The sequence below is a fragment of the Molothrus aeneus genome, chromosome 3 (assembly GCF_037042795.1).
Source record: "Molothrus aeneus isolate 106 chromosome 3, BPBGC_Maene_1.0, whole genome shotgun sequence".
Taxonomy (NCBI): domain Eukaryota; kingdom Metazoa; phylum Chordata; class Aves; order Passeriformes; family Icteridae; genus Molothrus; species Molothrus aeneus.
In genome coordinates this window covers 103,373,070-103,517,248 of record NC_089648.1, presented here as the reverse complement: position 1 = coordinate 103,517,248, position 144,179 = coordinate 103,373,070, and the positions used below count along the sequence as shown (strand labels likewise).

The following is a 144,179-nucleotide window of genomic DNA, read 5'->3' as shown; positions in this document are numbered from 1 at the left end:
CTGTTCAAGGCCTGCAGTTAGGACCATATAACCATTTCACCTTCTCACCTGCTCCTGATTCGTTACTCTTTACCTCTTCCTTTGCAACTGCCAGCATTTTCTCAGTTCTGTAATTACTTATTTATCCATTTATTTGGAAAGGTGGTTGGCTTTGGCATATTTTAAACTTTAAAAAACATAATGCTTTTTTAAAATGAGACCAAACTTGTCAAAACAAACATAAACGACATTTTCGAGAAAGAGGATGTGTAAAAGAACAAAATGGGCTTCCTGTCAGCTGGTGGAAATTAGCTGTGATTTGAAAAAATGGTAAGGGTTTTTATAAAATGTCCTGGTTTTGTCATGTTCTCTGCATTTAATAATGTGTTGTGATCACAGCCGTGTGGTTCCGTGGGAATGCCTAGTGTAGGAGTATATAAATCACACTTTGCTTTTCTCAATGTCTATTGGAGTTGTATGGAAATCTTTCCAATAAGCTGCCAGAGAGATGCTTGTCACTGCTAGTGTCCAAGTTTTATCCATACAACTCAGGAAATTTATCCATATGACTCAGGAAATTTTACATTAAATGAGACAGAAAGTTTCATCCCAGATTGTAACTCCTGGCACTAACAGATCTCTATGTATGTGGCAGACTAGATCTATTTCAGTAATTTTAAAGAAATAAAAAACCATCCATAGGTGGTCTCTTAGAATATTACTAATGAAGAAAAAATAAAGGTCCAAAAGCAGGGAAAAAGCTTAAAAGCAGCAGATGAACTTTAATTCTGGTTTCTGAATTAGACCTTTAATTATGCCATCAAGCAGTCCTGTGCAAAATCCTGGGTTGCTGTGAACACTGAAACCTCTTGATTACTTCTTGTGTAATATCTGCGTCAGCTATCCCCAGACACCCCGGGACGAAGGAGTGGGAGCCTCATGACTCCACAAGTCCCAGTTCAAATGAGGAATTTGGCTATGAGCCAAAGCTGAACATGCAGCTGCAGTTTTTTCAGAGGTCAGCATTATTTTTTCCATGGCATACCGATGGCTGAGGAAACAGAGGCTGTTTTAGTTGTTGGTCATATTTATGTGGACTTTATGTAATGCTGAAAAGTAGCTAACCTGACTATCTCTTAAAAGGGAAAATGAGCTTTTGAAAGAGGCTGTAACTGAGATTTTGATCAGAGCTGTTTGTTGTAGCTCTCATTTGGAAAAGTAGATACAGGAGAGGAATTCTGACAAAGTTTCCCTGTTTTGCAAGGGAAAAAAAAAGACTTAAACCTTTACTTCCTAAGACTCAATCCCTCATTTTATCCGATCCCATTCCTCATAACTTCTTTAATCCACTGATGATTGATGTAAACAAGTTTTACAGACTGTAGCTCTCAGATATGCAGTTTTATCAGAAACTGTGAAAAGGAGCATCTGCAAAAGAAAGAAGGATCCAAGGCAATGCTGTGCTAGAGATTTCCTCCGGGAGGAGCTCAGTGGCAGGAGCCTGAGCCCAGCAGTTATCTGTGGGGCTTGGCTGCCAGCTGGCCAAGCACGAGGTCATCACTGGCCAGACTAGAGGCACCCTCATCCCTTGGGACAGGCCAGGGCACGTGCTACCATTTGGGACATGTGGGGGATGACAGAGAGGTGACAGTGCTGGGAGAGGACAAGGGCATGGGGGGAAGATGCTGTGGGAGGCCATCGAAGCCATGGGGAATGTGGTGAGGATTTGGGATGGTTGGTGGGGAGGAGTGGAACAGGAATATAGGACACAGTTTCATAGTAAACTAGGCCTCATTAACAATGCAGCTCTCAGAAGTGCTTGTTTTCTAACTTGCAAAGGGTCTGTCAAGTGTTGCCTTTTTTCCTCTCTTAGACTTTTCTCCTCATTACTGTGTTCTTTTCTTTATTGCCATCCCATGCTGTGACTTTGATTCTCTGCTCTGAGTCACAACATATCCACTGCTGCTTTATATTTTGAAATGTCTTCACATCAGCATTAATATAAGAATGCATTTTGGCATAACAATTGTATCCAGTTATTGACCACATAATCAATAGTGCAGAGTTGGTAGAACCTTTGCTGCCATTTAAATCAAATCATTAACCAAAGCAATGACAACCTAAATGTATAGATCTGTAAATGCTCCTAACAGTTGCTTTATATTAAAGGGAAACAAGGGACTCAAGTTTGGGTTTTTTTCCTCCCAGTCCTACATAAAGCTGCCAAATAAAATGATTTCATCCTTTTGTTAATCTCTCGAGCAACACAGGACTAGGCACAAATTACCACAAGTGTCAGGCTGGGCTCCCAGAAAGTGAAGGGCAGCAGTGTAGGAGACTGCAGGCTGTGTCGCGCCTGGATTGCACTGGCAGAGTGATCCAGGAGCCACAGTCACACATTACACCCCATGGATGAGCCTGGCACTTGCTCTCAAAGCAAAAATCAAGTTGTAACAGGCTGTGTCTGTGCTGCTAAATTACACAGGGCTGGGAGCAAGCCTGACTGCAGGCTGTCCAGGCTGCTTAGCCATTAGCTCTGAGCTCACATCTCGCAGTGGTCTTGAGATGGGCCGACTTCCCTCCCTCAGGAACACCAGGATGCAGCTGGCACAGTCCATGAGGGCACACCAGGTTCTGCTGCTGCTGTCCTGCAGGCATCCAGGATGCTCTCTTCAATGCCTCTTCCCATGCAGTTGCAGCAGAGTGCCTGGGGTTCCTGCTAGGAAAACATCACTGTCATGGTCTGCAACCCTCGTGATTCAGCGCCAAATACAGCAATGACAAAGCCAGAATGTCACATTTATATCCCGGGCCTGTGGGAGCATCCTGCAGAGCCCATGGGAGAGCCAAAGCCTAGTGATGTGCAGCTGGAAAGGCTGTGCCTGTCTGAGCCAGAGAGCCAGAGAACAGGTCCTCCATTTAATTCAGCAGTACAGATACAGCTGCTGTGACAAGGAATGCAAACATCTCAGGTGGAGATATTTCTGCAAGGGCTGGTGTAAGGTGATGCACTGAGCAATCCCATTTGCAAAGGTGCTTTTTAGGCTAGAGCAGCCTTTCTGCATGGAATGTTGATATCTTAGGCTTTAGACATTGTTAATTCTCAGCATTAGGGAAACTAAGACTTACACCAAGCATCTAGGAACTGAGGAGCCCCAGCTCATAGGTTACTTTTGAAATTCCTGGTCTGAATCTCTGGTTCACCAAATCACAGAATGGCTTGGGTTTGAAGAGACCCTAAAGTTTCCAACCTCTGCCACCCATTAGACCAGGTTGTGCAAAACCCCATTCAGCCTGGCCTTGAGCCCTTCCAGGGATGGGGCATTTACAACTTGTCTGGACAACCTTTTCAAGTGCCTCACTGGAAGAATTTCTTTATATCATTTAATACAAATCTCTGCTCTTTTGGTTTAACTGGTCCCTGTTGTCCTATCACTATCTGCCCATGTAAAAAGTGGCTCTCTCTTTTTTTATAAGCTCCCTTTAAGTACTGTAATGCCTTGCTGAGGTCTCCTCAGTCTTTATCTCTATCTAATGAGGTATCATATGATACCTCATTATGATATGTAAGAATGTCTCACTGCTGTACTTTTTCCAAGGGCCTGACTCAGTTCTTACTCATTCCAATATAAAGAGAATTACTCCCACTAATGGTAAAGGGGTTTCATCAATGTAAAGTTTCACAGATGTTTCAGGGGTCAAGAAGAAATCACACTGACACTAGTGCTGACCTCCCTCTACTTGCTGCCACACAGACAAGACAGCCCAATATTGTTTTGCACTCTGCAGCATGTATTGGCCATGATGGACATGTGCACATCATTAAAACACCTCTGTGCTTTTGAAACTATTTGTTTGTGTGCAGTGCTTTAGGAAGGCTGTGTTTTTACAAGGCTGACTAAAGATATTTGAGGAAATAGAAGACAATGCACTGCTTTTGTCCCTTCAAGTCTTCTTTTTATATAGCAGAGACAAAATTGTTTCCGTTCTCCAAAGCCATCCTTGCAGTGTGAGCATCACACCCACAATTCAGTCATTATGGTCCCACACCCTCAATAGAGATCTTGTCCTGACTATAGGCTCTTTCTTCTCATTCCATCATTTCTCCACCTCTAGGATCCACTGAGCAGTTGTTACACCACAACCCAGAAGAAAGGAAAGAAGAAACCTCCAGAGATCAGCTGCATTGGGGCAGCTCACATCTGCATCCCAGCCAAATCCCCCTCTCAGGTATCTCTCTTGTCTCTTGGCCTCTCACTCCAGGGTTGCATGAGTTTTCCAAAATTCATCTTTTTTTATAGTCAAAGGGTCACCTGTAACTCAGATGTCAGTTTAATGTACAACATAAATGCAAACTGCATGCATAACAGAGAAGCTCTATGTCTAAGCTTTGATCATGATGGTGATGTGGAACATTTTATACATGTGCTTGTAAAACCATAAGCAGACCATGAGTGGTCCTTCCCTGGTGGTTCACAGATCTTTTTGAAATGTGACTGCAGCATCTGCTGGCAATGTTGTCTACATATATGTAAGCTTTGTTTTTCATGCATATTCATGTGGTAGGTCATTTAAACACAGCATAAACAATAACAGGACAAGGACTATGCCTGATGGACCCCAACAGGACTAGGCTGAAAAGAAGATTTAGTGCTTCTAGTAACAATATTTTGTTGGCAATTTGACAGCTTTGACCTCAGCCAAGTGACAGCGTTAGGTGATACACGGTGTGCTGACAACTTATTACATAAAGTATCATGGTTGGCTGTCAGAAGCTTTCTTGGAATCCAGAAATATAGCCCTGGCCAATTTTTATGGCAGTGAAAATGTGTTCAGTAATTTCTACTAAGGCAGTTGTTGAGTGGCTGAAAGACAGGACTGATGGAGAGTTATTTGATAACAACAACAAGTTGTCCACCTGCAATTGGGCAGCTTTAGCCACATGGTTTAGTAATCTTCTTTGGCAGTGACTCAGATGTTACAATACAGTCCGGGCAATTCCCTTTTCTTTCTGGGGGAAAATGCAATCCCATCTAAAAATGAATTGGGAAGGACTAGCAGTGCATGGGGGTAATAAAACAATGCCAGTTGGATTCTGTGCCTCAGAAATATAGGACACTTCATTTTATGCCTTGGAAGTGTGAGGATTTTGAGGGCCAGAGAACATTGCTCATCCTTGTATGGCCCTGGGAAGCTTCAGGGTATTAGCAGAGCCAAGGATTTGGCAGACCTAGAAGTTTGTTTTTTCAGTAATGATTTGGAAATATAAAATCACATATCGTCTTTTTTTTTTTTTTTTTCTGAAGCTTTACTTGCTTAAAAGCAAATAAAGAGATGATTCTTAGGTTATGTCATACAGCTTTGTGGGAAGGATTGATATGACAGGAATGGTCACTTCTGAGCTTTCCTGAATATCCCTTCCTTTGCCTCTGCTAAGGGAAGGGATCAGCACACGTCCAAGCAGCTGGAGGATATGCAGTGTCTCAAGGGGGGCAGATAGCTGCACTGTAGAGTGTAAGACAGCAGACACATGACTCACACCTGATGCTCAGGTATCCTACCAGGTCTGTTCAGATCTGGGGATTTTTTTATGTGGCTTTTGCTACAGTGGTTGCATTCTGTGAGTTACAGAGGTAGCTGTATACATTTTAAATGTAAATCAAACATAGCATAATAGACACATGCCCTGATTTAGAAACCTTAATCTTGTTTGGACCAACACGGCAGTTTCTCTTGCAGAAAAAGAACATGATCCAAGGGAATTTAGTAAGTTAGTGTGCTGTAGGCTGGGGAAAAAATCCAGGAGGATCCATTGCCCGGGGATGCATCGACAGACAGCTGGTCTCCAGATCTGGTCACTTGAGTTTGATACCTGTGCTGCAGTCTGGCTGGTGGGATGCAGTGGGGAAGAAAAGCAATGAGAAGGTAAGGAAGGTAAGGCACTGTGGTTGTTGGCAGTGACCTTTCCTTTATGGGATGCCAATCCATCTTGGCACAGTCAGATAAAATGAACAGGTACGACGAGTGAAGCAACCACAGAAAACTGTTTTCAACTTCCTGCACATGATCAGACACACAGTCCCTTTCTTCTGGCATGTCTCACACTGTCTTAATTGAGAAAGTCAGGAGCTGGAGTTGAAAATACGGTATCACATTTCCCATAATGTGAGAATTGATGGTTTCCTACAGTCAGTGCTGACAAAAATCTTCCCTTCCTCCAAGTTCAAAGTAACTGTTGAATATACAGATGGGCCATATCTACACCTTTCCCCTCACAGCAAAAAGTGCTTTAGATAATTAAGATTTGAAACTGTATTATGAGCAAGAACCTTGGCCATTTTAAGGAATAAGGGTTTCCTTAGAAACCGTGAAAAGTAGTTTAGGAGCAGACGTTTAAGAGGACGAATATGTACACCATCAATTAACACCTTGTTTCTTTCACAAGTTCAGTTATATTTACAACACTGCTATGAAGCAGTGAAAGCAGACAGTTTTGTATGTGCATCAGGGCTGTGAAAGATAGGCTCGGCGCTACCAGACAAACAGGGATTCACACCATATGGCTGGTTCAGGAGTTTTGACCGATTTAGAACAAATGCATAGTAATTTCCCACTGGGGTCGGGTTAGGATGAATATTAATACAGATCAGACATGACAAACAGAGAAATGGACAAAGATTGCCCCTGGATTACATCCCCCGCTTCTGACTTACAATAAGCTTTAAAGCAGTTTTCTTGGCAAAGGCAGTGGCTTGCACCTGATTTCCATGGTACTTACATCAGGTCCCTGTAAAATCCCACCAAATGTTTCCAATTCCAAGCAGCAGATCATCAGCTGCAGTTTGACATCCAGAAGAGTTCATAGGCTGAACATGTTTAAAAAGCAGCCAAACAAGCCAAGAGCTCAACAGCTAACAATGTTGAGGAGGCTGTAGACACTGAGCTTGGCACTGACAAATGCTGCTGCCATTCCGACTTTTAGTGCTCGGTTTATCCAGAGACTGTTTTATACCAAATGCTGGAATACCCTGCACAGTGCATCGACATATCCTGAGAGGTGCAGTACTAGTAAATTACACAGAACTTAGCAGTTCAGCTGACAAGCCGAAGAGTAAATTATTGTGGACTTGGCTTAAAATTAAACCTAGTTTAATTTTGCTTTCACTGAAGGTTTATTCCCCTTCTCTGCAAGAAGATAAGTTAGAAGATAGTTCATAATTGCCTATGAGAGTCTCCTCAATTTAATTTCTGATTAGCTTGTGCAGTGAAAATAATGAATAACTCAGTTTGAGCCAAAACCTGAGTTCCAGATTTGGTGCTAAAATGGACATTTTGAGCCATGGTCCTCCACGTGTTTCAGAGATATAGCACTGTGTTTAGCTCCTTGGAAAGCAAAGGTGCTGCCATTGCAAGTACTGTTCCTCAGCTTCTGGAAGAAAGCCTTTTTGGAGATGATGCCTGAATGGTGTTGTGCCCCACGTGCTCATAACAGGATAAGCTCCTGCTATGCTTAGGGTACACTGATCCTCTCTATGGGTGTTCTGTTTTCAGCTGACAAGCTCCAACCATGTGAATAGAGATTTTTTCATTCAGTGGCTTATTTCAGGATGGCTGATCTAAAAGAATTCAATTAAAAATGACTCAGCTGATTCTGAGGACAGGTTAGTAGAATGACTGTCTTCAGATGTTAAAAAAAATAATTTATTTGAGGAACTTTCTAATGCAAATGCTCTGGAGTGGTGCCTTCATATTTGGCAGGATGAGTGACTTTTCTGTACAAGATTTGCTTTTTGCAGTTATTCTGAATATTCTCATGCAAAGCCTTTTAAAAGTGTAATTAATACACAACCTCTAATATACAAGGCTGGTTTTATGAAACAGAATTGTTAAGTATGTTGACATGGGGATTTCCTTGAGACTTCTTAATTTTCTGTTTTATTCATTCTCTATTTGGATTTTGGGTACCACTGAGCTAGAGTATTCATGTTATACCTATTTTACTTCCAAAGAGAATACATGAAGGACTATAAAGCTATGAATTCAAAATTAAACAACAGCCCAAGTTTAATTTCTCCTTGCCCACCCAATGTACATAAGGAACTGTGTGAAGCGAACCAAGTAACTCAGCAATTATGTGCATTTTAATATTTTTTCCTGGGTCTGGCATGCTTTATTTTCTATATATTGTTGTATTTTCTAAATGTTATTCACACTGGTATTTTGGTCCAAAACCAAATTTTTTGATTTTTTCCTAGCTTATAAGACTCTCCTCAGGAGTGCATGTTCACATTTCAAACACAAGCTTAATTTTTGCAATACTAATTTTTAAAGTCTGATCTTGCCACCTTTGAAATAGTCTCATTAAGTAAACTGTTTATTGATAAAAAATCAGAAAACAGAACGGACATAGAATTTTAAAAAAGGTAGAATTCATAGAATTCAGCAAAAGCCTCTGCATCAGGTTTAGATGCCAAAAGGAAAGGCAATTCTGAGAGACTCACATTTACTATAACGTAGGGGAGAAAAATCCAAGGCATGGCCGAGACACAGCTCATTTTGAGCTACAGCAAAATCCTTCCTTAAGAATAAACGCGCGTCAAGGGCCTCCTCCTGAATGGGCTCTATGCAACCGCATCTCCTGACCCCTTGCAAAGGCGAGCCCTCACCTTGCAAACCCCCGGCAGGCTTGAAAACGCGCGCAGCCTCTGGCAGGCGGCGAGAGCCGCGCTCCGTGAACCGCAGGACCCGCGCCCCACCAGCGGCGCCCGCGCCCGCCTCCGAGCGCTTCCATCGGCCGCGGGCAGATGCGCTCCCGCCCCGGCCTCCGGCTCCCCCTCCCCGCTGCTCCCAGCATTGCTTGGCAGCGCCACGGCAGAGGCGAGACAAAGATAAATGGAAGTGCAGAAGCTGTATTTACACAGCATTTAAACATACTGTATGCTGGAGATTGAAGAGCTTGCTGATAGGTGACACTGCAGGTTTCAATAGGGAGCACGTCCAGTGGAGCCCTTCTGCCTCGTTCAGGTCATGTGGCCCCCATGACTTTACTTAAGGGTTGTTGTTTTGCCTGAAAAACATTGCTTTTTTTTTTTGTGGAAAAAATCCAAACAATGGTGAAGTCTGATCCCTGCAAAGGGATCAGCAAAGCAGGAACACTGCTCTCCCAGAAACGTTCTTCAACTATTCAAAGATTATCCAAATCCAAATAAGAAATAAATATGAAAATGAACATACACAGAAAGCAGAGAGCCAGTAAAAACAACAATAACAAAAAACCCCCAACAAAACAACAAAAAAACAAACCCCCCCCAAAACCTTTTAAAATACATTGCTTTTGCTCTATAAGCCAAAAACATGAAGCAAAAATAGAAACTTTGCATTAATTTTCCATCATTTGTCATTCAAATAACATCTCCATTTGGCATATCTTTAGACACCAGCCTTACACTCCAGAGTGTTAATATTACAGCTGGAAGAACATGCAGCTGCAAGAAATACTTGTAACAAAACAGATCTTCACCGAGGTAGGTCTATTTTCAAGTTCACATAACAGTGACAAAACTGGAATAAACTTTTGACATTTTGAAGAGTGTCAATCCATTTTTATCATAGGCATGACTTTGGAACTTTATGTTGAAGACTAGCATAAAGAAAATATCAAGAGATATTACAAGATGTGTCTTCAAGGAACAATATTTTACTACATAGAAATGAAGAAATCACCACACTTAACCACATCTCCTTTCAAGTTCTTTGTTCTGTTGTGAGTCACTGACAGAGAATACAAACTATGAATGGCAGTAAACACAGTGGTATAAAATAATAAATAAATGTTCACTGTAAAGGTTTATTTTAACCAGCTCTCCTTGGCTGGTGAATACAATATTTATGGTACCAAGGCAATCAAAATCTTGATGTTACTGCTCTGGGAGTGCAAGGGATGAAGGCCTGTTAATGTTACCAGCATCTCTGTTAGACATTAAATACAGAAAGGCAGTGGGTCATGTATTCTAGCTGTGCAGGTAGAGCCTGAATACCTTGCAGAGCTGTATCAGGCACAGCACCACAGGGGAGCTGAGATTCAGCTGTCTGGCTGCTCCCTGCAGGCAGCTGTGGAGAGCTTTGTGAGAACTGGCCAGAGTTGTGGAGTGCTCTCTTCCCTCAAAAGCTGGTTCTGATTCTCAGAGGATTCATTCCTGGTGAGACTTCATCCCTTTATGCAGGGGGGGAATGACTATGGAGAGGGATGCTGCTCTCCCATCATATGCTGGGGGTTACAGCCCCTTCGGCTCCTGCTGTTCCCTCTTTGCCCATGAAACTGTGCCTGCCTTATTGTCATGCAAAATAATTCAGCAGAAATAAAAGTAAAGTACTTCAACCAGATGAAATTTAAATAGTATAAAATTGTGATTTGTGAAGCAAAACTGCTGAACGAGTAAAAGAAAAAGGAGCATGAAACATTTTGTATCAGTTTTCCCATTTCAAAAGGCTTGCCTGTAGAATGACCCATCTAGCATTCTTCAGGCTTTAATTAATTAAAAGCAGGGAGAAAGTTAGGATTTTGGCACAGGATAAATATTCCAGACTTGAACAGAAGATGTTGCTTTAATGACCTGGACACCATCCAGGAAGTACGCAAAGGCTAGCAGACACTTCTGACAGCTAATATATCTGATAAAAAAGAGCATTCTGGCCAATTAAAGAGCTGGAGTAGAAATAATGATTTGTCACCAAGCCTGTAACTGAGGCCAATTGGTCCAGATTAACCAATGGGTTATCCTTTGTAAGTGAATTTAAAGGTCACGATGAGCTGTCTGGGTAGGTAAAAGATAAAAATGTTAAATTAATATGGTGGCAAAAAATTTTCAAATGTGAGACGTGGAGATAAAAATTAGATTTGCAAATCATGCAAAATCACCTGGAGTGGACTAAGCAAATTGCTCTTATGGCAGAAGGTCATTAAGAAAAAAGTGTGAATAAAAGTATGAATTTCTATCCACTGCAGAAAGCAGAAGCCTTTTTTTTTAAGTATTCATAGGCAAATGTACTCCTGAAGGACTTTATTATAAACTACCAGCTGGGGGTATATGCCTCTCTATTCCTGGGGGAAGTGAGGTGAGGCTGTTTTAGGGCAATCTAGTTTCTACCTTCTACCACAGAACAATCAGTTATATCATTGATAGCTGACCTATGCCATACAACTTGACCATGAAGAGATTATCTCTAATCTAGCTGTAAATGCTGTCATTTCCATCTTGCAGAATGTCCCAGGACAAACCCCACTGAAGAGGCCTCTCTTTAAAACCTTCCATTTCACACAGAGGCAAAGCTTGACACTGACTGGACAAAGATGGCCATGGACTCCAGGACCCCTACAAGACCTATAGGTAAGAAGATGTCCTGCCCTTGTGCCTCTGGGGCATGAGGGGTGAAGAAGCAGCCTCACAGCTCTGGGTCTTGTCTGCCAGCACTGGGGGCTCCCATCAAAGCACCCTGCCAGGTGGCTGCTGCTTGCCAGCCACTCCTCAAGTGCACCTCTGTCCCATCCCTCTCCAGAAAATCCTGTAGTGCCATGAACATTAAAAAGACTCTGTCCAACAAATACTTCTGATTTCATGTGCATCTCAGCCAGCAACTGTATTCAAATGACTCTGTTTGCTACTACTTGAGAGATAAGATTCCCAAAATAAGGCAATAAATATCCACAGTAGCTGTTGCTTATTTTTATGAGCACCTGCAATACGGGGGCCCCACACCATCACTGCAGTGCATAAAAATGTAGTTGCTCATAACAGGCCAAGACTAGGCAGCCCTCCAGGGAGGCATTTTGGTGCTCACTTCCTCATAGCTCCTTGGTGCTTTCTTCCCACCCAGAGGGGTAACTCTTGTCCCCCAGCTAGGAGGATGCAGCTTCCTGCTTTTTCTAAGTACATTTTCCAAGCAGATGAATAGCCTGGGAAGGACCCTGCCTGCCAGCCTGCTGGAGCTCAGCTGGAAGAGATGGGCAGGTGGGCACTTTTCTTGTCTTCCAAGTGTGCAGGTGAGGAGAAGGGGAGCACTGACACCCCTGAGTGCAGAAGCAAAGAGCAGAATCAGGGAGGCTGCATTTGGGTGTCCCTTTCCTCCTGGCACAGTGCAAATATTTAGTTGTTAGCTTTTTTTCTTCCAGCCCCGAATCTGACTGTGTGCAATCTGCTGCTCTGGCCAGATTTGGGTGGCTTTGAAGGCAGAGGCAACAGCAACAGCTCTGACAAAGTTCAAACACTCCATTCCTGCATATAACATTGAGATCATCATCCAGGCTGTGAGATTTCAGGATTTCAGATATACAAGTATATAATCAGTGATCATAAACAGTATTTATTTTTCTTTATGGGAGTACCTAAACCACCCAAACCACACATAAAGCAGCAATTTATTTCTCTGAGGAGCATTTAAAATACCTGTTCTTTCATGGATTACCTGTGTGAGCGGATGAACTTAAACCACTAAAGAGCTGATTCTGAGCCAAATTTTCAATGGATATTAAAAAAGATGAACACATACCTAGGAAAGTGAGCATTGCCACACAAGGCAAATGCATGCAAATGAAGATATCCAAGTACAATGGCCATAAAGCGTTGATGAAAGGTATTTTATTGACACCCAAGTAACCTTGTTGAATTGCAAATTTGGACTTCATTTCCTTTTCTGTAACCACTGCAAAAGCAAAGAAAGGATCTGATTTCCTGGAAGCAGGTTTGTCTTATCTGTTAATATATAGTCCTACCTTTTATGCTGGGCCAATATATTTATATGCCCTTGGTTGGCATAATTTGGGACAAAAAGGAGGAGATATCTTGATTTCTCAGAGAGAAGCAGCTATTTTGAGGACAGAATCTAGGAAAGTATTTTGTCATTTCTTTAAAGAAAATGTTAAAACAAATCATGTCTAGTCACAGCATTAGCAAATTGCCCTTCCAGTAGAGGGAATTAGATACCAAAACATTTAATACATGGTTTCCTATAGGTAGTTTACCTTGTAGGGTTTTGTAGAAAGACAGACAGCCAAGTTGAAGTTAGCTAGTGTGTGGTATTCCTTATGATGGGAACTTCAGAAATACTAAGTAGTGCATGAGCTTGATTACAAATTTGAAAGTGACTGAGCTTAGAAACAAGAGAGCATGTGGCAGCAATGGCTTGGAAAATCCTGGTGGCTGCTTCAGCTCAGGCTGCAGCAGCATCTGCCTGAGTCGGCCTCTGCCTGGTGTGTCTATGTGCCTGTGAGAGCTCCCAAGCTCTCCTGATGCCTGTGGTGAGGCTGGTTCCAAGGCTGTGCTCATGGGCTGCCATTTCATTGCTACACCACACCTAGCTGTACTAAGGTCCCACTGATTCTCCAGTCATGCAGACTCACTTTTGAAGACTCACTTGGGGAGCTTCTGGAACTTTTACCTTGAGTCTCTTTGCTGACACCATGAAAAGGTGAGAGTGGACAAAAACACCTGTGTAAAATAAAAATAAACTTATTCAATATTTGAAATTTCAGTGGAACTGCTGCTCTGCTTAGAGATGGCATTGTGCACTCAAGTGCTAGCATCTCATTTTTAACACACAGAGCTGGCAAAATCTCATTCTGAAATCACAGTATGTCTTTCATGAGATGTAAAATAGAGGGAAATGAAGCTCAGTCAAACCTTCCCTCCACTAAGTAACAATGTAAATTATGAAAAACTCCTCACACAAACAATAAGCAGAATCTTCTTAACCCAGCTGACTTTCCTGGTTTGTGCCTTGCTTTCTTGCCTCTCCTCAGCTGTCACTACACCTCGCCCCCTGTAAGCAGCTCAGTCTCATTAAAAGCAATGTGGTGAAACTAGCCACATCATTATACCCACTTAGATGGGGCTCTTGTAGCCAGCACTTACCCTTCATAATAGCTGCCACTTAGGGTTTGTGAACCCCCCATTGGCACCTTCCTCCTGCTTTGTTGGTTGCTTTTTTTTTTCTTTTTTTCCATGTCTTATTTTGAAATTTACATGTCCTCAGAACAAATAAAATTCACAACAACAAACTAATTAATGGATTCCAGTTTTGACAGCTACAAGAAGACAGATGAGAAAGTAACATGCTTCTGGCAGCGTGTTATCAATTGGAAGGCACCGGTGCATCGCCTCTATGTGGTACAGTGAGCTGGAACCGACACTGACAGATGACACAGCCCTTGACAGTGAAGCCTGTATGAGCTGACAGCTCCACTTGCACTCAGGCAGGTCCACGCTCTGCACTGGAACTGAACCAGCTTGATGTGCAGAATATGCTTGCTTTTATCTTCCCCCAGCTGTACAGTGGGCAGGCTGAGCAGCACTGCCAGGTGGGGCCCAGGACCTACCTTAGAAAGTTAAAACTGTGACAAGTGCTAAGATTTTAACAGTAGAAATATATTAAATCAGTTGATAAGTATGGTTATCTTCCAGCCAGTGCCTTGCTCTTCTCTTTGGAAGCTTCCTGGTGGCTTCCTGGTCAGTAGGACTGCAGGAGCTTGGCTTCCTACAGACTGGTGGGTGTCTCTGCTACTGAGGGACTTGCGCTGAGCAAGCCTCTGTCACAGCTGAGGTTTCCATAATTCTCCATGTTGAAGAAGGGCTGAACACACACTCCTGCCTCTTTCAGGTGGATCTCCCTCCCTTGGGCAGCTGCTTCCTTCACAGAACCACAGGAGCTTGTGTCTTTGGGCCTATTGCCCCTCTGCCAAATTTGGTCAGAACCAGCCAAAGTTCTGATGGTTCTTATGTTCTGATGGTGCCACGGTGTGAAGAGAGGGTGTGGGTGCACATGCAATCACAAAACATGACAACATTGACCTCAGTTCCTTTGAAAACAAGGGTAATGCAGCATGGGTAGAGTTTCTTCACACTATACATTCAAGACATATATCTACAGTCTTCAGATTAGATTGAGTCAGATGCAGAGGCCCTGGCAGCCTTATCTAATTCTTCCCTAAGGGGTCAGTGATGCTAGAGGCACATGGCTAACTGCTCCATGCTGTGGTGAATTACAACCCCATATCAGGTGTCTCTTCAGAGATTACTATGATAGATCTTTGCTCCAGTCCTCCTCTCTTAGTGTATGTAGGTGAGCTTAGGAAGAGACTGTATGCTTTTGAGGGAACAGAATACTGAAATCAGTATAGTCTGATGCATTTCAGAGTTTGTCTTAATGAAGAAACAGTCTGGTCAAATTTGTTTGAATCAGCCTAAACCTTCAAGATGCTTCCTTGTCCTCATCTCAAATGCTGTAATTTTTTCCTGATGACATTACAGAGGAACTCAGAGCCCTATTAACAGAAAAATCCAAGTTTTATGGCTCCAGTGAGGGGATTTATTGCAGCCAACACATCTCTCTCCCTTGCTCCTTACAGCTCCATGTGGCCCTTCTGCCTGCTTCCCTCCTGTTCATTACAGTCTCCTCTGGCCCTCGAGAGCAGCTGCCAGTGCTCCCTTGGCCTCACGCCGGGGTGACACAAGCAATAACGCCGGCAGAAGCCGCAGTGGCACCGGGCACACTCGTCCGCATTCAGCAGCTGTCAGCGGCGGCTGTTTGAGAGATAGATGGGGGTTTCTATGGCTTTGTTTGTGCACATGTGCCTCAGCACACAGCCCTGAACTAGAGGCAACATCATTCCCCTGGCTTCACTGGGACTATTTGTACTCTTAATATTATGCTCATGTTTTAGGGACTTTGCTGAATCGGGACCCGAATTTGTGAAATTTGTGTTATGTGAGCATTTGCCTGGAGTTCTCTGTGTGCAGCTACCCATGCATGCTGTCATTTCAGCTACTCCAGAGCTTGGTACTACTATGTAACAGGAGGTACATTTCACACAGTCTGTTTTCAATTGATTTAAAGTGTAAGAAGAGAAAAAAGTTCATTAAAAATTGGTCTATAAAAAGACAACTGGGCAATTTTTTTTTCAAGTGCTTTTCTCTGTGAAGCTTTATGAGGACACAATTGAGATTTGAGTTAATTTTTCCAGATATTTATACTTTTGCTTAGTGCTACACATCTAGGTGATGTATAAAAATAGATCTGTTGGAAATCTTCAGAAAAAAATTGTTGGCTCAGCCAAGGCAATGTGTTGGGGGGCAGCACTGCAGGTGCTGACAGCTCAAGTCAGGCTGGTCCTGTAGGGCTGAAAGGTTTTCTTTGACAGTAGCAGTAGCAATGCTATGACTATATTTGAGCAGCGAGTTACTGCCAAGTTCTTGCTTTCAAGATCTAACATCTACCTGAAAATTTACCTTTTAGAAAGAAATTCAAGTGTTTCTTCTCAGACAAAGTCAGTTTAGAATGGACAGAATACAGAAAACCAGTGATCTTCACCCTAAAATTCTTTTCATGGGCAAAACTATTGTCTTTCCTGAATCCAGATATGCAAACATGCATGTTGCAACAGAAAATTTTTTAAAAGAAGAACTTTATAGAAAAGATGAGCTAAAGATATGTGGCTCTTTGTTCTGTATTTCATACCAATGAAAACTAATTTTATATAAGCAAATAAAAAATGTCACAGGTGTGCTTAATTTTCAGGTATTACAAAACCACCCCAAACCTCTTTGGGGATAAAAATATCTTATTCATACTGCTCCTGATTTAAGAAAAGTCTTCCCAAGCACAGAACAAACATTCCATAGGTGCTCAACAGTGTTACAACTGAGTGCCCTGGGTGGTCAGCTGCAAAGGTCAATAGAAAAAGCTACTTAGAAACCAAGTCCTCACTTCAGTCCCTCTAATATGAAATTGAGCAGTGAATTCACTACCTTCCATAATGCACCTTGCAGCAAGAATCTAAGGTGTTTGGCTAATCAGAAGAAAAGATATTGTCCTTCAGGAGTTTTTCTTTGAGGATTTTTGAGTCACTATCGCCTGTGAGAATCACATCCTTACACACTTACAAAACAAAGCAGGATCACTCAACAGGCAATTTGTGAACTCTGCCCATCTAGGTTAGGAGCTGAATCCAAATTCAAGCTAGATCCAGATGAAATATTTATGAGTATGCATAGATAGATATTTACAGAGAGAGACATGGATGTAGACAAATTCAGATTATCTGTTTTTCTCCTGCATGATCAGATTGTTACTGGATTGCTCGCTTAGATATATTTTAAATGGCTTGCATTTATATTCATGGTGTTGCAAATATCTGTCTTCTTGCTGTTTTAGATAGATTTTAAAATATCATAATGAAATTTTTTGGAGCCTGAAAAAGCTGGACAGCAAACTTTCCTAAACAGAATAAAATTGTACTATCAAACATCATACAAGGCTATCCAAGATACTCTTTAACTCCTTTAATTAAACATAGAGCAAGCAGTTCTTTTTCTTTGACTTTTTTGAGCAATTTCTCTTCACAAACCTCCATAATTTTTATCTGCAACTCAAGAACACATGCAATATTTCTTATCAGCCTTGTTTAGCAAGAGAATCTCAAGCAGGGGAAACTATGGTGAGCCAAATTTTCCTGCGGTTTATGCAGGGAAACTCACTGACTTCATGAAGACTCTTGTAATTTATACTGCTAGAGCATGATTCCTCTGGTGTATCCACATTATGGAGATTAATAAAACATACTTAAATTTTCAGCTGACTATGTACTGTGATACCATCAGCATGAAAAACAATGCATTCTGCATTAAGACAAAAAAAGCTGAATTTTGTTTCATGATACTTTTATTCCATTGACCCCTGCATTTAGATAAGTAAATGTAGTGGTGTCTCTGGCTTGTTCTTGCTTCTATTTCAGAGCCATTCATGGAAGAGAAATCCACCAATGGCTGTGAAAAACCAAACTCTCTCTCTGGTTCAGAAAGCCTCTGAGATGACAATTTGTCGTTGCTAGGAGAGTATTTTTGGGAAATATCACTATGTGTTTTCTATATTCTCATACTTTTTTGTAGCCATCTGCCCTCCAATCTGCTGAAAAAATCATCTTGGGCTAGATGGCCCTTATACTCATTAGATTCAAAGAAGCTAGAAGCAGACCAGATAAAATTCTAAAAGTTGTTCTGTTAGTAGGAATGTTTCCTACTTACAGTAGGAATGCTGATTCTCAGAATGCTTTAGATTCTGCTAGTGACATTTTACTCTTTTCTAATGACCAGGCTGGCCAAGCATAATTTACCTTTAGTGAATCTGTTCTGTGCACAGATTTTCTGCTGTAACTCTGGAAGACAGGAGTGGGGAGCTGAGTGTGGTGACAGCAGCAAGGGGGAAAGTGTTTTATTCCTTTGAGAGCACTAAATAAGAAACTAGAACTGTTGTTTTTGTGTTTTTGTGGTTTGCTTGGGTTTTTTAATATATATAATGGATGGTGGGTTTTAGATGAAGTGAAGAAGAGATTTTCCAGTGGATGCATTAACAGGGTTGAGATTCAGGACATGCAGCTTCAGTTTCTGCTCTGTCCCAGCAAATTCTCTTATTTCTGTAGGAGTCAAACTGTACTACTGAAGGAATGAAGAGCAAAGAAGGGCCCCAGTTATGCACCCTTCAAATTGCCTTCCCACTGTTGGCTTTGCTTGGGGTCACTGCAGGCAAATCTTCACAGACAAGGCTCTTCCTGGTTGGATTCACCTTCAGGTTTGTTCCTGAAAGGCAGGATGGAAGATTTTGCACTCAGTTTTGTAAAAACTCTGCTCTAGTGAGCTGCAGCACAAGTTTCATATTAATCCACTAGTTCAAACTGAAGAAATACATGGAGGAAGTAATGACCATATCTAAGATCTGCAGAGATGCTACTTGGCCCTGAAGAAACCCAGGTGGATGATCTGGAAAGAGATGAGAGGAGTATTTCCTTCTGCTTTTCTCCCTGAGAAATCTGAGTCAGCAGCTGTCTTTAGCAAGATTTGTTAAGCAGCTAGATTAACACCTGGAAACTCTAAGCACTACTGTGAGCTCAGTAAATAATAAAAATGAGTTTAGCTTTTTGATGAAGTAGTTCTGGTAGGAAGAACAAGACTTTCCATTATACTTCCTGAATGTGATGCCTTTAATGGATGGCTCATCAGAAATGTATACAGCAATCCTGTTTCAAGGCATTCTCAAGAATTCCCTTAATTAGCCATCCATGTTTACTGTACTTATCCATCATAATACGTGCAGTGTTATATTTGCTATCTGTAATCTCTTTGTTGGTTTTGATTCTTCTGAAATGCATTTTCCCTCCTCCAATGAAAAATACCAAAAGAGCTTTCATTCAAGAAAATATGCTTGGCATCTGAAAGTTTGGGATATGTGGGTGTCACATCCTTTTTGTACAGTTTGATTTAGTACAGTGGGAGTTTAACTCCTTGCTGTCTCCAGCAAAATTAAATCAAGCTTAGGGAATGTGCAGCGTAGATGCTCAGTGCAGGGGGAAGGTTTCAAGGGAAAGTCCAGCAGCTGCTGCTCTCCTGGAAAGAGGGCAGATGAGAGGGAAAGGGAAGAAGCTCTATTTGTGCCCACAGTGCTGTGTCCCAGAAAGGCAGAGCATCACTCTTACCACTGCAAAACAGCTGTACAGCAGCTATAATTTTGGTGCTGGATAGGGAGGATTCCTGGGAAACACTTCGGTTTCTGAGGATGGAGGGCTCTGCAGGCTCAACAGGCTGCATTTTCAGTTGTTATAGAGCTAAAGGATATGGTATAATATCTCTATATTAAGCTTTTCGCATATCTCCTTTTTTATTTTCCAGTAGTTCTCCAACTCCAGAGTTAGGTTAATGGCTGTAGAAGCTGATGTGGAAGTATTGGGTATTTGGACTAGAACAAAAAAAAAAAATATTGTGATTTTGTTACCTTCTTAATTTTGGTTAATCGGGGTGCCACAGGGGCTCTTCCACTCCCTGCCATCTGTAGCTGTTCTGCTTTGACAACATTGTGTACTGGCTATGGTCTGTGCCACTATGCACAGTTTGCACATTAAATACATTTTCTCCCACTCATGAGCCACCATCTCCTTCTCTTCACCACATTTGTTCATCTGAGACTATATGGCACAGGCATAAGAGCAGTACAAATGTAGGAAATGTAGATTCTGCAGCACTAGAAAACTGGCTTAGCATCCTAGCAAGGCCTGGACTGCATGGAAGCAAGGAAGCTGTAAAGCTCTTTAGCAGGGCCTCTGAGAACACTTGCCCTGTGGCAAAGGCACAGCCATGGGGCTGATTTACTCTTCCTACACTGGGGAATTGCCAGGGATTGTTACAGGAGGGACATAAAAGAAGGCAGGATCTGGCTCACTGACAAGGAGATTTCAGGCCAAATGACTCACCTCTGGAGGAGTCAGACAGTTTTTCAGAGGACATGACTTAGAAGAAAATTCAGTAGCTGGGATTTATTTATTGTTCAGGGCCTGTTGAGCCTTTTTTTTTTTTAAGTTCTTCAGCAGTAAATCTGCATACAAAAAGAACACAGACTTCAGAGTCATGAGGTTTGAGAACAGACTTCATAAATGGTCACTTGTTGTGACTTACCCACAAAAGAAATCAGGTTTTTAGCATCTTATTGTTGCCCAGATCATAGGACTCTGGTGCTTGTTTATGTGACGATAGCGAGCTGAGCATTTGCCTCTGGTTATGAACACATCATTTGTGAAGGCATCCATCCTGGAAGATGGAAGTTTGCTTCTTATGAGAAATGTCTTTTTTTTTTCCTCCCTCAGGTCTCATTGAAGCTTTGCCAAAGAGTTCAAGTAGAGAACGGTCTCACAAAACTGAGTCACCCAATGTACTTTAGTGTACTCCTAACTCTGACAGTTCCTAAATATACTGCCAAAGAAGGGCCAGGGTGTTCAGGAAAAGACCACAATGATAAAAGTATGAACATCCAGTACAAACAGCCAGACATAGACTAAGGTGTAATACAGTGGGCTAACTGTATTATAGCATAACTCTAAAGTTGCATTACCTTGAAATCCTTCACATTCTGTGCAATACTTTATACCTTAAGTCATTCTAGCATTGACTGCAGTATGAACCATGTATAGCATATTAAACTCCTAACTTACCCCAGATATCACTGAAAACTAATTTTGTTAATTAAGTTTGTTTGCCTGTCTGAAACTGGGAATATTGTAATATGTGATAGTTCTAATGAAAAATTTACTTTTGCTGTGTAACTGGTTCTTCTCAAGAAGAACCTCACCAGTAAATTAAAAGGATAGGAAATAGCTTAAAATAAATTGATATTTATTTCCATTTGAGAAATCATAAAAATTTTGGTAGGCATTTTGTTATGTAACATTTCCATATTCAGAACAATTTTTTACATGGGACAGAAAATTATTTGATATCTACTCATGATAAATTTAGGGTCTGCTTCACTAAAATATGACTTGAAACGGTCTGAATTAAACCCAAAAAAACAGCACTTCCAGATTGACAGCTTTTGGGTAGTTTGCAAGTCCATTTTTAATTTGTCAATTTTGCTCCAGATAATATAGCTGCACATTTACAGAAAGTCTTCTGTGTTTAGAGCTTTAGACTTACCAGTTAAAACCTTGTCACAGCAGCGGATAAAAAAGGGAGGTATTTTTCAGGCTTGCTTAATATTACTATGTTTGTCTGCTGTAAAAGTGAACAACAGTCAGACATAGTGTAGGAAGTCTCCTAATTAGAAAGAAACACATGTGAGAAATTTAAAAAATATTTTACTAATAAACTGCAGCTGCACTTTACAATTAAAAGGAGTTGTAATGCCTTGATGAGTTAAATCACGTTGCTAGTCTAAGCATATTGTCATTCTATTGCAGGCATTCCATACTGTGGTCTCCTCATCACAAAAGTTTCATACCTTCTCAGTGTTTTTCATGGGCAGTTCCTCAGAGCACCAACTCTTTCTTCTTCACAAGGCATCCAACTGACTCCAGCTCCCTTCTCAACCAGCCACCCCACCCTTTTATAGCATCTTCGTCTCATTGGTTACAGCTGTGGCCTCGTAAACTCAGGCCTGTTCCTTATCTTTGATAATTGGCCCAGCTGCAACTCCTTAGGGGTAAGATTACTTTCTACACTATCTTTATTTTCTTATATTCTATCCCCCTACATAAGCACAACAAAGTGAACTGGAAAAATAAAACAGAACCTCTTCCTGTAAGCAGTTTTTGTACTGGAACCATACCTTTTACTCTGCTACCAGGTAGAAATGGGAGCAGCAGTGGAGGTTGACTGGGGAGATGTGAGGAAGGCATTATGTTCCCAAGAAGCTGAGTATTATGTAAAAGATCTTTTGTATGCTATTTTCCTGCCAGCAGCAGTGTGCAGGCCTGTTCTGCTACTCTGTCTAAAAACAACTCTACTCAGGGTGCTCCAGTTTTGTCAAAGCTAGAATTTTCAGTGTTTATGGATTTGTAGACCTGAGGAAGGATTAAGATACTTTATTTAGAGTGGCAGACATGAGTTTTAGTGGTATTTTGCTTGCACTAAGCCTCCAGCTGCTGTTCCAGAGGTGTGGACATTGCTCATAGCCCTGTGCAGATGACTTAGATTCCACAGAATATTTAAAATAACACAAAGTGCCTATATTTAAGTAACTAAACTGAGACTCATGTGTCCACATGGAGATCTCTACCAGTGAACAAGACAACTCATCTCCCTTTGTAACCTGTGGAGTTCTACTCTTTACAGTCAACAGAGACTTTTTTCTCCATGTCCTCTGACAGAATTAACGAGGTCTCAACTGACTCAGATGAGAGCTTACACAGCTGCCTCCTACACACCTATATCTGGAGCTGAATCCCACTCTAAATTCTGGAGTTTTTTTCTCTCATTGAAACAGGACATTTTTTTTTACTGCTGTTTAAATTGTGGTGATGTCTGAGATGTTTGCAGTTTGAGATTGAATAGATCATTAATTAACTCAACTTTGAAGTCTAGATTGGTGGTGACAGAAGCAGAACATTCTCTGTGCCTCACTGGCAGGATGGTAACAGCATGAACAACTTACTACCGAAGAACTACAGCCAGCAAACTGTGAGTTAAATATAAACATGCAGGTTCTCCTCCTGCTGACATGTTCAGTGGACTGCTCTGGAAAGCAGCAGTGCTTTTAACTGTTTACTCTTCTTCATTGCAAGAGAGTAAGCTCCTCTCAGTCTAAAAGAACATGAGACTATCAGAATGTATAGAAAATATTCTTCACACTTGGTCATCTGTAAATGGCTCCAGCCAATTCTGTCTGTTCCTTAGCTCCATCAACACCAAAATGGAACCGAAATTTAGGCAAAAACCCCCTATATATCCGTCAAAAATGAATTATTAAGGGATCTCTTGATTTCCTTCTGATGTTGCACTTGAAAAGTCAAAAAGAAGGATGAGAAATAGTCTATTTAAACTAGGTACTAACTATAGATTAGAGAAGCAGCAGGTGGAAATAAAAAATAACTGAATGAGACTGAACTTGAATGGTCTTGACTGGATGAAGAAGAAATGTCCATGGACAAATTTGGAAAGCTCAAAGATGGTGTTCAATTTATCTAAGTAACTTTGCTCACTTGGGTTCAGCTCACAAAGCTTGATGCTTTATAGAATATATAGTCCCAAATGTGGATGTTGTAATGGGCAATTACCTTTGGGTGAATAAAAATGAGGCAGATTTTGTTCATCCTATTGCAAATATCTAAGTATGAAAAGTTGAGTTCTAAATATTTGCCTTCCTGACTCAGGACAATTATTAGACATTATATCTTAGGGAGTGTGCTTTATGGCTTGCAAATAACAGTCATGTGTTCTAATGTATTTAATTTTACTGGCCTGACTTTCACATATTTTAAGAGCTCTCTACCTCTCCTTGGCAGCAGAAGAAATTTATCTTGCCAGAGGAATATAAAGGGCCTGTAAATGAAAATCAGGGTTCAGTTATTCTATTTCTGAATATCAAGGTCTCAGGTATTAGGCTGTTTGAAATTACTGTTACCTACCTGACCATAATGTGAAAGTGAAATCATGCAATGAAGAATGTGCTAGAATGAGTAAAATATTTCCCCCTTCTGTTGTTCTATTTTGTTTTCTTACAGTTAAGAGAAGCATAAAATGTGCAATTGAATCCCGTTCTCTTGATATTAAGATAATAATTTCATGCACATACCCATACAAACAATGCTGTAATGAAAACTGAATACATTCCTGCAGCCTATGAAAAGCTGTAGTAAATGGCCTTACTCTAAATTAACTAATAAAACTTTCCTAATTATGCATGCTAAAAGGCTAAGGGAGAATGATAGCAGGAAATTCCTTTTGTCTCATGCTATGGGTTTGGAAATACAGTGACATCATTCCCACTGTCAGGCACTAGAGGAGATCATAATGGGATATAATTGTTGCTTGCTCATTTGATTGAACTCCAAAACTATATCAAATAACACTTAATTATGCACTAGAATACCATTACAGAAGAGAACTCAGAACTGAGCACTCAGTGCAAGCAGACCCATTTAATAATTACAAAACTCCTGTAGAAGCAAAGAGATAACTTGCTGCTAATTAGTCTGGAATTTTACACTCACAATATCCTTAGTAAATCTAGTGAAATTAGTTGGGAGCCTGAACATACAGTTTTACTATAGCTCCATCTGGTACGTGCCCTCCAATTACCCAGCACGTTGGCTGGTTGTTTGAGGGACACATTTGATATCTGGCCAAGTTTAAAGGTCTGCTGGAGGTAAAACAATGCCCACCCTTTTACAAGGGGATCATTGCTGCTCAACAATAAAGCTCTCTGGCTTATTTGAATGTCAACAATTCAGAAAAGTTGATGTTTGGAGCCATCAAATAAAATGTTTTTGTGAAACAGTTTATTATTTCAGTGGTAATTATTTGAATCATTCATGGTAAAGGATGTTTGCTAATGAGAGCTTGGCTGCTGTCAATTCCAGGGAGACTGAATGCTCTTTGTGCTGACAAAAAGGCCCAAATCACTGGAGAGCGACTGACTGGACAAATCATTCATCTATGCAAATGCCAGCTGAAATGGTCAGATGCATTTATTACCCTGCTCATTATAGTAAACAAGGCAGAAATCGTGACTGGCAGTTATCAACTTGCCCTGAAGTGTGATTTGTTCTTCTACCACTATTTAAATGAGAGGAAGAAAGGCATGCCACCAGGGACTTTGTCGGTTTATAAAAGAGTAAATGTCACACAGCCCAGTGCTTAAAGACTTTTGATTGACAAATGTTTTATTTGACATATCAAACAATAATGGTTTTCATATCAAATAGTCCATATTTGTTAGCAGAAATTTAACCCCTGGAAGAGGGAGAACTGATTTTTCAGAATGCTCTGAATCCAGATGGAAGGTCAGATGTAAAAAGAAACTCTCTAACTGGGTGGACTGGAAAGAGAGTAGTGTGGAAAGATATTTTTAATGCAGGCTTCAAATGAACTGCTGTCTCAGTTGCTTTAAGAAAGCATCTCACATTGGCAAGGCTAATAGCCTGTAACAGAAGGAAATAAAAGAGTGATTTATTGTTTTTTGTCTTAAAGGAAATACAAGAGCCATTTGGGAGTTCTAAATGGGACCTGCCTCATCCTTAAACTATGTTCCTAGAACACTTATGCTTGTAATAGGACAGGACATAGCCTGATTTGTTCAATGAATGTATGGGTTTGACAACGAGAAATTTTACTGGAAAAAATGAAAACAAAAAAGAAGCAGAAGAACATAGATCAGAATTCTTATTTGTATCACAAATAAGAATTGTGTGTAATTGCTGTGTGTAATTGCTGCTACCTTTTATTTTAACAAGCACAGGTGATCTGCCATTTTTGAATACAAACCAATTTTTATACAGGTGGTATAAAAATATTTGCAAAATCCCAAGTCCCCTGGTATTAAATAAGAAGGAAACGACTCATGATGCTTCATATCATTTGCAGATTATGTCTTTTCATGTTTGTTAGCTGGTGCAAGAACCAGATGGAAAAACCTGTATGCTCTATCCAGATGTGGACAGACACTGTTTGAGAACAACCTCTTTCAGCTTTATAGAATTGGGAGGAAAAATTCCAAGTCAGATCCTTTAAACATTTTCCATCCAGAAGAGTAAACTGGATCTTAATAATGAGATCCTGAAACTGAAGAAAAATCAGAGATCATTAGGTATTGTAAGAGGAGAATAAAGTCCTTTGGTTGTGACTCTTGGGGGAAGGGGGAAAGGGGACACACACATGATCCTACCCACCTGTATTTTCTAACCAATGCATATTGTTAAACTGAGATTCTGCAACCCAGGTAGTCTGAAAGAGAAATGCTCAGTGGAAAAGAAGCAAGAAAAAGAGTATCAGAGAGATGCTTTGGATTATCTAGGAAATAGAATGTGATTTTAATAATGGCATGAATATGAAAAATACTACCTATTAGCCAGAATGATAGAGGGAGGAATTAAAAACAAACACTGTCTATATAATGCTTTACAGCTCTTGTGAATCAAACATTAAGTGGTTCATTCTCTCATTAGCTCTCTGAAGTAACATCATTAATCCTCCTTTGTGATGGGGGAGCATCTGCATACATAGATAAGTGATAGATATGTAAGGTCACTCAGCTGGCTGCAGCCAACCTGGGTGTTATTACCTAGAGCATTTGATTTCCACGTGTGTGCACAGCTATTACTGTAAGCAGGAGGATGTACAGACACATTTCCGACTTGCTGAAAATTAACTTGCACTGCACACCTCTGCTATCAACATTTAAAGGCTCCTACTTTTTAATGTCATAAAAAAGCACTTGTCATTGTGGTTATCACTACGGTCATTAGAAACACAGGATTTTTCATTCCAACCTGAAATACTGATTCTTATTCCCAGTATTCCATGTGTATGGAGTAGGTTGGCCTGATGCCTTGCTTATGGAAAGAAAAATCATCCATAGATATGAAACCACAAGGACAGCTGTTGAGATTTACCTTGCAGACAGAGGACTGCAAAGATTCTTGCTCATCACAATGCAACAGTAGTATTTGATTTTGAGACATTGTGCAAGGATAACTGTCAGAAGATAATTATTGCAACTGCAGGGAAGAAAATATTCCCATTTTTTTTTTCTATCATGGCTTCTATTATTAGGGCTAAGTGCCCTCTCTTACTCTGATCATAATACATTCTGGATACATATATTAAAAAATTAAATGTAATTTGCTACCAGCATCTGCTTTGTAGGCATTTTGACATTATCCTCCCGTCTTGGGATACATCCAGTTCTTATTCATGGGAGTCCCTGCTCCTCCCTTCTCCTATGCCTTCATGTTGCCCTTTGATCATTCTCATCCTCCTGATTTCTGACTCAGTCTCTCAGAAGCTGGTGTGTTTAAATGCTCCCATTGGTCACCCATTCCAGCTGCCATCCATCTCCTTCAGACCTGCCATGACATCCCAGAGTCGTTGCTTCTGCACATCTTGAGGGTGCTGTCACAAGGGGCTGATTTAACACCATGGAAGAGGCAGACAAATGGTTAGCTGCAGACACAGGACAGGCCAAGGGAGCTTTGTAAAAGCTATAAATAGCCCTCTTGAGTTTGAGGATTTTGCAACTGAAGAAGGCAAGGTGCTAATGAGGCAGGGAGGAGCACGTGCTCTTGGATGACACTGCTGGCCTCCACCTTCTCCACTGGAGAAAAAGTTAAAGGAGTTGATTAATATAGTTCAGGAAGGTTTCAGGATTAATTTTCAGGAATGTGAAGTAATCAACATTTTCTCAAGCAGTTAGTAGGTTCAGTCAATAACAATGCCACCTTCAGAACTATGTGCCCAGAATAAGTGATCATCAGGAAGCGAGGGACAGGACAACACTCAGTCTAAAGGGTTATAATAATAGAATAGGGAAAAAAAGTCATAAACAATGATAAATATCTTTCATTAATGAGTACTGGAAGTTAACAGCAGGGAGCAAAAAAACCCCAACCCTGTTTAATTTTGCTGGTTATTCCAAATAACTTGGTGTCCCCTGTGTGGAGGTGAGTGGGCTGCTCTCACATATGCAGTTTTCTGTAAATCCCAAACCCATGTAGGAGCTGCAGATGTCATTGCAGCTTCATGCTTGAACTGGTGACCCCCTAGCTGTGTCCTCCAAACAGTAAGGAAAGCTTTTGATTCAGGAACAGAGAGATCAACAGATTAAAAAACACCCCAAACCAACAGATTCAAAACAAACACCAGCCTTCTTGGGAAACTGCTCTATTTAAAAACTAAGAATAAAATCACTCTGCCCTGAAAAACTTAACTTATTCCAGTGTTCTTAGCAACTGCACACTGTTACCTTGTTTCTAGATAAACTAATTAATTGCATTACCAGTAACTCACTGACAAATCTCATGATATGCTGGAGGAAAAACCTCCAGGAAGAACTGACCTAGCTAAGATCTTCCTTATACTACTTTATAATGGGTTAACTCCAGTCACTTCAAAGTGTAAAGATCAATACAGAAGCAGGCCAATTCTTTTATATATACTTGTAGTAAAAAATTATTGAATGGTCATAATTAGGGAAAGTCATTGGCACACGTACCTAATAGCCTGAAACTGAAGGGACAATGGAACAAATAAAACAAACTGTGAAGATATTTCTACATTTAAAAAATTGTTCCTTACACAGTCTGAGTTGTGTCCAATACAAAGATATTATTATCAGCCTTTTCATTACTCAGAATTCTTTCAACAATTGCCTCCAAATCAACATAACCATCGAGTTCCATGAGAGCACGAATTCATGCTAGTTGTACATTAATTCCCAGGATGAATAATTGAGGTATCAGATGCAACAGCTCAAAAAATGAAACCTTTCTTTACTTCTTAAACAACAAGTTATAAGCCTTACATTGATCAAGAAAACTGTGCCTAGGTCTTCATTAACATACCAGGAATCAACCCACAGCTTATAAAATCAGAGACCATGCAGGTTTAACAGTGTGTGATCCTGTTGTGTTTGACTCAGCCTGAATATACCTGTGGTCTTGAAGTTTCTCAGTGCTGGTAATTTTATAGCTAGGAACCAGCATCTCCCATTATGCTATAAGACCTCTCCAAAGCAATCATGATGTGTGGATGCAGAAAAGGAATTATTTTAAAATAATGCCTGGTTCTTCTTGTTTGGGATCAGCTAGAATTTACTCCCATTTTCCTGTATTTCTTCCTGGCAGTGTTTAATGGAGAACTTACATGTAGATGTTCTGCCCATTACAATTCCTCTGTGTACTAATATGACATCATCTTCCTTGATATTGCCTCCCATTAACCCTCTATTTATAAATATGACCTAGATCATGAAAACCTACTTTATCAATTAGGGAAACCAGCCAAATTCTTGCAAGAAAATATGACAATTTCAAAAGCTAGAAGGTTGCAAAACAGAAGAAGATAGCTAAATAAACTGACCCAATTTACTTGTAACTAACAGCTTGCTTGTTTCTAACCAGCTGTAAGATGGAAATAGAGTATCCAGCCTGCTAAGGAAAATTCCAGTATAATTATTAGCCAAGAATGGAAAAACCCCAGACCCACCCACAGTTTTTATATTCTGGTCATTTGAATGCCAACATGGTACCTGTGCATACTTCAGAAGCAACTTAGTCCAGTTGTTTCTATTGCTTATAGCAAGTTCATTATTAAGCAGAGAACGCTTGGGTCAGACATTTGGCTGTGCACTGTGCTATTTTGTATTTGTACCATATCCACACTTAAGGGACTTGCACAAATTAAAGAGATCAGAAGTGTTTCCTGAGTGTGTGTGTCTGCACATATGGAATTTACAAGCACACATACACAGCATATGTTTTAGCTGTTGGTATAGCAGGGAAAGAAGGTGGATACAAGCTTCTAGTTAAAAGCTGAAGCTCATTAAGTCTTTCCTGAAACTGGCTGCTAAAAGCTTATGTATTTAGGGAAGTGTCACTTTCTTTACTTACACATTATCTGCTCCAGACAAAAAGGACAAAGATCAGAACTAGAGACTTCTTGCCAGCTTTACACACCTGCCCTAGCAATATGAGCCCTCTTTCTCAATGCATTTCCCTAGTTTTCTCTACAGTCTGGAAAAATGCTTGAATGACAAGCTCAGATGGACAACCGGAAGCCATTTATCCTCAGCTCTGAGAGGAGGATAATTTCTGCTGGCAAATTGACCTTATCTCTTTGAGAAGATAGCTTCCTTTCTTGTGCCCTTGCTTGCTGAAGAGGACTCATTAGGTTAACCAAGAGGTCATTAGGTCATTAACTGCCCAAGCTGCAGTAGATTTCCCATGACTTTTTAAAGCCTGCATGTGTTTGGACCTTTCAGACTTTCCTTCACGAAAATTCAGGGATAATTTTGTTTTAAAAGAAGGCAACAAAATAGGATGCTGAATTCTAATATATATTCTGAACCGTTCCATCACAAAATAAGCTTTTCAAAATGTTTTGTATATTTCCTTGTCTCTCTTTTTTTAATAAAACACAGCAAGCACCATAACCTTAACTTTTATATACCCCTTTTCTTTTATTGTCTTTTGATCCATCAATTTTACTTTTCATACATGTGGTATCCCTAGCAATGGAGAAAGATACTAAACAAGCATATGGTTTTACTGTTGGCATATTTACATGGCTGAAAGCAGCTTTTCTGCATCTGTGGATGCACATGCTCTTTCTGAAAGAAAACTTTTGCCCATCTGATGTATCATATCAGAAGCTTAAGACATTGCAAAGAACCACCTCCAGCTTCTGCACTCAATGCTGCTGATAACAATGCTAACATTGATCCAATCTGAACAGCAATAGGAATTTTACAGTACTTTTCAATGCTTTCCAGGTTTCTTTTCAATGCTTTTTGAGATTCCTTGGTGGAATCATCTTCCTGTCTAGCATCTGTAACCCTTCAGCTCTGCTGAGTTCTGATTTGACTGATCATGCCATTGTGAAATGTGGCAGCAGTGGATGAACCACTGTTTTTTTGCCATGAAACACAGCTGACCTATAAAAATATCTTTGGTCATATGAATGTACTGTAGAGAGTTTAAAATAGTGATGTGATGCTTGATGAGAGGACGACAATGTCTTTTTGTGAGGCTAAATGACATATCTCTATTGAGATCAATATGACTCAGATGTGCAAACATTGAAGTACTGCACTGCAGCTGTATCTATTCCCCTGGTTTTTGTGCTGAAAAATGCAGTGTGGACATTGTACACGTCTATCTCAAAACTATCCATCCTTTGCTCCTTGTTTCCAGACAGTTCATACAGCCATTATACATTAAAATATTAAATCACTGATAAATTTCTAAAGAAAAATTACTAGCATGATAAATGATACTTGAGATAATTAACAATTACAAATCAATATCATAGGTCTGATAAAACACTAATTGTCGTTCTAATTGTTAGAACTTTCTTTTCATCGTGAAATTACAATAAGACATTGTTTAAATGTACCTTACAGCTCTCTTGTTATAAGGAAGGAATCAATTGTCCCTGTTCCTTGAGTGTACCTGCCTGTGATACCTCTCTGCACTGCTAGCAGGCTGCAAGGAAAGCCTAGAGTAGAAACAGCCAGCAGTGCACCAGGAGCACTTACTTTTAGAAATTTGACATTCAGAAGGTTAAAGCAGCAAGTCTGGTTTGAAGAAAGTAGGTGCTTTGCCAGAATTGCCTCTGGGAAAATTTTTTATGGCATAGACACCTAGAGCATTTACTTGTCTGCTGGAAGAGAAAAATGGTGGTAGCCCAAGGGCTAAGGGAATTTCCTACTCATTCTTTCAATTGTTATTCAGGTTTCAATGTTACTGTATATCTTCCTAAAATGTTGTATAAGTTTTACAGCCCTGCTCTTAAATTTCAATTGAATGCAGGAACAAGCTGTGCAGTGTCAACACAAAAGCTTAATAAGATTGTATCTATCTCTGTCTCTTTAGATCCCTATATGAAGCCTATGGCTGGTTAAAATTAGCATATTATCCTTACTGGATCCTACTGTTGCTGACAAAGGATTTTGGTCTAAAACTTGTCTGAAGATTCTTGCACAACAACCCCCTTGTATACAGTAGATTTTGCTATCTCAGATTCCCTAATCCTCATTAAAAATCTCATAAAGACTTCAGTCAGCACATCCTTTCCAGCTTTAGGATTACTGCTCATATTTCTGCAGAAAGACAAAAAGGAAAAAAGAAAGATGCTTAACCATGATATGTCCAGGTAATACTGTATTTTGATAAATCAGGATTTTCTCACTCTTTATGCTTTTTTCTTAAAGCTTAATTACATATCATGTGGAGTATTTACACAGTAAGGGCAGTGCTTAACCATTCAAATGCTGAATCTGTTACTGTCATATAATTTCTAAATATATAAAATCATGTATACTAGGGACTTTATGGCAGACAAAGCAAGATATCAGCCTTGCTCAATAAATCTATAGCCTAAATTCAATGTGATCTACCAAGAATTAGTAACAAGCAGCAGAGAGACACAAATGAAACACAGCAGTTGTTTAATAGCATATAAAATTTAAGCACATACTTGTACTGCAGCACATCTTCTCTTTTATCTTTTGATAAAATACAAGAAAATAAAGATAAAATGCAGTAAATATGATCAACTACACAATACAGCATTTTCAAATAATATAGCAGAGAAAGAGAGAATGGTACACAAAATATTGTTACATGGAAAAAACCCCACAGGGAATAAAAAAATTTTCTTTTGAAAAAAGAGTTGCAGCTAACATATCAGCCAAAGAATTGCTAGGCCTGGCTCATGGGAACACCTACAAACTTACTCAGTCTCATTGACTTAGTATACTTTCTCTTCCATTTCAAAGAATATATGTAATTTCACATATCAAAAAGCAGTAATGCTGCTCCAAAAGGCAGTGAGATGTTTCCCATGCTGGGTTAATATCCTGGGATGCAGAGGAAGCCAGAAAGAACAATTCACACCAGTGGCAATGGTGTTATGCCTACGCACTCAGTGCTGCTTTGCACTTAGCACTTGGCTAAGTTTGTTGTATTAAAAATAACTCACTGATTAAAATGATTTCATTATTTTTAGGGTTCAGTTTAACACTTTAATATACTAAGCTTTGCAAAGTGATAACAAAATTCAGATCAGCTCCCTGCTGGGAGCAGGACCTGGTGACTTAAAAGTCAGCTAGTTTCCTGCATGAATTGTTTACTTACAAAACGTTTTCTCAATAAATATGTTAGAAGCAGCAAAACAGACCTCCCTTGTTTGCAAACTTAACTAAAGTGTTACCCTGTTTCCCCTGGGAGTTGTCTTCTAAGTGTTTGCACAAGGCTCAGGTAAGCCTCACTGCTCCATCAGCAGATTCTTTGTTCTCACTATAAATCCCTCTGCTACATGTGCTTTTCCAACAACTGCTTTGCTTGGAAAAGTGGATCTGGACATCTTTTGTGAGTGCAGAATGTAAATGAGCCTTTGACCTCCAAAGACCAATAGGTGTGTGCTATCTTTACCTCCTCCTGTGGAAAGTTTCTCTCTGGACATTTTAATTGGTCATCAAAATGGTGCCTTGGGATGAGTTGAAGCACCTGACTGTGGACTCGAGGCCTAGTCACCTGTCTTGGGAGCCAAAAGTCATGAAATGTCACCAGTCATATCACTCCTTTATGTACCTTTGGTATACACACAGACATAACTTTTTATCCATGCCACCTACATGGCCTTTCCATGCTCTATGGCTATTTTTGAAATAACAGTATTCCTACTGACTTCAGTTAAGATTTCCCCTCATGAGCAAGACATACCACTGGTTATAACAATGAGAAAAACCTGAAGAAGAAGCAGGATGCTGTTAAAACATGAATTTGGTGATTACAAAGTTTGATTAACACAGAGAAGCCAAGTCTCACTCTTATGTTACAAACAGAAGGTTTCCTGTACTGCTTTACCAGTGTATTTCCTTTCACAGTGGACTATTTCTGGGATGTATTCTACACCTAGTTTTACTGCTGATGTGGATATAGAAATATGTATAAAGTGTTTATGTGCCATAGCTCACTGGAAATTATCTGTCAGCTCCAGATGTGGATAACTGTTGAATAAAAACAGATCATCAATTGATTTTTGCAAAGGCTGTGGAATGACAATTTGACAGTAATTTGGAGCACATCTTGAATGCACATAGCATGACTTTGAGACAGCAGCCTAGACAAAAAGGACACTGTCACCCAATGCCCTCTATCCCCTTCAATACATACTAGTCTTTCTGCAGTTTTAAAATGCTACATGCCATTGAGCAGCCTCTGTGAATAATGATGGAGTTGGTTTTGTAATTTCTCTAGCTTGTTACGGATGTGTTCGCACATAGCACATCCTTATTTTCTGTCTGAAAACTTGAGGATGGTCTATGTGAAGTGAAGAGAGATGTACTTCCAAACAGTGACAACTTCCATGTCCCTTAGGCACCCATCATAGGAGTGAAGGGGATACGTTGGATCACCTGGAGGTATCCAGGTCTCCCTGTGATTTGTGATTTATATAGAATAAGCCCAGCAGACCAGAGCAAACGCACAACTTTGACAATGCTAAATTTAAGAGCAATCTGTTCCAGCCTCTGTGAGCTGGCAGATGAGTGGACTGAGAGAAAAACTTTTCATATCCATCTAGCTTTTGCAATGATACAGAATTCAACCTCCACACAACATTAAAACAAACAAAGGACAGGAATGATTTGGCCAAACGCACACCTCTGCACAGATGTCTCTTACTTGCTTTTTCTTTAAAGCTGACAATAGACAGAAACTTTTGCATTACTCTTCTTAGGTGATTGAATCCTAATAGAAGGGGTTAGATAATTTGTTAAGTTAACCAATTAAATGGGTTAGATAAATGGTGTGTTCCAAGTATTTTCTCTTTCTTCACTTAATTTGAAAAGGGAGGATAGCATGAGAGGTACAAAACCTAAAATGAAAGCAATAACATAAATAAAATAAACTACAAAAATTTCTTTTCATGCCTAACCTATTTTCTGACTCACCAAACATTCATATTCTTGTTTCCGGTTTTATTTTGTATTAAACATTCAAACTTTGAGTTGGAGACTCCCTGGGAAGGTGGTTATTGAAAGTACCTTTATAAATACTCTTGTAGCTTGCATCTGATTGTAGGATTGAGGTGAGGCATAAATGATGCCAAAAGGCACTCTACATTGCTGTCACTGAAACCTGAAGAGTCTAGCTTCCTCTTCCATGGAAGCAGAGCCTTAAAATTTGGGGCTTGAATTATTTTTAAATAGTTCAGTGGTGTCTGAGGCACATAAAACATGTGTGTACGTGTGCATTTCTGTATGTGTGCACAGGTGCATGCAGGTGTATGAATCACCTAGTAGCTGGTCATCCTGGCATGTCCCTTGTGGAAATCAGGGTTGTGTGGTGGCTTGTCTGCCACTGCAGTTAGCAACCAAAATGCATTCTATACTAAACTTATAGATTTCTATATTTGAAATTTATTATAAATGCATAGAATTTATATTAAAGCATTATACAAAAAGCACCTTACATAGCAACTATTTGCATATTTTCTGGACTTTTAGAATTATATTTGACCACCTAGTAAAAGTCAGCAACTCTATTTTCTACTGCATCTGAACAATCCCAGGTACCATCTAGTGTGGAGCCTTGCTGGAAACCTGAGGAGACCAGATGGAGTAACAGCAATTTTAGTGATTATTGCAGAAGGTCTGACTGGAAGAGGTGGTTGGGAGAGAAAGCACTTGTGCACCAAATTAAATTATGTGACACTTCCTTTGCAATACACCAAGAGGCACCACAGTGTGCTGGAGTAGGTACTCGTCAAGATCAATTAAAAACAGGGCTGCCCTTATGACACGCTAGGAATTCAAACATGACATTGAAAGCATAACCCAGCTGGCCTGGGGCTAAGGCAAGACACACTGCCTGGTTTTCTGTGAGAAATCAAGCCAGGGCTCATCCTGAGCGAGTGGGCTCACAGCATCTACCTCACCATGGCCTTCATGTCTGCAGAGGTAACAAGGCACAAAGAAGAGTGGGCCTGAGTCTCAAAGCACAACATCCAATAATTCAACATCCTGGAGGGAAGGGATGCCCTCCAGAGGGACCTGACACACTTGAGAGGTGGGCTGGTGTGAATCTCACGAGGTTCAACAAAGCAAAGGGCGAAGTCCTGCACCTGGATTGTGGCAATCCCAGACACACCTACATGTTGGATTGAGAGCCGCACTGTGGAGAAAGGTGTGATGGCTGATGAAAAACTCAACACGAGCCAGCAGTGTGCACTCATAGTCCAGAAAACCGATGGAATCCTGGGCTGCATCAAAAGCAGTGTGGCCAGCAGGGTCAGGGAGGTGTTTTCCCCCTCTGTTCTGGTGAGATCCCACCTGTAGTACTGTGTACAATTATGGTGTGCCCAGCGTAAGGATGACATGAAAGTTTTGAAGCAAGTCCAGACTAGAGCATCTCCCCTATGAATGCTGAGCAAGTTGGGGCTGTTCAGTCTGGAAAAGAGATGGTTTTGTGGAGACCTCATGGCAACCTTCCAGTATCTGACAGGGAAGCTGCTGAGACTCTGCATCTGTCCTTGTTGTGATAGGACAAGGAGTAATGGGTACAAACTGAAAGAGGGGAAATTTATGCTGGACATCGGGAAGAAATTCTTAACTGTGAGGACGGTGAGACACTGGAACAGGTTGCCCAGAGAAGCCGCGGATGCCCCATCCCTGGCACTGTTCAAGGCCAGGTTGGATGGAGCTTTGAGCAACCTGGTCTAGTTGGGGGTCTAGTTGGAACCCCCTGGTCTGGGGGTCAGTACGCACGGCAGTGGGGCCGGGGCTAGATGATCTTTAAGGGCCCTCCCAACCCCTGTCATTCCAGCATTCTCCTATCCCACAGCAGCAAACCCTCCGAGCCGCCGCTCGCCGGGCCCGCGCGGGCCCGCCCCACGCCGGGGCTCGGGCAGGCGCAGCCGCCGGCCCCGCCCCCGCCGCGCCGCTTCCCCCGGTTCCCGCCCCCGCCGCCCTCCGTGCGCGCTGCTTCCGGCGGCGCCCGGCGCGGCGGCGGCTCCGGCGGCCCGGGCAGCTCCGCCCTCCGGACGGGGTAGGGTGGCGGCGGCGGCGCTGCCGGGCGGGCGCGGGGGGGCCGCCGCGCCGGGCCCTGCAGCAACCCCGGTGCGGGGCCGGCCCTGCGCGGCGGGGGCGGGCGGCCGCGGGTGTCCGGTCCCCGTCCGCCCGTCCGTCCAGGGCTGGCTGGCGGGGCCGGGCCGGGCCAGGCCGGTGCTGCTGTCGGGGAGGGGACGCGGAAGGCATCGGCAGCACCGGGCAGTCCCGTCCGCTCTCCCTAGGCCTCGGCGGGAGCTGTCCCCCCCGGGGAAGGGAGCGCGGGCGCCCGAGGAGTGGGAAGGGGTAGGGATGGGATGGAGCAGGGAGTCCGGGAGGAACAGTGCTGGGACCAGACAAAGCGGGCACGGCTGGGCACAGGTTATGCTCCTCTCCCCTGCGGGTCCTCCGCCGCTGCTCGGTCCCTGCAGTGTTCCACACTTACACGGCTTCACCCCGATCACAACGCGACAGAAAGCAGGATAGGAGCTGAACTAGCGATACTATTTTATTTTATTTTTTAGGTGTGTACTTTGGGGTGCTTCACTTCTTGTGGATTGTTATTTGCTACCAGTGCAGGCTGACAAATGGACAAATCACATCAATTGGATGTGAACGGACATGATTAGGACGAGAGAGCACAGTTTAAGCTGTGCCAGGGGAGAATTAAGTTGGATATGAGGAAGAATTTGTCCACCAAAGGAAGGGGTGGCTAGGGGTGGTTAGGGTTAGGGTTAGGGTTAGGGGTTAGGGTTAGGGTCCACCAAAGGAAGGGGTGGCTGTCCAGGGAGGTGATGGAGTCACTGTCCTTGCAGGTTCTTAAGGAAACATGGCACTTAGTGCAATGGTCTGGGTGACATGGTGCTTTTAGGTCTAGGTTGAACTTGATGATCTCGGAGGCCTTTTCTAACCCAGTTGATTCATTAATTCTGTGACAGTGGGAGGTACCAACTACCTAAAAGCTATGGTACCAACTGGCCTGAAAGCTGTGATCCGTGCAGTGAGGAAGCCGCTGACCAACAAGTGAATGTTGTACAGAGTATAAGAGTATAAGTATCATACTGCATGGAGAGGCAGTGTGATATCTCAAGAGAAAAGTGAAAAGACAAATGCACACAAATTTCTTTTTAAAAGTAGTATGGGGAATTTCAATTTTTTTATTTACACGGAGGGGAGAGTTTCACCACAGCTGGAAGGGTTGTTGGTCAGAATGAAGTGCCATAATGCTGGTAACTTTAGGCTGTTAATAGGAAGGGTTACCTGATGATTTACTCATGTTGAGAAACAATTTCTGTTATCTGAGAAAGCTGCCTCCATAAGACAGGGTGGCCACTTTGGATGTGTAATAGGTGCCAAAGGAACTTTTGTCTCCATTGCATCTCTGTGCTGAACCACATCATGACTCTGGTCCTAGCAGGAATGCAGTCAGTGAAGTAACCAGAAATTCTTGGATTTTACCTGTTTTCGTGCTCATGAAGGCAATGTAAGATTTTAGATAGATAAAATTGCCATATATTGCAATCTTTTTCAAACAGTAGAATTATTAGTTAGAAGTGTGTGTGAAGTGGCTTATTTTAGTGCCAGAATATATTATGGGAAGAAACACAGCAAATGGGGCCTGAGTTTAAAGTATACTGTAATAGCTTATTAATTTTTAATTAATAATAGCTTCTAGTTTCAGCAAGTTGAGTGTAGATGTTGGTATAATCTTGGTAATTAACAGCAAGAGATGCTAACCTGTGGTATAAGTACTCTGTTTTAGACTGTAATGTAAGGATCCAGTATTCCCTCTGTGCATTAGTGTTCAAAGATAATTAAGAGATTTCCCATTTACTGTCTTTTATCTAAGACACACATCTTAAATTGCATTAATCTTTCTTCAGAGATCATATGAGCCCTTGTTTTTGTCATTTATACATTCTTTGTAATTTGTCAATGTTGCTGTTTCTTTTATAGTCAAATGAAGAAGAACTGCTCACTGCTCCCAAATGTGAGATTAGCAAAGCTGGTGTAAATAGGAGTTATTACTTCACTGGCTTTAAAAATCAAACCTGGTGTATGCATGACTAGCATCTACAACATTTGCTTCTCTTGAAATAGTACAAACTCTTTCCTATCATGTGCTTTTCCAGGGATGGCTCAGGGATAAAATGTGCCATATTTTTTTTTCCCTAAATCTAGTATCTGTTACTTGTTATGTTTTCACAGACATCCTTCATTTCACAGCCCTTTGAAATCTCAAGTATTTTTCTGTGTACTTCCCACCTTTTCTCAGCAGTCTGGTTGGTGAATAGCTCTACTGTTTCTGCTTGTATGGGATAAAATTGTGGCTGTTGAGGAGTTGTGTTTGCCAAACTAACCAAAATGAACAGGTAGAATCATAGAATATCCTGAGTTGGAAGGGTCATTGAGTCCATCTCCTGACCCTGCGCAGGACACTCCAGCAGTCACACCGTGTGCCTGAGAGCATTGTCCAAATCCTTCTTGAACTCACACAGGACTGGTGCTGTTACCACTTCTCTGGAGAGCCTGCTCCAGTGCCCAGCCATCTTCTGAGTGAAAAACATTCTCCTCATACCCACCTAAACCTGCCCTGACTCAGCTTCATGCTGTGTTTTCAAGTACAGGAGTCATTAATTGGATGGGTTGCTTCAAAGCTTGAAAATAGATTTGTATACAAAAACTGCCTGTAAAAAGGCAAAATAGAGTGAAGAGATCTAGTGCTTTTGAATGCTTTAGCTTAATTAGTGCCTTTTCCCATGAGATCTGTACAGAAGCTGTAAGATGTTTTACTTTGCCAAGGTTTTCTGTGCTTGGAAGAAGGAAATAGTGAATTACAGTCTTAGAAGCCTTTCTGTATGTATAGCAGGAAGAAAAGAAGAGTTAGAAAAAGGTAGCTTGCCCATATAATTGAAATAGTTATAAATTAAATAATAGTCTGGGTAGGAGAAATTGTAAATAATGTGATGGACTTGAATGTATTTTGAAAGAAAATATCTCTTTAAAAAGTTTTATTCCAAGTCTAGTCCAAAGCGGTTTTCTGGAGTCCTGTCTGTAAAAGCAGAGATAACATTTTGGTAGTCTTTTGAGCTCATCTGACTTGTGGCCTGTGCAGTCTTGCTCCCTCTTCAAGCCAGCACTCACCAAGATGGTTTGGGGAGATCAGACTGGAAACTGGTTCTGGTGTTCCATAGCACTATTTCAGTCTATTTAATGGTATTGCCAGGAAAAAAAAATACATATAAAAGAAACAAAAGATGTAGAAGGCTGCTGCTTGGGGGGAGACACAAGAAAAGACACACAAGAAACCTTTATTAGACTTTAGTTTAGCATAATTATGCCTGTACAAAAAAAAAAAATTAATAATATACAACAGGCTAAAGACCCAGCCAGAGATCAAAAGGCATAGTTACAGGGGCCTAAGTGGATCTCTTTAAAATAATCAAGCAATTTGAGGGAAGGGGGAGCTTTTGACATAAACTTTGCATGTACATGAGCTCCAGAGCTGTTTATCTTGATGCTTTGCATAGACCTGAGTCTGCATTTTTATATTTTTTGCAAAGTTAAATCCTGTTAATTAGAAATCAGCTTGACTTCTAGTTGTTCCTGAAAAAATCTCTTTGTATCATCTGGCCCTACTGATCTGTATTTAATGTAATTCTTTCACTAGCTTATTATCCTTTAACCTCTGAAGCAATTTTTCATTTGTCTTTTTAAGGCTGCACAATTCCTAATGCTTCTTTTAAAGTGCCAGAAGAAGAATTCCTATTTGTATTGTAGTCCTAATGGTTATTTAATCCTTCTTTTACAGTGGTTTTTTCTTTCTTGTTATAAGCTACTATATCTTATATTGTTTTTAACTCTTTCATTTGCCTCCACTTCTGTTGTTTAGACTAGTAAGTTTACATGAAAGCTTTCTGTTCCTACTGATATACTTTTGACCTGTTGACCAATGCCAGCCAAAATTGATGAAGTTGTGTCAGTGTCAAGGATTTCAAATTTTTACAGGTTTTATGAAATTATTAAGTTGCTAGAGGGAGAATGACCCAAATGAACATTACTGCTAATGGAAAATCTGCAGCGTGATTTCAGGTTATTTCCTCTCTTAGACCTGGCTTAAACTGGCCAGCTAGCTGACGTACAGCCCTGAACTGTTGGATGGTTTTTCTGCTCTTGGACAAGCTTAGATAAGGAGCACAGCTGGGTTTTGCAGTGCCACAAGAACTGCAGGCTGTGGCCAGAGGAAGCCTGGAGTTTGCAGTGCAGATATCAGGTTGTGTAGGTTGCATATGTGGGATAAGTGATTCTCACTGATCTTCAAGTACCACAACTGAATGATTCTTAAAATTGAGATCTGTAATGCCGTATTTTTCTTAATCATGAAAATTTTGAGTTTGAAGGTGGTGTATATGCTGATCTAGCCATGATTTCAGGTCTTGATAGCAGAAAATTTGTTGAAGTTTAATGTCTGTTGGCATATTCTTTAAATAGATCTTTCTTTTTAAGAGGGGGAAAATCCAGGAGGAGAATGTATTTGTAATCTTTACTTACATCTTACATCAAAGTGTCTCTGCTTTGAAAAAATAAAATAATAACTATTTTCGGTTTGGAGTTGTTTCTTTTTTTTTTTTTTCTTTTAAGGAGGAAAGATTCAGGGTTGTGCTATTTTTTTTTCCCAGTGTCTTTTCTGAAAGGTGGCTTGGGTTGTTTGTGGGAAATGTGTCATTGTGACATTCGTGTTTCAGGGGAGCCTGAAGTAAATCTGGCATATTGTTTTATGCATTCCCTTCTGCACTGAGTATCAGGAGTCATTTATGTCCTGGACAGCTACATCAACATGTGAAACTAAACAAAAGGCCAATAATAGTAGGAAGCAAGAAAGTGAGAATTGAGCACTTCATTAGTAAACTTTCTGTGGGGAGTTAAATGGGCAAATAGTGCAGCCTCTCCTTATCTGTTACCACAAGTGCCTTCTTGCTGGAAACAGTTATGCTAAAACGAGCTGTTTGTACATTTCTGTGTGTTTGTGAGTATGGGAGCAAGCAACTGACCTAAAAAACATACTGTAGATCTGTGTAGAGACTTTAAAAAGTTTCCATTTGTTTAGTAATTTACCCTACTTTAAAACTTATGCTCCCAGAAACGCTATAGTAGGGTCTCACTTGTACCCACTGCAAACATTAAATACGTGGTTTGTCTGCCTGGCAGTGTGAAGCATCGTGTTTGTTGTTACTTGAGGTGTCTTCTGCAATAGAAGGGTCACATCTGTTGGTTCAGAGATTACCACAGTGTGTATCCTGAGGTAAACTAAGCGGCAATTCCCGCAGGGGCTGTTGAAGAAACATTTATTCTATTTGGAGTCATGCTTAGTCATCCCTGTTTGGCCTCTAATGGGTTACAGGCAATACTCCTTATTCTCTCTTGGTAAAGCTGGTGGACAAGTTAATGAGAAGTTTGTGAGAAACAGTTTGTGAATTCATAACCCTAGTGTGTCATGTAGTGCCAGCAGAAATCAGAGAATACACTGCACATTTCGTTGTGTGTTGGTAAAACTCACAGTTTACATCACGCAGGTATGGAGCAGCTGCTCAATATGGGACAGGCATATGTAAGAGGATCTTTATTAGTAGGGAATATGATACAGCCCTCCTGTGTCCTGTAGAGAACATTCAGCTATAAATGCTTCTTCACTGCTGTAAACAGAAAACTTTAGTAAAGTAGTTAAAGTAGCTTACCTTTAATTTAGCTTTTTCTAATTGCTAAACCTGCTTATTTGATTGTTTTACTTGTGTTGGTGTCATCTGTGTAAAAGACATTGATATTCTTAATTAATTGTATATTTTGTGTTGGGTTTTTAAAGTATGCAGATCTAGTACATTTTGTACTTAACTGAATTGCTACCTTAATGAAAATATTTTCTCTTGTCAGAATTAAAATGCTTTCTATGGGGACTTCTGCTTCTGATGCCAGGACTCTTTTGAAGACCTCATTTGTTGCATGGTTTAAAGGAAGATGATGTTGTTAGTGAATTCTGAGCATCCTTCAGGAGGCTGATGACCCTTCTGTTGTTGGTGTGTGCTGTCATGGACAGCTTCAGACGGTAAAGGCAGTATTTTTGTGGCTCTGTTTCAGATTAGTGCTCTGATAGAGGAAGCAGTGGGTTAAGTTTAGATTACCAGCCCAAAAGCTCCTTCTTTTCACTCTTAAGATCATTTACTCTTCTTTTAAGAAAGTAAAACCATTCACAATGGTTTTAAGAGTGGTGTCTTCACAATGGGAAGGTGTATCTTCAGATGTGCTTTCACAGTTGTTTACAGCATGGGCCAAATTTAATTTCATACTTGAATTAATTTCCCTGAGTCACTGCAATTTTGTTTTCTTGTAATAAATCCCTAAAGATAATGCTTATTTTGACCATTAGTTCTTTTGTTGCTTGAGGGCTGGTTTTGGCTGATGTTTCTTCATAGTCTTCTCTTTTTTTTAAACAAAAAATAAATGTCAAGTAAGGTAAAAAGTAAATGGGAAGCAACACTTAGTAGCTTCCAACTAAACAATTGTCTTACAATAAAATACAATAATTTATTAATATTTTAGTAGCAGTACTTTGTTTAAGACACTATTCAAAACAGCACAATTTGCTTTCTAAGAATCCTGTATCTGCTCACTGTGTTTATTCATTCTGTTTTATCAGCTCAGCTCTTTTCCAAAACACCACAGGCAGTTAATGCAACTTACAAAGGACTCCTGACTTTTTGCACCTTCCTAAGACCTATCTAGATGCCACCAGTGTTTCCCATGTTAACAGTTCTGAGCATGTTTTACTACATGTGCCTTCGGCGCCGGGCTAGGACAGCGACGCGAGGAGAGATGAACAGTCGGAGGGCTATTGAATCGAACACCCGCGCCTTACCTATCAACGTTGAAATAGTTCAGTATGCCAAAGAAGTGTTGGATTTCAGCTCTCACTATGGCAGTGAGAACAGCATGTCCTATACCATGTGGAATTTAGCAGGGATTCCCAACGTGTACCCTAGTTCTGGTGACTTCACCCAGACCGCTGTCTTTCGAACTTACGGGACCTGGTGGGATCGCTGCCCGAGCGCTCGGCTGCCTTTCAAGAGGACCCCATCCACCTTCTGTAGCCAGGACTATGTGGAACTTGCTTTTGAAGAACCAGTTTATCCCACTGCAGTGCACATTCTGGAAACCTATCATCCTGGAGCTGTAGTCAGGATTTTGGCATGCTCTGCAAATCCTTACTCACAAAATCCACCAGCTGAAGTAAGGTAATTTTTTTCTTCTTTATGCTTTCCTGTGAGATGTTAAATGCTACAAATAGGGCTGTTCAGTGGACTTTGCTTCCTAATATTTATCAGTTTTGATTCTGACTGACTAAAATTTTCTTTATTTCTTCATGTTTTTAAAACTGTGGTGTCTCATTTTGATAGCAACTTCAGAGATGTAGACATTTTTTAGGAATTAATGCAACTCCTAATATCAACTTTAATTTGTGTAATGATAGTTTTGATGTTGGAATTTTTATGGGCAATGATTACTATATCTGTATAAAACCCTACTTCTGAAGTGGTAGGTCTGAGCTCTTCCTTCAGTAGGAAGAGAAAATTGTGTAAAAGAGGTTGAGGATTCATGGCTGCTGTATCATCCTGCTTCAAGTAGCCATGGGGTCTTTCTTCTCTGCATGCTTTAGGTTGAATGTATAGTACAATTAGGCACTGTAATTATTCATATGGAAATGAAGCTGAAACCAGAAGCACAGAATAGTCAGACAAAAGGTGATACCATTTGTCTGATCTTTATTTTTGGTATGGTCAAAGGGTGGTGAGCTGAACTTGTTTTTACACTCACTTCATCTAAAAGAAGCAGATATGATCCTGTTGGTCTTCCTTACAGTAGGAAGTCTTGATGAAATTCCAGTTGCAGGATCAGGAGTGTGGTAATCTGGGGAATGGTAAGATAGTAAAGAAAAACACTGTGTGTGAGGTGAGAAGCTCTTAGTGAGGAGGTGAGGAAATAGGAATGGAAGGAGAAAGTGAACAGGTCAAACCATCTAGTGGGCAAAAGCATTGGGAAAAGCTGTCAGGATATGCAATTGAAGTATTCCATATCAAAAAGTATTCCATCTCAAAATCATACCAAAGATAGAAAGGAAGGGAGAGCCCATAGAAGAAATACTAAACAAAATGTGTCCTGTAAAGATTAGTATGCCAGCAAATACTATATTGCTATGAAATACACACTTTGGTGGTATAAGCAGTGCTAGTGTGGATGCTGGGTGATTTTTTTACTGACTTACCTTTTACAGATGCCACTAAAAAGTATGGTTTTAGGTCTAACTTATTATCCCTTGCTTTCTAATACCGGGCCATTGATGTTCATTCAAAAACCCTCGGAAAATCAGGTGTCATAGTTTATATTCAAAATTCCCAGTTAATATATTTTGTATGCTTCTGTCATCTGCTCTGGTTAAGTGCAGTTGCTTGTTTTACAGGTCTAATGAGAATATGATATGTTGTATAGCTCTAAAGTAAACATCTGAATTCAAAGAACAGTGATAGGTCAAAGTAATAATAACAGGCCACCTAACTTTCGAAGTATGAGTGCTTTTGGCACTGTAATACAGAACTTATTTCCAGACTGGTATGTGGTGAAGGCAGCTTTAGACTTTCAAATTCAGAACCTAATGTGAAATGACTTCTGGGCAATTACTCTGTGAACTTTCATTTTACTTTCTTATTTTGTGATGTAGATCTTATTTCTTTATGGTGAAACACAGATTGGAGGAAAGCTCAAAAATAGTTAACTGAAGGACCTGTTTAATTAGGTACACAAAAAAAGAGAAAATTGTACAGAGAGCTAAAGGGAGATGAAAGTGAAAATACTAATATAAAACTTTGGGTATGTGCTTTATGACTTCTCTTGAGGTGTGGTCAGAGTGAGAGCTCAGATGTCCTTCGTAACAAAAGATGAAGTTTCTGTACAATCTTGCTTTTTAATTTGTAGGCAAGAATGCCACCTGTCCTGCCTGCATAGGTTAACATTTCTGTTGGAAAAAGGTTGTCTCAGGCATCCTTGGAAGGAGTAGTCTGTGCTGCCTCTTCAATAATTGTTAGTCTTGATGCTAGAGAAGTGTTAGAGGGATGCTTTTTTTCTGTTTGCTTACCTTTGCTCTGCAGGACTTGTGTGTTTGGAGCTGAACATTTGGTTTGTCTCTTTTTTTCTAAAGAAGGCCATGTCTTATGTATGGTGTCATGAAGGGAAGATGAAGGAAGCCTTTCTCCACATAAGGGACACAATATTTTTTCTCTGTTCATTTGCTCACCTTTGTGAGAGGAATCTGAAGAGTTGCAAGAGTGCAGTCTCTTTTCTGCTTCTGTTCTTGATCTCTTGTTTTTACTTCCAAAAATTCTCTGAGATATGAACTAAGAATTCTTGTTTTTGAAGATGGAATGCTGCTGTAATCTCAGGTGATTCCTTGTTTAACTGATGTTTTAGTCTTGAAGCACTGCCATACTATTTTCTTCTGTTAAAAAAGGCCATGACCTACTTACTCAAAAGGCACTTAGAACTTTGTTTTCCTCTCCTGACTAATTTGATACTTTGTTTTTTGATACTTGAGTTATTACCAATGAAACTTTTCAGTGCTGCTTCGTTTTATCAGCTGACACTGTACGTGTTTCTGAACACCAGTGTAGAAAGGGCAGGTCATTAGGAAAGTTCTCTTTCACCAGCTCCTACTTGATGTACAAAGAAGGCCAAACTGTCAGTGAAGTCGAAACTTTGTTGAGTACAAAAGCTTCTAGGCTACAAGTCTCTTTAGGAGGAGCTAGTGTATCACAGTTCTTGCTCAAGAGAATTTTATATATTTTTATTAAAAAATTGCTAGCACCCACTTACTTGGTCAATGTATTACTTTATGCTTCAGTTGCATGAAAGAACAGCTCATGCAGGTGTTCAGAAGATGCTCTTTGGTCGTGTTCCTTTGTTGCTGGTGCACTGAGCACTGCTATTGCAGCTTTATATGATGCTGTCTCAGGTGAGCTTTTTCAGTGTCTTTAGAGGTGGGGGTCAGATCTTCATGGAATGGGAATAAGCATTTACTTCTCAGAGGATTTTCAATTGTTTCTAAGTAATCCTCATGCTTAGAACATGACAGTTTGATGTTTTTTTTATTATGGTTTAACTAGCATCCAGCAACTGGAGGATTCTCTGTCCTCTCATGTCTTTCACTGCTTCAAACACAAAAGGCATTACATCACTTTTCTCTACATAAAACAATTTTTAAAAATCATCAATGTCAGAGGAACTGCTGTTCTTACACATGGAAACCTTTTGTGCTTTTCATTTGTGCCTCTCATATCTTGACTAGTGAGAAGTGTAGGTAATTCCTTAAGCTATACTAACATTCCATGTATAGATTTGTTATGTGAATTAACCAAGTGCAGAAAACCCAAGAAAAAAATATTAGTCTGAGATTATGGACATGTTGTAACATAAAGTCTCAGTTTTTATGTGGTGAAGAAGCCAATCTCTATTTTTGATTGTGTTGTGTTATGATTATTTTACTAGTGTGGCCCTGGGACTTTGTACAGTAGTGCACATTCTGTGTTTGTAGGGTTTGGTGACAATGCTGAGTTGTCACCAAGCTTCAACCAGTGGAAGAAACAGAGCTCTGCACACATGTGCTGGGGAAAAATGCAGCATAAGCTGAACCCAACCAAGAGTGTTTTCTTTGTTTTTCATTGTGTGTTAGATTGATGGGTAAATTTTAGCTAGCCTCTGTGATGAGAGAAATGGGGTTTTTTTCTGTTTATTTTCCTCCTTTTTTACCCAGAAGGCTTACTGTTGATGATTCCCTTGTGGCTTCTTCACTGTTAGCCCTTTTGATACATTTTTAATAGTTGTTGTTAGTCTTTGTTTAAAGGGAAAGTCAAAAATATTTGTTTCAGAACTTTTCCAACTTTTTCCTTTTATAAAAATAACTTAGGTTTTTAAGCTTGTAATATGAAACAAAAAAGTGGTCCCTATTCTCCTGTTGTGGTCTTCTAAAATTTTATTTGACTGTGGCTTTTATGTCATATATGTGTTATACTGATACTGTACATTCATGTGCTTTTCTGAAAGCTCAAAATCAGAGATTCCTAACAAGTCTGGAATCTGTGGCTGTACTTGGGGTAAAACTTCATAGCATATGTCCTTCCTGCAATGCAATGATTGCTTCTTCAATAATTAGAGATTATCTTGTGATTATTTTTTTCTTGTTCGCTACAGATAAAGTGTGACACTTATTAGTTTTTTTCTCACGGGTGAGATACCATGATCATTTGTCTGAGACCACTTCCATTCTGCCTGTGTATTCCTGTTTTTAATTTCTATTTAATTTGCTTAATTTCATGTTGTTTAGAATTTTACTAGAAAATTGAGCATGGCTCAGTATTTCCAAGCTTAACTGAATTTGCTGTATGCAAAGTTTCTTTCTATTTCTGAAAGTCTTAAAGCCTGTAGAGACAGAAGCTGCTACAAACCAGAGCAGCAAGCTAATGAAGATGGACAAAATAAAAGGCTCCCTCTCCTTCCAATGGGAAATTTATTGTATTTAAGCAGCCTGGACAGGGATCAAAATGTTTTATGGAACCTCTCTCTCTGCCCCCCCTACCCCCTTTAAAAAAGGGAGTGAAACCAGAAAGGCAGTGTACTGAATGTAAAATATCATGAGTTCTTACTTGTAGAGAGTGGCATTCAGATGGTTCTTTCACTCTACCTTTTATTCCCTGAGAATCTCAGATGAAAACACCCAAAACACTGCTGATACCATCAACACATTCGAGCGTGATAAGGAACCTTCAGGCCTGTATCTCACCTATGTGTAACACACAAGTTCTAGACATTTGCATCCTTACTTAAAACTTGTTTTGACATCTTCAGGCAAACAGCTTTTTCTTGTTTCAATGCCTGTCATAGAAAAATGAATTCTGAGTTTATGGAGTACAGTCATTTTTGAGAAGCTCCTAAAAAGCTCATGTAAACAGCGCAGTTACGTGAAGTATCTTTTGCTGTTTTAAATGTCCTCACCATTCTTGGAGTCCTGTCTGCTGTCTCTGGTATTTCAGAATTGAACTCTTGGTAGAAATGAAAATTTTCTTCATATTTACTTATGATAATTAGACTGCTTTGAACTCTGCTTATCAGCTTAATCTGAATGATTCTTAAATTGTGCTCATGATCTTGCCAGTCTCCCCTGCCTTTTGTGTTTATGAGCTCACAGCTGAGGTCAGGGGTACACTTTCCAGGTTGGTTTGAACTAGTGTGCTGAAGTATCCCTGGCATGTTTGCAGGCAGGAGATGTTTTCTCCTAGGTAATGTACAGATTTCTGCTGTGCAGTTGCTTGGCTAAGAGCAGCATGTGATTATAATTGTTGCACAAGTTGCATTTTCATCAAAGGTGTGGTTATATTCGCTGAGATTCCTTATGTTCTCCTTGTTGGTCTATCTGGAACTCTCCCTTCTATTGGCTTTTAACTCAGCTATTAGTTTCTTGAGGCAAGGCATTTATTGGATTGCTTGTAGTGCTTTTTGTACTTTCTACACCTATCTCGATTTGACAATACAAGAAACCTCAGCAATTGCAAGCAAAGTTTAATCTTGTACTGCTGGAGAGAAATCTGATTACTTTTCCTAGAAACCCCCTTTTCAAAGACTCTCTTATTACATATATTTCTTCAGAAGTAACCAGGTCTGCTCAGGCATCATCTTAACCATTAAAAACCTTTCCAACAACATTAGGTCAACAAAAAATTAGGCAAGCTTTAAATATGTGCTATCATTTGACACAGACCTTCCAAGTATGATTCTCGGCCTAGAAATCACTAGACTGTATTTTTCTTCATGGTAAAGGAAGAAGGATGGATTTTTTTTTTTCCTTTACCACATAGGTATATGGAGTCTTTAGTATCAGAGAAAATTGAGTTCCTGTCTGTCTTCATGGGACAGAGAGAAATTTAATGGGAAAACTGAGTCCATGGCTGAATGGAGAAACTCACTTAATGTCATCCTTTTCTTCAATTACTAGAGAAAATACAGATGTTGCTGACTCTTATTCAGGCTTTGCCTGGCACGCCTTGCTTTCTAGCACATTGCTGATGAGACCTTCTAATCAAAGCATTCTCAGTGTGACATCTTTGATCAGCTGTTACTGTATATCTGCAAGACTGGAGGACAATGTACTACCTGAATTCATTTGATTCTACTTGATTTTTTGAGAGCTACTTAATTAACTCGGGGTGTGGGGCAGGCAGAAATCCTTTGACTCTTTAAAGGTATTTATTGGGATTCTGTTTCTCTTTGTTTTGGGTTAAATAGCTTATTGAACATTGTAAGCTTGAAACAGATGCAGGAGACCTTCCTAGGGAAACTGATTTTGATCCTCAGACCAGGACTGACTGTCAAAATGCCTTTCTTATGAGAAATTTTTAGGTGGATTATCATAAGAAAAGAATATTCCAGAACAGAAGAATGAAATTCTTCCTGAAGCCTCTTGGAAATTTAGACTTTTTTGATCCCGATGTGAATTCTTCACTCCCATTCTGATTACCTGCAGCCTCTTTAAGTGTCACAATGGTGATCCCAGAGGAAGAGATCACTTCCACTTGTAGTAATGGGGTAAGAGCATGGGAAGGGTTTACCATGCCTACACATGGGAAAGATTTGCCAGCCCTGACTCAGAGCAACTGCTATTGCCTGCTCTTGTTTGTGGTGCCACCAAGGCAGAGAACATCATCAAATCAACCTGATAAACTTGAGGTTTTTCCAGACAAACCAAAAGCTAACTTCTTTGAAGTTAGATTGGTGGGCTGTTGATGAGAAGTAAACAGTATGACAAGGACAGTGGAAAATTGTCACTGGTTTTGTTGTTCATCAGCATTTGGTATGCAATGTGAGCTTCACAAGATGGTGAAATCATGCTAAGTGTCTTCCATTTTCTCTAGTTTATTACAAAGACTGAGAACTAGCTACTGCCTGCTGGAGCTGGTTATTGCACTGCAATTTGATGAGCCCAGATCTCCAGATACATTATTTTTTTCAAGAGCTCTGCTGCTGCTAGATAATCCTCTCTCCAGGGTCCAAAAGGAGAAGTCAATAACAGACCCATTCTGCTAGAAGTTGATGGTCCAATATGTGTTAGATTAGTGAAAAAATAGCCTTTGAGTTTCCCTAAGGATACTTTGAGTGGATAGATGGAAGTGTCTAAGCAAAATGTCAGATGGTGATCTGGATGTGCTCAAGGAAGGTCATGTGCCTTGCCAGCACTGAGTATTTGCTTAGAGAATCAACCTATGTGAGAGGATGTGACAGTGGGACTACAGCTGTTACTTTGCTATGGGTAGACATTCATTTTGTAAATTCATGAAATCTTTTCTTAATACTATGTCTCTCTTATGAAAACTGTTAATTTTAGGGTAGAGCTGTCCACTCTCCTGTGTTAGTACTTTGATGTGCCATGTGCTCACTACTCTTGTATGTTTGGTTTTAGTTCATTTCGGTTTTGGTTTTTTTTTTTCCTTTGGACGTAAGAGTTCTGCAAGTCTCCCATTCTATTATAAGGTACTTGGAGAGCAGCATGATGTAGGATAGGAAAATTTATCTGTGCATACCTGAAAATGTTCAAATGTTCATTGTGAGATGGAAGTTATGGCCAATGTGGATTTCTCTTTTTTCCTTTTTTTTTTTCCCAAATATCAAACTTCTTAACCTTACTTATGCTGTGTGCAGTGTTTTAATGAAAATCCGTGCATTTTTTTCACTTTCTGTTACGATGGAAAAAGTTAAAGCATTTGTTTCTGTTGTAAGTTCAAAGTAGTGGTGTCTGGTAGGGGAAGCCAAGATGCTGGGGTACTGAGGAGCCAGTACTTACTGGGGGAAGTAAGAACTCTATCTAGAATGCTTCTGAGATTCATGTAATAGGACAAGAAGTCTGAGAGAAATCCTTGAAGTTGGGGTTTGGGAGTGCTGAAAATCCAAGGAATGTAAGACTTGGTTCCTCCAGGCTACTCAGTTGGCAGCAGGTTTCCCTGTCACTTGGTGGAGGAGAAAGGTGGTCTGTGTGTGAAAGGTATGTACCATACTATGTATGGTAGTTCTGTATGTGCCTTGAACTTCTTTTGTCTGACACTGGACCAAAGAGGAGAAAGACTTTTCAGTTCAGCAGTTCAAAAATTCTGGCATCTTTTGCAAAGGACCCTTTCAAAAATGACTTGAAATTTCTACTTTCTTTGCTAATTTTTCAGTGAATTACTTCTAAAAGGAACATTTTGCTTGCCTAGGCAGATAAACACAGTAAAATTTATTTTTTTTTTTAGTAATTTGTAATACTGTAGTTTGGACAGGCTTGATATTAAAGACTCTGAGTGGTGGGGCCTTTTTCTTTTATTTTTTAGGAAGTAAGAGGTCAGATGACTCTCTTTGGGTTACATGGCAAGAGTGTTCCCTGTGTACTTGCATTAACAGGCCATCATTGTGAAGACATCAGCAATCCATTTGTTTCATTACCTTACCTGTGAGTTGCTAGATAAACTTGGTCACAGATAGCACTAACACAAGTGACTGTGAGTCTGCAGCTTGTTTTGTTATTCAGTGGAGAAAATATGCCAAGGTCATGAATTAGTGTGAGTTTAACAGGAATTAAATTTATCCCTAGGATATTTATCAAATCTGGGGAAAATGTAAGTATCATAAATCATCTTTTCAGCCTTTTTCTTGCTTGTTAAATACTTCTGACAGATGATATTGCCCTCTTACTGTGCTCAGGAATTGCCTTAGGAACTTTGATTTTAATTCCTGTACTGTATGTGTGTCTTTTTTTTTCCCAGATGGGAAGTACTTTGGTCTGAGGCACCTACGAAGGTGAATGGTCCTCAGGCTCGGCAGTTCACACCTTGCATCAAACAGATCAACTTTCCCACAAACTTGATCCGACTGGAAGTGAACAGCTCTCTTCTGGACTATTACACTGAACTGGATGCAGTAGTACTACATGGTGTGAAAGAGAGGCCTGTGCTTTCACTTAAGACTTCAATGATTGATATGAATGATATAGATGAAGATGAGGATGAAGAAAAGTTTGCCTGTGGAATGGACGCCCTAAATAAACAGTTCAGCATTGTTACCCTCAGGGAATGGCCAACTAATGGATATTTTGATAAACTGCCTTATGAGGTAAGAAAAGCATGTTTACCCTCAATAATTCTCTTGATGGTTAAGGGTGCAAAGGTGCTTTACAGAGTGTTGGTCAGGATTGTTGTTTTTTCTCAGTTCCTTGCATTCCTTGTGAATCTCCTGCATTTGTATAGGTATGCCTGAATTCTGTAAGTCTGTCTGCTTCCATGGGTGGATGTTAAGTATTTTCATAGTTATTGCACTCTTACTTCTCAAGGATCTTTGCACTCACGCACAGTTTTTACACCAGATACTCTAGCCTTGAATTTCCAGCTCTTGAACTTAAAAGCTTTTAGCAGTTTTCCAGTAGGTTTTTAGTCCTCATACTTGACAAAGAAAATACACAGAAGAGATATGAAAAGATTCAGTCAACATCTGGAAGTGGGAAGAGTTTGCAATAGGCTAAAAGTTCTTTTTCCTGTTTTCTCTCTTACAAAACTTAGAGAGCTTTGTTCTTGAAAGTGCAATAATATTTTTATATTACTATTAAATGAGCTTTTTCCATCCAGCTAAGTTTTGAATTGTGGTGCAGGTAAAATATGTTATGGCTGGACTTCAGCACACTGTCTTCTTTTTATGCTTGCTACTTTTTATTCTGTCATTAGCACAGAAAACAGTTGTGAATTAGCTCCTTTCAGATCCCCTGATAGCATGATGGTTGCAAGTGTGCTCAGAGTCTGTAGATGAGTATTTTCTTTCCTCTAATTTCCAGTATAATGAAATTGTGGAGTATGATTGCTGAATACCATGTGCAGGCCAGGCAATTCTCAGGGGGGTACAGCTGTACCCTGATTGGAGCAAGAATTGAGAGATGAAACAATTATCTTCACCTCTCCTGAAATAAACTGTTGGCACAGCGTGGAGAGGAGCCTTTACTTGCTGGTCAGACTTGGGCAGAGACAAGATTGTTCCTGCTGCAGTCTGGCAGAGGCTCAAGTGTTGATTCAGTGGTAACTCAGCAAATGCTCAGAGTGCTTGTGGCTTGAACCAGACTCGCTTTTGAAAGGGAGGGTGAGCTGTGCTGCCATGGAGTGAAGGGTGCTTGCAGAAATGCCTGATCTAATCAAATAGTATTTCAGTCTTACCATATCTTTTGACTCTAAGTACCCCAATTTGACAAATGAAGGCTGTGCTTGGGTGACCATGTACCCTGGTAGCCTGCAGAAGTTTGCTGTGCTTGTAAAGAGGGAAGAGAAAGGAAGAGAATGTAACAACTCTTACTGTCTTGTCTTGAAACTTCTCTTGAAACCAAACCTCTTGAGTTTGGTTTGAGGTTCTTTTTTTGTTGATGCAGTGGAATAATAAATAAGGAAACTATTTTTATCATGAGTTAGCTCTAGTAGTGTTTGGTTGTTTGTTTTTTTTCCCCAGAGTACACATGGTGTTTAATATATTTTACTGTTGATGCTTGCATGACAGTACTGAAGTAAAGAAAGTACTTTGCATAATTGTTTGAAAGTTTGAAAACATGTTGGTTTTAGTAATTCAAGGAAATTAATTGTAGATAAAACTTCATTTAAATGTAGGAATTTTTCTTGTTGAAAAGGCTGGATAAATTGATTTGTAATATACTAAAATATCAGGGAGATTGATTCATCTCTTTTCTTTCCCACATGATCATAGAATCATGAAGGTTGCAAAAGACCTCCAAGATCATTGAATCAAACCATAAATGGTTGATTACACATATTAAAATTTTAATTTAGGAAGTATTTCTATAGTCTTGTTGCGCCTATGAGCTTCTGTCTCCATGTACTTTATTTTGTTTTTCTGCTCTCCTTTTTGTCTACCAGATTTCTCTTTTATCCATTTTTTAACATGTTTGGTTTCATGAATAAATTTATATGGTCTGTCAATACCAAGAGCATCTTTTTTTCTTCTGCCTTGGTTTAAAGAAACTGAAAATATGGGTGGAATATTCATCAGGAAGCTATAAAAGACTATTTCTGTACTGGTTTTGTAAAATCCCAGTTTCCTACTTTCAAGTCCAGCTGTAAGGGTTGGGCATCGGAGCAACAAAAATGTTGTACTTGGTGGTCTGACAATTTTTATCACACTGGATATGGAAGCAGTACTCTGCATGCTCTATTTAAGACTGACAAATGTCAGCTTCTCAGGGGAAGTGTTCAAACTGTGGGAGAAGTAAGGCAATTGCTGACTCCTTCCAGTTTTGATTGATGCATTCCATGAAAAATTGTACCTTTTCTGTAGGTCTGTATTGATTGTCAATGTGTAGCTGCCCTAAGTTTTCATAAACGTGCCTGTTCCTTATTTGAGCTGTTTGAAGCTTTTCCATACTATCCTCTGTAATTCACAAAATAATGCAAGCTGAGTGGGTTTTGCTAAGTAGGCATCAGTTCCTCCAGCCTTTTATTTGTTTTTGCCTTTGTATTTCTGAAACTTCCATAGACTATCCTTTCATAGGATATGTTGTTCCTCAAAATGGCATTAGGAATGGTTTGCTGCAGTATAAACTCCAAAGGCATTTTAGGATTGCTCCTGTCTAAAAAAAACCCAGAAAATTCTCAGCTTCACGGGGCACAGACTTCTGTAGAAGAGACTGTAAATTTTTAGATGACCTAGTGAGAGAATTTTCCTTCCCTAACCTTGGATGGTGTTAACCAGCTGTTAATTAACTGTGGAGTGCTTGTACTATCTATGATCTCTTCTCCAGAACTACCCTAAAATTGAGGAAGGATTTTAGAGGAGAGACTTGTCTCCCTTCCCAGATCATTGACCATCTTGTGCTGCTTGTAAAGTGGAAGGAGTAAGGCCTTAGTCTTAGTTGGCTTTGCAGGAATACTTGAAGTCTGAAGGCCTGACCAAATTCAAAGATTTTGGGAAAGCTGAGGAACACCTGCCACAGCATCTATGTTGTGCAGTTTGAGACTCACCAAGATGTGCTGGCTACTAAAAACCCAGCTTATTTTTCTCCAGAGAGGAGAGTCAGAAGACTCTGCATGCTGCAGTCCAAAATATGTTTTTGGTAAAAATTTTTGTATAGAAGGATATAAATGACATCTTTGTCATTCCTTGAAGCTGATTTTTCCAAAACCTGCCTACAAGCTTCATGAGCTATTCATGTCTGCTGGTGTTCACATGCACTAATAAATGTGTGTGTGTTTGCTGGTGCAAGTTGTACTGTGTGGAACCAGGGTTGTGTGTTTTCTTAAACTATGCTGAGAAATGTCAAAAGCCCTAAAATACCATCTTCTTCGTGTCTTCTCTCTTTGTATCTTTGTGCACATATCCTTTGTCCTTTACCTGAGCATGTTTTAATATCAGTTCTAATTAAATGGATTCTAAGCTGTAGCAGCTCTAGTTGCAAGAGTCAAAAAATTGCAGGTTGTTCATTTGTCTGTGTCTGAATGAGTGGTTTGCATAGGCCAGTGTATTTTTTTATTGGAAAACCATTTCATCTTCATGTGGAAGAACTGAAAAAGGAAATTCATAGAAAGTACGAGTATTGTAGGTTTGACCAGCATCCAGACATTCTTTTCTGACAAAACCAAGTTGGGCATTATTGTGCTCTAGCAAGAGAAGGTATTTTATAAGTACAAATGGTTGTTGTTGCTTGCTGTTTTTCAACAAAAAAGCTTAAAAAAATCAGAGAAGCTTCTGGTTCAGTAAGCTTTATTAGTATTATTAGAAACTACACCATTGGTAAAGTTTTGCCCCCTGTACTGAGGAGTGGAAATTCTGTGTGGGCTTACAGGCAAACTTTGTAGTTGGTGAGAAGCTCTTTTTTTTTTTTTAAGATATTTTTTATTTGGTAGTTCAAAAAATACACCTGGTTTAAAGCTAACATATGCCATATTTTCCCTGGAAATGCGAGAGGAAGTCCTCTTGTACTCTTAGTCCATCATAGCCTAAAAAGGCAATCAGTGTTGTATAAATTATATTTTGTTTTCTTTCTGTCTTTTTTCCGATAAACTTTGTTTTTACTGATTGATTTATAAGAAAGTGTGAAATAATAATGATTGTCATAAATTTTCACAGTAAAAACTGTGAAAAAAATCACAGTAAAAACTGTTGTTTGTGAGAAACTATATTATGAGATTAGCTTTCAAAGCAGGTACTCATTTCTGTAGCATTCTTGGAATCACCACGAGCACAGCGTAGCACAGTACAGTACATCATGTCGCATACTCATTATGATATCAAATTGTACTTTATGCTAGGGTACACAGACACAAAAAGTGTGTTTCTGACAGACACCAGACTCCAGGCTAATGGTGATTAATGGTTATTAGCCTGTACATTTTGAACCTGTTAGTTTTGTTTAATCAAAAGCCAGGAAAAAGCACTTTATAACATAATATCATAGGAGTGACGTTTCACTGTATATTTTCATTCCATATATTATGAAGTAGCGCAATTTCAGTAAAAAATAAAGATAGATTTTTTTGATTGAGACATGGGCAATTTCATCTCAGGTGTGGAAAGACATCCTGTGTGTTACAAAATGCTCATTGAAGTCATCAGTTAGTGTAAATGGACATTGTTCAGTCATTTATAGTTTCATTCACCACTCTCTGTATTGCTCAGAAGTTACAAAACAGCTTTTTTCTCATTGAATGAAGTTTGTATTACTTTGCTTTTATCAGGTATTATGTCACATTAATTGTCTGCTAATTGTGCAGCCTCTGCTGACCTTTCAGATTTAGAAACCATGGAAGAAAAATCTGAGGGAAAAGGCATTAATAAAATAGATATTTAGCTGACTGACATAGTGTGGATTAGCTGAAATTTTGCAAAATTCAAGATATTAACTTGGGATTATGTCTTTAGCTGCTAGTTATTTTGGATATTTTAGGTTTCAAAATGTTAACAGGTTCCTAAATGTCAGTTGGGTGCAAACTTTGCTGATTATAATGTAACTGCAGTTATTATATGTGCATATATATATTTTTATATATATGCTCTTACATTGAAATGTCTGTGCTGGTCCTCTGCATCAATCTGAGTTCCAGAGACCTGCAGAGACAAAAGCCTGGGCTGTTTTTGGGGAAAAGGAGAAGCAAGGAGAAGAGAAGATGAAAGGCTTGAAACCGAGTATGAAAGAAACTGGAGTATATCAAACACTGTATTTTTGCATTGGAGTTAAACTAAAATGTTTTAAGATACGTAGATCTTGTTGGAAATCTAAATACTAAATCTGGAGCTGAGTAGGAAGTAACATTTTCCATTTTGCAGGAAGTTGAATTGTTTTGTTGTTCCAAAAATGAAGGGGGGAGGAGGGGAGGTGGAAAGTAGCTGCATAATAAAGTGATGCATTGGAAGTACAATCTGTTTGGATCTCACAAAAAGCTCCATTTTCATTTTACGTCACAGATTTTATCTGATTTTTGGCGGATTTGTCTTATGAATCCTTCTAAGACATCAAAATGAAACATTGGTATTTTGAAAGGACAGGATTCTCTTCCTTTAGAGTTGATTTGTGAGTTGTAGTTTTTTTAATTTACACTGATTCATTTCGGTGAGTTACTGTTTCCCACTCTGCTTGATAACAGCCAATTTAAGTTATATAACTTGAGTGCAGGTACTTACATCTGCTAGAGACAGCTCTGGTAAAGTAAACATTAGTTTTTAGATTTCATTTCTCAAGTGCATTTTCTCTCAGTTCCTAGGCTAAAGGAGATTTCTTTATTTTGTCGGGCGTTTTTATTTCCTAAAGAGAGTATTTATGTCTGTGTTGATCATTCCTTGGAAAGGAAAACAGAGAGGAGGGATATTTCTTGGTTTCTGAGTGTGACATAAGTTATTACAAAAACTGTTACAGTGATGCTAGTCAGAAAGGCTGGTGATTATTCTGAAGCTGAGATGATTCAACTGATACAGTTAAAAAGGGGTTTTGCTGTTCAGATTTTACTCTGGTGTGGAACAAAAATGCTCTCAAAGTATTACAGCAAGGGGGAGATCGTAAAAGGAGATCCGATTATGCTGAATTTTTAATCCGGTTGCATAGTCCAGAGGAGAGGACCTAAGATAGAAGACAAAACACTGATTTTTAAAGCAGCGAGAAGAGCAATAAATCTGAAATTGGTTTAGGGTGTGAGGAAACTGGGACATGATATAGTTTTTCCATGTACTTTGCAAATATCTCCCATCTTAAAAACCAAATACAGAGAAGAAGGAGGATGCCAGTTCTGTGTTCTGCTCAATGAAAGAGCAGACTTAGTGAAAGGAAATATATAAACATAGTGTTTACGTATATATCACTGTTTAAATTAGCATGGGTTTTGATTTGAAAGCTTCCTGTCGCTTTCATATGCTGATCTGCTTTTTCCTTTCTTGTTTAGCATGTTGTCAAATTGAGAAGGCAGTGCAGTTCTAGTTAATAGTTAATTGATTTATTTGAGAAGTTACTTTTGAGTAAAAGGCTTTACTTTCCTTGAAGTTAGAACGCATTTTCTTATTCCTTTGCAGTTTTCCCTTAATGTTTTAAGTGCTATATGACCATCTGTGACTTTTTTTTCCCTGTTTTTAATATAGCTCATCCAGTTGATTTTGAGTCACCTTACAGTACCAGACCTGTGTAGACTAGCACAAACTTGTAAGCTACTGTATCAACATTGCTGTGACCCTCTACAGTACATTCATCTCAGTTTACAACCTTACTGGGCAAGGATTAATGACACATCCCTGGAGCACCTACAGTCTCGCTGCACACTCATCCAGTGGCTGAATTTATCTTGGACTGGAAACAGGGGAGCCATCTCTGTTTCTGGATTTAGCAGGTCAGTGTCAAATGTACAGAAATGTTTTGACAAGCTCTGTTTGCAGAGCTGCTGCACGGTAGCTTCACTAAGTATTTGAAACTTTATTAAAAGGCAAAAAATGTATTGGATTTACTGTAAAGGGTGTGATTGTTATGATATAGAAAAAAGGAACAGCTAAAACAGTAGGAGATACTAAATATAGCAGCAGAAGTCCATAGCAGTCTGAAGAGTCTGCATGTTCCAAGCTGCTTGTGATGGAAAGGCTTCTTCCAGGGGGAGCAGTGTTTTGCTTTCTTCTGGGCTTCTGAACCACGCTGCTAGAACTGAGCTTTTAAAAATCCATCTTGCAAGGAAAATGTTTGTGGTTGTTCTTTGTACAGATGAGTCATCAGTAGGACGGTATTAGAATGGCTGCAGTAATAAACTGATTGCATGCTCACATGGTATGAGCCAAGTAATCACTGGAGTCCAATGTAAATGCAAATATTTTCATAAAAGTGATTTAAAACATTAGCCCTGTTGGAAAACAGGGGGGTTGCATGTGCATATTCCAATGAGCTGAAAATATGACTGTGGTGTAGGTCATTAAAATAGCAAATTTGCAGGGATTCTTCTCTGTATAACAGCCGTGTTCTCTGCTTTCTTAAGATATCATTTCTTGCTTCTTTGCTCATTTGCATTAGTTAAACAGCTTCTATCAATGCATTTCATTTAAGCAAAAGTTGTTGCTTCAACTAAGGGGTAATCAGCAATGGCAGGTGAAAGCAGAAAGTGACTGATAAGAGACAGAAATGTTTAATATATCTGAGAAAGTTGTCTTAACTCTCTTTTGTTTTCTGAATAAAAAGGTTGACTCAAGTATGCAGACATTTTCTTTCCTTTCGTGCCTAAGTTCCTTACCTGAGGAAGTAAAATATATTGAAGAAATATTTTGTCAAGATGACAAAATGGGAATGTCTCTTCTCTTTTTCCAGACCCTCCAGTATAATCCAAGAATCCTATGCCTCTTTTGTGCTTATTGGTAGGGAAAGAAAATACACATCGGCTAGTTGTTGAATTGGGTACAAAAATTTCTCCTAAATTTGGATTTTGTGTTAGATACTTTATGCAGAGGATAAATATGCAAGCTTTAATTGGGAATTCAGCTCTGAAATCATGAAGTGCCTGCTTTCTGATGCTTAACTATTAAGTCTATCTTTTGAAAACTTAACATATGTGAATCTTTGTGGCAACTTTTTTCATTTCCACGATTTATTGTTTTTTTTAGTATACAGTACTGCAAAAAGTCTTTGTAGTATTGTAAGAAATTATTGCCAGATTCAGAGACTTATAAACCTTACCAGTCAGAAACTGGCATTTCTGACTTCTACTTAGTTGAAAATTACTTTACTATTACTAATTTTTTTTTTCTTCAGTGCTGAATTACTAGTAACATATATGTGTATACAGTGTTTTTAATTAATAAATATTCATTATCTGTCTATAAATAATCTGTGAGTAAATGTTTTCTGTTTCTATTTCTTACAAGGAATTATATTTATTTATAACAAATGGGAATAAAAATTTGACATTGTTGCAATTCTGAAATTAGCTGTAGGAAATAGTGTTTCTTGGAAGAGATGGATGCAGTCTGGGAATGGGAGGTGCAGTTCAATCGTAAATTTTAGAAGCAAAGTTATAAGTTAAATAATTTGCATGTCTAAACTGTGCTTATCATTTTCCCTTGTGAAACAAAGTTTCTGCACTGTAACTAGGTCTGGCCTTAAACTTTTTTCTGTTAAAGAAATGATTTTGCAACCCTTTCTTCTGTAAAAGCCTTTTCTAGTAAAATCCCCAACCTAAGTTTTTCTTTTGACGGTCTTCATCAGCACATTTGTCAGATTTGCTGGCCTCCAGGAGAGGAAAATTTGCTGCTCATTTGCTATGAAAGTATCTACTAATAGAGGAGATTCATTAGAACAAGACTTGCTTTTCACCATTTTTCCTTTTGTCCAAAACCAGGATACATATATTTTTGCATTTTTCTCAGCATTTGGAGTTACAGTTGTCAGTGTTGAATTCAAAACTGGTAGAGGTGGTTTAATTCTTACAGTAGTACAGTTTAAGTTATGGTTTCTACAAGTCAGGGTATGTTTAAGTGCTATTCTGGCTTAAATCTTATTTTTGAAAATATCTTTCAAAAATGTTTTTATCTGTTGTTTCTTACGACAGTCTTATAAGTAGTAGCTTGTATAAATTTGTCATTTTAAAATGTTCATCTAGGCATGAAATGATTGAAAATACTAAGAAATACATATTTTCTTCAGAAATGTATTAGAGTGAAAAGAAGTTAAAAGCAATTTTAGGAAATGTGACTGGAGCAAATACTGTATTATCATGAGAAGACAGAATGCTTCAGGCATATGAACATCCTGAGGCAAAGCTGAAGGTATTTTAACTTATTGATAACATCTACTCCTTAGGGCTAAAAATTACTATCATAAATTTTTCATTTCAGCATATAATATAAATTAACTAAACTTTAAATTAGATTGAACTAAAAGTGTACAAAAAAGTGAAAGGAGTATCTGAGCAGTCTCAGGAGCCTGAAATGTAAAATGACAGGGAATAAGCAAAGATTTCACAGCAAGCATTACATAAGCAGCTCTGCATTTCTCTTGGCTTTAGAGTCTGGTGCATCTCTTCATGCCAGGGGGAAATATCAGTGAGGGAGGGTAGGACCTATATAGGAAGAGTGAGGGGAGTTGATTGGAGGAGTAGTAAATATTGAGATGCTGCATAAATGCTCTGAGGTTTAAACAGCTCAAGGACAATGACAGTTTAAAAACTGAGTTCTGCATGCAGATTTCCTTGGATCACTGATAATGTCATTAACTTGTTTAAACTCTTTGGCTTTAAATATCTGAGGAATTAGGATTTTTATTTACATCTGACATTTTACACTGTGAAAATGAATTAATAGTGTTTTATTTTCAGGTTAGTGATGCAGTATTTGCATGGCAAGCACATCCAGGAATATTTCTTTAACGGTTTTGTTGTTGTTGACGATTGAAGGCTTTCGTTGCCTTTAGTAGAAGTGTGTTCTGACAATATTTAATTTGGTGAGGCTTTGCTAGAAGTCAAACTAGAAGGAGGGTCAGAGAAATTACTGAAATATGCACCAAACAGTCATAGAAAATGGGAGCAATGTGTGACTTTACAGGGATTCTGTATTTAACAATCAGGTCTGTCTCTTGCTTTAATTTCCAGAAGCTTTTAGTAAGACTAGGGTTGGCTGAGAGAAAGTTACAACATTTTTTTTGCATGTTTTTCTTGATATAGTTTATCTGTGTTGAGAAAAGCACAAGATCGGATACTTGATATTCCTGCTTGATACCTACTTACATGCCATGTTTTAGGATTTACTTACCAAAAAGAAATTGTAATACATGCTAGAATAGAAAATAACATTGTACCAATTAGAATAGCTAGAGGAAGGGAAAGTGACTTAATTTTAAAACCAAATTACCTTACAAAGTCTCACTCTTAAGCATGAATACTTGTATGTGCCAAGAGAACCAAGATGTGTGTCCAAATCAATTTGTCTGGCATGTGGTCTCACCATCCTGTGCTGCTCCTATCCTTCATCTCCTAATCTGTGTGCCCTGAGAAACTGCCTGCACAAGTGTTCAAGGGTGTCAGTCACCTGCTAATCTGACTTCCACCAACACACAACTCTGTTCCAGCCCTTGTGATGCCATTTGTTCTTTTTCCTTCTCCTACACCTCTGTGTACCCAGTTGTTCTGCACTCATACCAACCTTAACACTTGAGTTACAATTACCTGTGCTAGATGCTGCTGCTGTCATGTAACGTGGCACTCTTGAAAGGAAATGCATCACTGTGAATTTAAAAATATATGAACAGGTCTTTAAGAAGGATATTAAAATTGAATTCTACAAACCATTTTATTAAATGCAAAACTGTAATTGTAAGGCAGAAAGTCCTCTGTGAGCTTCTGCAAGTAATCATATAGATAGAACTAAGTAAGAAAGAGGGGTTCTCAAGATCTTGGAAGTGAAATGAGGAAGAATAAAATCCAGGTGGGTTTTGACATTTTGCTTGTCTGCTGGCAGGCTCTGGAAACAGGAGACCTGAGTAGCTAGAGGGAGCATGTGGTTGGCTTGAAGCAGACATAAATGGCTGTTTAATGAAATACTGATTCTAGGAGGCTTATACCAAGGAAGGCCTGGCAAATGGGGCAGTATTGTATCTGTCAAGTAACAGATGTAACATCCCTAACATGGATGCTAATGTAAGGTAACACTACAAGGGAAAGTGAAAAGGAAAAGGATTTTGTACAACGCTGTGTTGTTCACAAATGGAAGTTGCTTCCCTTTTCCACTCTCTCTCTTGGATACCAAATTCAAATATATTTCAATGAGTATAAAATCAGTAGTGAAGATTTTAACTGAAAAAAGATTTGGTAAAATCAGCATAATAGAAAACTGTTGTGTTAATTGCACTAAGGGAATGTAAAATATGTAGCTAACTGCATTTAGGGAGGATAAGTAGATGAAAGAGAGCAGGACTACTACTGATCCCTACTTTTTGGGAGTTTTCAGTAATTTTGTACAGAGACATATAGAGTAAGGGAGGATCATTAAGTCAAGAGTGAATTATAGGTTCTAGATCCACCAGAAAGCATTGGAGGAAATGTGATGTGTTCAGTACCTGCATAAGCACATGTCTAAAGGTATTTTGAGAATTTTGTTTGGGAGGTGTTACATTCTGACATTGAAGAATACTATCTCTTTTACCCTGGATTTTAATTTTGGATCATGAGATATGTTTACGATGTACACATGAATTACAAGACTGGAAATTGTTAGTGGGCTAAGTAACCCTGTGATCATGATGGGTTTAACCATGAGAAAATATCATCCTGCCTGCTAATAGATATATCTGATATTTCAGGAAAACTTCACTAAACTTACTTCCCAAAAGGAAGTAGGGGGGTTAAAAATAAGCAGTAGTTCTTGAGAATAGGCAGAAGGCGATGGAAAGTGGGATTCCTTTTTTTATGACCAACAACAATCCCCTCCCCCCGGGAAAAAAACCCCAAACCCTCCAAAAGCCCCACCCTCCAAAAACCAGAAAGAAACAAAACTGAACAACCAAAAGGCCTGAAATGCTGCTGTATAATGTTAGTATAAACTTCAAGGGAAAGGCCCAATGCACTGTCTAGCAAAAGAAATGTGCATGTTCACATTATCCTAGGCTGTTCAGTCATATTTTATAGCAAACATGAAGGGATGAAGAGAAATTGCTTCAGAAATGGTGTGTATAAAATATTGATAATAAAAACAAAACTAAAGGGATGGATGACTGCAGAACAGAGGAGAGACTGAGAACAGGAACCAGTCCATCCTCAGTGATTAAAGGAGAGGTATGTGAAAAAATGTGAAGAAATTTTGATTTGGGTAGAAGGTGCTTTTTTGGGTGTTGTTTGTTTTCAGATTAGCTCAATGAAGCCAGTCACTCGGAGACTGTTAAGTCTCAGAAGTATGAAGACCATGCCACATTTGTTTTGAAAGTATGAGAACCTTGCCATATGGCTCTGCATGGAGATCCATGTGGAAAGACAGCCCAAAAACCTCTATCCTGAGCAGTCTGTTTAATTCAAACAAAGATCAGGTGTCCCCACAGAACTGTGCATTTCTGCCCAGTGTTCTCTGCCCTGTGCTGCTTGTTGACTTCCTCAGATTCCTCCTTCTGTTCCTGTTCCTCTCTTTCCTACATGCATGTCCACTCATTCTTGTACCCTGCTGCTGCATGTACCTTATCCCCCTTTTGTTTCTGTTTCATGTCTCCTAAATAACCTTTTCCAACAAGGCAGCAAAGCCATGAAGGGCAGTGCTTGTTGCTGTCACTGTGTTTGGTCTCTGTCTGTGTGTTTCAAGTGTAATGAGTTTAAATAAAATGTTATGAGGATAATAATTCCTCCAGCTGGTGAGCCTGGAGTTCTTCTCCTTGTCTAGGGGGTTAACTGAGTGTTTCCCTGACCTGGTAATGTTAACTTTTAATAGTCCTAGAAGGAGAAAAGCATTGATCTCTGCTAACATTTATAACAGCCAAGCCCTGTTAAATTATATGGCAGTTAAACTAACATCCATTATTGTAATAGAGTAATTCATAAAATATTTATTTGTTAACAAATTAAAAGCTAGAGGTATAATAAGTGGTGACTGACAAAGTTTTATGGAAAATACCATCATTCAAACAAACCTGATAATTTGTTGATGAAAGAAGCTGTGTGAATGTATTGTTAAAGCACTCATTAAATAGAGGAATTGGCTAATTGGTAATCAGCAATGTATCCATATATCTCTACTCTGATTTCCAGGGGATTTCCATCCTGCATTTCTCCATAATAGTGTTGAACTCTATTGCTAATCTAAAATAGCACTTAAATGTTTAAATACCTGATGTTAATTCTTGTGGATTGTTGTGTCATTTCAGCTCTGACATTGCCACAAGAAGGCTTACCAGTCTCTGTGCATTCACTGTATCCAGTATGGAAACTGCTTGGTGTTTTATTAAAGTCTGACTTTAAAAGCTAAAATAGAGCCTAAATAGAGACTGCAGAGTTAGAAAAAAAACAGTGGAGGAGTAGACTTGCAGACCATCCATGGCAGAACTCCTGTGGCTCTGAGGCTTATGTCTCCCCTTCCTGAGTGTCTCAGACCCTCTCTTTGTTTCTGTTTGCTTAGGCTCATAGAAATGTTGGATGTTAGGGACCTCTGAAGGTCGTCTACTCCAAGCTCCCACTTGAAGTGCCAGTGTCCCCAACGCTAGATCAGGTCAGTCAAGGTTTCAGGTGACTCTTTTCAGGTGACTCCATTCCAGGGATGGAGATGCCACCCTGGAATCTCCTTTCCCCTCTGTATTACATAGGATCTATATAATCACACTAAGGTCATGTAATATGCAAGGTGAAAGGAATAAAGAAAGGTGATAATGAACAGCAAGTATGACTTGAGTGAGTAAGGAAAAAATAAGGAAAAGAGGCAGCTTGAAAACTTGGATCTTGAAAGATGGATTTCAAGTCTTGGGCTTGGGGTGTCATTAAGGAATGCCTCCCTGAGTGTGTCTTCTAAGACCAGCAGCAATTTCATACTAAGCTTCAGCATGAACAAATGCTTGGGAAGGATAATAACTCTTTCCTTGCAGCAATAGGAGTTTTTGTGTAAGCAGGAGCCTTGTGTTGGTCTGCCATTTTTATTCCATCAGTTAAACCCAAGAAGTAATATTGACTTCATGGTGGAAGTGTCAGAACCTGAAGCTGCTTTTGTCTGCCTGAATGTTTTTGTAGGATAGAACTGGTAAGAGAACAGATCAGAATATTTATTAAGAGAAACTAATTCATGCTCTTTCACGTGTAGATCCATTATTCTAGGAAATAACATGGGAAACTCATTATAACCTGTAGTTTAAGACACTAGTTTTTCTACTGGAGGAACTATCAAAATATAAGCATGGCAATTGTGTGGGCTTTTTAATCTTATTAAATATCAAGCTTACAGGCCTAGTGGTTAATTTACAGTTTGAAGGTTATCTTTGAAATGAAAAGGGACTAAGTTTGTGTCATTTTGGTTAAAACTCGGATTAGAGATAAAAGAGCTTGAGATTCTGACACAAGATCTCTGACAGGAAAGCAAAATACAGAGACCATCAAAGTTTCTACATTTTGGGTCTTTTCTCATATGATATATTAATTTTTTATAATTCCAATGAAAGGAATATATTCCATATATTCCTTAGGAATTTGTATTCTAGAACAGCTAGCAGGTATTGATTCTGACTTGTTAATGAAAAGAATGAGATTTTTTTTGCCTGGAAGTCTTAAAGCAGTTCTGAATAGATAATCTGTTTAAAAGTATTTGTTTAACCTAATTTTTATATTTGCAGATCTTTCTGAGATAAATATGAAATTATTGGTGTAAACTTGCAGGCCATTGTCAAAATTGGCTTTCAGCTGTTTTAAAACATTTCAAATATGATCAGTGTTTTACTTTGCTCCATTATCTCAGAGTTAATAACAAAGCATGTTCTAACCTCCTAAATCAAAACAGAATTTTCAAGACTATTGTCTTTTCTTTGTTGAAAAGAATTATTTCCTGGTTTGCACGGTTGAGGTTTTGACAGTATTCAGACTCTCACCTGAAAGTATGTTAATTTTTCACTTAAAACATGGGCTTCTTTTACAGGTTCCTGAAAGTCTGTGGCTCTGAACTAGTACGTCTTGAGTTGTCTTGTGGCCATTTCCTCAATGAAACATGCTTGGAGGTCATCACTGAAATGTGTCCAAATCTTCAGGAGTTAAATCTCTCATCATGTGATAAAATACCACCTCAGGCTTTCAACCACATAGCCAAAGTGGGCAGCCTAAAGCGTCTCATTCTCTACAGAACGAAAGTGGAGGTAGGAACAGCTATTTTCAACCTTTGCAATAAGTATTTCCAATCCTGATAAAGCTGGTTTGGGGTTTGGTTTTTTCCCAATAATGAAGAAGTAAATTAGTATTTTAAGTGTCAGTTCAGAGCTAAATTCAGAAAATCCAAAGGTAGTTTCAAAAACCTTAGGATGGTTTTTTATTTTCAGAATAGTTTTTGGCCTGCATGTTTTAACTTTCATGGTAGGTTGGTGACTTTTCACCACCTGTTTTAAGCAATGTGGTAAAATTACAAATTTTTAAAATTACAAATTTCTAGATTCCTACAGTCTTTGTATATTACCAGTAATTGAGACACAGAACACAAGTTTTTCATAAAACTTTTCATTTACAGTCTAAAAATTGCCTCTTTATACAGTTACTTGCCCAAATCAGAGTTGTTACTGCTTGCTGCAACACATTTCCTCTCTAAGATGGAATGGCTTTGTGTGCTACAAGTAGCTGAGAAGTCTGTTGTAGTTTGCTACATTTTACAAATATTGTATCCCTATAAACTTAGCAGTTTGAATCAGAAAAATTCCATTCTCTCTCAGTAGCTACATTGCTTAGGTGTTACAACCTTGCCAGCATGGTTTACCTGGGAGCTGTTCTACTTTTGTGTTGCAAAAGCTGTGCCAGAATGGGGGCAAACCCATGTCTCTGCAGGCTTTTTTCCTAGCTTCTAATTCTAGATTTAACATTTTAAGAAGGATTTGGTTGTGTGTGTTACTTGTGTTTGTGCTTTTGGTGCACAGAAGTCAGGCTGTGACTCTGGATTGTGTGGGGTGTTAATCTGTGGTGTGATGAAGGGAGTGAAGTTGGAACAGTAGGTTCTGTCAACCAGATGTGCAAGGGACATCTGGAGTTAAGATTAAATATTGCATTCATAAGCACCTGACACACATGTTAGAGTTAGTTGGGTCTTGTTGTCCTTTATTTGGTGAATCCTAAGTCTGTTTGTGCCAAGTTCCAGCCAGGTGTCTGTAATGGAGTGGGTAACACAAGGCAGATTGAAGGGTGATCTACCTGGTGTTGAGTGATGCTTACTGTGTGCAGTCACCATGACTTTGTGGTGGCTGCTCTCTGTATTGAAGCAAGTATTATTTTCTTCAAACCACAAAGAAAATTGGTGAGCCCTGCATTTTTTGAATAGAGCTGTATTGGTGCCTTGGGTGTATCTGTTCTGTTTCTACAATACTAGTCTTTTTGTTAATCTTGGGTAAACCTTTTTATTTCATTTTGACTGTTGGCTCTAATTCACAAAGCTTTTTCAGATCCAGGAAAGATCATTGTATCAGAGGTAGTGATTTTATTATTTTATTTTTTTTACTGTTGATTGATCAGAATCTTCTTGATTCTACTCAGGTAACTTCTGAAGTTTGAGACTTCATGCTTGTAATAGTGCAGCAGATGAAATGTACTCTGAGGTGATTGGTAACTCATTCCTCTGCTACTGCTTTGCTGAGCAGAGCTTGAAATTAAACTGAATGTGGGTAAATACTTCCTGACTTTGAAGCCCTTACATTGTGAAGATTCACTTTTCCCTTACATGTGTATGGACATGCCTCTGCTTGTAGCTGACAAGAACATTCATTCATAATCAAGTTTATACATGATTGTGTTTCCATTTTATATGTATGTTTGAAAAAAAGGCAATGTTCCTAATAAACAGTGGAAGAGAAATTTCTGGAAATTTAAATAGGTAAATTTGAGACGATGTTTGGGTATTACTTGTTAATATGAAGCCACTTAACAGTATACATTGTGCATCACAGGTCAAAAAATAGAAGGGAAAGAATGAAGATGTGGCATAGGACTTGAATTAGAGCATTAGAACTACAAAAGTCACAGATTTTTAGAAATAACATTATCTTTCTCAATATGAGCTTCTCTTAGTGCAAACCTTTGGTTATCTGTACAAAATAGGCTGCCATTCCTTCTGTACTTTTCAGCTAGTACAGAAATCTTGTTAGTAAGTGATGGCTATATGCAAAAAAGGATAGATTGATCAAGCATGCTGTCAAGTGATTGAGACTTCTCTGAAACTTGTCAAAGAACTGTTAGGATTCTCGATTTTTGTGAAATTTCTACTGCTGTCTTCATTGTTGGAGCTTCTGAGGAGCAAACAGAGGAACAATGCTAATGATTAACCAAGAACTTGGCATTGTATTGTTGCCAACTGGATCTGCTCAGTGAAAAGAATCTGAGGCTGTGAATCCACTAAGAAAAAAATGCAAACTGATAACAAGTATGTGTTATCATGTGTAACAGAGCTGATACAGTGCTCTGTTAAAGTTCTGTTTCAAAATCCAAGAAGAAGAAACCAAAAGAAAAATCAGTTCATTTCATTTAGATTGTTTTCCTAAATAATTCAGGGGCTTACTTTTTTTCCTAAACCAAGCAGTGAGCAAAATAAACTACAAAATTTTCATGTGTTTGAGCACATCTGGGTAAATAGTACAATTTTTTCTCTTGGTTGTGGATTTGGACGTGTGATTAAATAACACAGGAAGAGATGAAGATTTTCCATCCTATTGGTCAGCATATAATAATGCTGTTTCTGGTTTTGCATTATTATGCTTAATAAAAATACAGAATTAATATTTTAATAAAATAAATGGTATTTCTCCCATACACACTCCCAAGTACCTGCCCAGATCCAGGATTTTCTTGCAGTATAAGTCCTACTGTAGCCTTTTCCTTTTCTGCCTTTTAACACTGAAAAAGAGGAAAAAAATTCTTTCAACATCTAAATTTAAAGTATTTGTTATACTTTTTCCAGGTATATGATTAACTGTGACACTAACAAATAAATTCTAAGGAAACACTCTGCTGAAACACTGACTACTATTAATGATTTTTTTTAAGTGCATAGATTTTGAGGGCAATGGAAACTCAATAAATTTAATAATGTTATGTTGTCTGAGCAATTGTAATTACAGTTTCTTCTCACTTTAGCTGTTTGCTTTGAATAGGTTTTGTATTTAAAAATGTTGCCATTGTTTCTGTAATCAAAAGCTGGAGTTTTTAAGTGTATGTTTTTAGTGAAATGGGCAAGGCTGGTGTTTTGCTACTTAGTGTACTACTGCTTTGGAACATTGCTGTACCCTCTGGAGAATGTTGTAGTCTTTGGTCTTAACCCTGTTGATTCTTAAGGCCACAAGTAATGTTATTTCCTTGACATATTGAGTGTGAAGTTCTGTGTATAAAATTGTTTTCTAACCTCTGAATTGAGGCTTCCAATACCTTTGAATGATTTCAACATTTCTGTTAGAAGAAAGAAAGTCCAGTGACTTTAAATAACTTTTCAATTACTAAAAAATGTGTCCTGCATGGCTATCCTCCTCCCCACCAAATGTGGCTCACTTTTCCAGTGCTTTAAGTTCATTAGAGATTCTTAAAGGTTGTTTGATTATGATAATTTGTGTCTTGCTTTAAGAAACTGATCTCAACTTTTTATAAATGTAATTTCTTTGTACTCAACACCACTGTTATACTTGTGGGATTTTTGTGCTGGTGGAATTAGTATTTACTGATACATAACTCCTTAATGTTTATTTGTTGAGTGTATTCACAGCATAACTTAAGCACTTGTTGGCCTTGGTACTTTTGAAGAATACAATGAACAATATATTGTTGTATACAGTAATTGGCAATGCACATCTTTATCCTTGAGCATGAATATTATCTTAATTGAATGCTTATTGTGAAGTATTTAGTCCATATAAATAATGCAGCCAAAAATGTATATTTAAAGAAACCAAAGCCACAATTACAGTAGGAGAACTTGTCAGTCTTCTTACTGATGGGTGTAAATTTTAATGTAAGATGATATATTTCATATTGCATGATATTCTGAAATCTTTCTAATGTGTAAAGAAAAAAAAAGTAAAGATTGTATTGCAATTATATTTGAGATACAAAATGAACTAAATTCAAATCTAATTACAATGGACAAAGGACTTTTTTTCACACATTTTAAAGCAAGTGTTGTATTTATAGATTTTATCTCTGATAATTTTAACCAAAAGCAAATTTGGAACTTGGGTAGCTGCAAGAGAGGACACTGGAAATCCTGGATGCCAAAAAGAAGCAGAAGAATCATAGCAGTGAATGTAATAACTCTTATTTTCTTATACTATGAGCAATATAACATTTAATGTTGCCATAAAAATGTCCAACAGTGTTTTCAGAAATACCCTATTATGGGTCACATCATACTTTTGAGAGCTATTGTTTAAAGTTTATTGTTTCAGTTTGGGCAAAGTTCCATTGGCTTGGGTATGAACCTTTAGGATGAAGAGTTGCAAGCAAATAGTGGAAAAAAAAAGGTGAAAGGCTCTAGCTGGAATGTGGATTCTTGGAATCAAGTTGAGTCAGTGACAATCATGTGATACAAGGGCCTTGATGGTGCTTTTTCATTTCATGTCAGGCTCACAGTGTGGAATTTGGTTGTTTGAGCCTGTAATGTGAAGTGAGGGGGAAGAAGAATGTGTAAAACAGATTTGCAGACATAAGGGAGGACATAATTTGACCAAATACAGCAAAATCAAAATACAGTAATTTAATTAACTGCAGAGAGTATTACTTTCATTGAATTAATTCAGTAATTGCTGTGTTGCTGTGTCCCAGTCCCTGCTGTGCCCCTGGCACTGCCAAGTAGGTGTAGAGAACAGAAAGGTGCCCCTGTATATTCTGAATCCCAGCTTGCAAATGATACTGGGTGTGTTTCTGAAGAGCCAGGTTGTTCTGACTTTTGAGAGGCTGCACCTGCACTTGTTAATGAGGCTCATTCCACCTTGTTCTTCTCTTGCCTCACACTTAGGAGTGTCCATATTGTATCAGTGTCTTGAAATGTGTCATAAAGTTTTGGAGACAGAAGTTTTATCACAGTCTTAAAAATGATATCTCAGAAATGGTCCTATAATCCATGTGCATTAGGGAGATATGGGCAGCAGATTTTTAATGAATACATTTCAATTGTCTCCCTTTTCATCATGTTTCTCTCCCTGTTTTATCATCCAGGGTGATAGCTGATGGATACCTGGGGGAGAATAGAATTCCTGTTCTAATGCCAGCTTCTAGAATGGAGGAAAATGATTTGCTGCCATGTTTATTTGGAATCTATAAAAGAAAATTGTCTGCATTAATGGCAGAGGGCATTACTCATTACCCTTGTGATTGTGGTATTTAAGGACAGGGTGGGGGCCTCATCCTGGAAAGGGACTGGGTCCTACATCTCTTGCCAGCATTTTTCAGTTGGTTTGCAGATGCCAGCAGAGCTGGATCCAGGTGGTCTGAGCTAAACAGTTTCCAGAAGTTCCTTCCCATGCTTAGCTCTTCTGTGATTCTCATAGTGCTGATGACACTAATTGGGAATTTAACCTGGGAGCTTTGTGTTCCTGATCTCTGACCATGGCCAGTTGGAAGGTTTCTGTATGCTACACTTCTTCTGTCAATAAAATTTGTGTAGTAGCAACTTACTCATTTGGTAGCTGTGGTATGAGGATAGATATAAAGAATCTTGACTGAGGTTCTCTGATGTGTGATACTATATAGGATACTCTACATAGGGGTGTGTGTAAGGACTTGAAATACTGTACATAACTTAACATCCTTTTTTAAGTTGCAGGAAGTTCAGTTTGTTACAAAGCTCAACCTTTTTTCTTCTGGAAAATTTGAGGAAAGGATTGTCTAAGGTTGTTTAGGAGGTATAATCATTTCTGGCCACAAAGTGATTGGATACTTGCAGGGGATATCTCTCTCTCTCTCTGGGACTATATGGGCATCATCTTGTTCTTCCAAAAGGCCACAGAAACAACATTGTAAAGGGTGAGGTGACCTCTTCTATTTGTTCCCTCATGAAATAGCTCAGGGAACTGAAGGACTTAAGCATTAAACAAATTTGGCCACCATTTAGTTCTAATGTAACATATGATTCCCTGACATTTTCTGTAACATTTTATTTAGCTGAAAATTAACCTATAGTGAAAAATAGACCAATAGAAGGTGAGCAACTTGAATAGCTCTGTAGACCTCTAGATATAACAAGAAATAATGTGTTGTGTATTTCGTGTATTATTGAATGTTTGTGTACAATCCCCAGGTGTGGGTTTTTTCTGTAAAAAATAAGCTACTGAGTATAGGTATTTATACTCAGAACTCAAAACCCTTAGAAGTAATCTGAAAATGAGTGCTTTCTGGGCAACCAGCAGGTATGAAAACTTTTTCTGAAAACTAAGACTTTGTATTACTTTGTAATTATAATTACTTTATAATTATAAAAAATTAATTTTGTAGTTATTTCATCTGGTTAAACCACTGACTCTCACATGTTTATTAGCATGCATCTCCTCTCTATAAACCACTCACAGTACCTCGTATCTTTAGCATAATTGTTTTGAAATATCATAGACCAAGAAGTCTGGAACTGCAATTATCTTGATGCTTTGAAATACTGTGAGTGTGGCAGAAAATGGGAGGGAAAATCATATTGTACAATTTCTTTGTTGGAGCAGATTTAGATGAAAGTTGTGTTTCACCATTATCCTACATTTGGTTTTCTGCATTATTAATGTATTACATTCTCCTTTCTGTTAAAAAAAATTGCTTTTGAGGACTGCTGCAGCATGATTGTAGGTTTTTAGATGCAGAAGTACACTACCTGGAAATTCCTGAAGTAGACCTTTTTTTACTTACAGGCTATATTGGTTTGCCCTGTTGTACCTTCCAAAAGGCGCGGTTCAGTAGAAGTTTACAGAATTCTGGCTTTACATCCAATGAGGTTTTTAATTGTTGTGGTAGAATAGCAGGTGCCAAGTAATTTCTGACTTAGTTCTTTCACAGACTGTGCCAAGAAAGTCCCCTCACCCAAACAGTTGAGTTTTGGCTTTCCTTTAGTGCTGTATAATGCCAAAGGGAGGAAAAAATAAGAATTGTGAATTTCTGTAGATTTTTAATTGCTTTTGACAGTCTTAACAAGATTGTATTTTGCATTTGTATGGAGGGTGTTTGTAATTACAAATATCTATAGCAGTACTGGCACTCAGATTGAAATAGAATTGGTTTCTTTTGAGGACTTCCTTGTTTGGTTGGTTGGGTTTTTTACTATAGGTAGTTCTAGTATGCCAAAACTTTTATAGGTGTGGTGGCTATGGAATGCTATTTCACTGGCTTAAGGTAGACTGATACATCAACTATTTGAAAATAACATTTTAATTTAGCTACAGTAAGTAGCACTCATGGTGTGTGTGCTGAAGTTAGAGATGTTTTACTCTAATCTGTTCCCACAATTGTGTGTTTCTCTGGGTAAGTCAGCCAATTCCAGCATCCCTTGCTGTAAATTTAAACCTTTTGGAGACAAAAGGTAATCTTCTGCTCAGATCATGAACAGAGGAGCCTTTCTGTGCAGTTCTAAGAATATTTTTATTGTTCTACTAATGAATCATCTTCTGAGAATTATGGATGTGATTGGTGGGCTTGAGAGAGACATAGATTTCATTGGCTTGGCCTTCACAGTTCTCCGGGTTTGTTTTTTTTCTTTCAGTATCTCAGGTTTAAATAATTTTAAGGAATTTATTCAAAACTCATTGGCTTTGATAGTTTTGAGGAAGACAGAATACTTAAAAGCATCCTGTGGAGTTACCTCCTCTTTACTACATTTACCCCTCCTCATTGAGGCAGGATTGTGGGGTTGGCTATTGAAGGAAATATTTTCTACTAGTGTCATGGATTTTTAATGTTAAAAATACAAAATTAAATCCTATATAATTCAATTTCTTCTTCAACAAAAAGGTCAACTGGAGAATTAGTAACTCTGATTAAAAACATAGTGAGCCAGGGAAGGGAGAAAGCAGTCTTTAATTATCTACAGGTAATTTTTAGATTCCTTTGTCTTAGCAATAACGTCACTGAAAAATTTGAAGAAACAATTGCAGAAGAATAAAAGTATTTTAAAAGACTTAGGCTCTTGTTTTATATTGAGAGACTGGAAGAATTCCCAATTTATGTCAGACATGGCTCTTCTGAGAAGAGGAAGAAAACAACCTGTTGTTTGTCTCGAGTAAAACAGTTACAAATTTAAAAGTATCTTACAAGATTTATCTATAGAAAGTTAATTAAAAGCTGCAGACTATTTCTTCTCTAACCCAAAGCAAAATGTTGTTTTTCTTAAGCTCTTCCTTTAATCTTCCAGAGTCACACTGTGGTGCACTTATTTTCATGCCTTGTGGCATAGTAGTGCATTTGTTATGTGATAGCCATATTATAGTGCATCATTTGTATTTTTTAATCCTTTTTATATTTTTAAATCTCTAACTACTTGACAATGAAACTGCAATGAGTAAATAGTTAAATGTTCTAAGTGTATCTTTCACAGGTGAGTCACATCTGCCAGAGACAGAAGGGTTTTCTGTTTGAACAGACTTTGAGCTCAGGCTATCTGTTAGATGCTTTCATCATACTAACATCAGAAATGATTTGTGTTTTTTGCTGGATCATGAACGTAAAAAAATCCTGGAAAAAGCCAAGCAAGATTCAGTCTTGCCAAGTATATTGCTCTGACACCAGTGTTTGGTTTTTCTGCTGGGGGGTGTCTGTTCAAACCAGCATTACTTTTTCAACATTGAAGTCAGAACTTGTGTGATGGCCAAGGCCTTTACAAAGACAGGTAGGATACAATTTAGTCCAATACCACCCGTTTATTTGAAAGTATACATAGCACAGAACTGTGTCCCACTAAGTATTATTGTGTGTGTCCAGGTGTGTCTTACAGGGTGGAGGAAGGACTTTGATGTTTGGACAGACCTGTCACCTGTCCTGTGTGGAGAAAAGTAGGATTTCAGATGGTAATCTCATCTCCTGTTCAAGCCAGGATCAGCTGTGTTGATGTCCTTTCTGAGAGACATTTGTTGTACCTGTATATAAAGATTTCAGAGAATCTGCAGGCCATCTTCCCTGTTTCTAAGGTTTATGACTCTTATGCCTTAAAATATTTCTGAAATATGCTCTGTAAGGTTGTGTTTAGCAGCACTGTCATATCCTTCCAATCAGTTAGACATCACAGTCTTCTTTCTGAAAACAACTTCTTCACTCTGTTTTCCTCATCTAAAAACCTCTTTCCTGGGAATGGAGGATAGAGCAGACCATTTTATTCACTCACTTTGAACTTCTCCTGTTGTCTGTGGCATCTTATAAATATTGATTATTTTGGTAGGTTTTGTTTTCCTTGGATGGCAAAAGAAATTTAGGCCACTGATGCCGTGATTCCGTTAAGCAAAAGTAAATCTTATCTAAAGTTTGTTTCTAGAGTGTTTTTTTGTGGGTTTCAGTAATCATTCACTCTCTCTCAATCCCTTTAAAAGGGAGCAGGTACAAAGTTAAATTTTGCCTTTGTTTCAGGGAAAACTCAAAAAATCTCCAAACTGTAAATGTCTTGGCTGCTAGGCTGAAGAATGTTGTTAGATGGATAGTCTTTGATTTGAGTGTCTCTGCTTGGCCAAGAAAGTGAAGTTAGACTCCAGGTTCAGGCTTGTCTTGTGAAGCACTCTAACACAGGAAAGTTGGCCTGTTAGAGCTCCAGGATGGGGTGACTGCCTTGCTGTTCTCCTTTGCTGCAGTAGGAGTGGTGTCGCTCATGCTGTTGTACTGACAGATGGCTTGACACAGACAGGTTATTACAATGATCGTCCTCCTATATGGAGTGCATATGGATTCTGTGAGCTGCCATTCTCTCCTGCTATTTTCATGTCTTTTGCCACCTGGATTCTCAACTGACTGAGACATAGCTAGGCATGCACAATGAGTTTTTTCTTCTTGCATGACATATGCAAAGCCCACCTCAGTTACAGAAGAACAGACACTGCGTCTGAAGGAAATCTGGTTTGCTGTGTGTGGGCATGTGTGAGCCCCAGAAGAGGAATTAATATAGCCAGTGAAATGAATGTTGAGTATGTGGTTGTTTACTCTTGGGCTTGACTTGGCATGATTTGTGATGGTATGACATGGTGTTCTACCAAGCTCCCTTCTATTATTCAAATTTCTAGTGCTTTTAAAAAAAGTTGGTTTTGTTTTTTAAATAATGGTTTAAAGTAATAGATTGTGAAAAGACCTTTGAAAATGTAGCCTCAGTGCATGACAGTACAGGAAGGACTGTCTTAAAAAAGAGAGGGACTAAAATGGTACTCTTAGAGATCCATGATATTCCTGTTGAAGTTAACACATGGAGCTCAATTATCTATCAAGATAACTATGAACTAATCCTCCTCTGTATTTCATCCCTCTCAGAAGAGGCATGGAATTGATCTCACATCCTTCTAGCTGTTCAGAGTGACTGTTCACTTTTGTACTGTTTGTGTCAAGTAAGGAAAGAGATTGCTGTTTCCCATTCTTTCAGGCCAGTGTTTAAATTCCAATCTGGAAACCATTACTGAAAGACTTGGTGGAATGCAGCAATATATTCAGCTTTCCTGTGGAGATATCTGAATACCTGCAGAAACCTTGTTTGGAGCTCTGTGTGCTCTTAGAGACTGATTTTTTTTAGCTCCAATATTTAAGGTTTGCAGACAGGGATTTGAGGATTTTGCTTTTAATTTGTGCATCTGAGTAGGTTTTGAAGCTCATAACTTTCAGTGAGTTGAATAAGAAAGACAGTGTCTCATTGTCTTTGAGTTGTTATTCCTCTTTCATGATCCAAATGAACCATTTGCTTATTAACTGCTCAATTTAAAATGAATTGGATATTTACACATTTACCAACCTTAAAATATTCTTAATAACCTCTTAAATAATGTCTTTTTAATGCTTGTGTTTAATTCCCTCACTACCTTTTCCTTTAACAAGTGAATGAAAGTCAAGCAAGCAAGGGACTATGACTTTGTAGGACTTCTACCAAGATATATGTGAGGAAGGCTTAGTCTTAGCATCTACTTTTAGGCTGCCTTTGGGAAATCAAATCTTAGAAGGCCAAGCTAGAATCAAGATTCAGCATGTCAAGTGTTGGGTATTTATAATTGCTCCTTGGAGACACCTAAATGAAATGTCTGAAATGGTCTCTGTGAATGCCCCATGCTATGTCCCTGTTCTGTGTCTGCCAGTCTTTCCAGAAATCAGATGTTTCTTCTTGGTGATATGGCAAAGGATCATATTTCTGCCAAGTTCCATTGGAATGTAACAGGGGAAACTAACTAAAGCGTTTAACTATAAGTTTTCTGAAAACAAGTAAATTTATCTTTAAAGAAACTATAAATTATACTACCCCTGCATACAAATATTGTTGACTGGTGTTCTTGTTGTAATTACACTTAATAGCAGTAGATTACTTTGTCATTTGTATATTGCTTGGTTTTTTTTCTATTAGAAACTCTTGTATATCCTGTAGAAATGCACATATTTTTGTTGTTAACATGTTGTGAAGCCTAGTCCTGTTTTAAAGCTCATATAGATCACAAAGTCCTAATGAAGTGCTCTTTTAATTATGATGCACAGGTATTTGTGATGTGAATCCCAGCTTATATTCTTTTTTTCATGCTGTGAGCATTTCCAAATACAAAACAAAATATGTCTACAGACAGTGCAGAAGGATTTTTTTGTATCTTAGAAACACAGGTAAAAAATCTGTACAAGTTTCCTTTGTGGAACAGGCCAGCTGTGCACTTTTGTAAGGTGCGTCTGATGTTGCAGTCAGTTTCAGGTTGAGCAATGTGCAGTACTTTCTGCAAAGAATGGCAACCTTAAATGGCAGGAACAGGAGTGTAAAATACCCATTATATCTGTTTCAGTCAGCATGATAGTAGTGACAAGTGCTCAGTGGCTGTCAGCATCCTTGTCAGCACGGAGCTGCCTTTGACATTAAAGTCCCCAGCCCAGCCCTGGTGCTGTGCAGCTCTATTGGCAGCTCCATCAGGCTGCAGCTGATGGGAGAATGTCAGAGCCTGCCCTCTTCTCCTGGTGTGTGGCCAGCCCTCTGTGTTTGCAGGCTGGCCTTGCCTGTTATTTGATCTTGCTGCACTCTTCACCAGCTCTCCTGTGGGAGATGAGCAGATAGGTCAGTGGGGTGTGGCTATCTTCAGGGCAGCACACAAGCCCATCCAGAGTGACTTGCATAAAGGTTTGTAACGATTACCATTTCTTTAAGCCAATCAATGGGTAAAGTACCCAGAGACTCATTAAGTGGCATTTGAGACACCTGTAAAAGAGTTTTGAGCTGTATTTCAAGAAATGTGGTGACAGCCTTTAATGTCTAATTGACCTCTTCTCTTTGTTTCACTTTCTCTATTTCCTTCTGATGCGTTCCCCCGTGGCAGCAAACAGCCCTGCTCAGTATTTTGAACTTCTGCTCGGAGCTGCAGCACCTCAGCCTGGGCAGCTGTGTCATGGTGAGTGCTTGGACCATTCAGGATGTGTGGGGGGTTCTGTGTGTCTGTGTGTGTGTGCACTCGCTTTGGAACCAATCTGGGTTTGTTTCACAAACGTGTGTTAAATGTGAGGGTTATACTAGACTCTATTCTTTTGGAAAATCCAAGATGAATGCAACTTTGTCATATATTTAAGGGTTATGTACTGGTTTAGTTAGGCCTAAAATGGCTTGTAGGCTTTCTCAGAGTTCTTCAGCCTTTTTCTAAGTTTTTGGGCATTCTCTGTATGTGTAATCACTTAACAAGTAATTAATAAGACTTTCATAAGGAGATGCAGTAACTGATCAACTTAAAATGGAAATGAGTACTTCAATCATTCTTCAGTAGTTGCACTTCCTGTGGTCATAAAAGCTGTTATAATCATCTTTAAAGGAGAAAACAGCTGTGCAAAAAGAAAAGTTTCTTCAAAGAAACAACTTTTGCTGCGGTTTGATCCTCAGTATTAAGTGAATTTAAAAACAGCTGAGTCTGGGGTTTATAAGAATTTAATTTTATTTTTGTCTCTTATAAAAGTAGATCTCACTGTACCATACCATGAACAATTTTTAGAAATGACAAATGCTTGAGCCAGATGCATTATGTGTGTTAGGAAGCAAACCTTGAAACACCTCTGTATGTCTGGAATGACACTGCACATGACGGAGTGTCTGCTTTCCTTGCAGATTGAAGACTATGACCTTATAGCAAGCATGATGGGAGCAAAATGCAAAAAGCTTCGCAGTCTGGATTTGTGGAGATGTAAAAACATAACGGAAAGCGGGATCGCGGAGTTGGCTTCAGGCTGCCAGCTTTTGGAAGAACTTGACCTTGGTTGGTGTCCTACGCTCCAGAGCAGCACAGGCTGCTTCACAAACCTCGCACGCAAACTCCCCAATCTGCAGAAGCTCTTCCTTACAGCCAACAGGTCTGTGTGTGACACAGACATTGAGGAGCTCGCTGCCAACTGCACGCACCTACGGCAGCTGGATATATTGGGTAAGAGAAGGGGGCAGTGTTGGCTTTATTTTACGGGTCTCAAAAGCCTTTCAGTTAAAAAGGAGTCCTTAAGACAAAACTTTCTTCCAGACATATTTGCTAAATAATTGTTTCTTAAAATTATGGTTTAGCACAGGAAAAAAAGGAGAGACGTTTTGCTCACTGCATGATTTCTGACTCAGAAGCCAGTAGATTTATACCAGCTGTGTATTTTGACTGCTGAGTATGAATTGCTTAAACTGGAATTTAAGTGCAAGATTTTTTTCCACTAATTTCTATTTTCATGACCATCAGCTTTTTTAACTGAAGCCTTTCTCTTTTGATTATCAGAAGATCAGATTTCTTATAATTCTTTCTGCTTTTGTTTGTATTTTTTTTTCTGCGAAGTGTGACAAAGTGTATTTATCTCATGAGTTTGTGATCAATAAACATTTTGCTTTTGTGCAGTAAATATTTCTTATATGTTATATAATATATATTATGTACTATGCAATACTGAATTTCTTCATCGCTTTTATCGGTAAGTGAATTTGAGTTATTAAAGATGAAAGGGTAATTAAAAACAAAACTTAAATAGACTTTCTAGTAAGATGGGAAGGAAGTGATGGGGGGGTCAAAAAGCTTAGCAAATCTGAAATTTCTAATCCTCTGCAGTTTCCATAGTTGAAAATATTTTTAGAGATCTAAAGTAAATATACTTTGAACTCTTGAGTAAGGACTTTGAGAAGTGTAGTTTTGTGTGATGCTGAATTTATTCTTTTATGGTGGCATATGAGGTTTTCTTTTTATAATAATGTAGGACAGCAGAGATGTTTGTGACATCAGTGTGGGAGAAAATTCTTCATAGTTTTACCAACTTAGTTTCACAGGATAGCTGAAAAGGGAAGATTTAAATGAAAGGGAATAAAGTAGTTGCTCTGTATACTTCTAATGTTTAATAATTGTAATAAAAATATTACATTTTGGTTGAGAGGGATACTGCAAAGAACTGAGAGCCATCAACATGAATAATTTTCCAAGCAAGTTTAAGGATTTATTCTTATCAGCATTTATAATTTCAAAGTATTTACCATATGGCTTCAGATTGGCATTCCAGTACACTCTTCTATAATGATGAAGAGTTTTACTCACTCCTAACTGAGAGAGTTGCCTTCTGACCAACGTGAGAAAGACATATGAACAGAAAAAACCTTAACTCCACCTAGTTCAAGTTGTAGATATGTTTATGCCCCCAGGGGTACTGTGTTTTGTGTATCTTTAAGAGAATCTGCTCTGCAGCTAAATTATCAGGGGCACACTGCCCTGTTCAGACCTGAGAAGTTTCCAAATGGTGTAGGGAATTAAGTCTCTAAGAAGCACTTAGCTGCCCCTGACCACCCACTTCCATGTGCTTCTGTTGCAATGGCCTCGTGTCTGCCCACAATCGGTCAGACCACCTTACTGCACCAGAGGCTCCCCAGACAATACTTGGCTGTGTTGAACTTATGGATAGTCTGTTACTTCTACTGTTGCCTGTGTGACAGCAGGGAAGGCTTGCTTTAGTGTTTGAATTCAGATTTTAATTCAGTTGAACATCCTAATGATTTTTTTTTGAAAAGTAATGTGAAAGTGGAAAAGGAGTTTGTTCTGCTCCCTGGTGCTTACCAATATTTCTGAGTCAGATGGATTTGTAGTCAAACTTTTCCTGTGAGATTGCATGTTGCGTTCAGATAAATCCCCTCTAGGGGATATCCAGTAGAATTTCCTGCAAAATGAATAATCTGCAAAAAATTATTTCATTCTTCCTTCAGAGAAATACTTGGTCAGGTGAAAAAGAAGTTGTCCTTTGCTGTAAACAAGTCAGTACAAGGTGATATTCACTATGCACGGGAAGGACTTACCCTGCTTTTTTGGCAACAGCAAGGAAACTGTGTTAATTTTTTTGTCTGAATGTAGTAACCACTACAGTCTATGGTTACAAGAAAGAGCTGTCAAGTAGAACCACACTGTGTCATCTGGAGGTAGAGTTGCCAGGTGTTCCCCTGTAAGTGCAGAAGTCTTTGTTGTATGAACTAAAGAGCGAGTCTCTCGCTGTGCGGGAGTACCAAGGAAGTCATAAATCTCTGAATGTGCTCTTGCTTTGGGCATGTGATACAGGGCCACCCTGCTACTTTAAGCTGCATGAATGTGTAGTATGTTTTTGTCCTTCAGTAGAAGTGTGACAACAGGGCTGAAGCTGTAAGAGGTCAGAGCTCAGCTTTGCAAGAGTAACCTTGAACAGTGGGTCTTCTCTGTGATGTGAAGGAATGAGAGGTGCTCTCATTATATCCTTTGTCATCTCCCAAGTAAAGAAACGTCTGGCTTGCATGTGCATTGTGAAGGGTGTAGAGGTATTGCTGCTGGGTTAGCACTGTGTGCTGTAAGGGAACTTCTTTTGCTTCAACAAAGCTGTGTAAAAGCAAGGTTTTTTCCTGCATACAAGCACTTACCTAAGTAAGGGTCAGAATGTCTTCCCTTCACTGCAATCACCAGTGTTCAAGATACTATACTGGTGTCTCTCTTTAGTTGTTAGAACTTATAAACTTGACAGAGAAAACTTCTTTTTTCAGTTATAGGTTATTTATCATCACAATATCTTCAGGCGTGGAGTAGTCTAAGCCTTTGAATGAAATCTTGTTGAACTGTAAGGGATGAAAAATGTACATGATATATATATAGCCTGGATGGTGTTTGAAGGTGATAGGTCCTGAGGCTTGCTACCCATCTGTCCTCTACCATAATTGTTTGGTAATTTCCTTGTTAGAGAGTCAGAGGATTCTGTGAAAGATGAAAATTGCTGGTTTTCAAGGACTCTGTATACTTACTGGCCCATGTAAAGCATTGTTGGATGTCAGGCTGTGTTTGTGCTGTGTAAAACATAGAAAGTCAATTTCTGTTTAAAAAAAATCATGCGCTTGTCCATATCTGCTGTATCATAAGTTTGGAAGAGGAAGCGTGGTGTGTGTCACTGAATGCAGGAGGATGTGCTTCTCTTGAACTTTTAGTTCTGAGCTTTCTTTTACCCACTACATCCTGAACTGCCTGCTTACAAGTATCATTTCCTTCTCAGCCCACATCTTTTTTGCTGAGTGACATGGCATGTTTCCACCCTCTGTCAGAATGATCCAGCTCTGATCATCTGACGGTTCTCTAGTGACGCAGTACATCAGCCAGTGCTATCAAAATTTGAGTGGACACCTCTAGACCAGTGGTTAAAAAACTAGTCTTCAAACTGTGATCAGCATTGAACAATGTGACAAGTCAGATGGCAACCTGAATTGACAGTGTCAAAAGCTTTTCTTGCACATCACATCAGCTGCTGAGTTCTCTTCCTGTGGGGTTCTCAGTTGCTGTCAAGGGTGAAGAGTAAATCGTATTAACCTTGCTTTCCAAAAGGTCCAACTGCCTCTGTCCTGCACAAAAAGAGTAATGAAAAGTAGACACCCTCGTTACCACAAAATTCATGTATTCCTAGCTACATTCCAACACCTCCCACACCTTCCTGAGCAGCAGAAAACCCAACTACCCCCTTGCCAGCTGTCAAAGTTTTCAGCTTTATCTTGAGAACATCAACACATAGTTAGTCAATTCAAACATGAAAATGTGTAGCACATTAAAATTTTGGATTTGAGTTGTGTGCAGTAGATTGAATAAAATGTAAAGAATAAAAGGCTAGTTTGTCTGGTCTAGGGGAATAAAGGTAAGAAAAGTAAGAATATTTGAGGGAAGAGTGCTAGTTATTGTCAAGAGTTGGTACTCTGCAATATTATTTGGTGTGTAGTAGTGTTCTCTTGCTCTAGAAATTTGGCTTCTGCAGTTTTTATAACTGTCCTGCACAGGTCTCCTAAACAGCTATAGAGTTTGAAGACCTTGATATATGATGGATATCAATTAAATTATTTACAGCTAATAAGCATAATTGTTCGAGCAAAGAGATCATTACTCAGAGGTACCTTTTACAAGTGTGGTAACAGAGAATTGACTGAGCAACAAAATTAAATAGCAGATTTTAATGCTTCGGTTATGTATGTATTCTGAAAAATGGCTGATTAGTCTGTGGAGGAGAAGTTATAGTAAATAATAAAGGTCCAAAAGCCTCCAAACTCTAGAAGAAAAATGCTCTATATAAGTAATTAACTAGCAGGCTACATTGCCAGTCTTTCAAAAGCAAAGGAAAATTGCTGTATTAAAATTCTGAACTGCTTTTGAATGGGCTTATAGGATACATACATAACTAACTGTACATTGTATAAACAAAAGTAAGACTACAGATGATGTGCATTTATCCTGTGGTGTGAATAACCAAACCCCAACTGGATTGCTTGTAGAAAAAGGTATTTCCTAACATAAAATTTTAAGTCTGAGGAGGGGAAAAAACCCAGGTGCAATAAAACATGCAATTTAGGATGACCTACTTAGTTGCAAATCTATTAAAAGTCTTGGATGAAATGATAGGAGAACTATCAAAGTTCAGGTAGGAAGGAATGAAGAACATCCTACACAAAAAAATCTGTGGCTAGGCATCTAAATCTAGAATTGTTGTAGAAATACACGTTTGGATCTTGAAGCATAAAAGCTGTGATGCATAAATGAGGCTGGGTTTAGATGAAGGTGCTGATGTAGTAGCAATTTTAAGGCTTGGTGAAAAAAAGATAAGTAGCATAATGTGTTGTTCCTAGAGTTGCATTAGGAATGGTAGAGCAGGTCCTTATGGTAGAACAGTGGTACTGTGGTAAAATGTGTGGTCAAATGAAGTGAATAAATAAAGCATGTTACAGAATTTCTGTGTAAATCTTCAGGGACTGTTGCATGAACCACCAGGCAGTTCTGATGATGGTGATTATGTAATGGTAAGGGAGTTAAAAATCACAGTGGTAATGACAAGCTTAGTCTCTGTAGAGGAGATAAAATTTGGGGGCATGATAGCAAAGACTGTCCTTGGGTGATAATAATGCCTCAAAACAGCTAATCTGAGAGCCTGCCATAGGATAATTGGAGACCACATTCAGATACCTCCTTGCTTGTGCAGAAGAGTACTGGAGACTAATGAAACCATCCGGAGTCTTTCTGAAATTGAATCCCATTCAGAGAATGAAAATAGGAAGATGAACTCCAGAAAGTGAAACACAATCACAGTAAGGCAGGATGAAGTATTAAGGAACCACTGGCTAGAGGTGAATGATACTGTATTTCAGCTGTGTTAGAAGTTCACAGGGGTGGCTGAGCTCGGTGGATAGTCCAGGTGTAAGGCTCACCCCAGTTCAAGGCTATTGCAGGAGAGCTGTTGTGTGTCCCTTGGTGCTCATGGCAGAGGGGATCGAGCAGGCTGCTACATCAGAGCCATTCTTTCCAGGAGATTAGCTTGGAAAGCTGCCTTAAATTGGAATGCCAATACAGAAAGCTTTTTAACAAATCAATACATTGAACAATAATAAATTGTTAGGACTAAATGGTATTTATGCAGTGATTCTGAATGAGCTCAAATACAGGGCTCTGGAAATCTTATTTCTGGTGTGTGATCTGTCTCTTAAATCAGCCTTAGTGCTAGAGTAATGCAGGGTTACAAACATGGCACAGCCTTCTGTAAAGGGCTTGGGTTAGGAGCTACAAAACAGTAAGATCATCTTTTTCTCTGTGTAAACCAGTGGCAGCCCTGAGAAAGTCAGTCAGTGGACATACAGAGGACATCACCATATTTAGGTGAAGAGCTGCATCCCAGCAAGGGTAGTATCGGGTTTGCCTCTCATCCTTTAAACTTCCTTGAAGTTCTTGGTGAATGTGAGCACTACTCCAATCCATAGAAGATTGGATTTTCAAAAACTTCAGCCAAGGTTGTGCTGCTTTTGTCTGTCTTTTCCTGGATTATGAGTGTTTCAGAGAACAAGAATGTATCATCTCTTTTCACAGTGAAATTATGTCACTTCTGTGGTCCCCAAGGGTCTGTTCTGATCTGTTTATGAGTAATCCAGGCAGAGGGGTGAATAATGCCAGCGAGTAACACACAGGTATTCGGGGTAGAGAAATCTTAAACTGAAGAACTTAACACTGAAGAATGGCAGAATGATCTTGTGATACTTATTAAACAGGTGTTAAAGCAGGAAGAAAGCATTGAATCAAGTACAAAGTAGTCACATGAGGCAAAATAGCATCAACTAAATATATAGGGGACTGGATTTATATTAGCTTCTATTTTGTAGGAAAGAGATCCTGTGGACAATTTTTGGAAAACATCAGTTCATTGCCTAGCATAATTCTAATGGGAATAGAGAAAATTAGAGTTATTTAGACATGAAATGGAAAAAACACCATAAGACTTACTATAAAATTACTGACTGTGCTCAGTGCACTGTATTGTTCTGGTAATCCAGTTTCAAAAGTACTAAATTAGTGCAGAAACAACACAATGGGTCATTTTGAGATGCAAGGGAGTCTAGAAAACAGATGGCCTTGAGGGAACAGAAGAGATGTGCATGGGAGTATGCATGATTTAGAAATAGTGAATTGGAATGATCTCATGCTTCTTTAATTGCACCTTAATTATTGCAGCTAATAGGCTGGAGTTTTTTGTTTGTTATTTCTCTTTTTTTTTACATTATGAAGTTAAACTGTGGAACTTGTGAAGGGGCTGTAAGTATGAAGAAATTTAAAAAAAAAGTAGTAGAATTCATGAAAGATAGCTTTAGAAACCCTAAAATTATAATTTTTGGCAATTGAGAAGATTCACCAGTGAAAATCTACTTTAAAAAAATCTGCTGCTTTTTTTGCAGGGGAGGTAAGGAGTGTAGGGAACATAATTGGCCCTGGCACTAGACAAGATCCTGAACTAGGTGGCTTTTTGGGGTGCTAGTTAGATGAAGATGGAGCTGTGTGAGTTGAAGTCTGCCAGCAGTTTTCTGCAGGAGTCTTGGATACATAAACTCTCTAGAGGGAAGGCTTGATGAGCAGTTTAGCCCACTGTAGACACCCAGGCTCAGTTCACTTGCCTAGAGTAACCTGCCAAACTTCCAGCCTTTCCTGTAAGGCATGAATCTCCTCCTCTGGGCCCAGTGTCCTGTGTGCCAGCTGTGTGTGGATGTCCTGCACGCTGTAAGGTCCCCAAGGGGCACTGAGTACTCCAGACAGCTGACTCACACCCCAGAGCCCAGTCAGGTGAGCCAGGTGCTAAGCACCTTGGACTGGACTGTCTGGATGTCCATCAGCTGTAATGGATGTGTGGATTTGTGCTTATAAACATAGATTTATTTGGTTTCTGACTGAATCCTATGCTTGCTCTCCCCCTGTGTAACACTTGGGAGTTCAGTCACTGTGGTCTTGTTTTTGGCAGGATTTAACTTGTGTGTTTTATACATACATTTATGTATGATCAGCAGTCTCTTGAATAGCTGCCCCTGCATGTGTGTAATACCCACACTTGCTCTGGAGCCCTGGGAGCCTTGCTGATGCCTTTGGAATTGGAATAACCCCCAGTCACTCATCTGCTGTGCTGATGGTCTGTGTGCTCAACAGGAGAGCATGGCTATAGCCTTCCATGCTGCTGCCTAAGCCCAGCATCTGGTCCCTGGGAGGGCTTGTGGCTCTGGGTACCTGGCTTCTCTAGTAAGAGATTCCCCTTGAAGCTGTAAAGTTGCCCCCCAGTAGGAAATGATGGTGACTTGAACAGTTAAGAAAATGCTCTAGGTTTTTTAAAGGTGAAAGTTCTATGTGCTCTTTGGGAAGCTTTTAATTTGAAAACTCATTTAAATAATCTAGATGAAAGTTGTGTTGAAGTAGCATTTTTTCATGACATAGTATTAACAGCTTAAAAGCCTACACTTTTCTTGATAACTTTACAGTTCTGTTTTGTTTTGTTTTGTTTTTGAACAGGAACGAGGATGGTGAGCCCTGCATCTTTAAGAAAATTGCTGGAGTCTTGTAAAGATCTTTCTTTACTCGATGTGTCCTTCTGTTCACAGATCGATAATAGAGTTGTGCTAGAACTCAATGCCAACTTTCCTAATGTGTTCATAAAAAAGAGTTTCACCCAGTGACTTCCTACATATGCTGCTGTGGAACTTGTTTGACAGAGTTGTTTTCCTGTAAATTTGTGCTGATTTTTTTTAAGGAGAATATAAATCTGCTATAAAATAGTGGAAACTATTAATTATCTACACAGATGGGTAAAATACATTTAAATGTATTATGTTTCTTTAAGTTGATATTGTACCTAAGAATTATTTTGCTCTGTTAGTTGGTGGCAGTGCATGTTTTTAAATACTAGCCATATGTCTGGCTTTAATGAGAAGAAAATGAATGTCTTCTTAAATGTCCCTTCACAGGGTGTTATACACAATACACTATGTTAATATCCAGGTGAAAGCAGAAGTTCAATATTTATCAGAAAGGAAAATATGGGTGCTTCCTTTTCATGTGTTTGTGTATGTATATATAAATGTATACATATGTATTTGTATATACATACACAGATATTGTAGCATTCTAGTTTGACCTGCAGCATAAGATTTTATCATCTGGCCTATAATTAATTATTTGAAAACCAGTTTAAGTGTGTATAAGAACAGATAGAAAAGGCACTTGTCTTCTTCGAGTTTTGGCAGTGAATTGTATCTGATACAGCTTTCTCCCTTCCTTCACCTGAAATAGATGTAGTGATGTTTTACAGTCCAGCCTAAGCAGCACAACAGATAAATGCAAGAAAGAACCTGGACCACCTGAACTTGGAGCAGAAATGAAAGATAAAATTGACAGCTGCTTCTTGGTATTGAGATAAAAAGTTTAAGCCAAGTACTTAATGTTGTAACTGGTAGTGTGTAGAAAACTCCAGGGTAGTTTTCTTTTATAAATTTCTGTCATGGTCAAGACTTTATTTGTGATACGTCTGGTTATTGTGCAGAGTACCATGAAAAGTAGAACTTAGGGTAATGTGTTAGCAACTGTCCTTTCACTGGCATCAAATCTACTGTCAGGTGTAAAAACAAGCATCTTTGTTCAGTAAAACAGCAATGAAAATATAATGGGTTTGAAACAGGGGCAATACAATTTCATGATTTTATAATTACCAAACCTTATTACTGGATTTTTTTTTGTTTGGGTTTTTGTTTTGTTTTGTTTTTCCAAGAGGATAGTAGCTCAAAGTACTATTGCACTCTAAGACTGCTTAACCTCTGGAGAAGGAAAACTGTGTTGATGAACAATTTCTGGAAGTTTCTTCCTTTTGCACTTTGTTGGATGAAGCTTTTCTCTTTTTTTCCCCTTGAATACCACTGCTAGAGTATGTTGCTCTGTACAGCTTTGGTTTAGAATTTTACCTTTTTAGCCATTGTTGATGCATATGGACCATAAAATATAGGCTGTCTTTTGATACTGATTCTGTTATTCTTGTATTGATGGCACTTATTACCTACTGGAATAAGAAGAAAAATACTTTGTCTGAGAGAAGTACAGTATTGTACTGAAGATCAGTGACAAAGAACACTTCAGTTCATGCAGTAAATAACCAACTGCTACTAGAGGACTGCTGCAAATCGTTAAAAATCTGACAATCTCTGTGACTCCTGAATGACTGCTTTGAACTCTTTGTGCTGGTGCCAATACTTTAGAAACCATGTCATGAAACACTACAGAACATTTATCTGATTTTATTGAAAGACCTAGTTCTTCAGATTTTTAAATTTTGCTGAATCTCTGGGGAATTCCAGATCCAAAGAAGGGCATGCACAGTTGGCTTTTTGATTTTTTCCCTCCACACAGATGGCACTATGGGATTTCCAACTAGTTTATGCCATTTCATTTTTTTCTTCTTTAGAAATCTGAGCATTGTCAGAGAACTTTAAATTGATTTACTTTTTTTTTCTATACTGAAAGATGAAGCTTTCGTATGATTCTCTGTGAGACCTCATTTCTCTCAATCATGTTTGGGTTCATTTGTTTTTCTGTGAACTTGTAACTTTTTTTAGTCTATATTTTTCATTGTAATTATTAAACATTATTATTCTAGTTACATGATAATGGGAGTTTACAAAGAACAGAGTTCAAAACAAATGTATTTGTTGTAAAATTTCACTTCTCAGGGGTTGTTCTGTGTTTATCTCCTTTTTTTCCTACAGAGATCCGTTTTGTTTGTTTTTCACTGTAAACAGAGTGGGATGTGGATGAAGTGATAGCCTTTGTGCCTTCAAACTGGTGAACTTGGTAGATAATAGAGTTTTTCTCATCAGTGATTCAAATAAGTGTTTTTGTAATCACATACGTGTAAAGAATTTCATTCTCTGTTGCTTTTTAGGTAGCGTAAAGGATGTTTAAATTGAAATTTTGTTCACACTGGAAGATTTTTTCTTTCTTGTGTTGCATCTTCTGTTTGAAAATGTTTTTTTCAGGAATTCTCTATTGTCACTTGGAAGAAAAATTGAAGTTGACTTTTTATTTGGATTGTTTAAAATTTGGCTATTACTGACATATAATTAATTCAAAGAGCAGAGAAGCGATTGGGACTGACTTCCATCTATAGTTGTAGACTTCAACCTTCAATCAGAGAGTAAGAAGCTCTTTTAGCTATGGCCTTATAAGTCCAAGAAGTCTTCCAGCAAAACAAAGTTAGACCAGACTTGACATTTGTAATACTTGTAGGATAAAGAAAACAACTTGCTCTTAGACCTTCCCTGTATGTCAGAGAAGCAAGAATAGGCCACTGTCTCTTTAGTTCTGCTATCTTATACTTAAGTGTGTCTATTTATTTATATATATGTATGCATAAATTATATCTATACACACACATTTTGTGTGTCTATATGAATTCTTTTGGATATGTGTACATACATAAACATATATGTATAAATCTCAAAGTTTTTCATGTAGGAATTACTTTTGTAAAGTGAGTGTAATAGAACAAAGGTGTTTCATTGCAGTTCTGCTTTCAACTACTCTACTCTACCTGGAGACTGAGTTCATCTCTACCATGCAGCAGGAAAAGCCTGGACAGATGTGCTGAATTTCCAGTGTTGCTTTGCCAAAGTGCCTTTTGGTTTGTCTGCTCATGAAAGGGGTTACAGGGTATGAAGACTGAATGCAAAGTCTGATAACTACTGTGGACTGTCTCCTTGCAAAGCAGTCACATAGAGGGAAACTTATGTTCTAGTTTCGTTTAATCCAAAATGAACGATGTCAATTCCTTCACTGGAGGAATTTAATTACTCTTGAATTGGGTCTCATCTCCATCACTAGACTGTCCCTCAGTCATGTTATCTAAATTCTGCTGTTAAGGATATTCCTTTTTTTAATCCTGTTGTTTGGTTATCTGTCTTTCTGAAGCTTTGTAAAAGATATGCTTTGGCAACAAATGTTAAAAAAACGATGGCTAACATGTCCAAAAGAAGGGGTTTACTCTGAACTGCTCCTGTTTTTAAGCTAAAGGGGGTCTTCCATACCCTCTGTATGAAATTGATGTGGGATGGCCTGTAGGTAAAGATGTAATTCCTTGGGTAATTTGACAATAAAATATAATAATAAAACACAAAAACTAGTATGATAACTTTACCATTTAAAGCGTCTTCTTAACTCTTCAAGGCTTTAATTCAATAAGTAGTGTACTTACTTGTATTCACAATTTTGAGCTGTCTGGCTGCATAGCTCTATGAAATGGAAGGGGTTTCTGTTCTTTAAATTATACACCTAATTAAGTCCATTTTGTGAGCATGACTTGCATAATTTTGCATGGGAATTTGGACCTTACAATCGCCCATGTACTTGGAGGCCCAAGTTTTAGACAAAAAACCACAAGTGAACAAACAACAAAACCTACCAAAACCTTTGTATTTCCTTGGAACTCTTATGCTAAGTTTCCAAGATATAAGATGTCCAGTAATCATGGTACACAGTGAGTAGAATTCATCTCCCTGAATGTTAGTTCTCTGAAAGTTAGACATCTACTTCAAGGGAGGAATCTGGGCACCTCTAGAGAGTTATTAATCTCCTAAGGCAGACATTTCAGGAAAGTAGAATGAATCATGTTCTAGAGAGCCTCTCTGGAGATTGTGGAAGCTGTGATTTAGCTCAGGTTAGATACTAAACTGAGATTAATTCCATCCAGTGCTGTACTACCTGTCTTGAAAAACAAGACTGAAACAACATCCATCCTAAAGTTTCAAACCCTCCAAATTCCATCCAGAGAGAAGCAAAAACAAAAAAAAAAAATTCTGAGGAGGAAACCTTGAGGAGTTTTCTTAATGCCAGGATCTGCTTCTGCCCCTTGCTAATACCTGTGGTATATAATTTGTTTTATGTTATCAGTTTATTTGACTTTTCGGTTTGGGTTTTTGGAAATGCATCCTCTTTTCCTTTCCCGAAATCTCATGTACCTAACTGGCTGTATGTATAGTTCTGTAAATGCTTGAACAGGCAAACATAATTAATGTATTGCCACTATTTTGATAATCTTTCATATTGCTATAATTAAGACTGAGTAGTTTAACTGCTCTACTGTCATCAGAAATATCACCCACTGTGCATTTGCAAAAATTGTGTGCTGAGTCCTGGTTCTTACTGTGTGTACTTATTGCATCTTTTGGGATATATTTCCCATGTCACATCAGCAGGACTGCTAAATTTACAAAAACTAAATAAAACGTAGCATTTTATTATGAGGACCATGGGAGCGACTTTATATAGAAGATCTACATGTTCATTGTTGCTCTTTAACAGTGATTCTGTAAGTTGTAGCTTTGGAAATTACTCGACTAGAAATCCCTGGTTTAATGCATCTGCACTTGCTGTGTCAGATGCAGTCAACATTTTTTTCCAAATGAAGGCATTAGTCCCTCACTGAGATGATGATTTCTGTGATTTTTAGATATCTGACTTGATAATGAAGTGCAAGAAGGTGTTGTTTAATAAAAGTTACCAGCACAGGACAAGTTGTGATAACTGACGTTTGGAAGGGCTGAGAAATGGGTGCTCCATGTTACAGATCCTCAGGAGCTTCAGAGAAATGCATCAGCAGGAAGAGTCTCATTAAGAAGATTGAGCCTCTGTAATAGGAGGTAGTGGTGGGATTTTCCTTTTCAGCTAATGGACTAAATACTTTTGTTTGAGTTACATAGCTCTGGTTTCTCCTTGTCTTGTTTTCACCTAAGAATGGTAAATGGCGCAGAGTTAGGACAGACATCCTAAACTGAAGGGCAGCCATTGTGAGGAATGAAGTTTTTCTGTTGAATGTTTTGTTCACCTTTTATAAAAATAAAAGAATAAAAATACCCTCAACTATTTGAAAACTCATTTTCCTTAGATTCTGAAGAAATGTAAATGTCAAGAAGATTGAGGAAAGAGAAAAGGGGACTTACTCAGATTTATAGGGAAACTCATGGAAGGGTAGCCAGAGATATTTATAGATGTGAGGAAAGTAAGTGCCTTGCTCTAGATCAGCTCTTCAGCTCTACCTTTCCCAGAAACATAGCTTTCCACATAGTATCACATGCTCATACTTCTAAATCAAGATTTACCATTTAGATGCTCTTAATATTGACCTTTCGTGTACATGTTTGTGCAGTAAGTCAGAATGTCTCTGTTTCATTTTTATCAACTACATAAAAATATTTTTTCTTTGCCTACCACTGTGAATTCATGTTTTTTGTTATTTATTGAAACTATTTCATGCATGTACACACAGATGCATGTAAGACGTAATTGCTCAGATTTTTTGCAACAGGTCCTTTTCTGAGACAAACTGCAGTTTGGGGGTAAAAATGGTAAAGTCTCTGAAGAAGGTTCAAGGGAAATCTGATCAATGTATTGGAATACCTGATGGAGGGAAAGAATGAAGAAGAGGGAGCCGGATTCTTCTCAGTGATGCCCATGAACAGGACAAGAGGCCATGTGCACAAATTGAAGCACACAAGATGACACATTCTATGGCACAGGCTGCCTAGAGAGCCTGGGGAGTCTCCACCATTGGGGATACTCAGCATCCTGGGCACTGACTGGGTGGCCCTCCTTAAGCTGATGGAGGCTGGACTAGATGACCTCCAGAGGTTCATTTCCAGCCTCATCTGTTCTTTGTTCTATCATCTGAGATATGCCTGTGGTTGGTTTCTTTGCTTCATTGTACTGATTGCTGAAGAAGGTGGGGAGAGGGGAAAAGAAAGAATACCTGTCATAAGGAATTTGGCATGTTGAGAACAAACCCAAGAATCTTCTACATTTCCCTTTTTTGTTATTTTAGGAGAAGTAACATATCTCTCCATTTAAGTTAGCAGGAAAATCTAGATGCATCTTAACTGGAATAAAATTTTGGTAACGTTTTCAACATGTAGCTCTGTAACATACAAAATACACAACTGTTTTATGTGAGTGTGGTTGTCACTCCAAAGCCTGAAAGTTACACCAAGGACTAAGAAAAATAACTCTATTCTTGGGCACTGGCAGTAGTTTCTGGGTAGAAACTGAGTCATCTATAATACACTAGGAATGGTTTAGTTTGCAAATCTTTAGTATTTGTTTATGTAGACCTTACACTGAATTTGGATTGCCATGGTTTAGGTGAGGGTTATTCCTGCTTACTCTGTTGGAAACTGAGTATAGCACTTGCCTGTTCATAGTGTCAAACACAAATATTTGAATTCAGGTGAAAAAGAGGACCAAGTTTACAAAAGAGTGAGATGTCTGAGTGTTTTAGGGAGGTACTGTGAATAATTGTGGCGAGTTCCCATCTTTTGAATGTTTACTATTTTACCATTGTCAGGAGTTGTTGTCTCTGCTCACCATCAGAGATGGATTCCCTTTTATCAGATCTTGGTCTCTCTAGATTTTTCTTTTAAGGCAGTGCCACAGATTTTTGCACAAACCCACTGTTCTGAAACTAACAGAGAAAATAGCTGGCTTGGTTAGGATTTGGAAACTAATGGCTACTCTATGCTTGAAGTTATTTTGGAATAGTTACTAAAAGTAAATTAAAATAACCAAGAATTGATGTGTTCACAGGGAGACCTTGCACTTTCTGATTTAACTTTGGCATACAGGCAATTACAGGTGCCCTTCAGCAGTCGTGGTGAAATCTGTGTGATGATGATCTTTCTGGATTTTGTTAATGAACATAAAGCCACTGCAGCTCTTCAGCATCTTGTGGCATTTTGCATTCATGTCCTTGCTAGGCAGATGGTGGAGTTGAGGGTTGTGGGGATTGGCCTAGCTCTGGAAGTGAGGTGTGTGAATTGCCTGGGGAAATTTCCTGCTCGCATTTATTCATATGTGCAGATGAGAAGGAAGGACATCTCCAGACTTTCACATTTAAATACCTAAATCCAGCACCTGGATTCATTTAAACATAATAGGTCTCTCTCCCTGCCCCCCATCACATAACCAGCAACAAAATACTTGCATTCTATTTATGATTTAATAGTACACTCCATTTTCTGCTGCAATAGGAGTTTGAGTAATGTAACGAGAAACTCCTATTGCATTACCTTTTAAAGAAACTAATTTCTGTAAAGGTGGAAGTGCAGCAATAGAGGGAATAGTTCCAGACACTATCTGTAAATACCTGTGCTGTGCATGCTATGCCTGTAAGCACCAGAAGCAAGTTATGCCTTTTTGTAATAACAAGTTGAGAAGGACAAAAGGGATAATTGCCTCTAAGCACATTTTCTGTAGCTGGAGGATATTTATATCATTGAATTTTAAATATCTAGAGTAGATACTAAAGTTAGGACACTATTCTCCTAGGGTCCTGTCACTGAGTAGATAGGTTCTTCTATAGGGTAATTTGGATCAGATTAGTCTTCAATTGAGGTCTTCAATTGACCTTTGGAGAAGCAGAGGTCTGTGTAGACCCAATAAAATTTCTGTTGGAAGCTAGCATGAGTGGATTCAGAGTAAGAGGTTGCTTAACCCTTGGTGCTCTCTATTAGTCCCCTAGCTTGACTTGCTTCCACCAAAGGCCACCACTTGCGTTGCCCTGTTAGTTGAACTGGATTTGATTGCTCCCTACAAAATATCTTGGTTAAAACTAGAAAACTGCTTGTTTTCTAGTAGTTGTCCTTTTGGTTGTTTGGGGGTTTTTTTACCCTCCCAATTTGGCTATTAAAGCAAGCAGAAGGAAGGGGCCATTTAGCTTCAATTAAAAGAATAACAAGCAGCAGGTGGGAGCATGTTGGTTGTGCAAATGCTTTAATTCAAATTAGCATAAATGAGGATAGCCACTTTTGATTGTGATCCAAAGCTTCTAAATTTTTACATAGTTCATCTCAGTGCTGTGCCACAAAAAAGTCCAACGTGAGGTTTTCTTATTTGCACCTCATGCTGCTGACTCAAGTCCTAAGGTATAAAATGCTACTGTGAACATATGAGAACATTCAGGTCCTAAATGGCTTCAATAAATTCCCCAAAAAAGATCCTTCCTTCCGAACAGACATTGGAAGTTTTAGATTAGAAGGGCTAATAAGAGCATGTTTAAGTATGGTGAAGGAGTGGTTAGCAAATCTAAGCTGGAGGGAGGGGCAGCAGTTCTCTGATGTGTTTTTCAGGACTGTTTTCCTGATCTTAAGCTGCATTAGCCCATGAAGCTAACATCCACCCCTTTGCAGTCCTAAATATGGTCAGTATTCCAAGAGCTCTTTCTGGATGTGCAGTCTTAGATCCCAAGTCTGTTTTCTGTGTTCCTATTCAGTAATTAGCTGATCCACTTTTAGTTTTGTTAAGGTGGTTACCTTAACATCTACATTTATTTTTAATATTCCTCTCTGAGACTCATGCTTTTCTTTTGTACTTAGGCAAGTATTTGATTGCATTTCAAAACAAGGTTTTTCTTCTGATCTTGTTCTGCTTGACTGAGAGTAAGTGGAAGATAATGTTATTGGTGTATTCCTTCTTTTCAGATTTGGCTACTGTGTCTTCTTTCTTTCTGTGTGTAAACCCAAAGGTTTTACATGTGTCTGCATTTGTAGACACAGCTCTGGCATGGATCCCTGGCTCCTCCTCATTTGACTGATGCTTTTGGGGTATGAAGTATGGGTTGACTTGAATACACACATGCACACAAAACAGAGATGTCAGCCCTGTATTCATGAAGGATTTCATTTATTATGGAGAAATCTAATGCCTTATATTGCTAATTCAAAGATAAAATCTTCTTATCTTTAGAAGTTAACCAATGATTTCTATGTAGGAAATTAAGCCTGTTTTCTTCTGCTGTGTTGGATCATTTAAAATATCATAATACTATGTTCTGCAGTTTACTCCATTACTGCCAGTATAAAGAAGTTGAAAATAATGATCTCCCTGAGTTGTCAGTGTCTGCTAATTCAGAGATGACAGAAATGTGTTTAAAATATATTCAGCCTATAATATTTATCTTGCTTTGCACTTAATTTGTTTCCCTTTGACTGTGTTGCAAAATGCCAAATGTACATAAAATTATGAATAAATAAAAAATAAATTATTTGTCTACATTCATTGACCTTTCATGCATTCCTTTTAAAAACCAATAAAATACAACACAATATGATGCATTCCGAGGAACAGTTTGGTTATATTTTTATCACTGTTCATTTTGAAATGGGTTGTTTTTTGGATATTAATTTGTAACCTAGCTTTTAAAAAAAAATATTATTAGAAAAGTGTATTATTGTTTAGTGGTTAGCTTCTAGTCCTATGAAAGCACGTGGAACTAGGTGTATTACACAAAATAGATGCTTCAGTGCCTGAAACAGTTTGTGGTACAGAGCAAGAGACAACAGATGTATGTAGACAGATGGGATATAAAGCAGAATATGGAGATTACAATGTACCAAGAGAGACCTCCAAGAAAAATATAATTGTTGACTTTCTTTCAAGAATAATTTCCTAGTCTAGTGCAAATTATGTTACCATAAGGTATTTCTTAATCCCTTTAATTATGTTCGCACTGGTACAGTTGCTTTTAAATGTGGAGCTTAAGTAACATGATAAATTCTGAATTTAGCAAAAATGTTAAGGTCTCTGCCTTAAGGCAGCTTTGAATATGGGCACCAGAAGGGGACAGGTGATCAGCTGGACTCTACTTCTCAAGATCAACCCAAATGTTGAATTGAAAATGAGCAACTGCTTTGCTAGGAGTTTGTCCTCCTTTTGATGAGTTATCTAAAGTGGTTTTATGGGTTCCAAAGTTGATGTTGATTTAATCAGTGCCCATTTTCTTCTAGACAAATTTTTTGAGTGTTAGGTTCTCCTGATAGTGCTAATTGTTCAAGGCAATTAACTTAACCAGATACAGAGCTTTGAGTTTTCTAACATCTCTAAAGAAACTCTTAATAAGACTTTTAATCTCCAGCACCTCCTGAAGGGTTCTGCTTTTGTATCACAGCTTTGCCTCAGGCCAGTTTAATTTCAAATGTGCTAAAACTGTCTTCTAGCATCAACTTAGAGCTGCTGGTGCTTACAGTTATCCAGAAGTGTATGAACAAGACTGGACCTGGCTTCTGTGCATTTGGACAAAATAAAGCTTTTGATGCCTGCTAAAGTACAGTTTCAGGCATTGTTTCTGGTGGCCCTGTTTCTCATTATACCTGTTTCACAGTATTGAAAATTCACACAAAAATCTGAAATGTGTCCGGAGTCCGTCTTTCCTCTATGGGGCACTTCTGGTAGTGCAAACAGTTTGAAAGCCTACACAGATAAAGCCAGATATTTCAAAATATGTCAGGATTTGCAGACTTTAATTCCTGAGAGCCTGTAATACACTTTACATTATTGTTTGGCAGATGTGCATTATTACTTGGGCAGCTTAAGGAGTTATGGGTTCTCCACACCCATACTTTTACCTGCTTTACGTCTAGACAGAGGGAGGAAAGTTTAGTGTTCTGTGAAAACATTAAAAATGCAAACTTATCTCTGCTACTTTGCAATGCAATTGGCAATCTTGACTGAAATTTAAACAGAACACTGCAGATCTGATACCATGCATGCCGCAATTGTTTATTCACTGGTAAAATCAAATGTTATTATATACAATGTAGGCATTTATTATCACAAACAGATTTTAACATAATGCTTTGCCTCACAGTTTTTTAGAGCTAGAAATAAAAATGCCCTGATGCTGTCACCAGGCAGTTTTGAGCTGACAAGTATCTTCAGAAGGTAAAATAAATGCAGCAGCATTTTTGTAGCAAGGTCATGTCCACCTCTCTGGATGCAAATGCACAAACAATTTCAGTTCAAACTTCAGGCCAGTATGTCTCTAAATGCAGCTGGAGGCCAGTGATGCAGTCTCCATAATTTCTTTGTGAAAAGGATGAATCATCCTTAGATTTAGCCTTGTTAACTGGCTACAAGCTCAGGGCTCAAAGTGCACCACAGGCAAAATATTTAAAAAAATATTTATAATAAGCATTAAATTGTCTGTATTTTAAAACTACACTGAATGTGAAAGATGTGACTGGCAACCTACTTAGGTTATCTTTTCTAGTACCTGTGTCTAATAATAAATGTTAACATTACTGCAGCACAGAAGGCCTATCATAGAAGAATCTAAAAGAAAATTATTGTGTTTGGAATAAACTTCAGAGAACTTACTGTGTGGTATCTCTGTTCAGAGAAATCTTCATTGTGTTTTTGCCATTGCTTCTGCTTAGTAATTGCAAAGGGTTTGTCTGCAAAATTATCTGTCACAGGGAGGGTTCATTGAAGGTGATGACATGCTATTTTCAACATATGTCTATTTTTTTCCCCCCATAACATTCACTGTTAGACTTGATACAGTGCCTTGTATCAAGTATGGGGAACTTTCATTCCCCCAGCAGATATCTTTTCTAGAACCCCTACCTAGTACTGAGTATAAGATGCTTCTCTTTTTAAAATGATTGTGGAAGGGAAGAAAAATGGTGGGACATAGCCTTCAGGCACCCTGGACTGTTTTTATCCATGCTGTGGCTGCTGCTGGACCTGGGGAGGAGTTTTAAAACAGTTCTGATTCATTTTCCATTTGTGTGTCACCAGATAGTATTTACTGTATCTGTTACTAATGACACTCATGGAGAAAAAGGTAATGCAAGAGTAAAACACTATCTTTGAATTGGCTAAAAGAAAGAATTTTTAAGATCAAAATATTGTGGGCACTGATCAAACTGAGAGATCTACAATGCTGCTCTGTTTTTTTTTTTTTTATATCTATACTTTTAAATAATTCAGTATTTTCAGAGAATTATGGCAGCTTTCAAGTTAAAGTATTGATCGATGGGTGTTCTGCTGCTCTCCAAAATGTGCAGAGGCTTTCACATCTGTGTCTCCTCTGCTCAAAGTGGCAGATCTTTGTAAAGGAGGCACAGATTCAGGATGTCCAGCTAATGATTCAGTTCTGTCTGTGCCCTGATAGGAAAAAGTCCTTTGTGAGGTGGTGGGGTTACAACCCCTCTTTTTGCCTTTTCCTAAATATACAGTCCTTAGGCAGTTTTTACATCTTTCAGTTCCCTTAAATATTGTAGGAGACTAAGTGAACAATACAGTCTCCTGTCTCTTTGCAAAGAAGTACATGTACTGCCTTGCTCCCTAGCATATCTTTTTTCCTCAGAACAGCACTGTCTCCTTACAAAAAACACTTTTCCCCAGAAGTCTCCTAAAATAATGAGCTTAAATTTGGAAGAGTGAGGGAATTCCAGCTTTTTGCATCTTTCTGTCCGCTGCTGAATGATTCATATCTGTTGTGGCTCTGTTCACACACAACAGCAGGATCTATCCAGGGGAGGCAGAGGCTGTTCCCTCTGGCCGAGAAATAGCAATGCTGTATCTTGTCTCAAAACAGATATGAGAAAATGGTCCATATTCCCTTGGGATGCTCTTCTGTTTCGGGTAACAGGTTGGAATTGTAACATTTCAATGAGGCTGTTATTTGTGTTTTACAACACTCACAGCTGCTGCAGCCACTGCCTCTGAGGTCTCCTGCAAACTCCACAGCGTGTCCTTACCCCAGACTCTCTGCTTGCTGCTGAATTTTACCTTAACTAGAAATCATTCAGCACATGTAAATGATGGGGTTTCCCCTGCCTGTGGCCATGTAGGCTGTGTGTTTGGGACTAGCAGGAGCCTACTGCAGCTAGCCTTATTTCCTCTGGTGAGAGCTAGGTCCCAGTCTGGCAGCAGAGCAGTGCTGGAATGTGGGAAGCCTTGGATTCAGGCCAAGGGGAATTAACTGAAGGTGCAGCTGAGGCTTAGCTTCCGGGTTATGTCTGTGTTCTCGGGGTGAGCCCCCTTCTGCCCTTTCACTGGAGATGTAGAGGCAGGAGGGCAAGAGTCACAGTGCTGGGCCAGGCAGGGGAGAGGGAGATTGATTTCAGCCTTGTGGGCAGAGCCTGTGGGAAGTGAAGGGGAGTGAAATTGAATCTGTGGATATAAAACCTCAAGTGGCCTGGCCCCTGCTGTGGCTGGGCCTGTATTTCTGAATGGTCAGCTGGAGGGGAGGCAGGACCAAAGCCAAATGGACTGAGAGCCTCTCTGCAGGTCCTCTGAAACACTCACCTCTCTTGGCTGGCTACACAAGGCATGTGGGCAGCCTGGGTTGTCTGTCCTCTCTCTTGCCCAATCCAAAGAGGCAGACATGCATGATTAAATGAGAGACTGCTTTAAGCTAAAGGCCTCGATTCCACCCAAAATTTAAAACTGCTGGTTCGGGATATGATATATATATACTGAGCATGTCTGCAAAATTAGTATGCAAAAGGCCCATGTTCTCCAGCTCCTCAGACCTATGAGCAAATAAATCAATCCTTACCTATCAGCTGGTTTAGGAACAGTCCCTGGGACAAAGCCAGCTGTTCCTTTTGGAGACTGGACCTTATGGCTTTTTGCCTACTGTGAACAGAGCTATCTCCACAGGTAGGATAGACACAAACTTGGTCTGTAGTTGAAGATGTAGCCACAGCTTACCTTTCCAATTACTGCTGTACCCACAGCATCTCCTTTCTGTTATCTGAACAAGTCCAGCATTGATGTTCAGCTGGAAAACAGGTTATTTTCTCCTATGTCTGCTCAGTGCTACAGTATTGGCTGCCTGTAGTGTGATTAGCTCTGTGCAGAATGCTTGTTTCTTTCTAAAACTTAATCTGTCTTGGGTGTTTTGTTTTGTTTTGTTTCAGCTCAATTTGCTTGTTGAGTTAACAAGAGACTCTGAGATCGTGATATGTCACTTATCAGTTTTCAGTGCAATGAAGTCTGCTGCAGCAGAATGTCTGAACGTCTTGGGTTCTTGATATTCACAATATTTTAACATTTTCAGCACCTACATACACAGCATGGCAAGTGGTAGTTACAAACCAGCAGCACTGAAATAAACACAAGATGTAAACCTGTGTGGTCGTACCAGCCCGTCCTGCTGGGCAGGGATGTGGGCCCATACAGAGCCCAGCTCCTGGCAGATCTCAGATGGCCTGGGGAGGCTGTCATAAAAAAGAGAGCACCCAGCCAGCGTGAGAAAGGCCCTGCAGGAGACCAGGGCTGTCCCCAGATCTCTGTTCCTCGGGGGTTCATCCAATGGAAGAGAGTTTTGGGGTTTTTGTGGCTTTTTTGGAGGCATTTGGTGACACTGGTCTGGCATGGGGGGTGGTTTGCAAGAACAGAAGCCATTTGGTGAGATGGTGGGATTTGAGCCCCCTGCCTTCCCAGAAGAAGGGAAGGCACTGGCAGAGTGTGCTCAGGGCCCTGGGACCTGTCCCAGTCCTGCTGCCCTGGCTGTGCCCTCACTTGCCAGGGATGTGCAGGGCAGGGAACAGCTCCTGTGGAATGCCTGGATGTGCAGGACAGGGAACAGCTCCTGTGGAATGCCTGGATGTGCAGGGCAGGGAACAGCTCCTGTGGATGCCTGGAGGTGCAGGACAGGGAACAGCTCCTGTGGATGCCTGGAGGTGCAGGACAGGGAACAGCTCCTGTGGTGCCTGGATGTGCAGGACAGGGAACAGCTCCTGAGGGATGCCTGAATGTACAGGACAGGGAACAGCTCCTGTGGGATGCCTGGATGTGCGGGACAGGGAACAGCTCCTGTGGGATGCCTGGATGGGCAGGACAGGGAACAGCTCCTGTGGAATGCCTGGATGGGCAGGACAGGGAACAGCTCCTGTGGGATGCCTGGATGTGAAGGGCAGGGAACAGCTCCTGTGGAATGCCTGGATGTGAAGGGCAGGGAACAGCTCCTGAGGGATGCCTGGATGTACAGGACAGGGAACAGCTCGTGTGGGATGCCTGGATGTACAGGACAGGGAACAGCTCGTGTGGGATGCCTGGATGTACAGAACAGGGAACAGCTCCTGGAGGCTGTGGGATGCCTGGCGCTGGGGTCGCACCCCCCTGCGAGCCTGAGGGCAGCAGCAGCAGGAGCGACACCGCGCTCACACAGCGTGGTCAGAGCAGCCGGGCCCCACGGGTGTCCCCCTCCACGGGACCAGCCATGGGTCTGCTTCTGTGCCACGGGGAAATGACAGAGCTTGGTCCTGTTATCCAGCATGCCTGAGCTGGAATAGGGATTGCCAGTCTGAGGGACTGCACATCTCCCCAGCAGGAGGAGGAGGGGTGGCAAATGGCATCTCTCCAGTTTTCGGGGGCTTGCAAATAAACCATGGATTTCCTGGGTGGTGGTTTTTGCTGGGTTTTTCTAAAGTCCCATCCAGACCACAGGACCAGCAACACTTTTAACATGGGATTTAGATGTTTCTGTGTGTATATTTTAAAAACAACAACAAAAACCAACACACAAAAAAGCCCCAAAACATAAAAACAAATAAAAAACCAAACAAAACCCAAACAAACCAAAACCAAACCACCAAAAAAATTTTTTTTGAAAGGAAGGAAAGACAGCAAGCGTACTCACGAGTTTGTCATCCCCCTCCCAGAGGCACCAGGGGCTCCAGCGACCTCTCCAACGGGTGTCCCTGAGGCCGGCCCCGCCGTCCTTGCGCGCAGGGAGAGCAAGGGCCCTGGGAGCGGGGAGGGGGATGCGGGATGGGGGATGGGGGATGGGGGATGCGGGTTGCGGGATGGGGGATGGGGATGCGGGATGCGGGATAGGGGATGCGGGATGCGGGATGCAGGATGCGGGATGGGGGATGCGGGATGGGGGATGCGGGATGGGGGATGCGGGATGCGGGATGCAGGATGCGGGATGGGGGATGCGGGATGGGGGATGCGGGATGGGGGATGCGGGTTGCGGGATGGGGGATGCAGGATGCGGGATGGGGGATGCGGGATGGGGGATGCAGGATGCGGGATGCGGGTTGCGGGATGGGGGATGCGGGATGGGGGATGCGGGATGCGGGATGGGGGATGCAGGATGCGGGATGGGGGATGCGGGATGGGGGATGCGGGATGCGGGATGGGGGATGCGGGATGGGGGATGCAGGATGCGGGATGGGGGATGCGGGATGGGGGATGCGGGATGCGGGTTGCGGGATGCGGGATGGGGGATGCGGGATGGGGGATGCGGGATGCGGGATGGGGGATGCAGGATGCGGGATGGGGGATGCGGGATGGGGGATGCGGGATGCGGGTTGCGGGATGCGCCCCGGCCCTTCCCGGGGGAGCCCCCGCGGCGGCGGCAGCGGCCGCTGGGGGGCGCCCGCGCTCCACGCGCAGCCCCAATCCCGCTCCCGGCCCCAATCCCGGCCCCAATCCTGGTCCCAATCCCGGCCCCGTTCCCAGCCCCAGTCCCGGCCCCAGTCTCGGCCCCGGCCCGTGGCGCCTTCCCCCGGACCGGAGCGCTGCCGGCGCTGAGCCCGGCCCGCGGAGCGGGGCGAGACGAGGCTCCGTGGGAAGCAGGAACAGGACCCCGGCTTCAAACATCCTCCAAACCCCAGCGCTGCCTGTGCCCCGTCAGCCCCGACCCTGGGGGAAAGTCGGTCCCCAGCCACACCAGCGGCGCAGTCGTTTACCAGAGGCGGTGGGAAGCCGTCTCGCCCCTTTGTGCATCTTGCGGGATTTCTCCTCGCGCAGGCAATTGGCAAAGGTTAGGAAGGCGTCTTTAGATCCCCTATAATCCCAGTTTAAATATTAAAAGTATAAGCAGCCTAGGCCCAATATTTACCTATGTAACTCCATAGATTTCCCTCCAGACCTGGACTTCCAAGAATTTAAGGGATGGTTTGCGTTTCTTCCTTTTTTTCCTTCCCCCACCCCTTCTCTATTTTTCCCCCATCCCTTCGTATTTATTTAACAAACTAACCTGAAGAGGAGGGGGGAAAAGCTAACAAAAAAGGCAGTATTTTTATGACCGAGAAATAGCCAGTCTCCCTGTCTGTAACGTGAAAGGGAGGCGAGATTCCATCCCCGCCGCCCGCTTTGTCACCGTCTGGGTTTAAGTGGCCGCCACATCAACACAAAAGACCAACACACACACATCCCAAAACTCGACACAAAACCTCAATTGGTTCAATAGTGAAGATGGTATTTCGATAACGAAATAACCTCCCTGCCCTGGTGGGGTCTGGGTTCCACTCTGCACCCCCACCGTGCTTCAAGCGGCAACCGCCAAGGAAAACGGGGGAAAAATCCCTCAAGAAAGTGTTCAAGATAAAACTAAGTCTCAAACGGGATTAAGGTTTTAATTACAATTCCCTATCGAAGTAACATGTTTGATGAACTGATCCTATCAATTAATAGTAACCTTAATTTAAAACTTATGAAATAGCTTTGCTTGAAGTATATGTCAGACTCTTTTTTTTTTCTTTTTAGGAAAAAAAAATATAAAGGTTAATGCTACAGCCACAAAGTACTAAAGCACTAGCAGAAGAAATCGTAAAGAAGAAACTTGCTGTTTTGGCTAGAAGTAATTACTTGTGAACGCTTTGGGGGTGTTCTGTCTCTTGGTGGTGGATACAAAAAAATGGAAGTTCTTTTAGAAAGGGAAAATAGATGGATGTTTCTACCCGCTAACAATATAATTTCATAATAATTTTGGCCCACGCTATATTAAAGAGAAAAACAAGGTAATTGGAATATGCATCAACAGTTTTCCATGAAATAAGAGTTAAAAGAAGTAATAGAACTAATCACTGTCTCCTCAAATCAAGTAGAAAACATTTCAATGCACTAATTAGAGTAATTAGAATAATAAGACTGCCTATATGTGGTAAGACAATGTGTACAAACAACTTTATTTAATGTATACTGGTAATCAGCGATGCGTGCGTGCTTGAATGCTTAGTGCAATAAAATTCACCCCCGTCCGCCCAAACAATCAAATACAAATTAGTTTAATGATTGTGCCTGCTTGAACGTCTTAGAAATCCACAGGCAGAGGGAAATAAATAGCACCATCCTTGTTTGTACGTCTCCCCTACTGACCAAGGAGCTGATGCCTCCATGGACTTGGCAATGAATGACTGCAGACATGAATGAATCAAGGAGGGAAGGAGAATTAATGAATGAGTCAGGCTGGCTAAAAACAAGTCCTAACTTTTAGACGAGCGCCTCTTACAACTCCCGGGACGGGAGGAGACGGGACGTGGAAGAGGAGGGGGAGAGCGGTCTCGTCATCACTTTTACAAGGCTGCCTCTGCCTGCCAGGATTTACCGCCGTGCGAGGAGGAGGGGGAGAAACACCGGCCGCCAACTTCCTACCGGCCTGCTCTCTTTTTAATCCTTAAAAACGATATCTGTGCGGACAGGCCCGGGGACACGCGGCGCGGTTCAGCTCAGCCCGGCCGGGCGGGACCTTGCGAGCCGGCCGGGCGAGCTGCAGCCGGGCGGGAGCCGGACCCGGCGCTGGGACGGCCCGCACGGCCCCGGCCCTGCCGGAGCAGCGATGGGGTTCCCCGGGCGGCCCCGGCCCCGCATCCCCGCTGGCCCAGGGAGGCAGAGCTCCTGCTCCGGGCCGGCAGGGGCACGGACGGGGCCGGGCGGACACGGGCCAAAACCGCGGCCTCCCTGGGGCGAAGGGGTCCCGGCGCCCCCTCCCCAGCCGCCCGAGCCGCCGGCCCGCCGCTCCTCCCGGCAACGGGGGCACAGCCTCAGCCGCTCTGCTGCCCCTGTCCTTGCCCCATCCCTCTCTCTCTTTGCCCGCCGACGGCAGGGCAGGGTCCGACGCCTGCGTCCCGCGGGGATGCTCGGGTCGGGCGGCGCTGGCTCCGGGCCGCTGCGGGCCGGGGTTGCGGGGGAAGGAAGGGGCTCCGCGCCGGCACGGGCGGCCTTCCCGGCCCCGAGGGCCCTGCCTGAAATCCCGGCATACTCGGGGCACTTGGCCGAGTTTCGGAGGTATTTATAGGGAGTTTTCAGGGAGAGATAAACGCTTCGAAGGAAGAGACCCAGAGCTGGGACCAGGCCACGGGCCGAGGCCGACTGCGGCGTGAGAATCCACGCACTGCAGCTGGGACTCGCCTGCCCGGAGAGCCCACTTGTTTGGTTTATAGTTTGATGAGAAGTCGGGTCTGGAGACAAGTCTTTGCTTTTCTGCTAAAGCACGCTTTGGCTTTGCTCTAACTAATTTTCCCCGGAGAAGTGCCCGTTCCCCCAGCATCGCCCGTCCGAGCCAGAGGCAAACTCGCTTCTGCGGAACACCTTCCTACATCCCCGACGGCAGCCCGGCCATGCTCTGAGCACAGAGTAACTTAGCGTCTGCAACTCTGAAAATTTGGATTTTTATATTTTCCACATCGAGATTTAAAGCCAGAGAGGCAGCCCAGGTCGCGTCCCTTCCGAAACACACAATAAACAGACACCCGCCCGCAGGAGCGGGAGAGGCGGGAGAGCCACGATTCCCAAGACAGAGCCCAGCGCCCAGGCTCCGCTCTGGACGCAGCAGAAGGCCGTCACTGCCCCGTCCACCGCCAAGAAGCCGCGGGCAGTTTCCTTCTTTCCTCAGCCCCCACTCCCTGCTCCGCAAGGCTCCGCTCAGGCTCGGCCTGGGGGTCCCCCCATGCCCACCACCCTCCCCAATGCTGTATCTACGGCCGGACTAAGCCCAGCTCTCCCGCCCGCCGGTGATCGCTCTCCCCCGGGCCTCATCGCCCACCAGAGGCCATCGCCAGCCTTCCCCGGCCGGGTCACCTCTCTGTCCCGCTCACCGACGGCGCAGCAACAAAGAGCCACCAAACCTCCAACAACGCGGCCTGGACAACGCCGAGGCCCGGGGCACCCGGCAGGCAGGGGTAGGCAGCCAGGGTTTATAGGGTTTTCCCCCATCGGATCAGCGGAGGGCGGGAGCTGGGGCCGGGTCCGAGGCCGCGGGCAGAGGCCGGGAGGGCGCAGGCAGCCGGGACCGTCCCGCCCTGCCCCCGCGGCCCGGCCACGGCCCGAGGCGCGCTCGGGAGCCGGGGCACTGGAGAAGGGACACGGGGGAGCCCCGAACTGCCGCCAACAAAGCCCGACGGAGAGACAGCGCGGCCTCTGCCCCCAGCGGGGGTCTCACAGGCTGCCCAGCCCCAGAGCGACGCCTGGCCGGACACCATCCCGGCCTGCCCCGCAGCCGGGGGAATTTGTAGGATGATTTCGCCTTCCTCCGCTTCTCTCTTTCCAAACCCCGGCCCCCCACTGCCCTCTCTCAAGAAAGACGGCGCAGCTGGGCGGCGGCGAGAGCTCTCCGGGCCGGGCAGCACCGACTGCTGCCTCTGGCCCCTGCGGGGCTGGGGACACCGGGGATGACAATCAGGACTGACAGACTTGAGGATATACACTCTCCTCTCGCCTCCCAGTTTCGGCCTCCCCCGGGGAGAGAGCGAACCGAGGAAACAGGGCTTTTGTTGTTGACATCTGACCTACGACAGAGTGTCCCTGCCTGGAAATGAGAGCGAGGGAGCCCGAGGAGCCACCTCACACCCTGACATCCATCTGAAGAAGGAGCATCCTATGGCTGCTCCATTCCCCTCTCCTTTCTCTTAAAAGAGAGATCGAAAGGGAGAAAAAGGATGACCCCCGAACCAGCCGGCCTCCCCACAACCAGTCCGGAAGGACGAGCGAAGTCGCTCCCGTAAGGTCAGCCTGTCTCCGGGCAAAGAGCCCCGGAGCAGCGGCCCCGGGGCCTCGGCCGGGCCTGCCCCGAGCAGCGGCCGCGCCACCGGCGGAGCCGGCCATGCCCGCGGCGCCGGCCTGCCCCGCCGGGACCGGCACCGTCCGTGCAGGCCACCTCCTGCCCACCCGAGACGGGAGCGCTCCCCGAGAGCGGGGCCCTGCCGTCAAAGGCGAAATATTCCCTGGGCGCCCACCCGAGTGTCCTGCAGAGGGCAGAGGCTGCTCGCTTTCCGCAGCCCGTTCCGCGGGCTATTGACCAAGGACTTTTAAATCCATACCCAGCTTCAACATTTTACCCGTCAGCACGTCTGCGGTCACAAAACACTTCTTCTTTCTGTCACTTCTCTTCGAAACTATTGATAAGATCATTTAGCTGAATCTGTTCGGCATGAGTGTAATATTGACTAGAAGTTAGAAAAGATGATTAAATCTAATAAGCCTAGAAACTATCGCGAAGGAGGGGAGGGGGGGAGCGGGGCAGGATATCGCACTTAGGAACCCGAGCCAGCCCAGAAGGGCCTGAACACGCCGCCCGCGTGGGAACACCGCGCACTCGGATGTCGCTTGTCAGCGCGCCAGCCGCGCGGGTCCCCAGCCGGGACCCCCCGGGAAAACCGACCCGCCCGTCACCGCACGGAGCCGCCGACACCGAACGCGACACCGGGGCCATCGCCGCGGGCCCGGCCCGGCCCGAGGGTGCGCAGCCCCGCTGGGCAGCCGCGCTCTTCCTTCCTCCTTCAAACGGTACTCCCATCATTAAGCCCCGCCTTTTTGTTTTGCTTTTTTTCTTTCTCTCTCTCTTTTTTTTTTTTTTTAAGGAGTCAGATGTTAAATTATAAAAAGGGACCGAGAAGAGTCGAACCTCTTCTCCCCCCTGCCTTCCGCCAGAGAATGCAAAAAACTTGAGATCTCCCCACCAGCATCAAAGGCAGGACAGCCCTACCCGCACAGAAATCAATGCTCCAAAACACACACGGCTGTGGTTCATCTGCGGAGAGACACAATGAACACAGCTCCCGAGGCTCTCCTTCAAGACCCTCAAAGTTATAAGCATGGAACCTCTCGGTATAGGCATCAAATTTATTCCAAAAATTCCATGAAATAGAAAGGAACGGCGGTGCTTTTACACAGAACTCAGCTCAGTATAAGTACTGGGGTCTTCTCCCTCCAGATCTTAAGAACTATGCAAATCTGTGCTATCTTTAAAAATAAAATAACGATATTTCAATAATTAGAAGAAACTATGAAGGTATTGTGCATTTCTGTTTTATGTAGATAATAAAATATTACTTTAACATAAATATATAAGGATCTCTGCGTTTTTATTTTTCCCCACAAGCACATCCAAATGTACCAAAACAAAGTATTTTTAAAGAGACTGAACAAAAAAAAATTACATCCCATATAGATTTTGTTCACCTACTCATTTAAAGCTACAGAAAAACAGTTTCCAGAACCTGTTTGCTTTAAAAGAAATAAATATACATTGAGGCAGGCCACTTAAAAATGATATGAAAATATTTCCCTGGGTAGCATTAAAAAAAAAAAAAAAGAAAAATAGACAAAGAAAACATTGAAACTATTTCTGCATTTCAAAGGACAAATATTAAACATATATACATAGTGGTAAGGTTTGCTTGGTAACTTTTTTTTTAGTAAACCTATTTGGAGTTTGAGGCTTTCTCAAACATCCTCTCAACTCCGTTGTCTGACCTTACGCACATTTTAATAAGTGTCTGAAAGTTCATTTCCTCCCTTTACCACTGGATCTGCCCTGATCTGATTCACTTCACTAGGCGCTAGTCCTCAACACTTTAAATAACAAGCAGCTCAACACATAAACAAACAAACAAAAAATAAAAAACCAAACAAAAAAAAAAAAAAAAAAAAGAAAGAGAAAAGCTTGGTGCCCGTATCTTTTTAACAATTGTTGGAAAACCAGGAAAAAGGCTAATGCATGTGCCTCTTAGAAATGATCATCTGTCTTACCAAGAAGAAAGAAAGCAAGCAAGCAAGAAAGGGAGAAAGAAAGAAGGAAAGAAAACCCAGTGTCACAGGCATTTTAAAAGACAATGAGAAACATATTCTAAAGCCTTAGCTACTGAATGCAATATTTATAGGAGAGTTCTGCCAGAGAATGCTTCACTGTTTTTTCTCCATAATTGTCCAACACTCAACTAAGTAAACTTTTAGATTATAAAAATGCTTTGTCTCTATAGCACCCGTTTGTGCTGACTAAATGATCCCTTTATGAATTTATAACTATCATAAAGTCCCTCTAATGTATATGCATAGCTGTGTGTGTGCATAAGTACACAAACACGCACGCAGACACACGCACATACATGCGCTGCTCCGAGGTCCCGCTCCTCTGCTTCCCTTCAGAGCTTTTTGTTTTCCTTTTTTTTTTTCCATTTTTTTTCCTTTTTGTCCCCGTGGGTTTTTCTCTTTTTTTATTTTGGAAAGTTAACCATTTCTCATCAAGATAATGTCACGAAATGCACTTTAAAACTATTAGCGAAGGGAGGGGGGGGTGAGAAACACGGATTGAAAAATGGCATTTTTTCCCACTTCATTTCATTCCCCAGTGAAAGACACAAGGCTGCCCAAGTTAAAACTGGTCCTTTCCTTCAATAAATTATACCACAATCTGACCAAAGGACAAGGGGAGGATGGGAAGGGAGAGGGGCTGGATACAAATAGAAAAGAAAATAAATACGGAAAGTAAAGCGAAAAAGAAATGCACACAGTCTCTGTGGAGAGGAGGGGGCAGCGTGTGTTTACAGGCAGGTGTAAGCACCCGACCCCCACCTCAGCTCAGGGCCCAGCAGCTCCTCGGGCTCTCCCTGGCTCTGCCTTGACATAAAACTGCTCAATAAAAGAAAGTTTAGAGGCTGATATCGGCCCGGGAGGCGAGACCGGGGCTGCCAAAGGCACGCAGGGGAGCCGCGGGGGGGGAAGAGGGGAAGGAAAGGGCGCTGAGGGGGCGGTGGTGGGGGAGCTAAATAATTCCCTTTCCCCCTCAAGGAAATGCCACTTTCTCCGAGAAAACTCTGGAAACATGTTGTTCCCTCTCTGCCTTCCCCACACCAGGCCTTGCTTGCCCGCACTGACACGGTCTGGAAGGGTTGCACATATTTTTTTTCCTCCCCCTTTGGTTGCGCCTCGACCCCCGGACACACTGCCTGAAAATGAAGTTTACTTTGTTGATTTGCATTATTCTCCCTTCTCCAAACTCGACTCCTGCCATTGAAGGCATGTATTAAACAATTACGAGAGTCACATCTCTGGAGAATGGAAGCTGGAGGTGCATATATATGTGTATATAGAGAGATTATCTATATGTGCATATATGTATGCCTATGCACGCGTGCACATGTATACATACACACACATATACTAATTCTTTTTGCTATGGTAAAAGGAGAAAATAAGCGTTACACGTATTTAAGAATACTTGTTTATAACAAAAGTTCACATATACACATAAAGCAAAGGCTAAAACACAGTAACATATTGTAGACCGGTCACTGGTTGACTAACGCTCACTGTGGAAAATGCAAGTCATTTGCAAAATTAAGGTCGGAAAGGAAGGGGGAAAAAAGAAAAAATAAACATTTTGTTTATGTAAACTTCGATTTTCTTGCAGTGCAAATCGGTACGGTTAAATACTGTCTACATCAAAAGGGATAGCTTTTCAGTTCTCTTCCTTTTTTTTCTTTTTTTTTTTTTTTACATATATTCATACAGGGGATCCACAGAAAATAAACACAGCAGCATGTGCCAACACCGAGCGACATTCCACAATGCGATCTGCCTTTGTGTGGCGGGAGGGGGCTGCGGAGGGGACCCGAGGTGGCCGTGCCCCCCTTTCTCCTCCGCCCCCTCCCCGGCAGGGCAGCGCCGTCTGTTTTGGCCAGCGAGTGAGGGAGTTTTGTGCGAACCGCTTCGCCCTGCGCCTGCCCTGCCGGTGCCCGCCGCTGCCCTGCCGGTGCCCGCCGCTGCCCTGCCGGTGCCTGCCTGCCTGCCGGTGCGCGGTACCCACTCCACTCCCGTGCACGGGCACTCGCCTGGAAAGGTCAAAATACAGCATCACACCTCCTACAGTCTAAGGGACGGTGTGGTGCAGGTGCTTTGTCTGTCTATCTGTCTGTCCGCTGTGATTCGCGCTCGCCCTCTCGCTCGCTCGCTTTTTGTTTTCTTTTCTCTTTTTTTTTCGCGTTTGTTTCTTTTTTTGATTTTTTGTCTTTTTTTTAAGATAGGAGAAAATAAAATTAAAAAAAAAAGAAAAAAAAAAGAAAAAAAAGGACAATCAAAAGTTGGGGGAAGGAGAGGAGGAGGAGGAGGAGAGGAGGAGGAGGAGGAGGGGCCGGGCGCCCCCGCCGCGAGTTCACTGCACGGGGGTCTGCACCCCGTGGTGCGGCGGCGTGTCCCTGCTGGCCCCGTACACGTCCTCGGCGCCCGGCAGCGTCCCTCCCGGGGGAGTCATGCGCTTCTCTTTCTGTCTCCTGTTACAAAACCACACTCTCACCACCTCCTTCTCCAGCTGTAGGCTGTCCGCGAGCGAGGTGATCTCCTGGGCGGAGGGCTTGGGGCACTTGAGGAAGTGGCTCTCCAGCGCGCCCTTGACGCTCACCTCGATGGAGGTGCGCTTTTTCCGCTTGCGGCCCTGCGCCGCGATCTTGTCTATGCTGGTGGGGCTGCCCGAGGAGGAGTCCGCCTCCTCCAACCACTTGTTCAACAAAGGCTTCAGCTTGCACATGTTCTTGAAGCTGAGCTGCAGGGCCTCGAAGCGGCAGATGGTGGTCTGCGAGAAGACGTTGCCGTAGAGGGTGCCCAGCGCCAGCCCCACGTCCGCTTGGGTAAATCCCAGTTTGATGCGCCGCTGCTTGAACTGCTTGGCGAACTGCTCCAGGTCGTCCGAGGTCGGCGTGTCCTCGTCGGAGTGTGGGTCGTGGTGCGGCGGCGGCCCGGGGGGCGCGGCGGCGGCGGCGGACGGTGCCGGCCCGGCCGCCCCGGGGTGGGGGCCGTGGGGCGGCGGCGGGTGCTCGGGGCCGTGGTGCGGCGGCCCCGGCGGCGGCTCCTCGTGGGCGTCGCGCAGGCCGTGGTGGTGCAGCCCCGGCTGCCCGGCGCCCAGCATCCCGTTGACGGTGAAGCCGGGCGGCTGCGAGTAGAGCAGCCCCGCCTGCGCGCCGTTGGCCGCGGCCATGCCGGGCGGCAGGTGCGCCGCGCCGCCCGCCCGCCACGCCGCTGCCGCCGCCGCCGCCGCCGCCGCCGCGTGGTGCCCTCCGCCGCCGCCGCCGTGGTGCACCAGGTGCGGCGCCCGCCCCGGCGGCGGGTGCTGCGGCGGCGGCGGCAGCTCGTCGCCGCGCCCGCCCGCCTGCACCACCGCCGGCTTGATGTCGGGCTGGCCCAGCGCGCCCGCCGACCAGGGCGCCTCGCCGCCGCCGCCGCCGCCGCCGCCCCCGCCGCCGCCGCCGCCGCCGCCACCGCCGGGGCCGCCGTGGGACAGCGCCGCGATCCACTGGTGAGCGTGGCTCAGCGGGTGCCCGTTGCTCTGCAGCGCGTAGTCCGCCTGCACCAGGGCGCCGGCGTCGCGGTAGCCGCCGCCGGGCTGCATGCCGCCGGGCGGCTCGGCGTGCACCATGGGGGAGCCGGAGGCGAGCAGGCTGTAGTGGTTGGAGGCTGCGGTCGCCATGACTCGCCGAGCCGCACTGATCGCGCCGGTTAAAGGCGCCGCGCATTTGACAGCTACTTTTTCGCCTCGGGCGCCGCGCGGCGCCCGCGCCCCCCCGGCCCGCGCGGCGGGGCCCACTGCGAAGGCACGCGCGGCCGCCCCGCCCCGCCGCCGCACGCCATTGGCTCCCCGCGCCCTGACGGACACCGCCGCTCCCGGCGACCGCCGCCGCCGCCGCCCGCCATTGGCGCGCCCCGCCGGCCGCGCCCCGCCCCGGCCCCGCCCCCGGCCCGCCCCCGCTCCGACCCAACTCCGAGGGGGAACGGGGCGCGGGGGAGCGGCGGCCGCGGGGCGGGGGGAGCGCAGCGGAGGGCAGGGGCGCGCCGCCGCCGGCCCCGCCCCGGCCCGGCCCGGCCCGGCCCGCACCGCACGGCCGGCGGGAGGATGCTGCCGCTGCCCGGGCGCCCGCCGGCTCCTGTTGCTCGCGCCCCGACGCGCGTCTCTGCGCCCCGGAGTGGGCGCTGCGGGCCGCGGGGTGCTCGCCTGCCCGCCCCCAACTTTCTCAGCGCCGCCTCGCAGCCAGCCCCGCCGGAGCGGCCCGGGAGCGCCGCGCCCCCGGGGGCGGGGAGCGGGCGGCCCCCTGCCCGTCCGCCGGCCCTGCGCCGCTCCCGGCAGCCGGTGGTCGCCGGGGCGCGCCGCTCCTCCGGGGATGTCGGGGCTTCGCACCTCGGCGCTGCGGAGGCGGTTTTGTTCCTCTCATCCCGTGCCGTGGGGACGGGGTGCCTGCGGGACCGCCTCAGCGGCGCTGGCGACTCTGCATGGATGCGGAAGATGGGCATGAGAGGGTGGTGGGAAAAGGCGAAAACAAATAGGGTAAAAAGAGGGGGATAGGGAAAAGAAAAGAAGTTGCGGCCCGGACAGGAAGGAAGGAGACCCTGGAACTGGATTCGAATTTCTTAGGAATGAGCAGCGCCGGGCTGGCCGACGCGAAAAGAGTTCGCTGCCCATTTTTGAGCTGAAAGCCATAGCTTTGTCTCGAAAATAAACTGCTCACGGGGATAGGTGCGCGTCGCAGGCTCCCACTATCTTCATCGAAATAACACAATAGGGCGGACCGGGGAATTTATTACTACTAACAAGAAACAGCTTTCTTCTGCGAGTTGTTTATAAATCATCGTGTTTAACGTGAGCGCTGGAAAGGCTCCTTGCCTGGAAATATTCCTCTGCGTGGGGGTGTGGAGGAGAGGGGGGATGGGCTCCTGCACATAAACATATACACAGCAGCAGCATAAACAGGATATCCAGTGCCCTGAGACAAGGGGCGCAGCAAGAGTTACCTCCTTTCGTTAGTTTAGCGGCGTATCAAGAGCTCCTTCTGCCGGGGGGTGGGGAAGGGAGGGAGGGGCGAGGAGGAGGAGAAGAGGAGGAGGGGGGCGCAAACTTTGTCCATGAAAAAGTGGAGATTCTTCCTAAGGTTTGGGGTTTTTTTTTTCCCCTTTCTTCGAGGTGCAGGCGAAAGAAAGAACAATACTGCCTTTTCTGCGAGGGTTGCGGAGAGGGAAGTCAGTGTCTCTGAAGTGAAGCTGTGCCTTTTGTTTCCCGTGTGTAAACAACTGGGCACCCAGGAATTTTATAATTTGATGCTCATTTTCTCGTCTCTCTCGTCCCAATTAGGTGTAGACCAGTGAGTTGAAACAAAACAACAGGGCAAGTCCGCAGCAGGCTTCTGCCAAGGCATCGCGGGGACCGTCCTGGGAGAGCCGCCCCACTCTCCGCGCCCGGGCCAGCCCTCCCGCCCCGCTCCTGGGGCCGCCGAAGCTCCGCCGGGGCGGCTTTCCCGCCAGCCCGCCTCCAGCTGCGCTGCAAAAAGTTCTTGCGTGGACGAGACACGAGGGGCCACGCCACGCGTCATTTTCAGAGCGAGGTTTTCACGCGGGCGCCTCCAGCGTGCGGTGCTCGCCGAGCACGGACCCACCCCGGTGGTGGCCCGAGGCAGGTCCCTTGTGCCCCGGCCCCACGGCGTGTGCCCGCCCCACGGACAGCTGGTCCCCATGGGGTGCCGACGGCACCGCGCTCCCCGCGCCTCGCCGCCACCAGCAGATGGGACACGGGGTCAGCGGGATCCACCCAACACTTTTCTGGCAGGGGGGAAAACCCCTCCGGGCCTGCCCCAGTCGTGCATTTCCTGTCCTCCCTCCCTGGCCCTCTCTGTCCCGCCCGGCCCTCGGGCAGGTGCTGCCTACTACGGGCACCGTCCTGCGTGCCGCTCCCCCCGCCGCCCCAGCGGCGCATCTCACGGGCTAGCGGTAATCACAGCTACCGAAGTAGCACCGCGGCCTTAGGAGGCGGACAAAACCCGCTGTCCCCGGCAGAGCCCCCCGCCGTCCCTCCTGCCCCCTCCCCGGCGGAGCGCACGCCCACGGAGGCGCAGCTGGGAGCAGCGAGGAGCGCGGCCGGTGCATTCAGAGCCGCCGCAGACTCCACCTCCTCGTCCTCCCCATCATTGTTAGCCCTGTCATTAATACCGCTCCTTAAGCATCCTCCGCTCCCATCTCCCCCCGTGGAGAGGAGCGCCGGGGAGCGGGGAGCGAGCGCCCGACCGCCGGTCTTGTCGCCTCGCCGCTGCCCGCCGCGGGCTCCGGCTCTGGTCGCCGCTCAGGTCCGGGCCGCTAGGGATGTAAAAGAGACAGTCATGTGGCCCCTTTCTGGCGGAGCTGACCCCTCGGGATTAGAGGTCTCACCAGCCTTTCTTTCCTTTTCTCTGCTCGCATAAAAGCAGGTTGAAGGTGATGCGGTGTCTTGGGCAGACACTGCAGTGTTTTGATTCAGTTCAGCCCTTTTCACTGTTCAAAGCAGCTGTTCAAATACTAGGGCTGCTTACTTTGACGTGAAGAAGATTTTCAAACAACCCCAAAAGCTTTGAACTGACAGGCCTCCTTGATATCTCCTTCATTGCAGTGCAGCTACTCGAGAATATTCGCTATAAAATACATAGAGCGCCACTTAACTGGAGCTGAGTCCTGGCTGGGAGGCGAGGTGCTGCATACACATCAGGTGCATCCAGAAGGACGCGGGAGGCTTGCGGGAGTCCTCTGGCCGCCCCCCGCCGGCCCCCCCATCTCCCCACCTGGGGGTCCCCTGCCCGCCACCCGCCCCCAGCTGCCGCGGCGGGCTCCGGCTGACGAGATGTTGGACTCCCTGGTGTTTCAACTCCGTGCGTGCCGGAGAGAAAGCTGAATTTCCAGCAGCAAAACAAGAGCACGGCTCGTTCCTAGCGAGCCTCGGCTTCCAGCCGCCGCTCGTCAGCCTGCCCGGCTCGGGGGGCTGGGGGAACGCTCCCCAAACGCGCGCTCCTCTGCGCCTTTGGATGCGTGCGTGCGGCTGTAGGGTGGGGAATATGTATTTGCATATGCCTGTTGTGTTTAGATGTGAAAAGCTTTTTTTTTTTTTTTTTTTAACTCTGCTCTCCAAACCTTGAGATAGACTCACGCAGCTGAAAGGAAAGGAGGAGGGGGAGAAATCCCCGCGCCTCCTTTCCGCGTCTCTATTATCTACCCATTAGATGTTGTTTTAGGAGGAAATGCTCCAGGAGTGCAAAGACGTGGAGAGTCGCTCAGAGAATTGCTGGGTGCAATAAACGTGAGACTCCTGGTGCTCGCTTTAAAGGCCAACTTGGAAGATTTGTGCTTATTGCTGGGGCGCATTTAATGCACCTTTTGTGAGATGGGATTGTTTTGATCTCTGCTTCCTTTTTAACCTTTCTCTATGAGGTATTCAAGCCTGTGCTTTCGTGTGGCTCTTTCCAGTGTTGCTCCGAGGAGTCTGATTCGGCAGAGAGACCCAAGACATGAATGAAACTTCAACTTTAAGGGCCTGCGGAGAGACAAAACTGAGGCCGGGGCTTCACAAGTGATTGCTTTAAAAAAATTCAATCTACACAAAGAGGCAGCTGGCTGCTTTAATGAAAACTGCTTAAAGCGGCAAGAACCGCAGCCTCAGGGATGTATTTATAAGATGACTCAAAAGCTACACTTTCAAGTTGCTTCTCCTCGGGGTAGATATAACAAACACATTTAACTAAGAAATCTAAACAAAAAGGACAGAAATTGATAACTTTGATTGCACAAGCTCACATTATCCATTGAAATTAAAATCCTCTATCTAAATAGATTTCTCCACCTATCTCTAGAGAAAAAAACCTCCCTCCCTGCGTATATAGATATACACACGTGTATGTGTAATATCATGTACGTTTTTGCCCTGCTAGAATACTTATTATCCCAGAAGACAGAACGTAGAAAGGTGTAGAATTAAAAAAAAAAAAAAAGTTCTTGTAAAGTTTGTATTAATGTTCATTTCCAACATTCCCCACAACTCTATTCTTCTGGCCGCTTCATTCATCTGAGAATCTGCTATTTTATCTGCATCAGTGTTTAAACTAGTGGTATATAATGTTCTAAGTTCAGTATTTGAAATTAAATTATTTGAATTCACGGATATTAATCTTTTCCCTTCATCCTCCAGTTCTGAATCTTGTCATTAAAAATGATCCACCCTTTGTAGTCCGCAAGTGAATATTTTATAGACAGATACCGCTATGAAGACTTCTAACGCAACGTCAACCAGTCAGACTTAGCTGTTGCAGGGATTACTTTGAGTAATTTATCAAAGGCAGGCTGCTAAATTTTGAGTGGTGAATATGAGGCCTTGGGGGAAAAAGAAGCAGAAGAAGCAAAAGAAAAAAAAAGACGAATTCCATCAGTCTACGAGATAAATTCTGGTTGGAGTTAATATAGCTTGTTTATTGAATTCTTGGAGACAGACCCAGATGCGATTGGTGCAACGGAGTTTGCAATTTAGTGTTCAGAAGCCTGGCTGGGAAATGACCGCCCCGTGCTGGAGCTGGAAGGGCGTTTCTTTTGGCGTGAAAAGCAGGTGAATTGGAAGGAGAGGAGAGGCGATTCAGCCCCTCTGGCTCGGGAAAGCGGTTTCACAAAGGTCTTTGCAAAGCCTGCTCTGTCCGGAGAGCTGTGCAGGACGAAACAGAGCAACAGATTTTAGGAGAAAAAAAAAAAAAAAGAAAAAAAAAGAAAAAAAAAGTGCCCAACTTTCCCTGACAAATCTAACGGCCGCTTTTCTGTTTGTTTTGTCAATGCTCACGCCTGATGGAGACAAGCAGACATCCTCGGGAAGAGCCCAGATCAATGGTGCGCCTGCTTCACCGGGCGACGTGATCCTCCCTGCCCTCTTGCAGCTTTCGGGGCACTTTTGGGCGCGACTCTCGCTCCTCACTCTGAGAAGCGCCTTCCTGGAGGGCTCTCGGCCGCCCCTGCCCCACTCGGCAGCGGTGCGGAGCGCTCCAGGCTGGGCATGGGGATTTTCGCCAGGGAAGAGGCGAGCCCGGGAGCGGGAGCTGAGCCCCGCTGGGGCCGCGGGCAGCGCGGCTGCGACTCCGGGCGGCCCCGCACACGGACGCGGGGCTGGCGGTGGCCCAGGGGCGTTCTGCCAGCCCCTTGTCAAGGCGGGTTCGGGAATCGGGGCCCCGGCTGGGGGGCGACTTCTGTGTCCCCCCCGCTCTCAGCCTCCCACGTGGGGGTCGGCACAGTCCCGGCGGGGCTGAGCGGGATTTGCACGGGAGCCTGCCTCGGGAGGAGAGGCAAGAACGGGCCGGGGGGGCTGGAAACTTTCTTTCGCTTGGCGAGGAAGAAGAGGAGCGAGGCGAGCAGGAAGGCTGGCCCATTGTCCACAGAGGGTGCATTTTTGTCAGGCTGGCGTTGGTTGCTATAGTGAGGAGGGAAGGGGAGAGAGAGAGGAGGGAGAGGGAAAGAAAAAAAAAATACCCGACCCTAAACCAAACAGAGGAGCACAGTTCGCCTCCCTTCGCTCACCCGGCTCCAGCCGGTAGCGCTCCCCGCTCCCAACCAAAATAAGAGCGGGCCGCGGGCCGAGCCGGGCTCCCGGCGGGGCGAGCAGCCTCCGCAGCCTCCGCAGCCTCCGCAGCCCCGGCCCCGGCCCCGGCCCCGGGGTGCAGCCGCCCCGCCCCGCGCCCGCCGCCGCGCACCCTCCGCTGCCCGGCCCGGCCCGGCCCGGCGGGCTCAGAAAGCTCCCGGCGCCGCGGCGGGATGCCCCGGGTGGCACAGCACAACAGCACACCTGAGCCAGCGCCTACCCGCTTGCTCACAGTGGCTTCGCATCCCGCAGAGCATCCGTGACACTGATCCTGACACGGACTGCGGGAGGCTTTGTGGGGTGTCCTTTATTTTATTTTATTTTTTCTTTTGTGCCTAAATAATTCAAAGCAGGGGGAAAAAATAACTTCTTCCTATGCAAATGAGCAGCTCTTTAATTTTAAAAGAGACTCTTATTTTGCAGCAGTGTTTTTTGTTGCCTTGCTATTGAACTTTGAAAATAGTGTGGCGGGGGAAGGCAATAATGAAGGGTCTCGAAGGCTTAAGATTTAGTTAAGTGAGTGACTCAAGATTGCACAAAGAAAGTTAGTTACTTAGTTAATTGAGAATTATTCACCTTCTGAGATCGGCGCAGCAGTTTGTTCAGATGACAGTGCGAACTTGGGGCGGGGATGGCAGGAGGCCGACAGGGGAGGAGGCAGGTCTCACTTGGGAGTTTTTTGCTCTCTCTCTTTTTTTTTTTTTTTTTTTTTTTCAGGACAAGTTAAATTGCAGCTGAAGGAGAGAGGTCAGTATCTTTTCAAATCAAACTCTCTGTCGGTCTGCCTATGTCCCCGTCTACTCGCTGTAAAGGGAAAAGCTCCAACTTTGTTCCTCCATCTGTTCTGTATCATCTGCAATCGACAGTTCTTTAGATTGCATGCACTTTTGCTCCCGATGAAGTGAAACTTCTTAGGTGTATAGTCACTTATCTGAAATAGGGAAAAAAGGGAAGTCGTCTTTTTCAATCTCAGAGGAGAATCGTTTTCTTTCCGTGCAACTGTTTATTCTCTCCCTTTCTTTCTTTCTTTCTTTCTTTCTTTCTTTCTTTCTTTCTTTCTTTCTTTCTTTCTTTCTTTCTTTCTTTCTTTCTTTCTTTCTTTCTTTCTTTCTTTCTTTCTTTCTTTCTTTCTTTCTTTCTTTCTTTCTTTCTTTCTTTCTTTCTTTTCTTTTCTTTTCTTTTCTTTTCTTTTCTTTTCTTTTCTTTTCTTTTCTTTTCTTTTCTTTTCTTTTCTTTTCTTTTCTTTTCTTTTCTTTTCTTTTCTTCTTTTCTAATTTTCGAATTGTAGTTGACAAGTTTTATTTAAAAAACACTTTACAAGCTACCACTTAATGCATTATTGACATTTTTTAAAAAAATGCTTGAGAGAAATCACGTTAATGAAGAGAACATTTGTAGTAATTTGGTGATAATTATCAGAATCACCAAATATTCGCAAAGGCTTTAACATTACGTGTTGGAAGAAAAGCAAAACACATTACTTTAATAGTCTGATATGCAAACTATGGACCATTCAATTACATGGCTTAATAATGCATACATGATGTGATCTTGTTATTGGGATAGGAAGGGCTGCAGTAATTCACTCCGAAGACCAAGTGTGCTCTTACATTCAGTAAAATCCATTGCCATGGATCAGGGGGCCCTGCCAAACTACATTTAAGAGAATAAAAATTAATGACTGAGAATTTGAGCGTTAAATTAACATTAATTATATGACCTGCCTGCTGGAAAGATTAAATTTCTTACGCCCTAATTAGATAACGTCTCCTCATACATCAAACAATTTCCATTTCCAGATTTCAGGATTAAAATGCAGGCTGGGGAGACCGGACTTGTTCGGTGGCCGGCAGCCGGCGGCCTCACCGAGAGCTCCGGGCCCCGTCCCGCTCCTCCCGAATGCCGGGGGCTCGCCGCGGGCTGGGATCGGGGCCGGGGAGCAGCTCTGGGTCAGCCCTTCTGCAACTTGAATTTCCCTCACCCACCGCCCCGGATGTGGTGGCGAGGCGAGGCCGGGCGGGGCGGGGAGCGCCGGGTGCGGAGGGGATGCGGGAGGGGATGCGGGAGGGGATGCGGGAGGGGATGCGGGAGGGGATGCGGGAGCGCCTCGCCCGCCGCCCGGGGATGCTCTGGGGAGCGGCCCCAGGGGCTGCCCCCGCCGGCCGCCCGAGGAGTAAGGACAGACAGACGGGGGTATCTTCCCAGCTCATGAGTGCAACTAATTTCCGATTAATTGCTTCTCTCAAGGATAAAACCTCAGCGGTTCTCCCTCCCTCCCTCCCTTCCTCCTCCACGCAGGCACACGGGATCCTGCCTTTTCCTGCCCGTCAGAAACCCCCTCTCTCTCCCCTGCTCCCTCACCCCTCCAGCCCCGCGGTCACCCACGCACAGCCCACGGGTCACGGTCACCCCAGGCGGCAGCAGCAGCAGCGGCAGCAGCAGCAGCAGCAGCAGCAGCAGCCGCCTGTGCTCGCCCCGTCCCCTCCCCGCTGCCTCCTCCCTGCCCCTCCCGACGGCGCCCGGGCACGGAGCGGACACGGGCGGGCGTGGCGGGGCCGTGCCACCGGCGGGGCCAAGCAGCTCGGTTTCAGGGCTTCGGGTTTCAGGGCTTTAACCTCGACTTCTGCAGGGGAAAAACAAATTGGAAAAAAAAAAAAAAAAAAAAAGAGGAAAAGGAGAGGCGGGAGCGTATGGCAGGGTGCTCACCCGTGGGGCGGAGGATGCCGGGGGCAGGCGACCCTGTCGGCTCCGTGCTCCTGGCAGCATCCCCGGCCTGGTGGTGGGATACTGGCTGTCCTTCCTTGTGTCTGCCTTTGTGCTGAGCCTCCCGGAAAGCTCCTGAAGAAAAGTCCGAGGAAGCCAGACTGAGACAAACGTTACTACCCAAAGGCTGTTTTGGGAGAGCAACTGTGCAGCAGAGCTGAGGTGGCCTTCGGTAGCTTCATGGTTAAATGCAAAAGTCATAGCAACCCCCTACCCACCTCGAAAAACTGTTAGGAACAGGAATCATAACATTATAAAATGTTTCCTTGTTCTCACTTCATTCTATAGTACCAGATAATTGCTTTTTCAACTCAATTGAAACTCAGTTTCTGTTATTGCAGTGTAACTGCTCCTCCATGAGCTTCAGCATTTGTCAAAAATATTCATTTCTTGTCTATTAATGTCTCTTGCCCACTTTCTGGACTGGATTGATAACCATTTATGTTTAATGCTATTAAGTAACAGCTTCAAGAAATGGAGTAGGTGAGGCGGCTGTGGAAGAGATAAGGGTAAATTGTCTTGTTCTTTGGTCCTGCTCTCCAGAAGCACCTCTCCTTCATGTCTGAAGCCTAGGCCATGCAGTCAGACCAATGCTAAAAACAAGTAATTATTCCCCAGGGAGTTAATCTTTCCAATAAATAACAAATACCTTTTATCTTAAATTTGATGGCAAATAAGGTTGGATAGACAGGGGACCAGAGGCACTGAGGGCAGTAAAAGTTAACTTGTGGCACACAAGCAGTCTGCAAACTTGAACAGCATCTTCAGCAACACATCCACACTCCAGGAAAGAGAACCTCCACCAGAAACAACTGAAAAACACATTTAACAGAAGCAGATCCAGAAACCACACAAAAGAATATTGTGACAATCAGCTAAAAAAGTAGCAACCTGCAGAGCTCCTATTGTTTGCCACTCTTTCCAGCTTTAGAACCACTAACTCTGTAGGAACTTTCTGCCTCTGGTCGAGCTGATGTGTGTTCCTCCATATCCTCCTGTCAGCTTCAGTGACAGAGCTGGAAAAATGTTGAAGAGGGCAGAAGTGACTGGGTGGTAGTGGTCTTCAACTAAAACACACTGGCACTCCTCTGGTTACCAAGTTAACACAGTGGGAGTGCAATAGCCTATTTGTTATAAAAATCTAATAATTGGTCTACAAGTTTCATATTGAGAGGAGACTACAGCTGACATTACCGTTTCTTCCCTAAAAATGCAGACGTGGATGTGCTGGGATGCCCCTTTCTCTCTGCTGTGAGTGACAGCTCAAAGTTTAATTTTAAGCATCTTTCAGTCCAACTTATTTTCTCACATTTGTGTAAATCCAGTGGTTAGAAACAAGCTAAATCACTCCCTTGCTCTGAGTGCAGGGTGGGCAGGGACCGTGACTCAGGTGCTGCTACAGGTGACGTGACAGCTGCACTTCCACAGCTCTGCTTGGCTGTCTGGGGGTGCTGACACCCGTTGGAGCAGCAGGGATTTCTCTGCTGCTCCCACACACAGCCCTTGAAAGGCTATCAGTCTTCGCAGGGAACAGCTCAAATAATTCATGTACCATAATAATTGTATATTCCCACTAAAGTGACACTGAACAGTCGATCCTTCAACAAAAAAGATTTGCCCATCACCCCAGATGATTGCTGAAGTGTTACATTTCTAAAAAAAAATCCCTAAAGCCCCATGATGATATGCAAGCACGTAAAAATTAGTGGTGATAACTGAGCCTAGGGCTCCGTGGCTGAAATGGGAGTCTCTCTGCATGAGAGCTGGGTGGCAGAAATGAGCCTGGATCCCTTTCCTTTGCCTGCTAGACCCTTCATACCATGAAGGCTGGGTCGTACATCTCCCCCCCTCCACTTTCTGCTGTGCAGACATATGGTTGGTGTTTCCTCAGTGGGGAGCCCCAGGTGAGAGTGCACCTGTGGTAGAGTCAGCAGTAAATAGGAGTAAAGAGTTAACCTGCTTATGCACACCGAGAGAGGTGAGTTTATCCACTTTTATTTACTGCTACACTACCGGCCTGCACTTCAGCATAAATTGGTTCAAGGTGCCTTGTTTAAGCAGTCGTACAGAGAACTGGCTTCTTAGTTATTCTGTAACTCAAAGGTGTGCAAAATCACTGCCTAACTGGGAATAAAATTATCATAAGCACAATTATGCCTGTGCTGAAAGGACAAGGTCAGAAGAGAGAATCCAGAATGTCAACAAGACTAGTTCATGATGGATTGTCCCAGACAAAGCTGTCTAATGTTATATATCACAAAAAGTTAAAAGATGATGTAATTTATATGTTAGACTCATTGTCAATTCACACCCAAACCCGAGGAATGGCAAAATCCATTGTCGTACTTTCGGCCATATGGCACATTTTGGGATGTGTGGTGAGGGTGGTTGGCAATATAGAATTTTTATCATTGGCATGTCAGTAAAGCATTTTGTGAGCTGACAGTAGCTTCTGTGTTTGGCACCAGTAATCCTGGGGGACCCCGTGTCAGTGTGTTTTCCCTGCCATGGCTTCACAACAACTTGTTCTCTGCTCAAAATAAAAGTTCTTCAAGCAGCCAAAAGGGTCTCTGATTTAGTCTTTTTGCTCCAGAGTTTTGGCATTGTTGGTTCAAACCTTTTGGGCTGGTGGAAAATGGTTAGGCTGCACTACTCAAGGGCAGTTTGGTGGTGTAGTGGCTTCCACCAGCTCTCCCAAATTTCTTGCAGGGTTTCTTGTGCTCCACCCCCATTATTTCCTTTCTTCATTTTTTATAGTCCTTTTTTATACTATACAAACGTATTTATCCAGTAACTATCCAGAAAAGCTTGGTCAACATCCAGTGCTCATACATTATTTTAAAGAGGTCTGTATTCATGGCTGCTGACAAAAAAAATAATGCATTAATTAAAAAATCTGCCTGCTTTGGTTTTAAGGGTAGGAGATGAAGACCTCACTCTTCGCCTACTGTCTGAATGCATCCTGGTCATCACAGGTGGGAATGGGAGAGCTGCCCCTTGCTATAGTTGTATGATACTTCCAGTTAAACATTTTTGGTTATAATGTTGCTAGATTGCATCAACAAGGTCCAGATTTTCTATTGCCACACTGCACTTCAGGAATGTGGACAAAACATTTGCATCTTATAGATTTTAATCTACAGTGGGGCAAAGAAAAAGGTCTAGGGAGTGGGGAACAGATTGAAAGGGACTGGCTTCACATGTTAAGCTATGTACACAGCATACCTTTGTAGGTATGCATGTACATAGCATAACAGAGCTAGCTCTTCCAGACATGACTGAGATCACCCAGTTTGATGCTCTGTGTCCTGTAGGCATGCTGAAGGTGGAAACTGGGGCCATTTGGAAATTACATGCCTTGGCATTCTAAGAGCATGGTTGACACAATGAGTATGAATGGTTGTTCTTCTTTTCCAGGAGTGTGCAGTCCTGGACCATTCATTGGACCATGTTTATCATCTTAGGCTGGTCTGCAAAAGACAAGACCATAGACACTCCTTCTTGATTTGAATGTAATTTGTAGATAATGTATTATATCCAGAAAGAAAAAGGCACATCCTACGTATAGGTGCAGTGTGATATGGTAAAATCAAAGTTAAACAGCTTAGGACACCCACAAACCCTCTTCCCTCCCTTGTGTTTGCTGAAGGTACAGAAAAGACACTAGCAATGCACTTCAGGCCAGATACCTAGAGGGAGATTGAAACTCAGGGTTGCAATATCTAATTTTTATATACCTGGCTTTCCAAGGGAATTCTCAGCCTGGAAGTGCACTCCAGGTTATCCCAATTACAATCCTGATAAGCAGGCACCTTGAACAGGGCATGCTTGAGCCTGCTGATAGGAAATGTAAGCAGAGACAGCCACTCATCTCTTACCAGGAATTGCTCTCTGCTCTTCCCCGGGTGGCTCTGGAGAGAAGGATGCAGGCAGCAAGGGTGATGGCAATATCCCCTAACTCCTGATGTCTGCAGTGCAGGGGCCATTGGCAGCCAAGGGGAGGCACAGCTCATCTGCTGTGCTCTGTGTCTGCTCTGGGAGGAAGTGCAGTGCCTGGGGTAACTCACTCAGATACAGCTGACTATGCCATGGATGCTAAAGTCAAGCAAAATTAATGTGACACCCTAGTTAAAAAGCTAGGCATTTCCAGTGATAAATAACAAGCTTTGAGGATGTAAATTTTGAGCATGTTTGTCTCCAGGGATGAATCAGTGCCCAGCCATGTGTATCTAGAAAGTTGAGCCAGTGTAGTTTTCCTTCATATCTAGTGCTGTTGATGTAAAGGATCAGAGCTCCTTTTTGTGTTTTTATTGTGTTTCTGTGTTTGAATCAGGATTGGTAGCAACTTTAGGGTGCACTTTCAAAAAGCCTGAATCAGAAAGTGAGTCTGGGTTTTTTTGAGTAATGTTTTTGAATTCAAGCACCAGAGCAAAGTGGCAGTTTTCTAGGGGTTCATCTTCAGTGAGGCAGGAGGAAACTACCTCTCTTGCTATTAACTGGTTTGAATGGGATCTTGCAAAGTATCCACTGAAAGATTGTGTTCACATGAGTGGGACAGTTAGAAGGGATTTTGGTGAGTGGTAAATGAAGGAATATGTATGCATATACACAGGAATATTTGTCTCCCACACCTGAGATATTTTTCTCTATTATTTATGGGTGAGATGTCTTTTCTGCTTGACACTGTTGCCACTTCAGAACATTTTTGGGCAATGGGTCTGTGAGGCATACAGGTAGAAAAACCCCTGAAAACCTTTTACAGCTAAATTAAGTGTTGGCATCTCTCTCAGGACTTTATTGCAATTTTTTTTCCCTTCTTAAATCTCCTACTGTTGGATTTATGTAATTAAATTACAATCTCAGTTCTTGTGAAAAATAATAAATATGGTTTCTATACATCATGATTCTAGAGGGATGTTTTAAAAAGTGATTTGAAAGTACCCTGAATGTGCAGCAACCAACAGAGAAATAGAATGAAAACCACATTTATTATTAGGAAAAAACTCGAAACTTTTAACCATACTTGTCATTTTTAAAGTTGACTTATGGTTTAGATTAGACATTAAGAACAGCTTTCTAACTTTCAGTTGCAAAGCACAAGAATAGATTGCCTAGAGTGACAGTGGGAGGATTTTGAAAATAGATTGGATGGATGTCTGCTGGGAATGGTTTAGCTGCAGTCGATCCAGCCCAGTGCCAAAGGATGCTCCAGTGACCTCTAATTCTGCCGAGCTGCAGCCCGGCACGGTCCCTGAGCTGGGGCAGGTGGGCACTGCCCCGTCCTGCCCAGGAGGAGAACGGAGCCGGGCAGTGCTCCCGGCAGGGCTGTCACGGCTGGGATTCACCTCTCGCCCCCCTGACCTTTCTGCTTGACTTCTCCGAGCATGTTTCTGGTCATAAGCAGCTCCTCCGGGCGGCCAGGAGGGAGGCAGGGAGTCACCTTCTCTGCAAATGTTATACATGAATAAACACCTTCCTGAGCTTACTTAACCGCAGTCCACTGTGTGCCTGGCTCCCTGCTGACACACCATTAGCATCTGAAGCATCTGTATTTCCTGAATCGAAACAGAGATAACTTATCATTCTCCAGCTGCTTATCTCAGACCTGCCCTGTGGATCTGGTGGAAAGATTTCCCCATTAGCACATAACAACAGGTGACTGATACTCACTTTGAAATGTTCCCCTCTTTAAAAATAAGAAGGTTTGGGATTCTTGCCTTCTACTTTTTGCATCTTTTTTTCCATCTCTATGCCCATGTAGCCCAGTTTATTACTGGACCATTGTCCCATATCTTGCTGACAGTGCTATCAGTTCCACACAAACTTGTCCCAGGAGAAGTTCTGGATATGTTAGCACCATCCTTGCATGGCAGTGGCCAAAGTTAGTGTGCCCTTTAAAAAGGGGTTAGGTACATGTTGGGGAAACTCTTCTGGAAGCTACTGGAGTATAGAAGTACAGGAACAAGCATCCACTTGCTGTTTTCATATCTGTTTTTTCTCTCAGCAAATCCCTGGGGTATCAAGTCAGCACATATAGCGCTATGCACAGGTTTACTTTCTGGAAAAAGGGTCAGCAGAGGCAGAAGTGCCCACAGCAGCCAGTGGGATGGAGGGTGGGACTGTAGAGGGGCATACCCTGGAGACATCCCTTCTTCCATCTTCCACAGAGTTTCACCCTGCTTCCCAGGGTAGCCAAACGTGGCATCTCTGGAAGGAGCTTTTTCAGCAAGCTCTTCAGCATCCTTTCTTGTAAACGTAGCAGACAGGGGTGTGTTTCTTCCCACTGAAGCCTGTGGTGCCAGGGAGCTCCTGGAGCACTTGGGGCTGCACACAGGTGTGCTCACTGATGCACATATCTCTGTGGAGCCTGGCCCCAAAAGGGTCTGATCCCTCTCAGGCATTGCTCATGTAAGCTGCTGCCTCAGCCATGGTCCTCTGTACTCCACTGGGGCGGTTGCTGCTGGTTTAGAAATGTTACAGCTCTCTTTTTATCATGGCTTTAGGTAGGAAAATAGACATGATGCAAGGAAAGGAGAAGACCAGGGCAAGAAGCTGAACTCTCTTCGTGCTTTCCGAGTACTGCTACCCCGAAATCACTTTTTTTGTTGTGCAGTGAAATCTTATCCAAAGCACTGGAAAGGAGCACATAACTAACCACAGAGCTGAGGTTCATAGGTTGGAATTTTATCCTAAGAGATATGAGTAGCTTGATAGACACACTGGTGCTATCACCTATAGATACGTTCCTTGATGCTTTTCATCATGAAATTCTGCTTCCTCTTGCTTATATAGTTGTGCCATCTGTCTTGATTTGAGTGTTTCAGTGCTTGATGTTTTCATCCAGATCAAGATCCAGGAGACAAGTGAAAATATAAGCAGCCTATCTTTCATTTCAAAAGAAAAGCTTCTTGACTTTGCAAAGTTGCAAAGTTTGGAAGGGGAGCCTTGCAAATGCAATGAGAAAGCTTAAAGCACCTCAACGACAGGTGTCTGTTTTTACTGGTATTTAAAAAAAACCCAAACAACTCATTTTTTACAGCTAATCTATGAGGCTTTTTGTGCATGGCCTGATTTGTACTTTCTTAATGCTCAGGACTGGCAGTATTGTTTATAGCTCTGTCAAACTTATAAAAATTAAAGAGCTTTTTCTGGCTAGTCTCCGACTCAAGGCAAACTGTCCTGGAAGCAGTCACTTTCATGGTTCCATGGTCTCAGAGAATGAAATTAAGGCAAAACTGATACACTTGAACTTCCTACAAAAATATCACTATTATTTCATTGTGAAAGTCTAGTACATCAATATTTGGTAGAGAAGTGCAGAATTTTGTTTTTAACCAAACTCTGATATTTCTAAAAATGTCAGTTTACAGCTGGTTTTTTATCCTGGGCCAGACACAGTCCTTGGAGACTCTAGGTACCTTTAACAGACTTCAGCTTCTCCCTCACCTGGTCATGACCAGGCTCTGGATGGAGCAAGGTGAGTGGGTTTGTTTCTGGGCAGGGTAATAGCCAGTAAGGGTTGCTCTCTTGTGATCTGATGCGTTTAATCTTATGGGAGGAGGCAGGAGTACTGGATGGGGGAGAACTGCCAGAAGTGTGGAAAGATGGTGGGAGAATGGGGGTTCACACAAGGGAAAAGAGGAGGAAGGTGGAAAATCAGGATGAAATTAAGAGGATGAGAAAAACATCAGGGCCCAAAATAGGACAGAATATGACACTGAAGGGGGATAGAAGGAAAGAGGCCAAAGGGTGTGCAGCTCCCTAGGGGATCCACAGCAGGATCCAAGAGTGCCATCTCTCTGCATTTGTGTTCTGACTTGCAAGCAGTAGTCTTGAACATGCTCCCATACACCCATGCTCTAATACACCTCTGGTGAGCAGCACTTCAAAGATAACAGCCTGTTACTGCCATTATTTCAAGCAATGAATGATGTCACAGACTTCATTGTGAGTGGAGGACTTAATTCTCCTACCCAGTGATATGTTTATTTTAAAACAAGTCATAAAGTTTTCCTCCTCCTGAACTCCATCTGTTTGAGGGGTATGAAGGTTGAATAATTGAGCCTTCAAAAGTTACAGGATGTCAGAATTAAGTTTCTTCTCTTGTGTACATAAATTAAAATGTGCTTGTGTGATTACATATGTGGTCCCAGTTGACTAAGACTGGTCATCTAAAGTGGAGTGACCTCTTGGGAGGAATTGATAAAAAGCCCAAATTAGTTTCAGGTTTTAGTTCTATATGACAATTATAGATAATAACTAGACATTGTGTGTGTATTATTTTTATTCCAAAGCCTCCCTTATAACGTGTGTGGAACACTACTAGCCCTCATCAGGATAAGGAATCTGACCTGTTACTTGCTGGAACACAAGCTCATTATACTCACTCTTCTAGCTGGAAGTAAAAGGAAGTGTCACTTTTTTAATTTGTTGGGGAGAATAGAGAACAGCATTGTGAAATGAGTTATCCTCATTGTGTTTCCCAAACTTCTAAAGTGTAGGTGAGCCATGGACACTGGTTAATACCACCCTAGAACAGGATGGAGAAGTTCCAACTTGTCCATGAGAGCGGTCAAGGAGCAGCTGCAGGAGCGTCACAGCCAAGGCCCTGGTTTGATGGCTGTTTGTCTCCTCCTTCTCAATCACTTTTCAATCAAGCTCCAAAATGACAATTTGAGATGGGCAGAGTGAAGGTAACTCATGGGAACAGAGGTTTAGTATTTTTCTGGACTTAATAATTTCCAGGTAGGGCACAGCAAAGACAGAAGTCTTGGTTGCATACTGAATATTCAACACAGTTCTGCATCTACTAATTTTTAAGTAGAGATGAGCCATTGCTGCACCAAGAAAAATTAGGTTTGCCAGTTCATTCACACTTAAAAAACAATCTTATAAATCTGCAGTCTCTCCATCCCACCCATAGCTCCTCTGTCTCCAGCTTTGCACAGCACAAGCCCCAGGTTACCTGGGTGCCTGTAGTACATGCAGAACACACAGTGATCAGTTCAGTCTTAATGCAGAGCATTTCCAAAATTAATTACCCAGAAGCAAATATTAAATGACTCTTCTGTAGAATACAGGAAGAAGAATTATTGCAGAGCAGTGAATGAAGGCTGTTATGAATGTTGCCCTTGTGCTCTGGGGTGCAGCCTCCCCAGCCCCCCTGAATGGAAATGTAATAGCAATGAGAGCTGATCTGCTCTCAAGGTTTAGATGTGGGCCTGATTTCCAGCAGGTGGGTGATGCTGGTGATCTGATGTGCCCTGAATTAAGCATGTCTTTAAAGTGTTGGGTTTTTTTTTTCCCTCCTTTCTGAATAGAGGCTTCCAGTTCTGTTCTACTGAGGCTGGGAGTGGCTTCAATTAACTCTGGATGTGACTGCAGGACCTGGACATTCCCAGCTTCCTCTCAGGCTTTGCCAAACTGCTGCAAACAAGTTTATTATCTTTTGTCCTGATGTTTTATATATTAGTTAGGGCAGAGATTATGTGTGTGACTATTAAAAAAAAAAAAAAAAAAGAAAACAGAAAGAAAAAAAAAAAGAAATTACAAGAAAAATTGAAAGCCAGGTGTAGGTGGGCTTAGGTAACAAGGATTATATTGCAAAATCCAATATGAAGATGGGTTATATCTAGCCCTTGCCAAAATTAAAAAAAGGAAATCTGATCAGCATGGTAGGCAACTGAGTTTGACCCAAAGACTTATGGAATAAAGTGTCATTTGCATCCCTCTTCTGCAGACTCAAAGAGGTAATAAATAGTGCAATACAAAAGTGGCAGTGGAATGACTAATTTTAAAATCTTTTTATATTAGTCTCTTTTCAAAAGGAATACAATAAGAAACTGAAGGGAAACAGCTCTTTTTAATACATAAAACACATATAAAATGAGCTATAAGATTTATGTTTTTATGTATATATGTTTATACTTCTTTGATGACAGCAGAAAAACCATGGGAATGAAGAAGCGACCTCCATATTTTTTTTTACTGTGCATTTCACATGCATGTTTTTTTCCTAAGGTATCTTGGCATCAGAAATTCCTTGCAATATACATGACACAGGGATTTACTGTGATATACTTTTACCAAATAACAGAGTATTTAGGAGACTGTATGTGCAGTAAATGGAACCTAAGTATTGTATTATGGAGTAGAAGTTAAAAATAAGAGTCTGTCTCCTTCTGTCTGCCTTCCCAGCAAAATGCCTGGCTAACATTGTGCCTGCCACACGGAGCTCAGGGGGCAGTGTCTGTCTGAGCTGACTGTGCTGTGCTCCCTCTTCCCTGGCACTTGGCTTGGCCACCAAGGACCCGGGTTTAGAAGGGTTTGCCCAACATTTTGGGACTGCTGTTTTAAAACAAGTTGACTTTAATGTACATATCTTACTCAGATTTTCACAAGAATTTTGCTACTGGATTCTGGGCTGCTTGGAAATGCAGGTGTTTCCTTTGGGTGCCTCTACTGGAGTATAGGCAGAGGCAGGCCTGTGGAGAGCTGCAGTCCATGAAGTGATCTCTGTCCCAGGGGAGCACTTCCAAAACAGCAGTCCCAGCCAGCATGGCTGGGACACACACAGGAATGGTGCTGTGTGTCCTGCTGGCTGAGCCTCCTTTGGGCACCACTCAGAAATGCTGTCAGAATGAAGCAGAGCACTCAAAATACATTTAGGGTGGAAGACCCACCCTGAGTGAAGGTCATGGGTCTTTTGCTGCTAATTGAAGGGAGGTGAGGCTTCTTCTGATGAAGAGCCAACACTCATTACTGAAAGCTTTGAATAAATCTTTGAATGAAGTGTAGTATGTCTGCAGCTACAAACCACGCTCGTGTTCGTATGGAAAATGATGAAAAAAGTGTGTTTGTAAGGACACTCATAGGCTGTACAATGCCGTGCTGAAAATTTTATTACATTGATTCAAATACTTTCTGCAGTTTATGTAAAGTAATCTTTCTGTATCTCATGGAATTTGCATCCTGGGAGTGATTGATACTCTGAGTGGGATGAAGCCGACTTCCATTCCCTACCACACAGGTGTGTGATGAATCCTGGTTTGAGGTGTGCTATTATTTACTGCCAAGGTTATTTCATAAATTCAGTTTCACACTTCTAATTCAGACTTGCATGCTTTCTGTGAGGGGGGCTCTTATTAATCCATCGTTTCCTGAGCAAACTAAACCAAACTAAAAGGCACCAGTAACAGACCGGTTTTATTCCCCTCCATAAATGTGTGAAATATTGGGTTTTTTTATGCATTAAAATTGTGATTAGGTGAGATGGCATCTTTGGACAATGGACAAGTGCCACTCTTCATTACTAACTTTACACTGTGTGTAGACCACTTTTAGTTATCTAGGTGATTTGTTAATGGGATTGAAAAAATTAACACACAGGCTGGGAAGGGGAAAACCAAGTATGTAAAACTGCCACAGAGATTAGTATTAATTTTCAGACTATCTGAATATTGGTGTATGTATATCACTCTCTGTTAAAAAGCCAACACTCTTATGAAGCAATTATCTTCCACTTTAGGAACAGGGAAATAGCAAAGCTTCTTGGAGAAGGATGCACTCAGAGACTACAAACTCTTACTGCTGGCTACTCAACCACAACCACTGGATTCCCCGTCTTTGCTTTACCACCAAAAAAGTATTTGTGGCTGGCCAGGTAGTTGCAGAATTCAGCCTTTATAACTTCTTCCAAGAACAAAAACAGGGCAGAAGAAACGGGAAGGATGTCTGGTCTTTTTTTAGCCTAGAAGCAGGTTACAGAGGATGAGAACACACTTATGGGGTAAGCTCAGTCATGAAACAACTCTTCCTGCACATTACCCTTCAGGCTCAGCTTGGAATAGCCTGCCTACTTATTTGGTCTTGATTTATTTGGAATCTTTCAGGCATCTAAAGAACAGAATCATCCCCATCTTTTTGTTCTCTGAGGTATAAATTATACAGTATAGTATTTTTTTTTCTTTTAGACCTTTACTTAGAGCACTTAGAATATTTTGTGCCCTGAATCTCTGATCTACAACAATTTCATTCTTGTTCCTCATGTGTCTGTCTACATGTGAGGCAGAAGGGCAAGTACATGGCTCCAGCTGTGCCATGTAAGCCAAGCAGGCACTGTCCAGGCTGGACACTCAGCACAGGGGTAGACATGAATTTTATAGGTGCTTTTGTCCTTCTGCTAAGTCTGGCCTCATGCAATGCTGTTTATACCTTGCTAAGTTGTTCTGAGTACAGTGACTTCTAGCTATATCCTCCAAAAAGTTTATTTGGATGTTTAAGGCTGTTCCTTAAGTCCTTGTCTGAAAATTTTAGATGAAAAAATTAGTCCACTACTTTAAAAGATGAGAACAATTAAAATTTCAGTTGTACTTCCCTCTCTTTCTCTTTTACTGAATACAGCTTCAGGTGTGCATCCCTTGGCACTGCATCCCTCACCTGCTCTCCATACTACATTCCCACTGTTTCCTTTCTGCACAAATAGAGGAAATGTGATTTCCAACGGCAGTGGCTCACTAGGCATCTCTTCTCCGTAGTCAATGTGTGAGTAACCTTTGTTATGAGTTTCTGTCTTGGTGGTGGGTTAGTGCAGGCAAAGCAGGGACTTGGCTGGTGCTGGGTGTGTAATGCACTGGCCCTGATGAACAGAATTGGTGGCAAGTTGTGAGAAACTAGGAAGCCACTGAGAAGGGAAATATCTAAGCAGGAACTAATGAGCTGACCTCTGTCTTTTGTGTTGAGAATCAAAATTAGGCTTCTAAAATGACTTTATCATGGTCCTCTCGACCTGTATAATTAGCTTTCCAGCTAATGTGTCAACTCTATTTTCTTCTCTTGGTTTTTACTTTTGTAGGTTATCATCTGATGGTATGCACATCTTACTTTAGGTTTCACCTTCTTGAGAAGGAATCTACCAGTGTCTGACTGCCCATTTGTCCTGATGACAGGGAAACTTGGCACAGCTCTCCAAAATAATCTTTGCAGCACAGAAGCCTGAAGTGTGGAAGTGATTGTGGTGTGAGTCCAAACCAGCTTTTATTACAATAAATTATCATGTTCTATGTAAGTAAGAAGTAGTTTATTTTCCTTCTGGTTTGATGCAGAACTTCAGCAGTTCTTTCACATCTGTCTTCAGAAAGGATAATTTGTATGGGCAGTGAAGTAAGAAGTGAGCTCAGACATGGACATGAATTTTCTGTACAGGTAGTACAGAAAATCCACAGGAAAATCCACATTTTTCCATGTGGATTTCTGTACAGGTAGTACAGTAATCCACATGGAAAAATTAGTGCAAAGACCACTCATTTTGAAGATGTGAACATAGCTAATTTGCTGTCTATTTTACCCCTTTTAAAGTGAGAATATGTGTGGCACTTGATTAGAATGAACACTTGGCATTGCTGTCAGAGTAAATTCATATACTTCCCTTATATTAGATCACTGTTTTATTTCAAGAGTTACATGCATCCAGGATGACAGCAAGCTGATTTTCCAAATTGCTCTGCTTTGTCACTGTTAACTCCCGGCACGAGGCCATCTAGGGACTCTGTTCCTGAGGTGCTCTGCCAGTTCCAGAGCTGTTCCTCCAACTAAATCACCTTTCTGAAGGTCACTTGTGCTTCTATAGTAAATGCTACATTAATTTTTTTCTTTTGATTTCTTTTCTTTTTCATAAATAATATTTTTGTAGCCCTAAAAAACATGCTCCTAAAAAATTAGTGCTCTGTTGAGAAACAATAGAAAAGAACCTATCAAGGCATGGGGCTTATCATTGCCTCTAATTCCTGTGAATATTGTCTATCACAAGGATACTATTATAAAAAATAGTATTTTGAATAAAATACTTCTCAGGATTTTTTGGTTTTCAATATGACCTGTCTGGCATACCAGGAATCACCTATCAGGGTAAATATTTTCCAAGCAGTAGAGAGGAAGGATTGGAAGTGCTGAGGAGGCAGAAGCACCGACGAGGGGAAAAAAAAATTTGCTTTCTGTTTTGCCGATAATTTCTTGGCTGCCAATTTCCACAAAGAGCTGCAGATGTTACATGGGAGTGGAAACTTTCAGATAATGTCACACAACTCCTGAGATTCACTGCCACTGAAAATATAATTAGAGATCTGGTTATCCAGCTAGAGGTCAGAAAACCAGAGTTAATTGCTAACCTGTTTATCCTACTCAAGGGATAAAGCACATAAATACAGTTAGAAGCTGCTTTAAGCCTAAGAGACCTCTGCTGAAATCCTGCTGCAGGCTTAAGGCAGCAGTTTTGGAAGTGCCTGAGGGAATGAAGGATGTGGGACAGTGGCAGGTCCTGGTACCCTGCCCGTGCTGGTGCATCCAGCCCTGCAGCAGCAGCCTGTGGAGCTCCTGCTGAGCCACAGCCCCACTCACTGAGAGCCTCCCCAGCCCAGGCACAGCCCCCCTGTTATCCACCATGGAAGGGGTGGATGTAGCCTAAGTAACTTAAGAGGGGCAGGTCCTTTAGAAAACCAGACTTGGGTGCTCTTGAAAAAGGTGCCTCGGACTTTTGTTTAAGCAGCTGGGGTTTACAAGCCCAGTCCTCCAAAGCCTTACTTATGTGAATAGTCCTTACCCTGCAGCCCAGTGTGGCTGAAATTAATGCCTCTTCACATGCCCCTCTCATGCTTAAAAGGCAGGAGCCACAAGTCACTTGTTTCCTGTCCTTTCAGCACCTGATTTCTTACATTAAACCTCTCCCATCTATCTTTTCTGAGCAGGCAGGGAAATCCCTTATGCCTGTACAATGCAATCCACTTTCAAATCGAAGATTTTTTGTTACCCCTCATTCCTATTTAAGTAACTCCTGTGCATACAAAGAATTTGGTTATCAAGCCCACATAATGCAGCCAAAACTGAACAGGACATGCATGGAGCTGGAGAAAGTCCCTCCACTACTCCCTAAGGGCAACTTTCTTTCCAAGTATCTTCCCTCTCCTTAGGAATACTTCTAGGCTAGAGCACTTGTAAGAAGCCAGAAGAATTATTTTTATACTGGGGAAATGCCCTTTTATTTTTATTCTGCTCATACTGGAGAAAAACCTACTTTTTTAAAATCAAAAATTTGAGAAATATTTTCCTCTAGTGCATGTCGAGCATGGTATTCCTCTCCCCTCATTTTCACTATTGAAAAGCCAGCAGCCTGGTTCAAGCCACTTGCTGGGCTCCATCAGGAGCTATTGGGTATTCTTGGAGGGGAGAGGTGTTTAGGAGAAGGGACTCAGGGAGCTCCCAGCACTCTGCTGCATGGCACATAAAAGGGCAGCTGCTAAGGTGAGTCTCACACAAACCACGAGGATGAGGAGCCATTGTAAATCAGGAAGGCTTTGCTGGCATCAGCTGGGGTGACCTTTCTGTCCCTGCATTCAGCATAATACCTAGGTATATGACAAAATTTTAAGTACCTGGTCACTGCTGGCAAAGAAGATTCAGAATGTGCTTTGGCTCTGCCCTCTCACTGACACACTCACCCTGACACACCAAAACTGAGTTCTGGTGCCTGTTGCTTTATACAAACATGTGGAGTCTTGATTCATGTTATTTAATAAGAAGATGACTGTTCTGCATTGTCTGTTTGCATCCTAGGAGCAGTAAAATGAATCCATTAACTTATTAACTTTTATTTTGAAATCTTTCATGGAACTGTCATGTTATTTTGATTTGAGTAAGCGATTCATCTTTTTTAACAACTATTTTTTTGGTCCAGGGAGACTCATGTACTTCTGTTAATAGGTCAGAATTATGAGATGTATCACTCATGTTCAGAATCTTTTTTGTAGTGTATAGCTTATTAATAATATATTTGAATATCAAAAATAATGTTATGCTGTTTCAGCATTTAATTTTGGGGAAACATTCAGAAGATTTCCCCCTTGTACTGGCACAGTCAGTGATGAAGACAGAGGGAGACGAACTGTACTGTAGGTGGGAGCAGAGACACTGCAGCAGCTAATGTGAGGTTGAGCTTTAAATTTTTATGACAATTCATAAACTATTTTTCTAGTCAAGACTCTGGCTAATCACAGCCTTTCCCTGACAATTTCCTTGTTCTGATTCTCATGGATTTACCAGTGCTCGTGGGGGGTGAGCCGGCTGAGATAGCTCGCTCTTGTAAGCTGCTTAGGCTTGTGTACATTTTTCTTCAGGAATGTCATGTCTTCAGCAAGCTGTTTGCAGGAAGGAGACTGATTCCTCTCCTCTTAATTCTTGTCTGTCTAATGGTTTTACTAGTAGAGGGTGGACATGTGAATTCAAAGCGATGGCTTGGAAACCTTTATTCTTGGCAAAATTCTACTGGGTTGTTATCTTTTACATGTGGTATCTCTCTATGCCTCTTCTCTCATCTCCTTTCCACCCCCAGCTCCATCCCCTTGGGGTCCTCTCTAATGCTTGCCATATCTTCCTTTTCAGCTTTACTCCGTGGGCACTGCAAAAACTCTTCTCATCTCCCACCTTGATTAATGTCATCTTTTCCTTTGTACATTCACACAGCAACTCCTAACACTCAGCATCTCCTCACCTTTCCCTCCACCTAATTCTTCCACCCCTCAGGGAGAAAGAGAAGACACCACAAATATGATTTTTCTAGTCTGAGACTTGAATTTCCTCAGCTCTATTTCTGCCAGCGATAGTCTTACATTGCAGGTGAGGACTCCTTTTCTAACCCTTTTCACTCGTAGGGAGCTACTGGCAGTGTCCTAAGTCCCTGCTCTTCCCTTTGGAGGGCAGAAAGGACTTTTCTCCTGCACCCAACTCGAGCAGGGTTGGGTGACCCAAGGGCTTGTCCACTCTTAGGAAGTTCCTTGGATGTTTTTTGGCTCAATTTCTCCACTGCCAGCTCTGCATTATCCTGGCACTGGTGCCCTGTGTGATGGTGATTTGGTGTTGTACCCACAGGGTTTGACGTTGTTTTCCATACTATGTGCCAGGAAGATGGACAAGATGGTGGAGCAGAACATGATTATATAGTGAGTACAGATTTTCCCCCTGGTGTGGTGAGAGTGCCTTTGGCAATGCATCCCAGTTATCCCTGTTAGGATCATCATTCTCACTGGTCTTTCACATCACATTTCTCCCTTTCACCTCACACCTTGAATCTCTCCACCACTCCACTCTCCACCTTATTGAGTGCAACTTTCCTGTCCTCAGTAAGATATAGGGCAGCTCCAATATCTTCCTGATCACTGTTGTGCCTTACTTTAGCTGTCCCTGATTGCCAGTGCCAGCAGTCTGATGGTCCTGTCTCTGTGCAGGGGCTGTCCTTTCTAAGCCAGCCAGCTCAGCCCCTGCCACCCCACTTCCCCAATTCTCAATGCCATTTCAGCTGAAAAGCCTGCAAAAATTGCCACCTGCTTACAGCAGGACTGTTAAGCCCTTTAAAAATCTCTTTTTTTGGATGTGCCTTTAAAAAATATTTGCATATATCCCTGGCTAACTCTAGCCTCCAGAGGAGTCTCTTTAACTCCAGTTCCTGCTGCTCTTCCCTACATCGTTCTCCCTCCCATAATTCAGGCTGCTCAGTTCCACCTTTTAGCTGCAAACTGTATGAAACAGGTACTTTTCCTCTCCACATGCATGTCCTTCAATTACCCAGTGAGTATGGACAATCTCTGGTGATTCATAGCTTGGCATGGGAAGGGAGGGGGCTCCCACTGGCTCTTCCCAGCCAGCTGCTCCTCAGGGGTTAGGATGCACCTCCTCTTCAGCCAGCTCTGTCACAGGGGCATTCAATGGTGGGACATGGACTGGGACAAATCCCTTTTAAGGCTGCAGAGTGGCATTGCTGGAGTCCTTCCCACCTTGCACAGTGCCAGGAAGAGCAGCCTTGTGGAGGGAGAGCACATTTACCCCAGGACACTGGCACTGGCAGCCATTGAACTTGCTCAGCCAAAAAATTGTTTTCCCGGTGCACATTTTGGACTGTGGTGTGCCCACTTTGTTGGAAGACATCTGCAAGTTAAAACACTTCCCAGCTGGAGCCAAGGACTTTTTCATGGAGAAGGGTTTAGCTAGAAACAAAACATTTTACTGCAGGGACTTTCAGTGAATTTATGCTTTGAGTAAATTTAAGCTCCCACCATGGAGCTTCAGGTTTGATTGCTGTGTTGACTACACTGCATAAAACACACAAGAACAAAAAAATTGATGTATGTATAATGCCCATATGATAAATGCTGCTGGCCCTGAGGTAACAAAGTGAAATTAAAGGCAGAGCAGAACTTGTCCTTACGGCTTCTTCTCCACCTGCTGCCCCTTTTCTCCCACTGCAGTTCCACCCTGTGAAGGATTTGTGCCCAAATATTCTAAATGTTTTCCCTCTGCATGTTTTACATATATAACACATATGCCTTACATTAGTGAGAAGCTTTAAAATTTTTGTGTGGCTTACCTCACCCTCTCAACCAGGAATTTCATAAATAAATCACTGTCGTTCAAACCTTTTTTGCAGATTGCATCTGTCTAAAGCGTGTGCGCTTCAATAAGTGTGCCTGACAGAGAAATTAAAAAGAAAAATCATCTCCCAAACAGAAACTATAAGAGGCATGTTGAGCTAAACACTTGCTGCACATTATTACAAGGGAAATATGATTTGAGAAAGAGTGTTTAGAAAGTAAAGGTGACATTTTGTTTCTCTGAGCTCAGTGGGCCAGAACTTCACCTGGGGTAGACTGACACAAGTTCATTGAAATCAGCAGCTGATTTGCACTCACTGGGACCAGTTCTGCTCTATTTTAGCCATTGGTTATTGAGGGGCTACTTTTCTTCCTAAGGAACTAAATATTCCTTCCTACTATATGTCCTGCTGTTGGTATTCAGTTTTCTGTGAGCAATTAAAAAGGGATTTTTCATTGAGACTGTTTTTCATTAGAAATGTGGGTTCTTAACTAAAAAAAAAAATAGATTTTTAGAAGCAAAACATAAGCCTTTCCTGGAAAAAAAATTCCA

At 42.0% G+C, this 144,179-nt stretch overlaps 2 protein-coding genes and 1 long non-coding RNA gene across 4 annotated transcripts; 1 reads left to right on the top strand and 2 right to left on the bottom strand.

Moving 5' to 3' along the window:
- The first annotated feature begins 36,990 nt into the window (after positions 1 to 36,990).
- FBXL4 (F-box and leucine rich repeat protein 4) lies at positions 36,991 to 99,319 on the top strand. Its single transcript, XM_066547515.1, has 9 exons — positions 36,991 to 37,054; positions 42,982 to 43,153; positions 43,745 to 44,339; positions 52,938 to 53,283; positions 59,779 to 60,023; positions 68,254 to 68,467; positions 80,780 to 80,851; positions 81,553 to 81,865; positions 89,747 to 99,319. Exons 3-9 carry the CDS (start codon positions 43,831 to 43,833, stop codon positions 89,908 to 89,910), a joined length of 1,863 nt encoding a protein of 620 aa, XP_066403612.1. The 5' UTR covers positions 36,991 to 37,054; positions 42,982 to 43,153; positions 43,745 to 43,830; the 3' UTR covers positions 89,911 to 99,319.
- Positions 99,320 to 111,890: 12,571 nt separating this feature from the next.
- On the bottom strand, positions 111,891 to 116,522 carry POU3F2 (POU class 3 homeobox 2). Its single transcript, XM_066547514.1, has one exon. The coding sequence runs from the start codon at positions 116,520 to 116,522 to the stop codon at positions 115,215 to 115,217; it is 1,308 nt and encodes a 435-aa protein (XP_066403611.1). The 3' UTR covers positions 111,891 to 115,214.
- Positions 116,523 to 120,676: 4,154 nt separating this feature from the next.
- On the bottom strand, positions 120,677 to 124,869 carry LOC136555025 (uncharacterized). Of its 2 annotated transcripts, XR_010783419.1 has the most exons (4): positions 124,812 to 124,869; positions 123,027 to 124,103; positions 121,662 to 122,282; positions 120,677 to 121,529 (listed from the first exon to the last, which is right to left on the bottom strand). It is a non-coding gene; the product is annotated as an uncharacterized lncRNA (long non-coding RNA). The 2 variants fall into 2 exon arrangements; XR_010783418.1 differs by lacking the exons at positions 120,677 to 121,529; positions 121,662 to 122,282 and having other exon boundaries at positions 122,657 to 123,381; positions 123,991 to 124,103.
- Between the last annotated feature and the right edge of the window lie 19,310 nt (positions 124,870 to 144,179).

Excerpts from the sequence above, each read along its gene's own strand:
- FBXL4 (XM_066547515.1), top strand. The coding sequence starts at position 43,831 with ATGCCACCAGTGTTTCCCATGTTAACAGTTCTGAGCATGTTTTACTAC. Across the intron at positions 53,284-59,778 it reads TTGATAAACTGCCTTATGAG|CTCATCCAGTTGATTTTGAG; the intron begins GTAAGAAAAGCA and ends TTTTTAATATAG. Across the intron at positions 81,866-89,746 it reads ACGGCAGCTGGATATATTGG|GAACGAGGATGGTGAGCCCT; the intron begins GTAAGAGAAGGG and ends GTTTTTGAACAG.
- POU3F2 (XM_066547514.1), bottom strand. The coding sequence starts at position 116,522 with ATGGCGACCGCAGCCTCCAACCACTACAGCCTGCTCGCCTCCGGCTCC.